Source organism: Lissotriton helveticus, chromosome 3_1, assembly GCF_964261635.1.
Source record: "Lissotriton helveticus chromosome 3_1, aLisHel1.1, whole genome shotgun sequence".
In the NCBI taxonomy this organism is placed as follows: domain Eukaryota; kingdom Metazoa; phylum Chordata; class Amphibia; order Caudata; family Salamandridae; genus Lissotriton; species Lissotriton helveticus.
The window spans coordinates 1,679,086,422-1,679,230,600 of record NC_136061.1 but is presented as its reverse complement, the minus strand read 5'-3'; positions in this window follow the sequence as shown (position 1 = coordinate 1,679,230,600).

Below are 144,179 nucleotides of genomic sequence, written 5' to 3'. Positions count from 1 at the left end.
AAATCTTCCAAGAAAAAAGGTACCTCACTTGTGTGGCTAGGCCTAGTGCCCGCGACAGGAAAATGCCCAAAATGCAATGTGAAAACACCACATTTTACAGTGAAAACTAACACTAGTTTGCAAAGTGCCTAGCTGTAGATTTTGAACCCTAGCTCTGCCGGCAGCTAGGGAAACCTAGCAAACCTATACATTTTTGAAAACTAGACACCCAGGGAAATCCAGATGGGGTGACTTGTCTGGATTTCACCAGGTTTGTTTATCCAGCAACATTCCGTCCATCATCTTGTGTGTTTTGCTGTTCACCCTAGGTGGGAAGGGATTGCCCAGACGTGGGTCCCTTGCTCACTAAGCCACTGGAATCAAGCTAGCCTGGCTGAAGACGGCTGATAGCCAGAAACTGGTCCTAGGATGCTTGATTCTGGTCTAGGAAAGACATGGCTTGGCAGTTCTGGCTGTAATGTTCTCATGAGGCACAGGGTAAAGACTGATTTGTATATGGCCATGTCTGAACTGGGGTGGCTTGGTGAGCAAAATAACAATGGATTAAACCCAGATCTGTGACTCGGTGTGAATGTGTTGCCATTGTGCAACATTCCGTCCATCATCTTGTGTGTTTTGCTGTTCTCCGTATGTGGGAAGGGTATGCCCAGACGTGGGTCCCTTGCTCACTAAGCCACTGGAGTCAAGCTATCCTGGCTGAGGACAGCTGATAGCCAGAAACCGGTCCTAGGATGCTTGCTTCCGGTCCAGGAAAGACATGGATTGGCACAGTTCGGGCTAGACTGTTCACATGAGGCACATGGTCAAGACTGATTTGCATATGGCCATGTCTGAACTGGGGTGGCTTGGTGAGCAAAAGAACAATGGATTAAACCCAGATCTGTTACTGGGGGTGAATGTTCTGCCATTGTGCAACATTCCGCCCAACATCTTGCGTGTTTTGCTGTTCACCCTATGTGGGAAGGGTATGCCCAGGCGTGAGTTCCTTGCTCACTAAGCCACTGGAGTCAAGCTATCCTGGCTGAAGACGGCTGATAGCCAGAAACTGGTCCTTGTATGCTTGATTCTGGTCCAGGAAAGACATGGCTTGGCAGTTCGGGCTGCACTGTTCCCATGAGGCACAGGGTCAAGACTGATTTGCATATGGCCATGTCTGAACTGGGGTGACTTGGTGAGCAAAATAACGATGGATTAAACCCAGATCTGTGACTGGGGGTGAATGATTTGCCATTGTGCAACATTCCGTCCATCATCTTGTGTGTTTTGCTGTTCACCCTATGTGGGAAGGGTATGCCCAGACGTGGGTCCCTTGCTCACTAAGCCACGAAGTCAAGCTATTCTGGCTGAAGATGGCTGATAGCCATAAACCGGTCCTAGGATGCTTGATTCCGGTCCAGGAAAGATATGGCTTGGCAGTTCAGGCTGGACTGTTCCCATGAGGCACAGGGTCAAGACTGATTTGCATATGGCCATGTCTGAACTGGGGTGGTTTAGTGAGCAAAATAAAGATGGATTAAACCCAGATCTGTGACTGGGGGTGAATGTTTAGCCATTGAGCAACATTCTGTCCATCACCTTGTGTTTTTTATCTGTTATCCAGAAAAACACATTTTCATCACATTTCTGCGGTGTAAAGTTCTGGAATCTGCGTAAATCCACAAAATTCTACCCACCCCGCATTCCCCCAGGTCTCCCAATAGAAATGATACTTCACTCGCATGGGTGGGTCAAGTACCCCCGACAGGCAAGGGCCCAAAACGTATTGAGGAGTCATCAAAATGACCTATCACAAAACAACCTTGTTTTGCAAGAGAGACCACCTGGATTTTTAGCCCCGGGCTCGACGGCCTTCTTGGGAAACTACCAAACCCACACATTTCTGAAAACTAGACAGCAGAGGAAGTCCAGCGAGGTATGGCTTGCGTGGATCCCCCAACGTTTTCCTGCCAAGAATGCCCTGCAAACCTCAAATTTAACTGAAAACTCCACATTTCAACATATTTCTGGGTGGAATCACCATGCCGGCACAAATGTCCTACCCATCAAGGTTCCTCTCAGTCTCCCGAGTAAAATGATACCTCACTTGTGTGGGTGGGGCAAGGGCCTGTGACTGGGAAGAGCCCAAAACATAGGGAATAAGGGTATAGCACTGAGAATTCTAAGTGCTAGTTTTTTTTTAAATAGGTTTCTAGCCAATTCTGCGTTGGACAACCACACATGTGATATATCATTTTACTCAGCACACTAAGGAAAATGCTGTAGGGAAGTACATTTGTGCCGCCACGGTGATTCGACACAAAAATATGTGGAAAATCTGTATTTTTTTCAGTGAAGTTTGCAGGTGATTCTGGGTAGGAAAACATTGGGGGACCCACACAAGCTGTACCTCATTGGACTCCCCAGGGTATCTAGTTTTTAGAAATATGTTCGTTTGGTAGGTTTCCCTAGAAGTCGGCGTGCCCGGGGCCAAAACCCCCGGTGCCCCCCCAAAACCAGGTCATTTTGTTATAGGTAAATTTGATGTCTCCACAGTACGATTTCGGCCATTTCTTGTTACAGCCACTATGCCTCCCCACACATATGAGGTACCATTTTTATTGGGAAACCTGGGGGAACACTGGGTGGTAGGAAATTTGTGTCAGCCCGGTGAGCCTACAACTTTCCCACACAGAAATGTGGTAACAAATTGATTTCTTTCAACAAAATGTGATGTTTGCAGGGAATTCTTGGTAGGGAAATGTTGGGGGACCCACGAAAGCCATACCTTGCAGAATTTCAGAAATGTGTGGATTTGGTAGGTTTCCCTGGATGGCCAGCGAGTCCGGAGCCAAAAACCCAGGGGACCCCTCTTACAAAACCAGGTTGTTTTGTAATCGGTAATTTTGATGTCTCCTCAATACGTTTTGGGCCCTTGCCTGTCGCAGGTACTTGACCCACCCATACAAGTGAGGTACCATTTTTATCTGGAGACCTGGGAGAATGCTGCGTAGAAGGAAATTTGTGGATCCGCACAGATTCCAGAACTTTCCCACACAGAAATGTGAGAAAAAAGTGATTTTTTTCAACAAAATTTGAGGTTTGCAGTAGATTTTGGGTAGATAAACGTTGGGGGACCCACGCAAGCCATACCTTCCTGGACTCCCCCAGTTTCTAGTTTTCAGAAATGTGTGGGTTTGGTAGGTTTTCCCTAAATGGCCACAGAGCCCAGGGCCAAAAATTCATGGGACCCCCCTTGCAACTTTTTGTGATAGGTATTTTTGATGTTGCCTCAATACGTTTTGTGTCTTTGCTTGTCATGGGTACTTGACCCAACAACACAAGTGAGGTACCCTTTTTCTCGGAAGACTTTGGGAAATGCAGGGTTGGTGGAATTCTGTGAATCCACACAGATTCCAGAACATTCCACCACAGAAATGTTTGGAAAATGTTTTTTTATGATACATTTTGAGGTTTGCAAGGGATTCTGGGTAACAGACCTGGTGGGAGCCAGACAAGTCACCTCATCCTGGATTACCCTGGTTGTCTAGGTCTAAAAAATGTATAGGTTTGTGAATTTTCCCTAGGTGCCGGCAGAGCTAGGGTTCAAAATCTACAGCTTGATACTTTGCAAAAAAAAAGGTCTGTTTTCCCTGTGAAAATATTGTGTGTCCAGGTTGCATTTTGGGCCGTTTCCTGTCGCGGGCACTAGGGCTACCCACACAAGTGAGGTACCATTTTACTTGGAAGACATTGGGAAATGCGGGGTAAGTTGAATTTTGGTGATCTATGCAGATTCCCGAACTCTCCACCACAGAAATGTGATGAAAATGTGTTTTTTTTCATAATTGTTTAGGTTTGCAAGGTTTTCTGGGTAACAGAACCTGTTGAAAGCCAGTCAAGTCACCCCATCTTGGATTCCCCTTGCTGTCTAGTTTTCAAAAATGTATAGGTTTGCTAGGATTCCCCAGGTGCTGGCAGCGCTAGGGTTCAAAATCTACACCTAGGCACTTTGCAAAAAAAAGGTCAATTTTCACTGTAAAAATAAAGTGTGTCCACGTTGCGTTTTGATCCGTTTCCTGTCGCAGGCACTTGGCCTACCCACACAAGTGTGGTATTATTTGAGTTGGGAGACTTAGGGTAACACAGAATCGTAGAGCAACTGTTATTATCTATTGACTTTTGATGCATTTCTGCCTTCCAAATGAAAGACAATGTGTAAAGAAAAGTAGTCATTTTGAAAAATTACCTATAATCCTCATGCTAGTATGGGTACTTACAATTTTGTAAATGTGCAAGTTTCTACTGTTTCTAAACTCTACATTTTATTCCAAATTCATAAGTTCATAAGTGTCTTTCATACTGATTTTTCCATGTATATTTTTTCCCAAATTAATTGCTATATACCGGGTACATAATAAAAAAACATTGCAAGATGCTGCTCAGTTATTGGCTCTGGATTCGTCGAGTTCTTGGTAAACCTAAAAGTACTATATATTCCCACAACCAGAAAGGTCAAGCGGATGTAATGGTATATTACTTTCAAACAGCTGTCATAATTAGAAGAAGTTACAGGTGAAAACGTTAACACAAATGGCTGTTTTTTTCAACTAATTTTCAATTTTTCCTATATTCAACTGTTAGTTTCTATAAAGAAACCTTGAAGGATCTATGCAAATGACCCCTTGCTGAATTCAGAATTGTGTCTACTTCTCTAAAATGTAAAACTCTCCAGGATTCATTATTGCTTTCATACCCTTTTCGACCATTAACTGGAAGCAAAAATAGGATATGGTCCAGAAAAATGCCAAAACTATGTAAAAAAACTTTGGTTTTCTGACAAAAGTCCGCTTGTCCCTGAAAGCTAGGGAGATGGTGAATTCAGCACCACAACTCTTTTGTCGATACCATTTGCAGGGAAAAAAACAGACACTTTCATCTGTAGACCTTTTTTGCAATATTTCCCCCAAAAACCAAACATGCTGTATTTTGGCTAATTTCTGGGTCCCCTCCAAGGAAATGCACAAACCCTGGGTACCTTTAGAATCCCCATGATGTTAGAAGAAAAGGACGCAAATTTGGCATGGATACCTTATGTGGTCAAAACGTTACTGGAGCCTAAGCACGAACTACCCCAAATATCCCAAAAAAGGCTTAATACAGGGGGGGGAGGGAAAGCCTAGCAGTGAAGGGGTTAACATGTGATTTCATAGGCAAAATCGATCTGGCTATACTGACCAACTTACCTCTATCTGTTTCTACATTTGATGCCACAAAGACCTTTGATAGAGTAAGCAGGTCTTTCTTAATTCAAACTATCCATAAATTTGATCTGGGCGTGAAGTTCAATAAAGCTATCAGTGCCATAAATAGGAAGCCTAGTGCGAGGATTTTAGTTAATGGGACCCTCACTAAGTCAATTAATATGGAGCGTGGGGCAAGACAGGGGTGACCCGTATCCCATCTGCTATTGATTTATATATCAAACCCTTAGCATGCAAAATTATGGCATACCAAAATATCGTGCCATTTGAGTAGAATGGGTAGATGAAAAAAGTGGCACTATATGCTGACGATTTGATGGTCTTCACAAGGGACTTTGCTTGTACCTTTCCTGTTCTAGAAAAAATTCTAAATGATTTTAGGATTGTTTCTGGTTATCAAATTAAGCCTAAAAAATTAGATCATGTCATGGCATACTCAAATAAATGACTCCCTTATAAAAACAAGAGATAAGATATCTTGGGATATAGGTTACTCAGGAACTTACTAAGATGGCCCAGGCCAATTCAGACAACAAAAGTGAGGGAGAGCTAGAGATTTGTTAAAGTCATGGTGGTGTCTATCTCTCTCAATGATAGACCAATCCAATTTGATAAAAATGTTTATTTTACAAAATTTCAACTTTATTTTTAATACAATCCTGCTATTATTTAATTTAAAAGCTATAGAAACATTGCAAGTAGAAATTACAAGTTGTATTTGGTCCTGTAACTGATGATCACCATGAAGAAACTTCGAAGATCTAAATTAGAGGGAGGCATTGCAGGGCCTGATTTTTGTTTCTACTGTTGTGGCTTCCTGCTAACAAATATGAGACCTCTCTTGTTTAACCTGGCTTGTTTTTCTCCTTGTTTTCAAGCAATGACAAATACTTACCCTTTGATGGTGATTCCTTTCTTTTTAAATTTGGTCACACCAAATTTTTAAAGAAAGTTATACTAATGATATTAAGAGCGGCAGGTGATCTCTGGTACCAGATCAGAAGAATTTTGAAGATTCCCTAATACAGTATAGGTGCAACAATCTGGAATTCCCCTGGGAGACCAAATTGCCTGCAGGATAAGCTGGCCATCCCATTGATGAAAGCATAAATAAATAAATCAGGGCAACTACTGAAGGATAACAAAATAGTTCCTTGGGAGACCTTAAACACTATCATGAACCAAACATTATCTAATTTTAAGTTTTACCTATTATCGAGCTGGGTATGTGGCTTAGGTAAAGACGGGGAAGGAAATGAAGATTTGGAAAATAAACTTCAGGGGCCCCTTCATTAACGTAAAGATGTTTCCAATTGGTACTGGATGCTGGTAAAGGGGGAAGATATGGGGTCAGCACCTCCAGAGGAGTCCTGGAAGAGAGACCTGCTTACGATAGATGTAACATATTTATTGCAAGTATCAATGTTCACTTAATGGTTGGTTGTTAAAGCTGCACCTCTCAGAAGAAATCATATTTTTACAGTTCACAGAGCGTATTGGACCCCTAAAAGATTATTCAAGCTGGGAGGCGAAGGAACCAAAGCTTGCCTAAAGTGTTCCATTGGGAATGCAGACAATGTACATATGTTCCGGCAATGTCCTCAGATCCAGGTATTGCATGATGTTGGTAAGGCTATCTCAGATTTTTGGGGGAAAGAGATCATGGTAAGCCTTGCTTTGGCCATTTTTAGGTTCCTGCCAGGTGATGGATCATCATTAAAACGCATAAAACAGCATGCACAACTGTTATATGTCTTAATAATATTGGCAAGAATGGGAATGTGCTTAAAATTGTTATCTCCTTCACCTCCAGTCTATCTGGGTTGGGTCAGGTCTGTAAATAATGTAAACAGCCTAGATTGTAGCTGTCTATGAAAAAAAGAGTGGGAATATGGGTGGCTTGGGAAGAGTGGGTTAACAATAATCATTAGATAATATCTATTAAAGGTCCAATGATTATGAAATAAATAATACCATTGCAGGGAGGAGGAGTCATTTTCAAGTCAAAAATAATCCTCCATTCCCCTGGTTCACTTGAGGCTGGCTCCTTGGGAATCTCAGAGGTGGTCGGAAGCCCCTGAGTAGTTGAGCTCCTCTGTCACTGGAATTGCCTTTGAGCCCAGACCTCTCAAGAAACATTACTTATTTATGATTGAGTACTATACATCAACAGAGGCAACCCACCAACCTGAACCAGGGGCAGTAAATAAGTATTCCAAACAACAGTTCAGGAAAATAACAAATCACAATTCAAAAGAAATCAATTCAGCAGCAAAAAAGATTTTTTGGTGGAAAAAGAAGAAAAAGGAGAAGGGAGGGGAAGGCAGAAAAACCAGGAATCAAGAGAGAAAAAAAAGTGTGAATCAAAACTGTCAACAATTAAATTGGAAAAATATCACAAATTTATTATAAATGATGCGCTCAATAAATAATTGCTGGTTTATAAAATGCAAAACATATACAAAAACCAAACAATAATTATGTTATATAAGAAAGGATGCAACATATACAGAGATTATGTGCGCTCTACAATTCATATGCCACTTATGCGTCAACGGCGTTTCTTACGCAGTCAGACGTTGCGGTCATCATCAGGACAAAACAGTTGGAAGAGCGTCAAAAGTCTGTACTTAAAACCAGAACAGAGCAACCACAGCAATGCTTTGCGTGCTCACAATAGATTCCAATTCCAAATGAACAGGAAGAACTAATGGTGTATTCCTGTGAGTCGTGAATTCGAAACGCTTTCCATTCAAAATTGGAATCTATTGTGAGCATGCAAAGCATTGCTGTGGTTGCTCTGTTCTGGTTTTAAGTACAGACTTTTGACGCTCTTCCAACTGTATTGTCCTGATGATGACCGCAACTTCTGACTGCGGTAGAAACACCGTTGACGCATATGTGGCATATGAATTGTAGAGGGAACATAATCTCTGTATATGTTGCATCCCTTCTTATATAACATAATTATTGTTTGCCACTTGTTTGGTTTTTGTATATGTTTTGCATTTTATAAACCAGCAATTATTTATTGAGTGCATCATTTATAATAAATTTGTGATATTTTTCCAATTTAATTGTTGACAGTTTTGATTCACACTTTTTTTCTCTCTTGATTCCTGGTTTTTCTGCCTTCCCCTCCCTTCCCCTCCCTTCTCCTTTTTCTTCTTTTTCCGCCCAAAAATCTTTTTTGCTGCTGAATTGATTTCTTTTGAATTGTGATTTGTTATTTTCCTGAACTGTTGTTTGGAATACTTATTTATGATTGAGGACATAAAAAAATAGACTTCACACAAGTTTATATAAAAATATCCTTTGTATTGTTCAGAAAACACATTAGACTACAATCACATAAATCACTGTGCCACTAGGCACTTGTCATGACATCACATAGACCATAAAATCACTTTGCCAATTGGGCATTTGTCATAACATCACATAGATCATAAAATCACTTTGCCAATTGGGCAATTGTCATAACATCACAAGGTAGTGCAACCAAGTAAAGGGTTGCAGATTGCACACATTATATAAAAAAAACATAATCACTGTACATAATCAGCAGTTCCTGCTACCATAGTACTGCTTATTCCCACATGGGGCACACCAATACCTATATTTATATCTTAGGGCATGAAATGACCCATAGCCTCACATCAGGGCATAAGAAAAGGTAGTAGTCACAAATTATCAGGAACCCTCGTGGCTGTGAAGGTATTCCCTGGGTATGGCACCCTTGCGCTTCCCTTACCGGTTTAGACGGTAATTGGCACCCACTGTAGGTGAAAGGCCTGTTTGAAAGATTCCGCCTTATTCCATAGAAATGCAGCGATCCTCGTGATACCTAGCATGAGGTCTCCAAATCAGCCCCAAAGCAGCAAGGAGTGCTGCAGGCTCAAGCCAGCTGCATGAAGCACAATAAGGGCTCCCGGTTGTACGGTGTGCAATACCACGTTTGGGAGCCCCATGGGTCTGTAGAAAGAGGCATGCAGGAGATTCCCCATGTAGATGCCGCTTTATGCCCCGGGGTGACTACTGAGTGCTCCCGGTTTTACGGTGCGCAATGTGGTCCGGCCAGCAACCCAACAACCAAAGCCAAGCAGGGGAATTTCAGCACTCTCTCTCACCCTGGCCCCCCTTCTCAGGACCGGTGAGCACTCCGGAGGGAAAATGTCCCCAACAAAAGCATCAACACTGTTCAGTGCTCGTGAGTTCCTGTGGAAGATTCCTCCACCTTGCTGGGCCTCGTACCTGGTGAGGGGATTTTGGACAACCCACGTTTGGGAGCCCCATGGGTCTGTAGAAAGAGGCATGCCAGTCTTGGGGGCACACAGGAGATTCCCCATGTAGATGCCGCCTTGTGCCCCGGGGTGACTACTGAGTGCCCACCAGGATGGAAGCACTCCAGTAGGTCCCTGCTGGTGCCCCAGGGGCGCTGTAGAGGGAACACTCCTCAGGAAGGCAGAAGACGACCCGGCTGGTATCTACAGCATGGCGAGATTAATCGGCACCTCAGACGATCTCACGAAACCAGTATGGCAGGGAGAAAAGTGCCCCCTCTTCTCCCTAGGTCCAAGAAAAGGCAGGGAGCAGCCTTCCACATGCTCTACTACCAGAGAAGCAGCCCTCCCTCAACACAAGCTTTCTAGAAACAAAGTGAAAGGGAGATAATATGTTCACCATGCATTTTATGTTTACCAAGACAAGGGGCATAATAGCACTCCTTGGAGAGCACTCGGGGCACACCAGCAAGGTGCAGTTTGGCAGGCCAGCACAAGAGACCTCAAGGGCAAAATGGCAGTCCTTCTTTCAGCCAAATGGGCAGCAGATCAGCATCCCAGAGGAGCAAGTATCAAAGTGGTTCCTCCTGCAGACCTCTGGCAGTATGCAGAGCCAGCAGCATCTGGCTACAATTCCCATGCAGTGTCTACATTCATACGCCTCAAGAAAACCTGTCAAAACCAGAAAACCACGGAAACCCTGAACAACCACAGGAGTGCACTGAAGGAATACTACCAGCGTATTGGAGAAACCAAGGGGACATTCAACAAGAACAAAATCCACACCAACTCAACCAACGCCAAATAACTTTTTAAGGTCATACAGCATTTCGCCAAGCCCCCAGTGAAGCCACGGATGTCACTCCTTTCCTGGAACTTTGCAACAAGCTCAGCTTTTACTTCGATCTGAAAATCAAGGCCCTCTATGACAATTTCAGCGAACAGACGCCGGACACCACCCCCCTCCCTACCGCCTCCGACTAGCTGACCATCATGACCTGGAATCCCACCACCTTCAAACACATCACTGTGACCATGAAGAACACCCACTCAAGGGACCCCACAGACCCCTGCCCACCCCACATCTACCACAGGGCCGCCATCGCCATCGCACCCGAACTAGGATGGACCATCAATGCCTCCTTCAATTTCGGCACCTTCCCAGACGACTGGAATTGGGTGGAGGTTAAACCCCTCCTCAAGAAACCCTGGGCTGACCCGACGGACCTGAAAAACTACTGGCACATCTCTCCCCTCCCCTTTTCTGCCAAAGTCACCGAGAGACTCGTAAACGCTCAGCTGACCACCTTCATCGAAGCGAACTCCATCCTAGACTCCTCCCAGTCCGGTTTCCACAGCAACCACAGCAGCAAGACCACCCTCCTTGCCGCCACTGATGACATCTGCATGCTACTCAACCAGGGACACACTGCGACCCTCATCCTACTAGACCCCTCCGCAGCCTTCAACACTGTCTCATATCGCACTCTTGCAGCCAGACTTCATGAAGTTGGGATACGAGGTACCGCCCTTAAATGGATCCAATCCTTTCTCTCCGGCAGAACCCAGAGGATCAGACTCCCTCCCTTCCTCTTCAAATCCACAGAGATCAACTGCGGAGTACCCCAAGGATCATCACTCAGTCCCTTGCTTTTCAACATCTACCTTGCCCTCCTCACCGCCATCGTCAGACAGCATGGGGTCAGCATAGTATCTTACGTCGACGACACCCAGCTCATCCTCCCCCTCACAAAAAACCCCGCAGACACCAGACTCTGCTTCCAGGAAGGAATGAAGGACGTTGCAGCCTGGATGAAGGATACCTGCCTGAAGCTCAACTTGAAGAAGACTGAGGTCCTCATCGTTGGACCCTCCACCTCTGCCTGGGACAACACCTGGTGGCCCGCTGCCTTCGGGAGTCCACCTACCCCTGCAGACCACGGAAGGAACCTCTGCATCATCCTCGACTCCATTCACCATGACCCACTAGATCAACTCTGTTGCCCCCACCAGTTTCAACTGCCTGTGCATCCTCCAAAAGACCTTCAAATGGATACCCCCGATTGGAGAAGGACCATCACCCTTGCACTCATAACAATCAGACTGGACTACAGCAACGCCCTCTATGCAGAAATCAACAGATCTCTTCTACACAAGCTCCAAACTGTCCAGAACACCACAGCCAGACTCGTCCTCAGGATACCACGGCACGAACATATGAACCAACACCTACGAGACTTCCACTGGCTCTCCATCGAAAAGAGAGTGACTTTCAAACTTCTCACCCACACCTACAAATCCCTCCACAACATCGGACCCAAGTACCTCAATGAGAGAGTCTCCTTCCACGTACCCAAATGGAACCTCCGCTCCACCAACCTTGCCCTGGCAGAGAACCCCCACATCCGCAGAAACAGAACAGGTGGAAGAGCCTTCTCCTACATCCCTGCCAAGACCTGGAACGAGCTCCCAGTAAACATCAGATCCTCCCCGACCCTGAACACTTTCAGGAAGAACCTCAAGACCTGGCTCTTCGATTGACTAGAGTGCCCCCCCCCTAGAGCCTTGAGACGGCCACGGGACACCACGGCATGAACACATGACCCAACACCTTCGAGACCTCCACTGGCTCCCCGTCGAAAAGAGAGTAACTTTCAAACTTCTCACCCACACCTACAAATCCCTCCACAACATCGGACCCAAATACCTCAATGAGAGAGTCTCTTTCCACGTACCCAAAAGGAACTTCCGCTCCGCCAACCTCGCCCTGGCAGAGACCCACGGGTGAGTAGCAAACATTATCAACCCCTTATTGATTGATTGATTGATTCATGGGGTCACACCCCTTGTACTTATAGTCCAAAAGTCTTTGTTCTGGGGGCACTTCAAACATTTTTTAGAAGTGCACAACACCCCCTTTTCAAATCCCAAGCCCTGGCCCCAAACACACCACAGGGGGGAGGAGACAGCAATGTAACAGGCAGGCACAGCTCTATTCATGGGCAGGTGCAACTCCTCCCACCACTCTAAATGCAGACCAGGCATATTCAGGTGCAAGGAAAACTGTTCCCACCACTCTAAATGCAGCCAAGGTCTATTCAGCCTAGCGCTGAGTCATTCAGGAAAGGCAGGAAACACCTCAACCTCCCTTGGGACTGTCTAGAGTGAACATCCCCTCTGTCCTGTCAGTCGAAACCAGATGGTAAATACACATCCAGGCAGGGCACAAAGACTCATAAGCACCCACAAATGCCCCCTTCTAAAAGTGGCATTTCTAAAATAGTAAGGACAAATCCTCTTTCACCAATAAGCAGGATTTATCACTACTATTCCAAACATACCAAACATGGCCACGCTACCCCTCTCCTATCAGAAATGATCACTGAAGCACATATCAGAGAATCCCCAATACAGACCTATGAGAGGGCAGCCTCACAGCAATGAGAAATCAAATAGGCTGTTTATCACTACCAGGACATGCCATACAGTAAAGACACATGTCCTACCTATTACCTACACATCACCTGGCCTATAGAGCTAGCTAGGTCCTACATTAGGAGTGACTTATATGAAGTAAAAGGGAAGTTTAAGATGTGGCAACCACTTTAAATGCCAAGTCACCTCAGAAGTAAACTGTGTGTGCAGGTCCTGCAGAGGCAGAAGCCTTAGACAAGAGTACTGCAGAGTACTCAAAGATGTTGTGTGTGACCAGGCCTGGTATTTCTATTACAGCCAGTGTCCGGAAGTTGAGGGGACATCACCGGAAGTCTGCACTTCAACTTTAGGAGGTGGGGTTCTACTAGTGCCTAGAAGCCTGTCTACCTGCTGAAAAAGTAAAGGAATGTGCCTGGCCCTGCAGGAGAAGAGACGGTCCAGCAGCAAAATCCTAATGTTGAACCAGAGAAAGCTGACTGTCCTAGAGGCAATTGTAGAGTGACCGGCAGGGTGAAGGGGTAGCCTAATCTCTTTTAAAAGTTTCTATATGAACTGCACCAAAACTTTGCAAGTACAAACACATCTATGCCACCTTCAAAAAACTACAGTAAACCACTGTGGGTCCAAGAATTTGTGTTGACAAAGTTGGAGAAGAGGAGCCTCATCGCCATTGGAGATGGATGTTGATAGGCCTGAAAGGCTGCTACTACTGATTGCACATCACCACTGGCCAATAAGCAATTGCCATGCTTGGATACCTATCTACACTATGCTTGCAAGGCTGAAACTGTTGGCGATGCCCTGTGCAGGAACTGACTCCATCCAGCAATTCCTGTTGCAAAGAGAGATCACTGCTGATGCCCCAACAGTGATAAGCTGATGCTGCGAAGAGCTGTGATGTCAACTGCACCTGCTGTAGCAACAGATCTGCAACAAACCTCAAGCAGCCAAACAGGGGCAAGTCTGTGAACGGAACAAGATAGTTATTGTGTGCAGAGGATTCTGGTGCAAGAACCTAAATCTGTGTGCCTGTGTGAACACTTTGGAAGAAAACTGTTGGACTGAGTAAGCAGTGGGATAAATAGAAGTGAGCTGCACCTGTGCCTAAACATGCACATACTTACACCATCCTATTGAACAGTAAACATTAGAGATATCCTAAAATGGGGAGATGGTACAAGCACCTTACTGAAAAGCATAACTGAGATTACAACCCTGTAATTAATCAATCAATCAATCAGGTCATTTGTAGAGCGCACTACTCACCCGTAGGGTCTCAAGGCGCTGGGAGGGGGGGGGGGGTGCCGCTACTGCTCGAACAGCCAAGTCTTGAGCTTCTTCCTGAAGGAGAGGTGGTCTTGGGTCAGGCGCAGATTGGTCGGAAGTGAGTTCCAGGTCTTGGCGGCCAGGTAGGAGAAGGATCTTCCTCCTGTTGTCGCTCTTCGGATGCGGGGGACGGCGGCGAGGGCGTGGTTGGTTGATCTGAGGAGGCGCTTGGGAGTGTAGAAGTTGATCCGGTTGTTGAGGTAGCTCGGGCCTTGGTCGTGTAGGGCTTTGTGCGCGTGGGTGAGGAGCCGGAAGGTGATTCTCTTGTTGACCGGGAGCCAGTGCAGATCTCTCAGGTGTCCGGAGATGTGGCTGCGACGGGGGATGTCGAGGATGAGTCTCGCCGAGGCGTTCTGGATCCGCTGGAGTCTCTTCTGGAGTTTGGCGGTGGTTCCGGCGTAGAGGGCGTTGCCGTAGTCCAGTCGGCTGGTGACGAGGGCCTGGGTGACCGTCTTCCTCGTCTCGGTGGGGATCCACCGGAAGATCTTACGTAGCATGCGCAGGATGTTGAAGCATGACGAGGAGACGGCGTTGACTTGTCTGGTCATGGAGAGGGAGGAGTCCAGTATGAAGCCCAGGTTGCGTGCGTGGTCCGTCGGTTTGGGTGCGGTGCCCAGGGCGGGGGGCCACCAGGAGTCGTCCCAGGCGGAGGGCGTGGAGCCCAGGATGAGGACCTCCGTCTTGTCTGAGTTCAGTTTCAGGCGGCTGGTCGTCATCCATTCGGCTACGTCTCTCATCCCTTCGTGCAGGTTGGCTCTGGCGGTGTCGGGGTCGTTGGTCAGGGAGAGGATCAGCTGGGTGTCGTCGGCGTAGGAGATGATGTTCAGGTTGTGTTTGCGTACGATGGCCGCGAGGGGGCTCATGTAGACGTTGAAGAGGGTGGGGCTCAGTGAGGATCCTTGAGGGACGCCGCAGATGACTTTGGTGGCCTCTGACTTGTACGGTGGTAGGCGGACTCTTTGTGTTCTTCCGTCGAGGAAGGAGGTGATCCATTCCAGTGCCTTCTCCTGGATTCCGATGTTGCTGAGGCGCTGTACTAGGGTGCGGTGGCAGACCGTGTCGAAAGCCGCGGAGAGGTCTAGGAGGATGAGGGCCGCTGTTTCTCCGTTGTCCATCAGGGTTCGAAGGTCGTCGGTGGCGGCGATGAGGGCGGTCTCGGTGCTGTGGTTCGCTCGGAAGCCGGACTGTGAGGGGTCGAGGGATCCATTCGTCTCGAGGAAGGCGGCCAGCTGTTTGTTGACGGTCTTCTCGATGACTTTGGCCGGGAACGGGAGGAGCGAGATGGGACGGTAGTTCTTGAGGTCGGTGGGGTTTGCTGTAGGTTTCTTGAGGAGAGCGCTGAGTTCGGCGTGCTTCCAGCTCTCAGGGAAGGTGGCGGAGTCGAAGGAGGTGTTGATGATGTCCCGCAGGTGGGGTGCGAGGACAGCGTCGGCCTTGTTGAAGATGTGGTGAGGGCAGGGGTCAGTCGGAGATCCGGAATGGATGGAATTCATGGTGCGGATGGTGTCTTCGGTGCTGATCGGGGTCCAGGTGCGGAGGGTGGTGGTGGGTGGCGTCGTTGCGGTTGTGGCTTGCGTTGGTTGGTTGTTGAAGCTGTTGTGTATGTCCGTGATCTTGTTGTGGAAGTAGGACGCGAGGGAGTTGCAGAGGTCTTGCGATGGGGTGATGTTGTTGTTTCCGGCGCTGGGGTTGGAGAGCTCTTTCACGATGTTGAAGAGTTCCTTGCAGTTGTGTGCGTTGTTGTCCAGCCGGTCCTTGTATGCATTTTTCTTGGTGGCGCGGATCAGTTGGTGGTGTTTCCGGGTGGCGAGCTTGAGGGTGGTCATGTTGTCCGTGGTTGGCTCCCTTCTCCAGACTTTCTCGAGGGCTCGACAGTTCTTCTTGGAGCTCTTGAGTTCGTCGGTGAACCATGGTGTTTTTCTGCTGCAGGATCTGCTGGGTGGGGTTCTCAGAGGGGCGAGTTCGTCCGCGCAGTCGTTGATCCATTTCGTGAGGTTGTCGGCGGCCTGGCTGGGGTTCGCTGAGTTGGCGGGAGGGTGCTGGCTCAGGGAAGCGGCGAGCTGGTCGGCTGTGATCTTGTTCCAGCTTCTTCGAGCAACCTGTTGCTGGTGGTGGTGGATCGTCGTTCTTTTGAAGGTGAAGTGGACGCAGCTGTGGTCCGTCCAGTGGAGTCCTGTTGCGTGGCTGAAGGTGACGTCTTTGCTGGATGAGAAGACGGCGTCGAGAGTGTGTCCGGCGAGGTGGGTGGGGGTGGTCACCAGTTGCTTGAGTCCGAGGTTGTCGAGGTTGTCTAGCAGGGTGATGGTGTTGCGGTCGTTGTTGTTCTCCAGGTGGAAGTTGAGGTCCCCCAGGAGGATGTAGTCGGCGGAGGGGAGAGCGTGCGGGCTGACGAAGTCGGCGATGTCCTCGCTGAATCGTGTGCGTGGTCCCGGGGGTCGGTAGATCAGGGTGCCTCTGAGGGTGGTCTTCGGGTTGGTGTGGATCTGGAAGTGCAGGTGTTCGGCGGTGGTGAGGGTGTCATCGGTGTTGGTAGTGATGCGGATGGTGTCTCTGTGGATGATGGCGATGCCTCCTCCGGTCTGGTTGTCTCGGTCTCTCCGGACGATCTTGTAGCCTTCTGGGATGGCGATGGCGATGTCTGGGGCTGAGGAGGCGTTCATCCAGGTCTCGGTGATGAAGGCAACGTCGGGGGCGGTGGTGTCGAGCAGGTTCCAGAGTTCTACGGCGTGTCTGTGGACGGAGCGGGTGTTGAGCAGGATACACTTGAGGTGGGTGCTGCTGGAGTTCGGCTTGGCGGGTGCAGGGAAGGTCCGGATGCAGGTGAACTTGCAGGCGTTGCAGCTGAAAGGTCCGTGGGTGTGCTTCGGGGCGGCTCGGTGACATCCTGGGATGTGGCCGGTGTTGAGTGCGATGAGGTCGGCGGCGCCGTAGGTTCGTCGGGTCGGCCTCCGTCGGTGGGGGCCAGGGGTCCTGGCGCTGGTCGCGATCCGGTCGCGGACGGGCGCAGACGGGCTTACCTTTGGCGCGCCTTCGGCGCACAATCGGCGCGCCCGCTGCGCGTGACCGCTGCGCGTTCGCACGCTCGCCATTTAAGGCGAAGTGCGCGGGTGGGCGGAGCAGCTGGGAGGCGGGAGCGGGGAGGGTTACAGAAGGCAAAAAGGGGCGTGGCTAAGCGGCGGTGGCGGGAAGGGAGGGCGGGGGGCGTCGAGGAAGACGGTAGGCGGACAATCAGGAAGGAGGGCAACACGGACGAGAAAGCAATCAAGAAAACAGGCACAAATGCACGCAAAAACGGGGAGAAACAAGGAAAAACAAGTCAACACAGACAAGCACAAATCACTGTAAAAACAATACAAAAAACCACTCGCAGCGGCGGGAGCCGGCAACGAGGCAGCAGCGAGGCAGAGGCGGCTGGGGGCACACGCAGCAGCTGGTGGCCGTGCGGCGCGGGGGTGGTTCTTATTGAATTGTCTTGCATTTTGTTTTGCTGTCAGAGTTCATAATTTATTTTATAAATAGACAAACAACGGCTGAACAATATGCTGGTCAGCAGTTGAGCTCTGAGCTCTTTGACACCATGCTACCTCGTTGAAAAGGAAGCCTTTGAGTGCTTGTCACAGGTGGAAAGGGGTGTCATTGGTCCAGTTTGCTGAGCCACAGTAGAGCAAGCCCTGGACATCAGTGGCAATCGACCTTAACTACCACAGATGGGACTCAGTAGTTCTTGTCTCAATTGCAACCTTCTGAACGGGATCTGACAGCGGTCATAATAAAAGAATAGAAAAACATTTTCTATACTTGGAATTAGCTAGCCGTGCATTACCAAAGCCAATCAAATCACTTGTTTTCTTATATTAATATATCTAAAGAAAATAAAGACAGTACATATACATGTTCTTCTCCCTCTGCCCCCAATTCTATGAGCACCACTTAGTTTCACAAGATTGTCTCTATTTAATTTCAAGGATGTCTTGCAAAGCACTCTAACTAACAGCATTTCAGGGCAACTATCTTAGAGCATGTGCTTTTCATACACAAGGTCCATGAGTACAATCCTCAACAATTAGACATTGTTTTCCTAAAATTGCTTTGCATTTTTAAAAAATGTTTATGAATAAAAATGTTAACTGCCTGATAGAGGTCTATGTTTTGAAAACAGATTCTGAAGTCACCTGACTACTTGTTTCCTCTGCAGTGGTACCATGTGTGCACATCCCTCAGTGACACAGGTATCAATCTACTTAAAAATTGAACTAAAATGAGCACAGTCTAAGGAATATGCATTTGTACGGTCATGCTAGATGACGCTGTCCCCTGGAAGCAGCAAATCCGTTATGAATCTCAGCTAAAACTCCTGATACAAGGGCAACGCAACCCCTTAAGTGTGATTTACTGTGCCATGCCGAGCATCCTAGTGTGGGTCTGCATAGAATGGTAAATCTGGAATAACACAAGGCAGTGCAAGTTGCTGCCTTGCATTACTCTGCCATGTGAAGGTGTTCCATGAGTGAAGCATGGGTGTTCCCAGGCATCAACCCATAGTTTATGATGCATTCCAAGATTTACTAACAATAGTAAGCCTGGGAATGCGTCTAAATGCCACGACTTACTATGGGAAGCATAACGAGAAGAAATCTGTTTCTTTCCTCTCATTTGTTTCCTCTTTCTATGTGTACTGCAGGCATACACCATGGTACAAGGGTGCCTGCGATTGGGCTCAGCAACGATTAACGCACCAGCGTAGAGAGCGAGCAGGATTGCAATATATATTAGTAGACTTGGTGCATTCATGCCTTCTTCATTTGAAACATCGCAGCACTGCATGTTGCCTTTCTGCACTGTGCTGATTCAAATGTTAGCAAATCCAGTGGCAGCTCCTCCGCTATGACAGAGGAGCGTTGTCGCCCCCCTCTAGCCTCAAAACTTGAAAAATAAAATGAGAATAAAATGGCTTTATTATCATATTATTTTTCAAATTCTAAGGACCGGGCAAGTCTAGGGATGGGGCACACGCTGGGGCAGTTACAAGAGGGAGTGGTGGGCACTGCTATCAGTGCGTATGTCGGTTTGACCGGCCACTCTCAGGACAGCCAAACCATCATGCGCACTGAGCTGTCTCCAACTCGAGCTGCATTGCTGGGTTGGAGACAGGAAACACAGGCTCCCAGTCGCTCTGAGAGGGCAAATCCAGGGCGCTAAAGCCAATCCTGGCTCAGCTTTCAAGCATGAGAGCAGTGTCAGGACTGGCCACAGGGAAGTCTGGGAGCCTGTGCTCCAGTGAGGACTCGGACCAGGAGAGCGGTGGGCGGCAGGTAAGTTCTGTTTTTTCCTGTTTGTTTAAGTTTTCTTTGCTGGTTGTCATCTGTCGTCCGTCGCCCCGATACTTCACCCACACACCAGCCACTACTGAGTAAATCTGCCCCCGAGTTTGCAGGGTCAATTTCCTGCTAGGGTTCATCGGCTTAACTGTGAGAGACACAAGCAGGAGCTTGGGAGAGTATACACTTTAATGAAAGCTTATGTTCCTTCTGCACTAGGCATGATTTTAATCATGCTTTTGTGTCTGCCGCGCACTACGAGTACAACAATGTTTTTACTGCTGTAATATAAGATCTTCTAAGGAGGTCTTGTCTGTTATGCAGTCTCCCTGCAAGCCTGTTGTGGCACATTCTTTTTAATCTTTACAGTTTCTCGCACTAGTACTAATGTAAAATTCATGCAGTAAGAATAACTCTTCAATGCTTTGTAGATCTCAGTTGAGGGTTTAAAACAATGCTACTAAAATGTACTATTATTTTGCAGTTCTTACATGGCAAAAACCTGCTATTATTTTAACAAGGGAGAAAAACAGAAAAGTTGCAACTGCGTTGAAACTTCAGTAGGTTAAGCAGATAATTAACATTACAAATGTGTTTCTTTGATTTCTTTAGTATGATATGACGCACTTTAAAATTACAATTTAGGTTGATTCAAAGCCATTTTCAGCTGAGAGTTAGTATAAAGGTGTTTAGTCAGGCGGACCTCCAAATGCTGGATCCCTGATACACTGATAGAAATGAGTGATCGACAACATGGCGGGAGTTCGTATCCTACAACATCACAAAACACATGCCGTGCCCTTAGGAAGCAACCAGGCACGTATGCCTTTTTAAATCTATGAAAGTGGACTTTATGTTGTCACACTTTCGTTTGAGAATGATTTCGCCTCCGTGACAATAGTTTAACTTGGAGGGCCAGACTTTAATCACGGCGGACAGGAAGGATAATGGAACATGGAGTTGATGACAGCACTGAATCAGCTCAAGCGCGTGACATGCACTGTAACAGAATGCTACATTTGGTTGATGGGTTAGGGGGACGTTCACAGCCGGCCTTTCGGTGGTGAGGTATGAACCTTCTAAGGTAACTGGGAAAAAAAGTGCTCACCTTCAATGGTTGCCACGTGCAGGTACAATTGACATTTAGTTTTAACTCTACGGTTTTCAACAATGCAGCAAACTGCTACGCAAAGGAATGGTAGTTTCAACATTTCCTGCAGAATTCTGAAATAACTATCTAAGGCAAGTAAATTAACATTTTTGGTAAAATTAATGCTGGATGCAACAAGAAACATTCCACACAACCTCCTATCATTTATCTGGTAATCCAGTGCTTGTTTTTGTCTATAGAAATGTTTTGACTAATGCTAATATGTTTTGCTGAGAAAAAAGAAATCACTGTTTGCAACATTTACTCACAGAAACAATTTTAATATATTTCAAAAACAAAAAAGACAGTTGTGCGTGTAAGCACAAATTGGCATATAGAGTGTAAGAGATTACTTTGCCACTGCTATTTATTGCATTGAAAAATAAAAATAGAAAAATGATGGGAAATCATGTTTAGGAGGGCACTAAACGCCTTCGGGACTTCCCACAGCAAAGATGGGGACTTTTAGTATGCAGACCTTCAGCACAGCACTGAAATAACTGAAGACAGTAAAAGCTGCGGTACTTGAGGGGGAAATTAAGGGGGATATTCTCAAGAAAGTGTGATAACCATCGCAAAAGTAACTTAACGCAACACTCAATATCGCAGTCTATCGCGGGAAAATTACACCATGTTAACTAAGTATTCACAACACGGCGGTACAATGCGATAGTCTCCAGACAATGCGTCAAATGACCGCGATAAAATCAACACCACGCCGCAAAAATGTGAAACAACAACACAAAAAAAGTTATGATGAGCCCAATCGCAATACAAAAAACAGCGAAAACCAGCGACAGGCCTGCAAATCCCACGCGTTTGGTGGCAAAAATGCGACAAAACAACACACCAGAAACAACCCAAAGTGCATAGCAACATAGATGCCCCCTGACCGAGCTCAGAGACTGATATGAACCACACAAGCCCCACAGACCACCAGCAAGAAAGAACCGAGTCAGGGAAGGCCAGGGAGAAGAGGAAGAGGAAGACGGGATGCAGTCCGCAGGAAAACCAGATCAGCGTCACGGAGGTGACAGAACACTACGATCAATTGACCCACAATTAGACTACCGTGAATGCAGTCAGAGTGTCAAGGAGGGCAAGAGGCGCTGGCATGATGTGAAGAGCCACACCAAGCACAAACCCGCTGCCAACAGGAAGGTAGCAACGGCGACAGGAGGTGGGAGTCCTGCGCCACGGGAGGAGCTGGAGGAAATGGAGGCCACAGTCATCAGTGTGGAGATGGTGCAAGGAGGTGGGAGTCCGAACACAGCTCGAGAGGACCGGACACAACATCAACAGGGTTAGCAACGAACAGGAACTGGGGGGACGGGGGTTGATGGGCACAATGACACACATGCACAACAATGTGTAGCACACTTCACACCCACAATGACCCTGGATTATTTCCCTGATCCCCGTGGCACACTGCAGCACACACACATAGCAATAACAGCACATCCCACGACAATGCTGTACAAAGTGCAACACCGACACTGCAGAACAGGGGACACAACTGGGTCCTCTCATGCGCAGAAACATGCCAACTCTCGAACAGAGCAAGAAATCATAAGATACATACGTACGCGTACAACTTCACATCTGTCACGTAGTCCAAAAGTCCACTGTCCCGCGTCATTTTGGCAACACCGCCCAAACAGTCACAATGTACATTGTCATACAGTTTCATGTCAACAAGAACAAAGCGCAAACATACATGTCAACACATTGTCAACATGCATCTCCCCTTCACATTGCAGAGGGACAAACAACACCTCCAGCAGACCAGACCAGACAACCCATCAGTGATGCTGGAGAGGACCACCACATCTTCGACACTGATGCCCTACAAAAGCTCATGGACATCCCAGGCAACCCACCACCAGGGAATACAAGCTACATAGAGGAGAAGCCAGCCCCTGCACAGACCACACAGCAGGAAGCACCCGCAAGCACGGCTGGAACACTACACGCCACCTAGGCACACATCACATACAAATGCCAGGTGTCATGATGCATGATGCAGAGGGCATATGCCATCCGGAAGCAGCAAACAGAGAAGTGGAGGGCTACAGCCCCGTTTCCACCAACATTTCGGTATCTGCTACATGAGGATGAAAACAACCCCCCAGTCCATTGACTCAGATGCTAGTCAAGTTCAACCAGAGAGTGTCCATGAATGCCGGGGAACAGACTTAGTGGCACCGGGGTTGAGAGGGGATGCAGTCTGCGATGATGCGGGTACAGTGATATGGACTCCGCCATTGCTAAATTCCAAATGTGTGACCTACTCCACCTCAGTGTAGGCCGGAGGCAGCAGTCTGCAGTGGCCCACAGCCACGTGTCGTTGGTTCGCGATACACAGAGTCAGTGACACCAGGGCAGTTGTTGGTAGTGTTCGATCACCTCCGTAACGGAGATCCTTTTTCTCCCCTGACTGCAACGTGTCATCCTCTTACACCTCTCCTTGCATGCAATGATATCTCCTCTGCCATTGAAAAATCAATGCTTAGTTCCAATTGTGTGACCTACTCGGGCGCAGCATTGGCTGAGGGCAGAAGTCCACATAGGCCCACAGAAACATGCGTTTGTGATGCACTACTAAGACCTGGTGGCACCACATCAAAGGGAGTATAGTGACATCAAATCAGCCATAAATATTGTTCTCTGCCATAGTGTAATCAAGAGTCAGTTCCAAATGTGTGATCTGCTAGTTCGCTGTGTATGCCAGTAGAGTACGTCAATGAGAATGGAGTACTGCGGGCCTTGCTCGCGGAGGCTATGATGGCCGTAGCAGGTTGTCAGGTTCGTGTGCCTCGGGCTTGGAGCTTGCACCAGCACCAGACATGCCGGTGAGCAGTGAGGCCTGGGTGTCCAGGGGTGGGCAAGTTGAGTTCTGGAACCAGCGCCCTGGGGTGCTGTAGGCACACAGGATCGCAGGCCACACCGATCATGGCAATGGTGTTGGCCTTGTGTGCAGGCTGAGGGGCGCCGCCCTGGCAGAGACATTGGACATTCCGAAGGAGGACCACACCCAGAGCTATGTGCTTTTTATTCACACTCCTACGCTGGCCTGGCGTACACCAGGCCAGGCCACTCAGCTCACGCTTACGGGGGGGACGTAACAAGCTACATTCCTGCAAGCTTCCCCAGTGGCTGGGGTGACATGGTTGCGTCCACTATCCAATACACTCCATACACCAGTGGCATACGTCGACATGGATATGTGTGCGGTCTGCATACTGTAGTTTGGCCATCACATCCACGCCACACTTGGCAATGGGTACCCTCTCATTCATGGGTCACTTGCCTCCTTCGAACATGCCTGGTTCCCACCTCTCCCCACATTCAGCTATTAGGTGGCTGAGGTGCAATGCACATTGATGGGATGTGTGTGCTTTCTGTTGCGGTTACTGTGTGCAGTGTTGCCAGGGGGCACCAGTAGGACACGTGTGCAGTCAATTTCACCCACAACATGCAGGAAGCCATCTATGACATAGACGCCTTGCTTGGTCTCCAGCTGTTCCTGCGCAGTGTGGGGGAAATATAGGTACTGGGGTACCAAGCTGATGATGGCATCCAGGACTGGTTTGAGGAACTTTGATAGGGCTCCTCCGACTCTGGCAGTTGTTGGGTGGTAGGTACCAGAGGCCAACAGGTGCAGCACGGCCAGCAACTTTGTCTGAGGTGGGATGTTGGTTGTCCCTTTGAGCCTGTGGTGTGTAATGTCATTCTCTGGTGTTGAGTGTGTGAGGTTGGTGTGTTTTCGGGGGGTCCCTGTCTTTGCCTGCGCTGCCTCACTGTTGGTCCGAGAGGGGGTTGGTGTGGGTCCAGGGGGGTGGGGTGTGGTCCTTGGGGTGGTGGCGATGGATGTTGTTGCCCTCTTGGGTGTCCGGCCCACATGATCAGTGGCTCCAGGGCAGCTGTTGCCCTTTAGGTGTTGCTCTAGGCTGGGCTCCCTTTTGTGGTGCAGGCTGTCGTCCGACTTTACACCAGGTCAGAGCAGGTGTTAATTTCCTAATGCTAACGCACCTTTTCGCATGTTTTGTGGTCTTTTCGCAGATCTGGCTGGTCGTTGAGAATGTTGCGGAGTGGTGTTGTTGCAGCTTTTGGCACGGGAACGACTACTCTGCATCTCATTAGCGATAGTTGCCGGGGTCAACTGTGGTGATGTGTTTGCGGCTGATATTGCAGGTAAATGGGTGATATGGGCTGTTATTACCTGCTTGTGAATAGGGCGTTAGTTTTATCGCAACTTTGGCTGCGATAAAGTGCTGATAATGCAGAGATAGTTCCTTGAGAATATGCCCCCAAATGTTTAAAAGGGGTGAATGAACTCATTACTTACCTGTAATCTTCTTTACGTTGATCTCTAGACTTCCCCTTGTCCCTCCCTCCCACCTTCATTTCCTCAGTATTTACATGACATTTAGCAGGAGGTTGGAGAGGTGTGCCGGAGCCTTTATGTGAGGAAGGGGGGAGTGTAGATGAAAGGAAGAAAATACTTCTTAAACTTAGTTTTGAAACTCAATTTTCTGCAATAAAACGTGAAAGAGCTTTGAAAACACAATAGCTGTGCGTATAGCTACATGTGTCGTCCCTAGAAAAGTCAGAACGAGAAGCTCTGTGATAGCAGTGAATCTCTGTGTCACCTCTATGGCCACATTCTGAGTCAAGGCATCGAGAAGAGACACAACTTTTTGTGGTGGTAGTATGCACAATGGTTATGATGGTGTACCTGCGCATGGGACGACTGTACTTGTGATTGTAGCTGTATGTAAATGGTTGTTGCTTGGCATATGGTGGAAGTAAACTGATCTGGCATGCTTGCTTCTGGTGACTGGTTATTAAAATGGACTGGGATCACCGTTTCTGAATATTTTATTTTATTTTGTTATTTTTATATTTAGGGGAGGGTTTTCTCATTCAATTTTATGTCACTTCCTATGATTTGAGTCACATGTCAAGAGATGTCAGTAAGGGCCAAAGATGAAAGTCCGAATCACACTGATGAGTTCACAAGCAAACTAGGACTTTTTCTGTGTAAAATATCATCAGGTACACAGACATGCATACCTTGATGTTACACCAGCTACCACCTACTAAGACATCAGCCGCGGTCCGTACAGGTAACAGCGGTAGGACCACGTGGGGGGTTTTCAAAGGACGATGCCTAGGGAAAATGAAATAAATAATTAATTTCCCCCCGGCATTGTCCCTCGAAATCACCCCCACCTGGCCCCACCGCCACACCGCTGTTACCTGCATGGACCACGGCTGTAAGATGTCAAAGGCCAAAGTTCAGACTGTAGTGTCAGAGCAGGGGCATCAGACGCAAAATGGGCATTTATTTCAAAGAAACCTGTCACAAAGCCACAGTGTGCTCCTTTCTTCATTTTAAAAACTATGTACGTGCATGCAAAGGTGTTGAGTTCTGATAAATGTCCTGAAAATGGGCAGTGCACTAAATTGAAGGCATTAGTGTACATCCCTGACCAATAGCCAACATCAGTTGAAGAAGAAAATCCCTCTGCTGTAGGAGTGCTAAATGTTTAAATCACCGCCACTCCACCTCCACGTATCCGCACCTTCTAGTTCTATGGAAGGGCATGTCAAAGACAAATATAATTTGAAGATACAATGTTCCTCCTCTAGGACAATGCGTATATGCTTTTTCAAAAGAGACTTCAGCTTTTTACGAGTTTGTTTTAGGGAAAAAAATGTGGTCTTGTCACGTAGGAAGTCTTCAACATGTGTGTCAGGGACATTTGAGTAACTTCCCTCTTTGAGACTGCCATGCCTTGCCTGGCTGTCTTGGACAGATAAGTCAATGCTGGTCAAATAGGACACTGTGACCCTCCCTTTGACGTGGCATCAGATTCTCCACCTATTCCCCTTGAACAATGGATCAGGGAACCACTAATCTGGTGGGCAGGTCATCCACCAAGCTCAAAATAAACACCTCGATTTGTTTAGTGGTCTGGCTAAAATAGAGAGATAGCGATGATCATTATATTTTGTGAATGATTAGCTAATTGACCCCTGAGTACCTCTGTGGATTTTAGATTTACCGTTTTATGTCTCGTAATAATTTTAGAAATTCTCAGTACCCAAATATTTGTGCTTAACCATTTTGCTCTATTTTACTAGGATCATGTTGCAGAGCTGTATTCTACTGGAACTGTTATTGAGAACAACTTTTAATTGGTCAATCAAGAGCTGTTTTTCCCTAATTTTCTAAATGAACCCATGTTTCACAACAGATCCCACTGTAATATGGATTTGCTTTGGATTCCTCTATACTGAGGGGGCTATTTATTCTTTTGTTTTAGATGAAGAGAACAAGGTCCATTGTGTATGTTTAATGGCCTATCCTTGTATCTGTAAGGATAAGTTTGCAAGTGGAATCATTAAAAATCAACAATTTCTGAAATCCAAGCCTTTACTGGGACTTCCAGTAGTCAATATTTGTGTACAAATTTGCAATCCTAGTTGACCCATTTGTAAACAGTTTCTCTATTATCACAGCACAAGGTTGCATACCAACCCTTTCGTTAAGATGCCAGAATTGCCATAACCATACCAAGCCCAGCACTATAAACTGAGGCAATTTAACTGTGCCTGCTACATGTTGGAACTTCCCTCCTCATCTCCATTTGTATCTTCTTACAAGTTAAACATGTTGAGTCCAATTCACTTTATTATTAAGGGACAGAGGGGAAGGAGAATGCAGAAGTAGAAACATAGAAAGAAGCAACGCGGAAAGTAATTGTGGTAGAAAATGAAAATGTGTTATTTGAAATAGCTCAGAGAGCCCAGGGATTCAAACATATTATTTCCGTGTCTTAAGGAACCACTGGTGTAATTGGAGGACCATCTACAGTAGTGTTAATGAGTGGTTAAATGGGACACATTTTCAAGTTAATGGGAAGTTTTTTGTGCAAGCCCTTAACTGATTTGATTAATCTTTCTAAGTCTTCTGCTTCCTCAACTTGTTTCAGATATCACCTTATTGGCATATACTTCTTCTCTGTAATGATTTCAACCTATGACATGAGACCCAGCCACAACATCTAGTGGCATCATGTTCACCTGACTCTCCAAACCCTACTCTGCATTTTCCCTTTGTCATTTTTTTTGCCATTTGTATATTCAGTGCGCAAAATAATTGTTTAACGTTTCCACTCTCTTTTAGGTTTAGGTAGTTAGTAGCGAGCACAGTATCTATTGAGTGTCTATCTCCTTCATACGTGCCTGAATTCTGAATACATTCAGGGAAAATATTAGGATCATTACCCATGGTAAACCATCCTTTTTGAAGTACTCCAAAAATCTGATCACTCCTCAACTGATTGTTATTTCCATATTATGTCATGTCTTGCAAGCTCCTCATATGCTGTATCATAGCACAACAGCTCTTTTCTAGACTTACTGTTCTATTGAGGCATCCCATTGGCCCTTTACTCAGTGTTGCCCTTTGTAATGTTTACTTTCTATATTCGGATCCCCATGCATGTATACAACCTTTGAAAATGTCCAGTCTCCATTGGACCCATTGTTAGGCTTTCTCCTGATCCTAGTAGTTGCAAGGGCAACCTATCAATATTAAACATTAGGCTGTAGATACTATCTACTAACCAGGACATTGCCTACTCTGTCAGCCAGCCTGACCGTGGTCCCGCAGTCCTCATTGACTCTCTTATTAGCTTGATTGAGCAGTTAAAGCCTGTGGTTGAATTGAGGTAGGCTATTGTTACAGATACAATTAAAACAGAAATTCCAGCCTATGTTGTTCTTGTTTAAAAAAAAAAAAGTTTTGCATTTTAATGAATAAAATATATGAGCACAAGCAATAGTAAAAAAAATGAATAACACACACCTTAAATAAATAACAAAATACCATAAATGCACCTGTATTACACACAACATATAGACTCATATTGTGAGTCCCACTGTAATTTCAATTTGGTGTTTCTACACTCAGTATTATGATATCAAAAGCATTACCCTGGCATTAGCATGGTATAACAAGTGAGCCCATATGGGTTTCCTATGCAGTGGGGAGTAACATGTCAAAATGTGTGTTATCGCGTCAGATTCCACATAATATTTCTGAACTCCATGCATTTCTGCAGAGACAGATTCCACTATGTTTGATCTGGTGGAATTGTACCTAAAGTCACATGTGCCAATGTTACTGCATGCATCCTAACACTGATTTGGGTATACATTTCTGTGTTGGCCAACTCAGAAGTAATAGCCCACCATTAAAGCAGACCATTGTGTTTTCAATCACTAGCGATTATGAAACTCTGTGATTTTTTATTTAGGTAGTGTGCAATCTTATTGAAAGATTCAGCAACTATTTAAACACTGTTCACAGTTGTTGGAAATGACCATCTTCGATTTACGTTGAGTGTTTTTGATGGCCATAGAACTATGTGCACTTTATTACTGCAAACCAGTGGTAAAGAGCTTGTGCTCCCCCTTTAAATAAGATGAACTTGGTATACAACTGATTAGCACATTAAGCTTGCCTATAAGTCTGCAGGATATGGTACCAGGTGCACCCAGGATTGTGTGTGTTAACTTCCACCAGTGGTCTGCAGCACCCATTGCACCACTCACTGAAGTGATACAGCAAACCTATCCCCAGGCTTACCATTCAGCCTGACAGGGCAGGTATAAACCGCCAATTCGACCTGTGAAAATAAACTGTTTGACTGGTCTAAGTCTTCCTATTACATATTAATAAGTCACCCCTAGGGCAGAGTGCATAGCTTTTAAAGTAGGACATGTGAAGGTTTATAGTTATTCACCCCATACAATGAAAATGCCTTAAAGCTGTCTGGTGGATCAGTGGACTAATGTGTCCACTGCAGGCACCTGTGTTCAAATCCCAGTGGGTCCTCCCAGCCTTTCATCCATCTGAGGTTGATCATATGAGTACCATTGAGTTGGGTAACAATAAAGATCGGTTATTCAGCACCAAGATGCCTACCGGTGAATGTGTGCCTTGCAAATACACCAATTATGTTACAAAGCTATTTTCATTGCCTCAGGGTTGGCTGCGCCATAGGAAATCATTTGCATACATTCTTAAGTTTAATACATGTTATCCTCACCTAGGAAACAGCTACAAAGTTTTAATTTTTGAAATATGTATTATAAACTCAATTCACTGTGGCAGTCTGATTTGTATTAAATATTTTGGAAAGATGACTTTTAGGAAATCACCTTTCTCCTGCCTGAGGTTCCTGGAAGCTAAATCTGTTTTTTGCTCTCTTCCTTCTGCCAGCCAGTAATTAGAAATTCAATGGGTTTGAATGAAGTGTGAACTTACTCTTAGGACAGGGACACATCTTAGCTGTGGGACGGTGTTGGTGTGGCCTTGAAATCCTGTGGGCTGGGCAGAAGGACTTGATTAACTTCAGATGTCTACGCGCTCACAACCAGGTGTAGCTAACACCCAGACCTGCCTCCTTTTTTGTACCCCAGCCAGACCGGCTCCATCGACCCTCTTGTTGACAACACAGTGTCAGATACTTCTGGAGTGTCAAGACATTTTTGACAGGTCTGCTGGGGTTTTTCTTGTGACATTTGGGGCACACTTTAATCCATGGAACCAGAATGGCAAAACAATTTTCATGTATTAACTGTCTTATTGCTGAAATCTCATCTTTGTGCTACTAAACTTCTCTTCTATGTTTTTTGGGGGTACAGGGGCTGCCTGAAATTGTAGTGTTAGATGTAGGAGGACACTAGGATTGCCAAAGTACACTCCCCGCACATATTCAGCCCTCAGAGCCCAGGTTTAGTGTTGCAAAAGACTGGAAACGACCAAAGTGGGTAGGGCTACCTCCAGGAACTTTACCCCCACGATACAGATGATGAAATTGGACACATGGACACCAATAATGACCCTGATGCCGGGGATAATTCAGAATTCTGGTCTCGCCCTCAAACACAGAAAGATAAATTGATATCAACATGTCTTCATCCCTTTCATAGCAAGACAATTCTAGATGCAGAAGGCCACCCCATGTTCAAACCCAAGTTAATTTGTTATCCCAATTCCATGGAGTGGCTCCCCTTAGAACATGTGGGGAAATATAATACAGCTAAGCTTTGTTTACCTTTAGACAAACAAACAAGGACAAAATTACAGTCTGAATGTCCTAGACCTTCTCTTTCATTTAATATAACCTCTACTCCTAATGAGTTCAACACGCTAACTTTTTTCTCCAAGTATGGCAAGGACCCTTGGAAAGAAGTTGATAAAGCATAGTCTACCTGTCAGGACAAGATATTTGACATTGTTAATCCTTTATCTCGTACTCTTGACATTACAGAGACTGTCAGGTTGGGTAAAGCAGACATTGACGCTGGAGAATTATCCATGTAGATGCAAAAAGATTTCTGTCTTCTGGGGATGCCAATTTGGCCACTAACGTCACTAAGGTCCTTTACTTAAACTTGATCCCAAGTTGGAAATTCTTGCAACAATGGATCCCAAACTCAAAGCAGATGGCTTACTGTTTGGTGATTCCTTTATCAAAAATATTTGCTTCCCTGAATAAAGTGCACCAATCCCTTAAAAACGCTTTTCCAGTAGTGTTTTTGCAAGGGACAAGTAGAGGCAGGAACCACTTTACCAGCTGAACTCCCAGAGGTCAAGGATACAGAGGCTCCTACAATTCTAGCTATTAAGACTTTCAGCCACAGTTCTATCCTCAACAATTGAGAAGTTTTCCCAGCCACAACCAACGAAATGTCAGGACTTCGCATCCACCAAGTAAGTCTTTCTTCTGGCCCAAATTCTGTAGGCGGTCATTTTAATTTTTTTCTAAACAAATGGCAGTATAGCACTTTGGACCCTTGGGTATTAAGCACTGTTCAAGTCTATTCCATAGATCTGTATGAGATTCCTTTTCAAACTTCCCCTACTCCTCCTTTCAAATTCTCAATCAAAATGTTCTCCCTGATTCCCCAAGAAATAATCATTCTGTTACAGAAAAAAGCAATTCAACTCACTTATTCGCATGTGTCAGGTTTCTTAAATTTGCTTTTCTTAGTTCAGAAGAAAAACTGAAAGAAGAGGCCAGTCTTAAACCTCAAACACTTCAACCAGTTTGTTGTTTATAGCCATTTCAAATTAGATACCATTTTACATCTCTGCAGTGCCCTATTTCATTTTGATTGGATTGTTCGTTTGGATCTTCAGAATGCTTACCTCACCATCCCCATTCATCTCGATCACAGGAAATTTCTCCGATTCCAATAGTAGGGCAAAACAAATCAGTTTTCATCTCTTCCCTTTGGTCTTTCTTCTGAACCATGGTGCTTTACCAAACCAATAAAACCTGCTGTTTCCTTTCTCGGGTCCCAGAGTATCAGATTAATTATCTATCCCGACAACATTCTGATAATGTTCAAAACCTGCAAATCCTGCAATCTCAAATTTACATCACATGTTCTCTCCTCTCAGATGAGGGTTTCCTTATCAACAAAGAGAAGTCAGTCCTAATTCCTACCCAGCAGACAGAGTTTCTTGGTTTCTTCATAAATTCAACACACAAAATGCTTCACTTACCCCAATCCAAAGTATATGCAATAGAGTCAGAAATTGTCCACACCTTACAACTCTCCACCATCTCCCTCAGATCTCTTACAAGGAATGGTGGCAGCCTTCTTCCTTGATCCAGGCCTTGTTCCTGGGTCCACTTCAGTAATGAACTATCCAGAGTCTAAACATTTGCCTCAGCAAAGGTCTAGTTTATTCCGACTCTATCCTTTTAGACCACAAGTCCAGGCTAGAATGTCAGTGGTGGTTAGACCATTTTGATGCCTGGAATGGCAGAACTATCTTCAATTTGGCGCCAGATCTTGTATTTGAATCTGATGCAAGTCTGACAGTTTGGAGCGCCCAATGTGGTCAAATATCCAAAGGAGTCATCATTCCACATCAATTGTTTAGAGATACTGGCCGGTTCTTTTGCAATCAAACGTTTTGCAAAAAACAGGATCCAGTGTTCTATTCTGCTCTGGATGGACAGTCTTTCAGCAGTACAATACATAATCCACCTAGGCCGCACCTAATGAAATCTGTTAGCAGAACTAGCGAAAACCTTCTGGGAATTTAGTCTCTTTCATAAACTTTCCATTCGCCCAAAATACTTACAGAATAATCTCAATTCCTTAGCAGACTGCCATTCTTGCTATCTTCACAATTACAGTGGTCGTAGACTCCATCCTTTAGTCTTCAATATGCTGTTTCACAAATAGAGTCCTTTTCAAATAGATCTCTTTGCATTCCATCTGAATTCCCATCTTCCCCAATTCTTAAGCTGGAGTTCACATCGCCTAGCATTAGCCACAGACACTTTCCTTCATGACTGGTCCCAAGCTCTCAATTATGCCTCCCCTACCTTCCTCATGATCAACTGGGTGTTGGCACCAGTCTGCTGCCAGAAGGCCACTCTAGTAATAGTCATCCCATTCTAGCAGTCTAAGGTATGATATCCTCCCCTCCTGGAACTGATGACAGATTTCCCCATTCCACTTCTCTCATCACTGGGGTCAATACACAAAAAGATTTCCTTGCGTCACACACACCATTACACCAGGGCACAGAGGTAAGAGTGCTCTGTCCAGTATAGGATTTGTACCTGAAGCAAGCACTTCCAGTAAAAAATTCTAATGCTTGAACAACAGCAAAATGGTCTGACACATTGGGTGTGTTTGTGCACTGCAGTAGCCGGATGTGTGTTTTTTTTAATTTTTTTTTAAATGTACTCATTCCTCCTTATTGTTGTTTACTTCTAGTATGTGTTATTCTGGCTGTCTCAGTCCACTGGAATTTGCTGCTAAGTTATGAGTGTTTCTGGAAAATGCTCTATTTGGGTGGTCACCCCCCCCCCACACTTTTTGTTCCAAATGCCAATGGTTATTACTTTGATAGTGCACCGGAGTCTGCTGCCCAGAGCCCAGTGCATGTGCTCTCTCCCAAGACTGGTATGTATGAATTGGCAATCCCAACTTACAAGGACTTTACACCCCCTTATAAGCTTCTAGTATATGTTACCAGTGGTACCCATGGCATGGGTGGTAAAGGGGTCCCCAGGCCTTGCAGCACTGTTTGTGCCACCCTGAGAGACCCAAATACTTATTTTATTTATTTATTTATTTATTCAAGAGTTTTATAAAGCGCTGGCTGGACCCGGAGGTATCAGAGCGCTTTACATGAGGTTCCACAAAAATTACAATTACAAGATTACATCAGTTCCAATTTACATCAGTTGCTAGACAAACAATTGCAAGAGACATAGAAGACAAGATAATTGAAGTGTAGAGGGGAAGGGGGAAGGGTAAAGGGTTAGGAGGGAGATACGGCAGAGAGACGAAAGGAAAGTCTGTCCAAAGTCCGGCTGGGTAGGTGACGGTCGAGGGGAAGTCCCAAAACCCATCTCCTCTATAGCTATCAGGTAGCTCCACCGAGCATTGGCCAAATAGCTTGGTCTCAATGGGAAAAGCAATTAAAGGAACATGGAGGGCAAAATAAATGTAGCGTAGAGGGGAGGGGGCATGGAAGGAGAGAAAGGGGGGATAGGGGAAGAGATAACAGGGAGAGACATAATGAGGTCTGTCTAACGGCCGACTGGGTAGGTGACGACCAAGGAGGGAGTCCACAGTCCATCTCCCCTATAGCTAAACCAAGTAGCTCTATTGGGCATTCAACAACATAGTTCAGTCTCCATACATTGGGAGAGGAGAGAAAGGAGAGACAAAAATAGAGGGAGAATGCGGGAAAAGACAGGAGAGACAAAAGGAAGTCTGGCTGAAGACCGACTGGGTAGGTGACGTCCAAGGAGGGAATCCCCGACCTGTCTCCCCTATAGCTAAACCAGGTAGCTCCATCGGGCATCAGACAAAGTAGCTAGATCTCAAATGACGAGGGAAAAATTCACAGATGGACAGGGTGGGGACTAAGAGCCAGGACAGGTGAAGGCAGAGGTCAGCAACAGGAAAGTGGAGAGGAGTAGAGCGAGGCGATAAACAGGGTGGGGATTAGGGCCAGGACAGGTGAAGGCAGAAAGGTAGTTCAGCAGGAAGTTCCCATGGATCTGGTGGGCTATAGATCGCGGCCCTGGTGTTGCGTCTCGAGGTCAAGGACCCTGGTGCCCACCGAATCCACATCTTGCTGCAGGGACGACACAGCGCTCCGACCAGGCTGAACGTAGATGATCCATTGAGGATTTGATGTCACTACTGATGTTACTCCGTAGTTCAGCTTTGTAGTCCTTGAGCATGTTCAGGCGATCCGCTTTTTGAGGGTCATTGTTGCTGCGCCTGTGTCTCATCGCAGTGTAGATCGTTTTTCAGAATTCGGTAAGAAGTCCGAGACCTTGTTTGAAGACTAGCCCGTCGCCTACTTAGGCGGACTATGGATCAGCCCCCAGAGCGTTTGGGACTGCGATGGTAGATTAGCACTAAATTCAAGGCAGCAGACCGTCGCGGCACGTGAATATGGAAGGCCTTGCGTCAGGGATAAGTAGGGTCAGACGGCTGGTGCTTGGTAGTGAACGTTGTCAACACCTGCGTTCCCGAAGGCAAAGGTACTGTGGCGGTCTCTCCGGAAGGCAGAGGTGGATTATGCAGTGCGTGCAAGGAGAGGACAATATGTGATCCCCAGATGTTGATGCTCACCGAAGGGCCTTGGGAGTACAGGATCACATTGTCAGTAAAGTCCGGGAAGTAGGGGAGGTGTGTTATGACTCCAGCACCTGAATAGTTGGAAGATCCCGCACCCCAGAGGTACAGAAGACACCCTCATCCGAGCCATACATGCGGTGTTCCCCTCGGGCTATCCTCCGCCAGCAGCCCCAGTCACGGCCTTGAAAGAAGGGGACACGGGTGGCCCCGCAGCTGGAGACGTGAGCAGTGCACACTGCTCAAACTCAATTTTCCTTCACCATGTGGAGCAAGGTAAATGCACTATCTTTGATATATGCGAGTCACCCTATAGCATGTTCTCCTAAAGCCCAAGAGGCAGGGTGCCTTTTATCAAAGGTGTGGACACGTAAGTGCAAGCCATTATGGTACTGCCAAAATATATTGTGTTTGGTTTTAAACAATGTGTGTGTTTGGTATCAAACAACGTGCCTTCTCAACCTGACATGAATCTAGTGTTGAGGGGATGTGCATGCACCTAGGTGACCCACCTGGTTACCCCAGCTTCCCTGTGCTCTGGCGGACAATCCTGCATTTTCTGCATTTGCTGCCACCAAGACAGGATTCTGACCCCCTGCCAGGCAGTGTGTTCACTCCCAAGAGTCAGAAACAAAGGCTTGGGCAGAAAGGAGGTCAAACCTCCTTCTTCCCAAGCAGGCTAGTGAAGTGGCACATCAAGGTGCGGAGCTTCAAAGGCTGCACTGTCTCTGATATGCATCAGGGCTGACTCCCAAAGTGGTAAACAACTCTCCCCCTGCCCCAGCCACATTTTCACCCGGATAGGTGGGAAATTAGTTGGTCAAGGAGGTGTACACCCCCAGAATGCTAGCCACACCTCCAGGGTAAGCAGTATGGTCTGTACACTAAAATTAGATTTCTGCCATCTTAGGAAGTGGCAGAATACAGGGTTCTGAGTAGAAAAGTTAACTTATGCCCCTGAATGTGGTAACCTCATGAGAGGATTTGCTGTAGGGACTAGCTGCCCATTGGTGACTAGTTCCCACCCCCTCTAACTTCCCTGAATCCAGGATTTAACAGACACCCCGACATCATTTATGAGCAACCTGCTACAAGGAGAAAAGAAGAAGAGATCTTTGTCTGCAACAACAGGACTTGCACAAAGCAAAAGAGGCTATCCTGCTCCTCTGGCAATGCTCCTGGAACTGCCTGACCGAGACTCATCCTAGGCTATTTCTCAGTTCCCCCAGACAGAGGGACCACTTGGAAGCCTGAAGCACCCTCAGACTCCCCTGGTCTAGTGGCACTAGTCCACTGCAAACTTCAGGTTAAACAATGCTCCGGATCTGAAGAGTCACTGGCCATCAGGCCCCCTGTAGGGAATCACACAAATCCAGATGGTCTAGTGCATTGTGGGAACTGTAGTCCTGTCTTTCATGAATTTGCAGGCAACTACTGTGTTCCTCAGGACCAGTGGATGTCAAAGTTAGTTTCCACTTCAATTAACGCTGCCATGGCTTGTTGGTCGCAAGTCCAGCAACCAACCCCTGCATTCGATGTTGCCTCTAGAGGGGATTCCATTCAATGTTCATTTGACATCAGCAGCAGCCCCGTTGTTGTGCTTTTGCATTTTTTCCCCCTGCATCAAAGTTTCAGCGGTTAGAGCAGCTCTCCCGCAGCTCTTGTTCTGCACCTGGGACAGCAAGGATAGCTCTGGATCTGGGCCCCATGGGCCAGGTAAAAGTGAACTGACTGTCATGGGCTTGGTCCAGGGACCTACATCACCTCTACCCTTCAGGGGTACAATACAACTCAACGTGCAAGTGACTGATTGTCACTAGTGGTGTTTCCCATTGACTGCATTGCTAAATTATTACTGCACTGAATTTCTATTGCTTCAAAAATCTATAACTCTGGTTATATGTATGCCTTCTGTTAGACCTGGCATCTTTGGCGTGGTTTTTCCCTATCTTTTTGCCTCTACCTCCTGTATTTTTGATGCTGTGCTGGATTTCGTTTTTGCTGGTTTAGATGCTTTGGACACTCTGCCACTGCTGATCAGTGCCAGGGTGTAAGTGCTCCCTATGTAAAGTGTTATTCTGATTGGATATACATGTTTTTTCACATTTGTATCACCATGAAGTCCCTAGTAAAGTGCACTGGGTGTGCCAGGGCTGGTGATGACAAATGCTGCTAGTGGGCCTGCAGCACTGATTGTGCCACCCACAGGAGTAGCCCTAAAATGATGTCTCAGGCCTGACACTGCAGTGCCTCTGTGCAGTTTAGAAACTGCCATGTCCTCCTGGTCAGTGTCCTCACTGACCAGGCCTAACCCTTCCCTTTTTGTGCACATCAGTCACCCCTATGGAAGGCCCAAGGTACCCCCCTGGGCAGGGTGCAGTGTATGTAAAAGGTAGAGCATGTACTAGTGCAGGTGACATGCTCTGATAGTGAATGGCAGCCATTTCCGTTTTTCACTATTGTAAGGCTATCTTGCTCCATAGATTAACATGGGGATGCTGGCTACAGTGGCTTTCAGCATTTCTTCTCATAGGAACAAGATGGGACATAAGTATCTAGTATCCCTGAACTCAGAATTTAATAACACATCTTTTAGGAAAGGTTGTTTTTAAATCCTGTGTTTGAGAACAGCACTTTTAGAAAGTTACTGTACTCTTGTCTGACCCTTCTGTGTGCCTTGGCCTGTTTGTGGATTGATTGTCTGGTTTGAGAGTGACAGGGGCTGGGGATGCCCCAGGAGGCTGGCTGAGTCAGCCCTAGGCTGAATGACTGCATCTGCAACTGGAGTGGTGGGAGGAGTTAGCACCTGGGCCTGAATAGGGCTGTGCCTGCCTTCCACAATGCTGGCTCCACCTCCTGCTGGGCGGCTGATGGCCCTGCCCCTCACTCTGAAAGGAAAGGCGAAGCCAGGAAAACAAAGTACTCAGGAGACACCCGGAACTGGTTCAGACCGGGCTCAGGGCCCACTTGCACAAAGAGAACGAAGACTTTTAGGGGTATAAGTACAGGACCCCTGACAACAGAAAATTAGATCATCCTGGAATCAAGAAGGAACCTCTGCCAAGGAGAAAGATGAAACTGAAGAAGGAAGACTGTCCTGCTGTTGCTCTGCTGGACTGACCTGCTGTTGCTTTGCTGCCAAGGAGAGGGGAAGGACTTTGTTGTTGAGCTGTGTCCCCTGTCTTGAAGGAATCTCCAAGGGCCTGAGTAGAGCTGGCTCCCTGTTCTGAAGTCCCAGGAAAAAAAGGACTTCACCCCCAGCTTCCCTGAACTCTGCTGAGAGAGTTATGTCCTTCCTAGAGTGCTTGATCCAGTTGTGGGGCCTCTGGAAGTTGTACCTGTGCTGGGAAGCTTGAAACTAAGTTTGAGAGACTTTTGCAATTGAAAAGTGTTGCATCGCTCGCTTGCGGAGCGCATCCCCGACAGTGCGAGAAGTTTCCCGCTGTTACGAAGGTCGAGATCGTCGCAGCGCCTGACGCCGCTGCCAGAGCCGTCGCATCCTTCATTTGCGGACGCACCAGACTGGTGCGGAAAAGTCGAACATCGTTGCGAGTGTCGTCGCAGAGCCTGTCGTCGCCGGGTGAGATCGCCGCACCGCTTGCTTGCGGACCGCATCACGTCGCTGCGAGCATCATCGCAGAGCCATCGCATCGAGAAACTGCGAGAGAGAGGATCACCGCTGGATCGCGCATCGTCGCCCTGGAGAGCGACGAAGCCCCTACGAGATCGTCGCATCGTGCCTTTTGCAAGAACAAACTTCCTACGGAACCTCCGCACCGGAATCCATACAAGTGGCCTTCCTCCCCATACAGACCGGATTCGTTGCAACATGCCCGCTGCTGCAGTGGGGTTGTCGCATCGCCTCCCCAGGGTCTCGGGAGCAACGCATCGCTTGTTTTCCACCGCACCAGCTTCTGCTTTTGGAACTTTGTTGCAACTAAAAGGTACTGTGAGTAAACGTGACGCAACTGTGAACTTTTCACGCACCTGTGGTTTATTCTATCGCAACTTAAAGAACTTTATCGCAAACCTTAAGAACTCTTTTGAAACCATATTCTTGAACTGTGAATGTTGGATTTTTGTCATTTTGGTCTTGTGTAGTTTAGATTAAATACCTTTATTTTTCTAAACTGTTGTGGAGTCAGTTTGTGGTGTTTTCACTGTGTTACTGTGAGTGTTGGTATAAATACTTTACACATTGCCTCTGGTTAGCCTAGACTGCTCGTGCCAAGCTACCTAGAGGGTGAGCAGGGGTTATCTCAGAGGGTTTCCTCCTTACCCTGACTAGAAGCAAGGGTCCCTATTTGGACAGTGGTACCTACCCCTGCCAGCTAGAGACCCCCAGTTCTAACACTTTCCATACACTTTGGTGTCTAAATTAAGATGAAAATACACTCTATTTATAAATTTACGGCAGGTTTCTCCCAAATTGTTTCAATTGCTTATCATCCATGTTTGTACTTTGAAATGCTTAACATATGGTCCTCTAGTAAAGCCTGACTGTTCTTTGCCACGCTACCAAGACTAAGCTAAGGATTTATTAGTATGAATCTAAGGAGCATCTTTGGGGTATTTTCATACTATTACATGGTGAGGTCTAACCCCCCAGACCACATAATACTACTCTTTCCTACAGGTGTGTGCACTCACCCATGGTAACTGACCATAGCATGCCCCCAGTAACTCCCTCTTGACTCAAAGTAATGTAAAGTAGCACAAAGGAGTTTTGCCTCCCGAAAAGGTCAGCTTTCAATCTCAAAACACCTTCTGTGATGGATAGTAGATACCATGAACCTATTTGAATTGCTTTTTGTCATGCAAGCCCGATGCAAAGCCTTACTAAATCTAGCCACTTTGTAATGCAGGCCTGCCATTACCTTTGGTACAGTGATAGGCATTGGACTGTATGAGTTGTTTGCTGCACATTCAAGCTGCAGCTTTCTAACAGTATGCTTGTGAACCTGTTAGTGAATGTACCCAAAACAAGCTGTGCATGCATAACTCGCTTAGTATGTGTCCATCCCACCTGAATGTTTCCTATTTTTCCTGTAACTCAGTTTGAGAACTGTGCAAAACAACTCCCATGCAGCAGTTCTGCACAACTCCTTACTCTCTGAGCTGGCGAGATGGCGAGAGACCAAACATGTACTGTGACAAACCACAATTACTCCTTCCCCATCAGTGGAATAGAAAAGGGGGCACAGGTTTTGGGGGAGGCACCCCCCCACTCTTCCATGCATTTGACGTAGGGCGGCAATCTCAGGAATATCGCGAGCCCCCCTCCCCCCTCCATTCTTGGTTCCCCATCACCTCTCGGACACGTATTGTTCTCAGACAGCTACCAAAGACAAGCCAGTGATGCTGTAAGAACCAGTTCCTCAGTCTTTATTTTGAGTCAATTGTATTTTGATCTTTGGCCTAAAGTTCATCTATCTCTGCGCATCTTCATTCTGGACGTGCGGCAGCATCATTAAAATAGTTGTTTTTTCATTTTCTAGCAAAGTACAGGGTTGTTAAGTGATGAAGCTATATTTATCACCTATCAAATGAATGTAGTTTGATCTTCAATAAGATATTGATCTAATGCATAAACTGCGCTTGAATGTGCCTCTCCCACCAATTTGTCATTTTCTGTCTTTATTGAGCATTTCATTTCATTCCATAAACATTGAAGATGTTTCTGTCACCTTAATGGACGATAGTTTACAACAGGCGTATGAATTATAGCTAGAGAGAATATGATTTTCATATTTATTCATTTGTCTAGTCAATTGCATCCTATTTGAGGAAAGCGTTGGTTTTCAAGCAGTGTAGCTATCACCTGCAACGATTTAAGGAATCACAGTGTTTTGGAGTGGAGGTGCAAAGGCTTTGCACCCTAAGTGTTAATTTATGACATTCTCCCCCTTCAGAACACCGTGAATAAGCTGCTTTAATAAAATGCAGAGTAAGGTTTTTATATTTCACCAAGTACAACCTACTGCTTTCTCATCTAAACTCTCATCAGTATTAAAGCCATTTATCGCAATTTGTCAGTTTCATTTTTAGGTGCCTCTGTCCAATGACTTAATTTAAATCTAAACGTCCACTTGAAGTTACCAGTAATTCCCATACAGTAAAAAGCAAACATAAAATATGTATTGAGTTCTAATTTGAGAATTGATTTAAAATTCTGAGGACAATTGATCTAGTGTTTAGCAGGCAGGACTTAAAAGGCCAAATTTACTGCACTGCAAAGTCAGTTTGCATAATGACTCTGAGTAAATTGCCTTCCAGCACTTGTTGCAATTTCAGTTAGGGGAGAGCTGACTGTGCTATCTGCTGCAATTAACAGCATTGATTTAAGAAAATAAGTGGTACTTTAATTACATTGTAACAGTGAAGGATTGTGTTAACGTCGCACTGGAAAGCTTTTTTTTCTTACCAAATGTTGATTATCCCGTTAGAGCGTCCCCTTGGAGACAACAAGAATACACAACGCGGGTTGGGCAAAATTCATGCTAACAACAATGCAACTCGACATGTGGGACTCATTTAATATCAGCATAGGCCCACTGTTTTTGTACTTCTGTAGCTGTACACAAGACAATGGCACACATACAAAAAAAATTACATAGAGTACAAACAAGATGTTTATGGTTTTTTTTTTTGTTGCAGAATATTTGTCTTTTTGAAGGATACCAGACAATGTTATGACTGATATTACCGAAGGGAATTCGGTGAGAAATTAGATTGCTCACCTGTTTTTTGCACTAGCCTAAAAAGGTATTTTCTACGGAGCCCCTTCCAAATGAACCCACATCCAGTGAGCCCAATTGCCAATATTCTGACAGTTTTCATTCAAATGGGGTCGTAAATATTGTCAACAAAGCCAAAGGAAAGCTAGCAACTGTACATTAGCATTCCATCCCTCTTCCTTGAGAGCATATCGAATTCCACACTCCTCCACATGTCCCGTTTTATTCTGCATCCAGTGGAAGATGTCACATGGGTCACAAAGACAGGGTTCCACCATGATGGTAGGGTTTCTTTTTCTTTATGGGAGAGTTCTCTCAGCCTTTGCAGGGACAAAGAGGGGGGCCCACAGTATGTCTAGACACCTTCTTGGGAGTGGAGGAAACTGGCTCCTGGTCTTAACTTTGGACCACTGTTGTGCAAATCCACCCTATCCTTCACACAAGGTTACATTGGATGACAGGCTCAGCCCTCATCAGATGCCTTTGAAAAAATTACTTACACAGGAGGAGGAAGGGGTAAGGGAGAATACATTGCAGTGTCTGAGATTATGGCCCTATCTGGGGTTCTACTTCCCTTGCATCCCTTTACCTTCTTCGACTGTGCCCATCCCTGACAACAGAATATAAAGACTCATTTAATGCACTGTTACTGATTTGGTGAAGCACAATTTTCTTCACTATATGTATTGAAATAGGCCTAAGATTGAAGCCCCTAGACAAGGAGCCAACTTTGAAGATGGTGATCTATGGTTTCTGGAAAGTTTATCAATGAGCAAGGGCAGGAAGAGGCAGCAGAAAAATTCCATTAGAATCTGGAGTTTGGGAGTCCTCTTTGCACTGTACATGCTCTGCCATGGACATACCTGATGGATATGTTTAACCATTCATACTGTCCTTTCACAAGTCCATAAGGAAGCCTATCATCCACAAGAAGAAAGGTCTAGATGTGCCAATGCCCATGTTCTGGCTCAGACTGTCTCCCCTAAGATTTATGTCAATTTCTCAGAAGCAGACAAGTGAGTTCTGCTGGAGCAGGAATAAGTTTAAATAAAAACTCAATTTATCATCACAAACACACACAGGGTTGATTCATGCTTGTACTGCAGCTCAACATGTCAATGGACCGTGGCTATTGTGGTTGAGATGATCCAGAGCAAATATGAGTCACAATTTCTACCTAAGTTCAGTCAATAATGAGAGTTACAGGGCATATTTATGAGTTCTGGCGCATCTCTGCAAATCAGCAGGGATGCGCCAGAACAAATGTGTCACGCAAAACTACTCTTGCGTCACGGCAGATGCGCCGCATTTACAATGCGGCGGGCCCTGGCGCAAGGGTAGGCAGATGCGTGACGCATCTCGTGACGTAAGGGCGGCGCATCGCTGGAGTAGCGTTGCAAGCGCAACGCGACTCCAGCAATGCTCGGGTGTGCCCTATACTTAACGTGCTGCATCAGTCCTTACGTCTGCTTCAAGCAGGCGTAAGGAATTGACGTAGCAGCGTCGCACAAGTGCCTGCGTGAAATCTTGTAGATTTCACGCAGGCACTTTTGCGAGGAGCACCTGCCCCGGAACGCCCACCCTGCGCCGGAACGCCCACATGTGGCGCAGAGCTTTACAACGTGACACATCTGCCTAGATGCGTCACGTTGTAAATGGATCGCAGGGATGCGCCACGTTTACGCCACCGTTGCGTGACGCAACGGCGGCGTAAACATGGCGCAAGTGCCTTGTAAATCTGCCTCTAAGTTTTTAACGGTTTTATTTTTCAGTAGTTTAATAAATCATCTTTATTTAAAATCATACGTTTTATTCGTACTAGTTTCAAATAATATTTTTCCAGAGTTGATAAAAGCAGATGGTTAATTCAAATTGTCATATAATGCATTAAGTATGTTCCATAAAGGAAGAAATATCCATTCTAAGAATAGGGGAAAAAGGTGTCAGTAGGAACCCATAAAGAGTTCAATTTCAAAAGAAAGTGAGATCCAGGATGAAGCTCAAAATATCCAAAATTCAGTATTCGATCAAAGCAGAACTTTCAAAAAAGAGAGGTTCATAAAGCACAATAGAATCTCGAAGCAATCAGGAACAAAGAAGGGGAAATGTGCAGTAGTAGTAACAACTGCAATCAATAACACGGCTAAATGACGTGGAATGGGATGGAAAAATAGCTTGTGGCTTAGTGTAGAGTGTTAACTTACTCTAGGAACACATACTTTTATTAACAGTCAAAATGTAGTGTTGCAGTTAATGTTGGATATTCTCCTCGTCTTGACCAATAATCTTTCAGGGCTTTTTCTGGGATCATGTTTACTCCTCTTTTTCTCATGATAGTAAGATAGTGTACAGACAATAATCTTTGAGTGTGCAACTTTGCAGTTTTAGTCTAAACTACACATGAGGCTTTTTAATAAAACATCCTTTCCCACAAATGAACCTGCATCTATTACCTTCTAATAAAATAAAATGGTTTATTAATTATGCGACTTTATCCTTCGGAAATAAATCAAATATGTTAAGTTTATGTGCTGCTTTCTATTTGTGGTTATTGTTCAAAATTATACTAAATAATACATTCTAAACAAGCATTTCAAACTCTTCTCTTTCTTATAAGAAGAAATATTTTACAGAGCTATGTGAAACATACATTTAATTAAACATGATCATGGAAAGGTCAAGAATTATGTGTTTCAGCACATTTCAATCACACTACTGGTTAAACAATGCTGCTCTTATTAGTTTTTTTTGTGTTGCTACCTAGTACGATTTAGTATATTTTAAACATATTTTTTGTTCATTTAACATATAATATAGTAAAATTATATGTGCAAAATTTGCACATATAATTTTACAAATATAATTTTACTGTACTATTTTGCTGTTTGCTTAAAATGCCTCTTCAGTTCCCTTCTACTGATAGCACTTATTTTCTGCGCCTAGTCCACACATTTGCCTCAATATAACAAATGTGCCTACAATAATTGCAGAAATGCTTTAGTTGTGTAAAATGATGATGTATGTGTCTTGACAAAGGCAAAGTTATCCTGCAAACGTACCAATACCAATAGTTACAGACTCTCCTGCTTGCACAGACATTCCTTATCGTGTCCGGGCCCCCAATCGGCCGAACACTAGAGCGCTGTCCTCGCCCTCAACTAAGATGGCGGCCGCTGTAACTGCCGATAGGGAACGAGTGCGGAGGTCTGGAGAAGCCCTAAATCGGCTCCCTAAGGCCCCGGTGGTCCCTACAAGAAAGCACCCGCAGGTAGGCAATGCGGCGTGAAGGGGGAATGAAATAAGTTCTAGAGGTGCTCGAGTGACAAAGCAAATAAAATCGAAGATGTGCCAATTATAATAATAAAAAACAATGCTAGCAAATATTCAGCAAGTTTTAAAAAGATCTTATCCCTAAACTCCCGGCTTCCGCCTCAGGAGTCTCGATTATATGTGATGAGCGAGGTGACAGACGCTCTTTTATCGTGTCCCGGCCCCCAATCGGCCGAACACTAGAGCACTGTCCTCGCCCTCAACTAAGATGGCGGCCGCTGTAAGTGCTGATAGGGAACGAGTGCGGAGGTCTGGAGAAGCCCTAAATCGGCTCCCTGAGGCCCCAGTGGTCCCTACAAGAAAGCACCCACAGGTAAGGCAATGCGACGTGAAGGGGGAATGAAATAAGTTCTAGAGGTGCTCAAGTGACAAAGCAAATAAAATCGAAGATGTGCCAATTATAATGATAAAAATCAATGCTAGCAAATATTCAGCAAGTTTTAAAAAGATCTTATCCCTAAACTCCCGGCTTCCGCCTCAGGAGTCTCGATTATATGTGATGAGCGAGGTGACAGACGCTCTTTTATCGTGTCCCGGCCCCCAATCGGCTGAACACTAGAGCGCTGTCCTCGCCCTCAACTAAGATGGCGGCCGCTGTAAGTGCTGATAGGGAACGAGTTCAGAGGTCTGGAGAAGCCCTAAATCGGCTCCCTGAGGCCCCGGTGGTCCCTACAAGAAAGCACCCACAGGTAAGGCAATGCGGCGTGAAGGGGGAATGAAATAAGTTCTAGAGGTGCTCGAGTGACAAAGCAAATAAAATCGAAGATGTGCCAATTATAATAATAAAAAACAATGCTAGCAAATATTCAGCAAGTTTTAAAAAGATCTTATCCCTAAACTCCCGGCTTCCGCCTCAGGAGTCTCGATTACATGTGATGAGCGAGGTGACAGACGCTCTTTTATCGTGTCCGGGCCCCCAATTGGCCGAACACTAGAGCGCTGTCCTCGCCCTCAACTAAGATGGCGGCCGCTGTAAGTGCCGATAGGGAACGAGTGCAGAGGTCTGGAGAAGCCCTAAATTGGCTCCCTGAGGCCCCGGTGGTCCCTACAAGAAAGCACCCGCAGGTAAGGCAATGCGGCGTGAAGGGGGAATGAAATAAGTTCTAGAGGTGCTCGAGTGACAAAGCAAATAAAATCGAAGATGTGCCAAATATGATGATAAAAAACAATGCTAGCAAATATTCAGCAAGTTTTAAAAAGATCTTATCCCTAAACTCCCGGCTTCCGCCTCAGGAGTCTCGATTACATGTCTTCTTACAAAAAAGGCCTCTTGAGTGCCTCATTGATGGAGTACTGAGCATTTCCAAATCAAGAGGAAACTTTTGATCATTTCTCAGACACATAGAGGGTCATTAGGATGGCGGGCGGATTGCCACCGACGGCCCGGCAGTGGCGATCCCCTGCCATACCAACCTTATTTACCCCCGCCATATTATTATGGCGGGGCTATTGCAATCGTTACGATTGCCTGCCCGGCGGACTTGGCCACCAATATGGCGATGCCGCCATGGAAAGGCTGGCTGGGTTTGCAATGGGGGCCTGTTGCGGGAGCCCGGGGGATTGGGGGATGGGGAGTGCACTTGGGACCTACCCTTGGTACCCCCCTCCATTCCCATTCACAAGGTGGAAGGGCCCGCTGGGCCTGCCACATTGTGCATGGGAATGTATGACATAGCACTTTGGAATTGCAGCTGGTGCTGCTTACAGCAGCACCCGCCGTAATTTCAACAATGGGGAATTCGACCACCAGCGTGGCTGTTGCATCCTAATTAGCTGTGCGGAACTGCCGCATGTCTGGCGGCCAGTCCCAGCACCGCAGGATTGGGGTCGGACTCCTAATCAGCCCATAGTTACGTTGTGCAAATGGTTCTGTGTCACCGCAGGTATTTTAAAAGTCATGAAGATCAAGCTGGGAAAGGGACCTTCACCTTAGTGAAATATCTTTATCAATTTAATTGTTTGAATAGCCTAAGAACTCAGTTATACTTTCCCATCGATATAATGGACTGCTAGCGATCCAGCAGCTGCTGAGCCTGCCAGAAACTGCTGGCCATGTGTACAGTCAAGTAGGACTGGTTCTAGACACCTGCAGATGGGCAAAACAGCTGAGAGCACCAGATCACACGTTACAATGAGTGAATGCTGCCACTTTGCCAGTGAATATATGGGGGGTACACCTACGCCAGGTAATGTCCTTGGATTGACCCTGCCACCAAATAATTAAGGGCCATATTATCAAGAAAAGGCGATACATTACTGCCGCTTTTATCGGCAGGAAACTACCACTAAAGCGGCGATAATGGGCTTGATAATATGCCCTTGTGAATTCCCATAGAAACCTAGGTTAACACCAGAACCTGGGCTATGTGAATTCACAAGGCATATTATCAAGCCCATTATTGCCGCTTTAGCGGCAGTTTCCCAGACGATAAAAGCAGCGATAATATATCGCCCTTTCTTGATAATATGGCCCTTAATTCTTTGACCTATGCACAGCCTTTAATTAATTTATTTTTTATGTCTAAGTCACGTAAAATAGGTAAACTATTAAGAAGCAATAATATGGTATCTGTCATACTACTGACCCACAGTAGTGAGTGGAGCATTTTTCAGATACCGAAATAAAACCTCTCTGAGAATATTTCACGTTCTCTGTTGGAAGAGAACGCCTGAGGCTAAATTTTAGCGGTAACAGATTGTGCTTTTGACAGACTGCACATGCACTCCTTTTTCGTTTTACACATTGCTCAATTTAAATGTCAGGTGAGGGAAAAATAATTGCGATGTGTAAGCATGCAAAAGAGGTAATGAACGTTTTTTGGGAAAACAGCCACTGCTCAATTTTGCTGGCATTTCTTGTAAGCGAGAACTATTGAATGAGAATTCACATTTTAATAGGTGATGGTTCACCTTCAAGTGCCAGAAAATGGTTCCACCTGAGTGCTCTATCACCTCTTTAGTATGTGGGAGAAATTGCACAGGGATGCAGAGAAAGACGTTTTATTGCCCGCAGTATAGTTCTGTGGGAAACCTTGCATGCTGCATTGATGAGATGAACTTTTTGTGAAGGGAACAAATAGGGAATGTGCTCGTGTTCAAGACTCTTTTTAGAATGGCCCCTTCGATTCGAGACCAAAGCACAAGAAGGGAGCAATATGTTTAATTCAATTTATACATGCAACATCTACAAATGAATAACTTGAACATTCCAAACATGGCTATGGATGCATGGTTTAGAACAATGTACCAAATACTTACGTGTCGAATGGAAAATATAAGAAATCCACAGGCGGGTAATTCACAAAAACCTTTTCAGCCGTAAATGTACGTTTCGGGCTGGAAATGTCTTCACTTACTACAATCGGAATTCAAATAATGTTAATACTGTTTCATGTTCTACCACGAGTGTATACAATTACACTGTGATAAACCCTCATAAGTGGTGATGTTTGGGGGGAACAAGGCCAGGTTCGGACTGGGACAACAAAAAGGCCCGGGCACCAAAATAAATGTGACCTCCATTAGTGAAACATACAGGCAAAAAAAAAGTGGTAACATCAGGGAAATCAGTCAATTCTTAATCCAAATTTTGTGTAAGCTCCCCACAAAAGTATGATTGTGTGGGCATTTCCAAACACCGATCCCATCCTGAAATGGTTGGGCTTTTACTTCAGCAAAGGGGAGAAGACTTATCTCTTCCGGGGTGGGAATAGGTACAGATTGCAGGGTCCTTCCCACTCCCCGGAGCTTGCAAAGGAATAAGCCACACCTGGAGCTCTGGATTGTACGTCCCTATTTTTCAGTATACAATCACACACTTCACTCTCATTACATTATAACCATTAATAACCACACCATACCCCCTCCCAGCAAGTTACATAATCACCGGTTGATTCTGCCCAGAACCACAAGGGTCCTAGTGCACATAAACTCACTATACTGCATTGATGGCCTGCAAAAGTGCTGAGGAAGCAGTCGAAAGGGGTTCTCCTTGAAACAAATATTTTCCCCATGGACAAACATAGAAAAAAAAAAGTATACAGTCAAGACAGAGCAGGAGTCAAAGTTGCTGTGCTGCATTGTGCGTGGACGAGAGAGCAGGTCAGCTTTCTTGAGTCCATATGCAGAAGAGGGTATACATTTGTCGCTGTAGTAATCAATGAAGAGATTTTTGTCTTTAACTCAATTGGATGATAGTGAGAGGAATCTACTTTGGTGAAATCACCCGGCGTGGGACTATGATGCACTCATATCTGCAGTGTAAAGTGTGAAAAGTAAGCAAGCTGGTATGCATCCCTAAAGTTTGGGCCTTTGTTGGAGAAAATATGATTGGATAACCAGGCATCAGTCACATTTAATCTGTACCCATGTGTCAATATATAAAACATGGATTGCTTTTATTTATTCCCTATTCTTGTTGTTTGGACCATAATAACCCACTATCTACGCAGTCAAAGGCCGCAATTTAATTGATAAACCAGAAATACATCTCAGATCCTAAGTACAGAACCTATCACACCAACAGAAATACATGAGAAATGTTTTCTCCCACTTGCTTTCATGTAAATAGAATGACTTAATGTATACTTGATGATCACGAGATAGTGTATCTCGCAACTCCAATATATTTTTGTATTGTATCTTTTCCCAGCCCTGATGAAGTCGTGGGTCTCCGCCCAATCGACGAAACACGTGTTGGCTGGACTGAGGGAAAGCCTTTGAGATTAAATGAACCCTATTTCTCTTCACTTCGTGTAATTTTGTGGAATTTGGAAATATTGCATGACAAATCTTTGTTAAATAATTTCTGTTGGTGTGATAGGTTCTGTACTTATAAACTTTAATCTGTGGATTACTGGTGGGTTATGATGACAACCCATGCCTAGGCACCCAACGACATACATAATCATCAGTGTAAATATTAGCCTATATATCGTGAAGCGCCAATTCCGCCAAGATTAGTCATCCTTTGAACCTGCATAACATCTCAGATCCTATGTTGTGGTTGTAGTAGAAGGCAAGGATAAAAACACAAAATAGATTTTCAATAGTGCCGCAATTTGAGCGGAAACCGTTCTGGTGGTGAGGAAGAAGTTTATGATTAGTAGCCCACTCTTTGACATCATTTAATAGCAGTTTAGTGTAAGTGAAATTAGATACTAGTTTGCAGACTTTTTAACATTGCTTTTTTGAAGATTGGTTTAGTATGGAGTCACACCAAGTGTCAGCTATAGATGAGCATTGGGGTACTGCATTATCTAAGAGAGTGAGCCCATATGCCTTGCCTGTAGAACAGTTGTAAACATTGACATCGGTAGCCCATGAGGACCTGACACCCAGTTTTGCTGTCAGCATCAGTAGGTTTTTTTGTTGTTAAAACTATAGCATGAGTCATGAAATAGTGGTAATTCTTCATCCACAATGACAGCTAAGGCTGGAATATCCCCTGAGCAAACATATCCTTGTGGTAAAAAACTGGAATCTTCATACAGCTTCCAGCCAATTTTAAGCCACGCTTTTCACACACATTTTTATCTGGTTTATTTGATGAGAAACACAAATTGACAAGAGTCGTCCGTACAAATGATGTTCGACATGTACTAATAGCCCAATATATCCCTAAAAAGCAAAAAAACAAACATTTACCAGCATGCTTTCTAAAATAATCCCTTAACCTAATTTTCCACTGGATTACACAATCGATCTACTGGCTGTTTCCAGTCTCTTAAGGTCCTGAATTTTCACTTAAACTCAAGGCACATTTAAAGTCTTTTGCTCTGAAAACGTCAGTTAGGACTGGCTCAGCAGCAGGTCGTCAATCAGCTCACTGCCTGAAGCACTAGTAATAAATTCCAGATTTATCCCTGATCATGGGATTAACAAATCTCGTCATTTTGAAAACAGCTGAACACGTTTACAGGAGCACCCCAACAAACATTACAACATGCCATCAAATTAGCATACATACACAACTGGTGCCATTATCTAACAATAATCAATCGTACATGCGTGCATTAATAACAAACACCATACATCTACAAGAGTAAGCCAAACATGCATTATGTTACTATACTTAAAATATTTACGCGCCCACATTAACTCTACATAGAGCCAAACATAGGGCCTCATTAGGATGACGGGCGGACTTTGCCCGCCCGTCATCCCATCGTAAATCGGGACCGCCCGCCATAAGGGCGGGGGTCCCAGGGGTGCTATTAGGATGTACCCGCCATAGTGGCGGGCACCTCCTGTATTTTCAGCATTGTGGCGGGCGGTGCTCTCTGCACCGCCCACCACAATGCTGAAAATGCACTTTCACATTGTCATTTACAAAGCTGCAGGCACCGCGCTGTGCCTGCCGCTTTGTAAATGACAATGAAGGGGGGTACCACAGGTACCCCCCATGTGCACCCCCCACCTGTACTTCACTCTGGGGGCCCGCAGGGGGCCCCCAGAGTGAAGACCGCATGCCTTTCCGTGGCGGCATTGCCGCCGCGGAAAGGCACTGAAAACCAGACATCATAATATGGCTGGCAGTGTCTATTAGACACCGCCACCATATTATTCCTTTTCCGCCCCGGCCGCAAGGCAACCGGGGCAGAAAAGCGGCGGACGGTCTTTCCGTCCGCCGTGGTCCCCCGCCATCCTAATATGGCGGGGGGAAATCTGGTTATGATATCGGGTGGATTGCCTCCGCCAGGCTGGCGGTGGCTACTGCCAGCCTGGCGGAGGCAATCCGCCCGATATCATAATGGTCCCCATAGTATTTAATTAACTGGAACTCATAATTTCAGGTTCAATATACATGTAAATGGTCCCCAAGCATCTGTGTCTGATTTAAAGTAAGTAGGTCTGGCTATTGTATCAGTGGAGGGATCATTCATGTATTGGCAACTTTGAGTGTTTCTGTGGATGGGGAAATGGTTGAATGTAATAATGAATCAACAGTTGGGTGAGTAGGTGGATAGATGAGTGAATAAATGACTCAGTGAATGGATATAATAGAGGGTGAGTGAGTTCACAGATAGATTGGTTGAATACATGAGTACATTGATGGATGGTTGGATGAATTTGTGAATGACTGAATGGAATAATGAGCAAGTAGAGAGAGGTTATGTCTCTCCTAAAGTTCGAGGCCTTAGATAGCAAGTTGCGCGCACTGCATCCCCAAATGTGATGCAGTGCATGCAACGAAATTTGTTTTATTTAGTCATATGTTTACTTACCTGTAATCCTCCCTAATCCATAGATTACTACCCCCCCCACCCACAGCTCCTCCTACCCACGTCACCGCCCGGCAGCTACTCTCACCACCGACCACTACTGCAACTGACCCTTGGCTTCACTCTGGGGTTCTGGGTTAAAGAGATACAGGCAGCAGAGCAGGGAAACAGTCCTTCAGAGCAGCAGTCTAGAAGAATGGCAGTCCTTTCAGTAGCACAGTAGTCCTTCTTCCTGGAGCAGTACACATCGGTCTAAAAGTGCAGTGAAGAGTTTGTGTCTGAGGTACAATATTTATACCCAGGTGTGCCTTTGACGTGGGGAGATGCTTTTAGGGGTTTCCTTTTGACGTTCCCAGGCATCCTACCCTCCTTTTCTTGGCTCTTAACTAACTACAGGAGGTATACTGCCCTTTGTGTGGAGGCAGGACACAGCCAATTCATGTGTAGATAGGACTGTGCTCAGTTCCACTATACCATTCTGCCGGTGATGGTCCATCTAAGCCCACCAAAGCACTCTATTGTGTGTGGCTGTCTAGGAGGAATACACAAAACCCAACTGAAAAACTACACAGTCATTTGACCCAGAGATAGGCTACAGGCACTAAATGGAACATTCAGGTAATGCCAACGTGTAGAATTTTTTTAAATTTTAAATCTGACTCTACCATGAAAGTGTGTTTTAAATTACAATTCTTTATACACAAAACTCAACGTTCCTCCGTGACCCCGATTGAAAATGATCACTTATTAAATGTAATAAGGCAAACCAATTTTATCCTAAGGGAGGTGAGCCTTGCAGGAGTGAAACATGTATGTAGGAGTTTTGCACTACCAGGACATGTGAAATTTAAAAATGCATTATCAACGTTTTCAATACATAGTACCCTGCACTCTTGGTGTTTAAGGCATACTCTAGGACTTACGTATGTGTATTACAAAGGAATATTTAGGCCTGTCAAAAGAGTTATTTTGTCTGGTTGACATTGCAGTTTAACCCCTTCGCTGCTAGGCCTTTTCCCCTCCTGTGCTAAGCCTTTTTTTGGCGTTTTGGAGTAGTGCGCGCTTAGGCCCTTGTAACTTTTTGACCACATAAGGGATTCGCGCCAAATTTGCGTCCTTTTCTTCCAACATCATGGGGATTCTAAAGGCGCCCAGGGTTTGTGGATTCCCTTGGAGGGGTCCCAGAAATTAACCAAAATATAGTGATATTTTTGTTTTTTTCAGAAAAATGGGAAAAACGGGCTGCAAATGAAAGCCTCTGGGTTTTTCCCTGAAAATGGTATCACAAAAGGGTTTGTGGGGCTGAAATCTCCATTTTCTCAGCTTTCAGGAAATGACAGACTTTTGTCAGAGAACCGAAATTTTTCACTCAGTTTTGGCATTTTTCTGGGACATAGCCTATTTTTGCTATTTTTAGAGCTTTCCACCTCCTTCCAGTTAATGGTAGAAATGAGTTTGAAAGCAATAATGGATCCTGGAAAGCTTTACATTTTCGAAAAGTAGACAAAATTCTGAATTCAGAAAGGGGTCATTTGTCTAAATCCATGAAGGTTTCGTTATAGAAACTAACAGTTAGATATTGGAATATTTGAAATTTTGTTGAAAAAAACAGCCTTTTGTCTCAACGTTTTCACCTATAACTTTTTCTAATTTTGACAGCTCTTGGAAAGCAATATACCGTTACATTTGTTAGACCTTCCTGGTTGTGGGGATATATAGGACTTGTAGTTTCACCAAGAACCCGACGAACCCAGATCCAAAAACTGAGCAGCAACTTGCAATGGTATTTTTTCATTTACTGGGTATAGTGCACTTTGTCTTGGAAAATGTATACATGGAATAATCTGTATGAAAGACACCTATGTATTTTTGAATTGGGTACAAATTATAGAGTTCAGAAACAGTATATAATTGCACATTTTCAAAGTTGGGAATACTCATACTAGCATGAGAATTATTAGTCATTTTTCATAAAGATTTTTTTTTTACACAATGTCTTTCATTGAAAGGGAGAAATGCATGAAAGCTCAATTGGTAATAACAGTTGATTTACAAATCTGAATTACCCAAAGTGTCCCGATAAAAACGGTACCTCACTTGTGTGGGTCGGCCTTGTGCCTGCGACAGGAAACGGCGCAAAATGCAACGTGGTCACACCTAAATTTAGCAGTTACAAATTGACCCTTTTTTGGCAAAGTGCCTACCTGTAGTTTTTGCACCCTAGCTCTGCCGGCACCTAGGGAAACCTAGCAAACCTATACATTTTTGAAAAGTAGACACCCAGGGGAATTTAGGATGGGGTGACTCGACTGCCTACCACCAGGTTTTGTTACCCAGAATCCCTTGCAAAGCTAAGATTTTGACAAAATAAACACATTTTCCTCACATTTCTGTGGTGGAAAGTTCTGGAATCTGCGTGGATCAACAAATTTCCACCCACCCAGCGTGCCCCCAGGTCTCCCGAAAAAAATGGTACCTCACTTGCGTGGGTAGGCATAGTGGCTGCGACATGAAACAGCGCAAAACGCAGCATGGTCGCACCTCAATTTCCCAGTGAAATTTAGCACGATTCGGACAAAAAGACTACCTTTTGTTTTTGCGCCGTAGCTCTGCCAGCACCTAGGGAAACCTAGCAAACCTATACATTTTTAAAAACTAGACACCCAGGGCAATTCAGGATGGGGTGACTCGTCTGCCTACCCCCAGGTTTTGTTACCCAGAATCCCTTGCAAACATAAAAATTTGACCAAAAAAACACATTTTCCTCACATTTCTGTGGTGGAAAGTTCTGGAATCTGCGTGGATCAACAAATTTCCACTCACCCAGCGTGCCCCCAGGTCTCCCGAAAAAAATGGTAACTCACTTGCGTGGGTAGGCATAGTGGCTGTGACATGAAACAGCGCAAAACGCAGCATGGTCGCACCTCAATTTCCCAGTGAAATTTAGGACGATTCGGACAAAAAGACTACCTTTTGTTTTTGCGCCGTAGCTCTGCCAGCACCTAGGGAAACCTAGCAAACCTATACATTTTTGAAAACTAGACACCCAGGGCAATTCAGGATGGGGTGACTCGTCTGCCTACCCCCAGGTTTTGTTACCCAGAATCCCTTGCAAACATAAAAATTTGACCAAAAAAACACATTTTCCTCACATTTCTGTGGTGGAAAGTTCTGGAATCTGCGTGGATCAACAAATTTCCACTCACCCAGCGTGCCCCCAGGTCTCCCGAAAAAAATGGTACCTCACTTGCATGGGTAGGCATAGTGGCTGTGACATGAAACAGCGCAAAACGCAGCATGGTCGCACCTCAATTTCCCAGTGAAATTCAGCACGATTCGGACAAAAAGACTACCTTTTGTTTTTGCGCCGTAGCTCTGCCAGCACCTAGGGAAACCTAGCAAACCTATACATTTCTGAAAACTAGACACCCAGGGGAATTCAGGATGGGGTGACTCGCCTGCCTACCCCCAGGTTTTGTTACCCAGAATCCCTTGCAAACATAAAAATTTGACCAAAAAAACAAATTTTCCTCACATTTCTGTGGTGGAAAGTTCTGGAATCTGCTTGGATCAACAAATTTCCACCCACCCAGCGTTCCCCCAGGTCTCCCGATAAAAACGGTACCTCACTTGCGTGGGTAGACATAGTGGCTGCAACAGGAAACGGTTCAAATCGTACGGTGGTGAATTTACAATACCTTATTGCAAAACAACCTTGATTTTGGGGGGGGGGCATCTGAGTTTGTGGCCCGGGGCTCGGTGGTATTCTTTGCAAAGTAGCAAACCCAAACAGTTCTGAAAACTAGACACCCGGGGGAGTCCAGGGAGGTATGGCATGCATGGGTCCCCCAATGTTTTCCTACCCAGAACTCTCTGCAAACCTTAAAATTAGGTAAAAATTGCACTTTTCCAAACTTTTTGGCGTGGGATCGCCGGGCCGGCAAAAAAGTCATACCACCCTGCGTTCCCCTTGTTCTCCCGAGTAAAAGGATACCTCACTTGTGTGGGTGCCCCAAAGCAGAGCACGCCAAAAATGAATTTTGAAAAAAGTAGTTTTTACTCATATTTACGTTTTACAAATTAAGCACCCCAGCCTAAGTCACATGCCTTTGGCCCACCCACACAAGTGAGGTATCATTTTACTCGGGAGAACAAGGGAAACACTGGGTGGTAGGACATTTGTTCCGGCAGCGAGATCCCACCCAAAAAAGTATGGAAAAGTGGGTTTTTTGACCAAAATTTCAGGTTTGCAGGGGTTTCTGGGTAGGAAAACATTGGGGGACCCACGCATGCCATACCACCCTGGACTCCCCCGGGTGTCTAGTTCTCAGAACTGTTTGGGTTTGGTAGTTTCCAAAGATGCCTGCCAAGCCCCGGGCCAAAAGCTCAGGTGACCCCCTCAAAAAATAAGATTATTTGGCTAAAGGTAATGTTTTCGTCTCCACAGTATGAATTGGGCCTTTTCCTAAAGCAGCCGCTATGCCTACCCACGCAAGTGAGGTACCATTTTTATCGGGAGACCTTGGGGAACGCTGGGTGGGAGGTAATTTGTGTGTGCCCAGTGATGCCACGCTTTCCCACACTAAAACGTGTGAAAAAACTGATTTTTTCCATGCAAAAAATGAGGTTTGCAAGGGATTCTGGGTAAAGGAACGTTGGAGGATCCACGCAAGCCATACCTCCTTGGAAGCCCCCGGGTGTCTACTTTTCAGAAATGTGTGGGATTGGTAGGTTTCCCTAGATGGCTGTCTCGCACAGGGCCAAAAACCCAGGTAACCCCTCTTGCAAAAGCTGGTGGACTCAAGATTTTCACCATTGTTACATTCACCAGCTTTTGCAAGAGGGGTTACCTGGGTTTCTGGCCCCGTGCGAGACAGCCATCTATGGAAACCTACCAAACCCACACATTTCTGAAAAGTAGACACCCGGGGGCTTCCAAGGAGGTATGGCTTGCGTGGATCCGCCAACGTTCCTTTACCCAGAATCCCTTGCAAACCTCAATTTTAGCAGAAAAAAATCAATTTTTTCACACATTGTAGTCTGGGAAAGCGTGGCATCACTGGGCTCACACAAATTACCTCCCACCCAGCGTTCCCCCAGGTCTCCCGATAAAAACGGTACCTCACTTGCGTGGGTAGACATAGTGGCTGCAACAGGAAACGGTTCAAATCGTACGATGGTGAATTTACAATACCTTATTGCAAAACAACCTTGAATTTGGGGGGGGGGGCATCTGAGTTTGTGGCCCGGGGCTCGGTGGTATTCTTTGCAAAGTAGCAAACCCAAACAGTTCTTAAAACTAGACACCCGGGGGAGTCCAGGGAGGTATGGCATGCATGGGTCCCCCAATGTTTTCCTACCCAGAACTCTCTGCAAACCTTAAAATTAGGTAAAAATTGCACTTTTCCAAACTTTTTGGCGTGGGATCGCCGGGCCGGCAAAAAAGTCATACCACCCTGCGTTCCCCTTGTTCTCCCGAGTAAAAGGATACCTCACTTGTGTGGGTGCCCCAAAGCAGAACACGCCAAAAATGAATTTTGAAAAAAGTAGTTTTTACTCATATTTACGTTTTACAAATTAAGCACCCCAGCCTAAGTCACATGCCTTTGGCCCACCCACACAAGTGAGGTATCATTTTACTCGGAAGAACAAGGGAAACACTGGGTGGTAGGACATTTGTTCCGGCAGCGAGATCCCACCCAAAAAAGTATGGAAAAGTGGGTTTTTTGACCAAAATTTCAGGTTTGCAGGGGTTTCTGGGTAGGAAAACATTGGGGGACCCACGCATGCCATACCACCCTGGACTCCCCCGGGTGTCTAGTTCTCAGAACTGTTTGGGTTTGGTAGTTTCCAAAGATGCCTGCCAAGCCCCGGGCCAAAAGCTCAGGTGACCCCCTCAAAAAATAAGATTATTTGGCTAAAGGTAATGTTTTCGTCTCCACAGTATGAATTGGGCCTTTTCCTAAAGCAGCCGCTATGCCTACCCACGCAAGTGAGGTACCATTTTTATCGGGAGACCTTGGGGAACGCTGGGTGGGAGGTAATTTGTGTGTGCCCAGTGATGCCACGCTTTCCCACACTAAAACGTGTGAAAAAACTGATTTTTTCCATGCAAAAAATGAGGTTTGCAAGGGATTCTGGGTAAAGGAACGTTGGAGGATCCACGCAAGCCATACCTCCTTGGAAGCCCCCGGGTGTCTACTTTTCAGAAATGTGTGGGATTGGTAGGTTTCCCTAGATGGCTGTCTCGCACGGGGCCAAAAACCCAGGTAACCCCTCTTGCAAAAGCTGGTGGACTCAAGATTTTCACCATTGTTACATTCACCAGCTTTTGCAAGAGGGGTTACCTGGGTTTCTGGCCCCGTGCGAGACAGCCATCTATGGAAACCTACCAAACCCACACATTTCTGAAAAGTAGACACCCGGGGGCTTCCAAGGAGGTATGGCTTGCGTGGATCCGCCAACGTTCCTTTACCCAGAATCCCTTGCAAACCTCAATTTTAGCAGAAAAAAATCAATTTTTTCACACATTGTAGTCTGGGAAAGCGTGGCATCACTGGGCTCACACAAATTACCTCCCACCCAGCGTTCCCCCAGGTCTCCCGATAAAAACGGTACCTCACTTGCGTGGGTAGACATAGTGGCTGCAACAGGAAACGGTTCAAATCGTACGGTGGTAAATTTACAATACCTTATTGCAAAACAACCTTGAATTTTGGGGGGGGCATCTGAGTTTGTGGCCCGGGGCTCGGTGGTATTCTTTGCAAAGTAGCAAACCCAAACAGTTCTTAAAACTAGACACCCGGGGGAGTCCAGGGAGGTATGGCATGCATGGGTTCCCCAATGTTTTCCTACCCAGAACTCTCTGCAAACCTTAAAATTAGGTAAAAATTGCACTTTTCCAAACTTTTTGGCGTGGGATCGCCGGGCCGGCAAAAAAGTCATACCACCCTGCGTTCCCCTTGTTCTCCCGAGTAAAAGGATACCTCACTTGTGTGGGTGCCCCAAAGCAGAACACGCCAAAAATGAATTTTGAAAAAAGTAGTTTTTACTCATATTTACGTTTTACAAATTAAGCACCCCAGCCTAAGTCACATGCCTTTGGCCCACCCACACAAGTGAGGTATCATTTTACTCAGGAGAACAAGGGAAACACTGGGTGGTAGGACATTTGTTCCGGCAGCGAGATCCCACCCAAAAAAGTATGGAAAAGTGGGTTTTTTTACCAAAATTTCAGGTTTGCAGGGGTTTCTGGGTAGGAAAACATTGGGGGACCCACGCATGCCATACCACCCTGGACTCCCCCGGGTGTCTAGTTCTCAGAACTGTTTGGGTTTGGAAGTTTCCAAAGATGCCTGCCAAGCCCCGGGCCAAAAGCTCAGGTGACCCCCTCAAAAAATAAGATTATTTGGCTAAAGGTAATGTTTTCGTCTCCACAGTATGAATTGGGCCTTTTCCTAAAGCAGCCGCTATGCCTACCCACGCAAGTGAGGTACCATTTTTATCGGGAGACCTTGGGGAACGCTGGGTGGGAGGTAATTTGTGTGTGCCCAGTGATGCCACGCTTTCCCACACTAAAACGTGTGAAAAAACTGATTTTTTCCATGCAAAAAATGAGGTTTGTGAGGGATTCTGGGTAAAGGAACGTTGGAGGATCCACGCAAGCCATACCTCCTTGGAAGCCCCCGGGTGTCTACTTTTCAGAAATGTGTGGGATTGGTAGGTTTCCCTAGATGGCTGTCTCGCACGGGGCCAAAAACCCAGGTAACCCCTCTTGCAAAAGCTGGTGGACTCAAGATTTTCACCATTGTTACATTCACCAGCTTTTGCAAGAGGGGTTACCTGGGTTTCTGGCCCCGTGCGAGACAGCCATCTATGGAAACCTACCAAACCCACACATTTCTGAAAAGTAGACACCCGGAGGCTTCCAAGGAGGTATGGCTTGCGTGGATCCGCCAACGTTCCTTTACCCAGAATCCCTTGCAAACCTCAATTTTAGCAGAAAGAAATCAATTTTTTCACACATTGTAGTCTGGGAAAGCGTGGCATCACTGGGCTCACACAAATTACCTCCCACCCAGCGTTCCCCCAGGTCTCCCGATAAAAACGGTACCTCACTTGCATGGGTAGCCATAGTGGCTGCAACAGGAAAAGGTCCAAATCTAACAGTGGTGAATATAAAATACCCTGAAGCAATATAACTTTGATTTTTTGGGGGAGAAGCACCTGAGTTTTTGGCCCGGGGTGGGTGGTATTCTTTGGAAAGTAGCAAACCCAAACAGTTCTGAAAACTAGACACCCGGGAGAGTCCAGGGAGGTATGGCATGTGTCGGTCCACCAATGTTTTCCTACCCAGAACTCCTTGCAAACCTTAAAAATAGGTAAAAATAGCACTTTTCCAAACATTTTGGCGTGGGATCGCCGTGCCGGCAAAAAAGTCCTACCACCCTGCGCTCCCCTTGTTCTCCCGAGTAAAAGGATACCACACCTTAACAGAGTTACTCAAAAGTCAAACATTCAAGCACGGCTATCTATTCCTCAAAGACACACACATACAGGTTGGATTTGGCACGAGGGCGAGTGATGGTTCAGTACATAAAATTTTATTAACAAGATATTTAAAAAAAATGAAATGCTCTGTCAATAAATAAATGCATAAAAACTGAACCAGTGACTCGCAACTCGTGAGCTGTAAAGCCACGACAAGGCACCAACCGTTTTACAGGCCATTCACGCACCTTTCATACCTGATACAAACCAGACCATTGACACCATCCGAATGGAAAAGCAACACATAACAACAATCACAATAAGGGGCAAGGTACACCCTACTGCAGAAAGAGAAAAAAAACAATTATTACTGCACACCCATCTAATCCGCAAGCACACACACATACTGGTTGGATTTGGCACGAGGGTGAGTGATGATTCAGTACATACAATTGTATACGCAAGTAATTTCACAAAAATGAAATACACTGTGTATAATTGAAAGTATGATAAACTGAACCACTGACTCACAGCTCGTGAGCTGTAAAGCCACGTCAAGGCACCAACCTCTTTACAGGCCATTCATACACCTTTCGTACGCGTGACACATACAAAACATTCACACCACCAGCCGCGGACCCATCACATTCCAACACTCACACCAGCAAACAGCGCCATTCAAGGGCCCATCACTTTCACACGCCGACATTTCGGACACTGCAACTACACAAAATGATGGACTGTGTGGAGTGTCACTCAACTAGCAGTGTGTGTAGTGACCAACAGAAAGTAACTACTCACACACCGCCTGCCGAGCGCCAGTCCACCCACACCACCATCCAAGCACCAGACCATGCACACCGCCAGCCAAGCACCACTCCGTGCACAGACAGCCAAGTACCACTCCATGCACACCACCAGCCAAGCGCCCCTCCACACACACCACCAGCCAAGCGCCACTCCACAAACACAACACCAGCCAAGCACCACTCCGTGCACAGACAGCCAAGTACCACTCCACGCACACCGTCCAGCCAAGTGCCACTCCACACACACCGCCAGCCAAGCACCAATCCACACACACCGCCAGCCAAGCACCACTCCGTGCACAGACAGCCAAGTACCACTCCATGCACACCACCAGCCAAGCGCCCCTCCACACACACCACCAGCCAAGCGCCACTCCACAAACACAACACCAGCCAAGCACCACTCCGTGCACAGACAGCCAAGTACCACTCCACGCACACCGTCCAGCCAAGCGCCACTCCACACACACCCCCAGCCAAGCACCACTCCACACACACCGCCAGCCAAGCACCACTCCGTGCACAGACAGCCAAGTACCACTCCATGCACACCACCAGCCAAGCGCCCCTCCACACACACCACCAGCCAAGCGCCACTCCACAAACACAACACCAGCCAAGCACCACTCCGTGCACAGACAGCCAAGTACCACTCCACGCACACCGTCCAGCCAAGCGCCACTCCACACACACCCCCAGCCAAGCACCACTCCACACACACCGCCAGCCAAGCACCACTCCGTGCACAGACAGCCAAGTACCACTCCATGCACACCACCAGCCAAGCGCCCCTCCACACACACCACCAGTCAAGCACCACTCCACGAACACCACCAGCCAAAGACAAATCCAAACACAACACCAGGCAAGCGCAAGAGCACGCACACCGCCAACCAAACACCAGACCACGCACACCGCCAGTCAAGCACCAGTCCGCAGACACCGCCAGACAAGCATCTGTCCACAGACACCGGCAGTCAAGCGCCAAACCATGCACACAGTCAGACAATGGACACTACACGCAAACCAACATCATACATTAGTTTTTTTTTTAAATAAAAGAGAAACAAAAACAAATTGCAAATTGAAACAAATCTACTAACTCGACAACTAAATCTAAAAAGACTACACAAATACAAACTTTGAAACTGAACAATAACTATTACAGAATAAAGACCAACCAGTTCACTTTACCACTCATTGATACTCCCAAAAATTCTTTTGCGTGTGGTACAATCTAAAACAAGCAGGTACACACAGCCCGGGGTTTGAAGGGCAGTCGGGGCAGTACATGCGAACCTCCTTCCGCAAACCTCTTCGCCAACAGACTCTACATCTCCGACTGGGAAAGTCTTTTGAGGTTGTAGGAGGAATTGTATCAGGAAAGTGGCGATCTTTCAATCTGGCAACATCCTCCACCACTCCAACTCTAGGAACACTTGCCTGTTCCACTAAAACAAGGCTGCCTATTACAGACTCCTGAAACTTTACAAAAGTCAACTTTGACTGGGGACAAGATTTCTGGAACACAATAAAAGCATTAAAGGTTGCCAAGTGGAAAAGATGGATAGCCAACTTCTTGTACCAAATGTAAGCCTTACGAAGAGCAGCATACGGTTCCAACCTCTGATCAACTCTGTCAACACCACCCATGTACTTATTGTAGTCCAGTATGCACACAGGTTTGCGCACTTCTGCAACCTGACCCCAAACATTCCGCGGTTCAGTGCTTTCATCATGTATTGTACTCAACATGTAGACATCTCTCCTGTCTGTAAACTTCACAGCTAGAAGCTCCTCACAACGCAAAGCACTGCACTGTCCCCGAGCAAGCTTTCGACAAACAAGTTCTTTTGGGAAACCTTTACGGTTTGAGCGGATTGTGCCACAAGCAACAGTGTCCACTTTGGCCAATTCCCTAAACAACCGCACACCAGTGTAGAAGTTATCGACATACAAATGATGGCCTTTGTTAAAAAATCCACGACCAAGTTCCCACACAATTTTCTCAGTCACTCCAAAAGTCGACGGACAACCAGGGGGGTTAATCCTGGATTCCTTACCAGTGTACACCCTGAAATTAGAGACATATCCAGTCTCACTGTCACACAGCATATACAGTTTGATTCCATAGCGTGCCCTCTTACTAGGAATGTATTGCCGAAATACCAAGCGGCCCTTGAACAACAGCAAAGACTCATCCACTGCAATTTCTTTCCCAGGATAAAAGATCTCAGAAAATCGATCAACCAAATGATCAAGGACAGGCCGAATCTTGAAAAGACGGTCACAATCAGGGTGATCTCGTGGCAAAGCAAGACTATTGTCAACAAAATGCATCATCTGCAGCAGAAGCAAATACCTATCACGACTCATGACTGCCGGAAATATAGCTGTTGCCATCAAGGGACTAGTAGACCAATATGAAGCCATTGATGGTTTCCTAAGCAAGCCCATCAAAAAAGTTAAACCCAAAAACTTTTTCATCTCCTCCAAATTTGTGGGAGTCCACCGGGTAGCTCTAGCGTGGGGCTTAAGGCTGGCACTGTTCACCCTCAAAAAATTTTCAGCATACAAATTAGTCTGCTCTACAATCTCTGCCAAAAACACATCATCCATAAACAACTTGAAAAAATCAATAGGCAAAAAGTTTTCAGTGTTCACCCTACACCCTGGAACACCAGTAAATTCAGGCAATGCCGGCTGCACCATGCCTGGTGCAACCCAGAGGTCAGAACTTTCATCGTCAAGTCTTGCAGCCGCAGGCCGCCGCCCAGCTAACCCTTGTCTCACACCACCAACTGGAAGTCTAGCAGCCCCAGGCTGCAGCCCAGATGTCTCTTGCCGCACAATTGGCACATCACTGTCCTCCGCAACCACAGGCACAAGCATGTCCTCCAAAACCGTAAACACAGCAATGTCCTCCCCAACCACAGGCGCATCATCCACACCAAAAGTAGCTTCATCAGCACTCAAAGTGTCTTCATCATCAGATGAAGCCATGTGTAGAGAAAACTCACTACCTGAATCTTCACCTCCCACCTCTGGCTCAGAATCAGAGTCAGACTCTGGACCATGGTCAGAGGAAGAATCAAAAAGCATTCCAACAACTTGCTGAGCAGTAATCCGGCGGCTAGCCATTATCCTTACAAATAAAGGAGTCTGCACAAACAACTCAACAACCCCAACACTGCGCAAAGTAAGATAAAAAAGTAAGACTTTTTCACCGAAAAATATATTTAGAAAAAATATACAATTCACTTACAAGACACAACTACACTCACCAGCACCTACTCTGCAAAGACACAGCAAATAGGCAACGATATCCCACTAGAAAGAAGAAAAAAAAAAACTTACATCTACAGAAGGACACATCAAAAACAAATGCAAAACATGTTTTACAATCACAACAAACAGCAACAACACATACTCGTATTACTACACACTTTGCAAAATAAACAATTACATTACAATTGAACAAAAAAAAGTCTCTTACCAAACACATGCAACTACAGAAACAGCAGAACAACAGAACCACCAGCAACAGAACCGCACACTGCAACAATCTAAAGAGAAAAAAAATCAATACACATTAGAAGAAACAAAAACAACACACATTACAACAGGCTATGTCACAGGGTATGTCACAAATGGGGTGTCTGTCCCCAAGGGGGGAAGATTATAAATCATTATAAACGTGGGCCCCCTGGAAGCAACCCTACGGAGGGCAGAGAGGCCAAATAAAGACACGGCAGAACATACTGAAAACAAATGGGCCCAAGGAAGCAACCCTTGGCCAAGGGGTCGCTCCCTATAAAAAACAAAAACCTTGAGTACAGTGGGCTTTTCTACCCCCCCCCCTGGGACCAGAAACTGTAAAAAAAAACAGCCACTCCGCCCCCAGGGGGGGGGGGGCAGAATAGTCTACAATATTTATAATGCCCCCTGGAAGCGACCCTTGCCCAAGGGGTCGCTTCCGTTATAAATATACTAAAATCCCTGGTGTCTAGTGGGCTTTTCTACCCCCCCTGGGTCCAGATGTGGCCCAAAAAATGGGTGATCTGCCCCCAGGGGGGGGGCAGACAAGTCTACAAAAAATTATGGGCCACTAGGAAGCGACCCTTCCCCAAGGGGGTCGCTTCCTTTACAATTAGAAATAAATCCCTGGTGTCTAGTGGGCTTTTCTGCCCCCCCCCCCCGGGTCCAGATAACGCACTAACATGGGCGATCTGCCGCCAGGGGGGGCAGAAAAGTCTGGATTGAAAAATGATGGCCCTAGGAAGCGACCCTTCCCCAAGGGGTCGCTTCCTTTACAACTATACATAAATCCCTGGTGTCTAGTGGGCTTTTCTGCCCCCCCCTGGGTCGAGATCGCTCGCTAAAACGAGCGATGTCGACCCAGGGGGGGCAGAAAAGTCTGAATTATAAAATAATTGCCCCTGGAAGCGACCCTTGCCCAAGGGGTCGCTTCCTTTTCAAACATAAACAATCCCTGGTGTCTAGTGGGCTTTTCTGCCCCCCCTGGGTCGAGATCGCTCGCTAAAATGAGCGATGTCGACCCAGGGGGGGCAGAAAAGTCTGAATTATAAAAATATTGCCCCTGGAAGCGACCCTTCCCCAAGGGGTCGCTTCCTTTGCAATTATACATAAATCCCTGGTGTCTAGTGGGCTTTTCTGCCCCCCCTGGGACGAGATCGCTCGCTAAAACGAGCGATGTCGACCCAGGGGGGGCAGAAAAGTCTGAATTGCAAAATATTTGCCCCTGGAAGCGACCCTTGCCCAAGGGGTCGCTTCCTTTTCAAACGTAAACAATCCCTGGTGTCTAGTGGGCTTTTCTGCCCCCCCTGGGTCGAGATCGCTCGCTAAAACGAGCGATGTCGACCCAAGGGGGGCAGAAAAGTCTGAATTGCAAAATATTTGCCCCTGGAAGCGACCCTTGCCCAAGGGGTCGCTTCCTTTCCAACAAAAAACATCCCTGGTGTCTAGTGGGGGCATTACTGGTGCAGGATCGCGACGCTGTGCGCGATCCTGAACCAGTAATGCCCAGCATTGGGACATCAGGGGAGAGGAAACAGTGTTTCCTCCCCCCTGATGCCTCAAGGCACCGAGAAATGGCCCCCCCGCCCCACCGGAGCACCAAACACCGACCTTGTTCCTGGACGCGCTGGAAACAAATGGCTTCCAGCGCGTCCAGCGCTTCCTGATGACGTCGGCGCGCGCTGTGCGCGCTGACGTCACCAGGAAGCGTGGGGGGGCCAGGGGGTGGCAGCGGAAAGTCTTCCGATGCCACCCCAGCAAAAAAAAACAAGATCGCTGCACAGGGGGGAGGAGCGCCAGCGCTCTCCCCCAGGGCTGTACTGATGACGGAGCGGTTCCGTCATCAGCACAGCCCAACCGATGCTGATGACGGAACCGCTCCGTCATCAGCATCGAAGGGGTTAAAACTCTACACATAGGCTGCAATGGCAGGCCTGAGACATGTGTAATAGGCTACGTAAGTGGGTAGTACAATTAGTAACATTTAATTTACAGGGGACATGAAACATGTAGTGCCACTTTACTAGGGACTTACAAATAAATTAAATGCGCCAATTGAGTGTAGGCTACTTTCAACCTGTTTAACCCCTTCCATGCTCATGACAAGGTCAGCTTGTCATGCAGTGCAATGGAGCTGTGCTAATGATGAGCTGACCTTGTCATGAACAATGGGATTCTCAATCATCAGCACCCAGCGGGAATTGCCTTAGCACCAATGTGGTTAAAGTAGAGAGCTCAAGCACTTTTGCACTGATTAGCAGTGGTAAAGTGTGCAGAGTCCTATGGTCTACAAGAACAAGATCAGCAAATATGCAGGAGTAAGACAAAATGTTTGATGGAAGAAGACCCCAAGGCTGACAGGTCTAACAATTATTATATTATATGAACCGTAAAGTATTCACCTTTAAACATTTTCTGAACAAGCATACGGAAGCTTGAATTAATAAAACATCTGAAACAAAAGCACAAATGATGGGCTACTGTGCGCAGAGTACAGATAAAGCTGTGTCCATTGTGCCCACAGTCTATGCTGTGTGACACTTTAGAATGTAGCCATACGCTGACAGATGTGGCTTCGTTAGCATTTCCGATGATCATATGTTTTCAGTGGTGATTGTACAGGATGGATGCCATCCAGCCTTTGCATTGCTGCTTGTTTATTGAACTATTTGCGACACCTGGCATACATTTGGCTATTGCATAAGTGTGTTTCGGCATAATGTTCCAAAATTGTTGCTCACTTGTTATTTCATACAGGCTTTGGGAGAGACCACAGGATTGCTTGCCTTCCCAAAAGAATATATTGTAAAAAGACATTGTGCTTTGGATTATATTGCACTATTTGCCGTGTTGGAATGAAAGTAGGAGGAACAATCTCACCATTCTTTGTGGGGCATATTTATCATAGGATTGCATCGGTTTTGCGGCGTGCAAAAGGGTGGAAAAGCGAAGCAAACCCTTAGGATGGATTCATTCATCAAACTATGCAAGGCCACCTTGCCTGGTCCTGAGTGGCTTGATAAATCCAAAGTAATGCAACACAGTGCAAATCGGTGAGTTGAGTTCATCTTCCCAGGGAAAGCGTTCCATGGGAGGAGCGTGGGTTCCCCCACGCACCCACCCATGGATTCTGAAGTATTCCCAGACTGATGATTAATTTACCATTAATGGTAGACCTTAGAATGCATCAGAGTACTATACCTTTCTCCTTGTTAATTCCTCTTTCTTTGTGTGTTGCATTTTGTAGCACACATAGAAAATGGAAAATGCAATCCTGCTTAAACATTGTGCACCAGCACTGGGAAAAGACAGGAATGCACTGTATTAAGTTAAATGCAGTGCATTCCTGCCCTTACCTTGTCAGACAGCGCTGTGTGACTGTTTGGCAAATATGCCCCTCTATATCATCAACCACACTCAAAACTGTGGTATTTTTGGTGATCCTCTTTGATTTGTAAATGTAATTGTTAATCTGGCAATCAAATTGGAACTCATAGACAAGAAAGGTCGTAAGAAATAATCCAGGTCACTCTGTGAAGCATGTTTTCATGATGTTCTGCTTCTGCTTTTCTTCTTTTCATCAAAATAGGTTTACCAGTTACTTAAACCACATTTACAATCAGATAATTTTTAGGTTCCAATGGTGTTAATCCACAGTGTGGTATCACTCTCCTGGACATTAAGATTTATGTAACAAGTATTTACATTCATTACCCTGGAGCACATTTTGCACCAAAGTGATGATGCATGGGGTTCTCAGCGGGGGGTGATACTGGTGATTGTGTGTGAATGATAATGTATTTTCTTTTTTGGAATTTCATCCTCAACATCCATTACTGCCCTTTAACAGGACTTGATGGAATACAGCAGCTTCCTTCACTTTCGTATCATCTGAATGGCAAATAATGGAATGGTTTAGCCAGATAACAAAGTAAAAATCACGGGCTGATGTTATGTCCTATGATTTGTTTGTTTGTTTCAGCATTTTAGCCAGCCTTATTGGGTTCACCCACAGATGGTAACATGGCATCTATGACATGCATTGCAACTTTTGCATTAGAAGGGCATATTATATATCAATTCACTTCAATTTCATTCTTTATTCAGCTTTGCAATTTAAAACCATAAACGACATCAACAATCAAATGAATACATCAGTCACATTGCAATTGCAATAATAATGTAACTGTTAGAAATGGGGGTCTCTAGTTGGCAGAGATAGGTACCTTTGTCCAAGTAGGGATCCTTCTTCCTAGTCAGGGTAAGGGGGATACACTTCTAACCCCTGCTCACCCCCTTGGTAGATTGGCACAAGCAGACAGGCTTATCTCAGAGGCAGGGTGTAAAGGATTCGTGAACACATACAGTAATACAGTGAAAACACTACAAATGAACACCACAACAGTTTAGAAAAATGTGTGCTCTTTATCTAAACCAACCAAGACCAAAACGACAAAAATCCACAATACAGTAATACAAATATGACTTTCAAATGGTAGGAATAGTTCAGTTCAAAGCAAATTGCAGAAGCAACACATTTCACACAAAGTACCTCGGATCCATCACGCACACAAACAAAAAGGGCCGCAGAGAAGGTGATGAGTCAATACCTTACACTCAGTGAAGTTGATGCGTTGGTTCCGTGCTCCGGGGGAGGTGATGAGTCGGTTCCTTACTGCTGCACAGGGGAGTTGATGTTTCGGTTCCTTACCGGAGAATAGGTGGTGCGTCAGTTTCTTACTGCGTGCGGAGGTAATGCGTCTGTTTCTGCTCCGTCCCCCATTGATGCGATGCGAAGATCCAGGACGATGTGTTGATTCTTGCAGCCATATAGCAGGTCTTGCACTGGAATTGGTACGTTGATCTTGGACAGTGATTTTTCAAGCCGTGGGCATGTGCTGCAACAGTTTCTTCAGGGTTGCATCGTAAACAGGTACGCATGAGTCACGCTTCTCGTTGTTGCTTCGCTTTTCCAGCTCCCAGATGCAAAACCATCAATAGAGGTCCAAAACAACAGCAGGCACCTCTTTGTAGGTCAACGCTCCAAGCAAAGAAGTTCAGGGGAGCAATAGGTGAAGTCTTTGTGTCCCTGAGACTTCAGAATAGGAGGCAAGTTCAAGTTCAAGCCCTTGGAGATCTTCCTCAAGCAGGGGACATAGCAAACAGCAAAGTCCTTTCTCCTTTCCTTGGCAGCAAGTAACCACTGCACGCCAACCCCAGTCAGCAAAGAGCACACAGGTAGTATTCTTCCTCAGCTTCTCCAGCTCTTCTCCTTGGCAAAGGATCCTCTTGATTCCCAGAAGTGAGCTTTGAAGTCTTTTCTATCCCTGAGACTTTCAACAGGAGGCAAGCTCTTCTTCAAGCCCTTGGAGAAAGCTCTAACAGCAGGATGATGAAAGTACAGTCCAGTCCTCTCCATGCCCAAGACAGAAGCAACCATTGCAGACCAATGCCAACAGCACACAGTACAGGGGCAGTACTCCTCTTCCAGCTTTCCAGTTCCTTCTTCCTGGCAGGTTCCTTAGTTCAGCAGTGATCTAAAAGTCTGAGGGCTGGGCCCCAATATTTAAACAGTAAATCTCTTTGTTCTATTCTGTCCCAGAGCTCTGAGCCCAGTCCAAACCAGTTCTGGGGGGCACTTTGCAAATGCACAAAAACCTCCATTGTCAGTGTGAGCCCTGGCTTCAGACACACCACAGAGGGGTGGAGACATTATTTTGCAAAGCAGGCTAGACAGATACAGTCTTATCTCCATACAGTTATTTGATAAATGAAATAAAATATGGGCACCACTTACTATTTATTTTGTAATGCCCTGAATACTTTTTTTCTCACTCAGCTAATTGTATTCTTATTCTTATCACAATTCATGCATAACTATTTAGGTTTTAAGGCTTTAGATGTATTTGATAGGTTTGCTGCTTTTGCTTATATCCCCCTGGCACTTCTTATTCTTGTTTCCCCGCACAACATGAAGAGCAATCGAAATCAAAAGATCTACAAATTTTCCAAGCATTCTCTCATTAGACCAGACACCATGTGCCGCACCCAAGAACAATGCATCATGTTACAGGGATATATGAACCTGAGTATTAGCAGTAATTGTTTTCCAGACTATTTATTTAGAGTGTTTTATAAAGCATGAACATAACTATCACCGTATCAAACAGCTGTACCAAGAGAGCGGATGCGGGTTGCAGTACAGGGTTAGACATTTGTCACCTAAGATAATGCTGTACACAGGGGGCGCTAGGGGGCGCATAGCGGGATGGCTGCCTAATATGACAGCTCTGACGGACGGTCCTCAGCCGAGTGCGATTTCCATTGCTTAGCGGGCAGAAAATCATGCAGGGAGGATGGTAATGGCCGTAGGAAGGTAGCGGGCACCTAGGGTGTGAAAACAGCAGGTGTGGTGCCCGGGATGCGGCACAATTACTAAAGGATTTGTGGCGAGCGAGGAGACGGACCACCTCTGAAATGGCGCCTGTGGGGCGACTGCGGGACAGCTCTTACACCCAGGTACGGCGGTGCTCCTAATGGATGGGTGCGGCCCCCCGCTCTGAATCTGTACCGGTACAACACCAAAACATGGCAAGGGGCCAGAAAAGCAAAGAGTGGCATATACATAGCGAAGAGAGACGGAGACTCTCCTATCAGGTACAGAGCTATTGACGATCTAAAATGGCGGCCGCCATGTCATACTGCCGGACAGCGAGCTAACGCGGATAAGTGAACTCTGCTACTGCTGACAAGATACAAGGCATAACCAGTCTTTGGGGCGCAATGCGGCGATTATGAAGCAGCGGACACAGCAGTTCTTTAATGGCACGATTAACTGGTGCGAATTATGCCCTCATTAACTCTCTAGGCGCCTATATGCGGAGACACCAGGTATGATGGGGCCTGTCGTTGGTTGAGCATGCACGACGCTTAGGGCGAAAAGCGCGCCACGCGTATAGCTGCCGTCTGAGGAAGTGTGCTCTTGATACGAATGGAGGCTGGTGCATTGAACAACTGTGGAGACTGAGGGGCGACTGAAGGCTGGCAGTGCTAGATAAAGTGAGAGACCTCGGCATGAGAAGCACACCAACACCACAGCAGTCTCCTCTCAGATAGCAGCCATTGGAGTTGCACAGGATGTAATGGGCTCCGTGGCACAACGTGCGAGCACTGTAATGGCGACCGTGATCTAAGTGGCCGGTGGGGGCAGAGTGCACTGACAAAAGCTGCGTATTTAAACACGTGGTGACAGCAAGCGACCCGGGGACTTCCTACGCTACACTCACCTACCGCGTTGGCACATCGGAAGTCGCTGAGGCCGAGACGCTTGGGCTCAGGTTGTCAACACTTCGGAGCCTGGTGATCATCGCTGTTGTGTGTGACAATCACCTACGGAGCGGGGTGGTGCGTGGGGGCCATACACTAAGTGGGCTCCGACTGAACGGCTGGGAACATAGCACTTCCGCCCACTGGACAATCTCCCTACCGCGGCGCAGTGAACAGAACTGCGACACGCGACACACGAGCACTGCCTGATGTTGGAAAAGCCAGACAAACAGCAGCCAAAATTTACTTTTGAATCACGCAGACCGAACCGTGGTAACACAGCTCACTCGGATATGGGGCCGGAGGGCGACAAGGCCACGGCAAGCGGCATGGAAGCAATCCTGAAAGCCATACAGACCAACCTGCAGGGTATAAATGGTAAACTTGATCATCTTACATGCAGAATGGACAGTGTGGCGGCAGAAATGGATAAGCAGGGGGAACGATTGGATGCGGCTGAAACCCGCATCTCGGCGGTTGAAGATGAGGTGCACACTAGTACTGGCAAATGTACGAATATGGAAAAGGTGCTGGAAGTGCTTAGAGCCAAGGCGGAGGATTTGGAGGCCAGATCGCGGAGGAATAATGTGCGCATAGCGGGCGTGCAAGAAACAACCAACACATGCCGCATGGAGACCTATGTGGATGAGATGTGTTGGACACTATTTGGTGAGGACCTCCTATCACCGCTATTCATAATCGAACGTGCCCATAGGTCGCTGGCACCCAAGCCTCCCCCAGGGGCAACCCCCAGACCAATCGTGGCTAGGGTTTTGAATTACCGTGACCGTGATAATATACTGCGGATGGCCCGAGAGAAAAAGCAAATCACGTGTCAAGGGAATCAGCTAGAATTCTATCCGGATTACACGATGCAGGACAACAGGCCCGAAAAGAATTCGCTAATGTCAAAGCAAAATTGTGGAATCTGCAGATCGAGAATGCCATGTTGCACCCGGCACGCCTCAAGGTCATCTGGGAGGGTAAACCAACAATTCTTACCACACCCAAAGCGGCTAACGATTTCCTCAAGAAGATTGCGAGTAAAAACAAAGAGAAACAACGTGCTTCCCAACAACAAGACACTGACTGATCGAGGGTGCGACATGGATCAGGGAGACATTCTGCATGTCGCGAAGTTGGGTAAGCTATTGAGAATTTACTGCAGCGGTCAAACTCTACGGACCATGTTAGCTGCACAGCAGAGACACTATGGTTGGTAAGTGCGCAGGACTGTGGGACTGTGGGCTGTTGAGATGTAAGAGGTCAGGGCCATGTTATAGACTCGTATTACAAGGCCAGTCACGTGGATGGGCGATTTGTAGGGATAGAGATGGAGCCCTGATGAACTAACTACAGCGGCCCTGGTGCCAAGCGAACACTGTAGGTTTTTGCATGGCCGATGCCCACGGCTCGATGATGCATAAAGTCGTTCATTAACGTTGATGATTGCCAGGCTGAACACAACGGAACTCTTGTCACACCGTGCACTATAAGGTCGCACGCCACTGATAGCTCATTGCAGAACACCTGATTTTGTAAAATGGGTCGGAGTTGCTTGACTAGTAACTGTTTAAATGCCACACTGCTTGTTAAGATGCCAATTATAGCATGGATGATACTATGGTTATTGTTTTGTGTTTTTTTTTAATGATGTTTGGGAAGAGACGTCCCGCATAGATCCTAATGGTCCGTCGACATGCATTCAGTTGGATGGTGTAGTGTGCCCTAAGCGGACCTTCATGTGGGTGATCCCCATAATGTTCTGGATGTTTCAAAATGTTTCCAACGGGGTATGGCTTTGGCAAAATTGGGTTCCTGAAGTGGGAGGGGGGTGTATGTGTTGGGGTTTAGTTAAGTTCATGGGACCTGACCACTTTAGATGCATTGCTGAAATCCACCGGAACTGCATTGGTGAAAGGAGGACTCATGCATTGAGATGTTTTATAATGAGAGGGGTAAAATTAGTCATGACGGCACAGGGCGAACTGTCAATAACAAATGATGGCTAAGGTACAGGACATCGCAGGGAAAGCGCATTTACATTTAGTAACGTGGAACATACGAGGGTTCGCAAATCCCAAAAAGGTTAGACAGATCTTTGCCTGTTTTGATAGATGGGAGATAGACATTGCGCTACTACAGGAAACTCGCATAGATCCCGCTGCACAGTGTAAAATAGGTAGCCTACTGGGCGGAGGCTATATATCACTCCACATACTCTTCATACTCACGGGGGGTCACTATTTTGGTGAAGAAAGGGGTCGGCTTCAGGAAGGATAGTCTGGAGGTGGATGATCGGGTAGATACCTTGTCTTAACGGGGAAACTCAGAGAACGGAAGGTTACCATTATCAATACATATGTCCAAATACAGACGCACCGGATTTCTACCATGAGGTGTGGCAACATTTGCATGCTGCGCATGACAGTACATTGATATGGGGGTATCTGAACCTCACACTACATGACATGCTAGACAGGTCGGGACCAACTGTAGAACCGCATATAAAAGCACGAACCAAAGTGCAGGACATTATGACTGATATGACTTTGCATGACATATGGAGGGCGAAACATCCGATAGCTAGAGAGGCAACGCACTCCTTTGCTGCATTTGGTAGCTGGGCTCGTATTGATTATTGGCTGGGCTCGGACAACACTTTGCTGTGGACGGAGAAAATCAAACACATGCCTAAGACCCTCTCATATCACAATCCTATACTGCTGTCTCTCAAAATACCACACTACATGCCGCCCCGTTCAGATGGGGATTCAACGCTGAAGCCCTCACTGACTCAGTGTATGTGGACACCATAGCCAAGGCAATAACTGACTACTTTCACATCAATGCGCCATCCACATCAGATCCATCTCTACTCTGGGAGGCCTTTAAAGCCACCCTGAGAGAAGTGTGCATTAGCACAAATGCTGGGATTCTTAAAGATATCCGTACGCAGTTGACACTATGCGAAGCGAAGTTGCACTCGCTTGAACGCCAATATGCACGAACGCTAGATCAAGCCATTTTAGGGGAACTGCGACAGGCTCTAACGGAACATCAAACCTTTGATGAGGACGAACCTAAATATGTTCATAAACGTCCCAAGGCTAGAGCTTTTGGGGAGGGGGCAGAGCTGGGAGAGTGTTGGCATCTAAAATATGTGAGGGCCGCAAGTCCTCAACAGTGATACAAATTCGAAATGCAGATGGTAGTGCGAGTGCGGACACTCAGGAAATACTGAAGGGGTCTGCAGATACATATGGCACACTTTGTCAAGCGCAGCCAACTGCGACATCTGAAGAGGTACTGGACTATTTAGAAGACGTAGCCATAGCATGGCTCTCTTATGTGCAGAGGGAGTTTCTAGCACAACCTATCACAGTGGAGGAAGTCAAGGAAATTATAAACTCATTGCCCAATGGCAAGGCACCAGGCCCAGACGGGTTTACGGGGGGGTTCTATAAAAACAATGGGGATCTCATTGCACCACACTTAGTTGAGATGTATGGATATGCTTTTGAAAAATCAGAATTACCGCCCACATTAAGGGAAGCTCTAATGATAGCTCTACTGAAGCCCGCTAAGTATCCGGAACTCTGTGATTCTTACAGACCCTTGTCTTTAATTAACGTTGACTCCAAATTTTTAGCCAAATTGCTGGCATGTAGGTTGAAGCCCCTTATGACTAATCTGGTCCTCCCGGACCAATCGGGTTTTATACCAACTAGGGCTACCACTCACAATACGAGGAGTCTCTTCGCACTCTCCCATTACCTGATACCCACCACCAGGCGGCGGTCATGCTTAATGCTGTTAAGGCATTCGATTCCATTGAATGGCCTTATTTACTCACAATACTAAGAAGAATGGGGTTCCCACCTATGTTTATACAATGGGTGAAATTATTGTATAAACGTCCCACAGCACGCATTCAAATTAACAGTTATACTTCGGACCCGATAAAGATAGAATGAGGGACAAGATAAGGCTGTCCATTTTCCCCTTTAATATTTTCCCTTGCCCTGGAACCGCTTGCTGGCAAAATTCGTTAGAATCATAAACACTCAGCTTTGCAATTCCCTAGACCATTACACATCTCGCTATATGCGGATGATATGCTACTTTACGTGCGAGACCCCGTGCAAAATTTAGATCCGCTCCTTCGTGAGTATATTAAGTTTGGACGACACTCTGGGCTCCAGATCAATTGGTCAAAATCCTCCATTCTCCCACTGACGGACACCACGTTGCCTCATAATACTGAATTCCCTCTGGAATGGCAGGACGATCCCATAAGGTACTTAGGGGTGTGGTTTCATAGAGACCCTGAAATGGTTATAAGGACGGATTATGGACGAGCACTGTCGTCCTTAGATGACAAAATTACTCAGTGGATACAATTACCACTCTCACTCGCAGATCAAATCGCCATTGTTAAGATGGTGGTTCTCCCCAAGCTACTCTATCTTTTTAACAACATCACGATACAACCCCCAACTGAGGTGTTCAAGCGGATTACAGCACTAGTACTAAAGTTGATATGGGCGGGCAAACAGGCACGTGTAGAACTGCGTAAACCTACTTTACCGTACACTAAAGGAGGAATGTGTGTGCCGGACTTTCTTCTCTATTATCTCTGTGCTCAAGCACAATACGCCACATACTGGTATCACCAGATACCCTACCTAACACACGCAGCGGTTACCTATTCCACTATCCTCTATCATCACACACACACGTCCTCCTCTCCATGCAAAAGACATTAACACAATTGACACCACCACTAAGGCTTGGAAAAAACTGGGTCAACTGGCAGATAAATTACCCTTATATGCCCCCGCGCTGCCATTAAGCCACCACCCTGAGATTTCTGTTACTAATGAACCAGTGGCAATGAATCTGTTACACCAAGTGGGGATAGACACAATGGGCGACCTCTATTGCAATGGGGTGTTTAAGACGCCACAGGATCTGTCGTACATCATGAACCAGACACTACTATTCCAGTTCACCTATCACAGGCTGCAAGGGGCGATTAAGAAACTCTACCCCTGCTTCCCTGATGAACCACCTAAATTAGACACCCTACAACTAATTATATCCTCTCCGAACACCACACATTTAGTATCAAGATTATACACAACAGCACAGAATGAGCTGCGGACAACAACTGATAGAGCACGTGAGAGGTGGAATGCAGTCCTTGACGACCCTCTCAGGGAGGATGAATGGAGCAGGGCCTGCGCAGTGACCCCAATGTTAACTCCTAACGGCAATCTCAGAATTTTGCTTTTTTAAGTATCTGCACCAAACGTATTACACACCTCTGAGGTTGTCTAAATATGGGCTTCGTGCTGAAGCAAACTGTAGACGATGTGGAGCCGATAGAGCAGACTTTATACATCTAGCATGGGACTGTCTGAAAATACAAGCATATTGGGTAGAGGTGACCTTGATGCTGTCAGAAATGGTAGGGACTGATATTATCTGCAATATCCGAACCTGTTTGTTGGGTATATTGGAAAATGCAAGAGCTACGAAATGTAAATTCTGTATGATTGCCCTGCTGTTGGCCAAAAGGAGGATTTCCTTATGTTCGGAAAGCAAACTCGCACCTACCCGAAAGAACTGGATATGTGACATGGCCTACTGTCGTGACACCTTACTCACGTATGAAGAGGAGCTACCTGCGCGATCCCGCCCTAAAGATTATTGGCAATATCTCACGAATTACTTGAATGCTCACCCCTCTAATGAATGGCATGATACACGGCCATTGTACTCTCTAAACAATTGATGTATAATGAAATGTGTGAGTCTCAAATGTATTTTAATGCACTAACTGGATTGATGAATGCTGTAGTGTAACGGTCCGTATGATTTCCGGTGTTAAATATTTTGTTTGAAAAAGCAATAAAAACATCAACAACAAAAAAAAGATAATGATGTACACAGAGCTCCTGAAACAGCCTGAATGAGGTAATTGCTCTCGGTAAGGGAGGAAGGATGTTACATAGTTTTGGAGCAGATCCAACAGAATTGAGGCATTGAGTTTTCCTTTTTTTCATCTGGCTGGTTCTATTATGTGGGGTTTAGCACCTGTGTAGCCTCTTCTGCGTTCTGATAGCTTCATTGTTGTTGTTGTTTTTTTTAAATTAATTTCTTTATTGAGTTTTGCAGTCAATTAAAACAATACAAATAATGTCACTTCTGACTTAGAGAAAGAAAATACAAAAACAAAAGTCACAGTATACATACATGTTTTGTCCAGAGATCATCTATGTGGAATGTACAGTATCGAGGGACTTTAATACGATAAGGGGTAATGACCATTACCAGGAGACGATTGTATTAGTAGTTGATATACATTTAAACATCACAGAGGAACAATGAGTATGAACAGTTCCGCTGAGGACCCCATGAGTACTGACCTTTTTATCACAATATTGCAAGCTACAACAAAATTACAATGCCCATCAGGGAAACCAACAGCGCGTCGCCACTGCCCCCCGGCCAGACCCATCTGGGGAAAAGAGAACGGGAGAACAGGAGAATCCGTTAGGACTAAGTGGCAAGATATTCTTGATATAGACTCCAGAAATTCTTAGGACAGTTCCGGGCAGGGAGCAATTCGCTATATAATTCAGTTTGTGTGTTGCAATATAACATATCACGGGTCCACTGCACTATGCCATGAGTGGGCCACGGGCCCGGTGCATCGCCACCACCCTTTTGACCAACAGTAGCCCCATGTCAACTAAACACCTGATATTTTTACGAATGTGTTTGGTATAGCTGAGCAGCGCCAGCAGCGGATCCGTGTCCATGCTCTTCCCCTTAATTTGACTAAGTTTCTGGAAGATAAACGACCAGTAATCAGCCACCTTTGGGCACAACCAAACCATGTGAAAGAACCCAGCAGATTTAAGGTTGCACATCTCACACCTCGCAGAGTCATAAAGCCCATATCTATGAAGCCGGAGCGGTGTGTAATACACTCTATTGATTAATTTAAAATGTATGAGGTGGTGCCGGTCATTCAGGGAGATGCGTCACGTGGCCTCGCAGCATTAGTGCCACGTGGCATCATCTAGGGCTCTAAGTAAATCAGTCTTCCAGTCAAGTCTACTTTTGTGAAGTGGTGCCTCCAATATTCTTGGGTTAAAGAATACATGTTTGAAACCACCTTACAGGGGGATTCTACGTTTAGCAAAAGAGTAAAAGGCGCATCCTCTAGAGGCTCAGACAAGTCGTCACCCAACATACTGCGGGGGCATGCCGCACCCTCTAATAGTGAAATATCATTAGTGGGGTAACCTATCCCCTTCTGGGATGATGTCCACCCACTCTCGCCCAACACCATTCACGAAGAAGTCGCCGATGCAAGTAATGGCAAGTGCTGCAAGTGGACATTGCACCCCTGACTCTATAAGGGCCGGCAGCCAAGCACACACTTCAATAGGGGCCAAAGGAGAATATAATATGGTCGCCGCCTGCTTCTTCAAGATATTAAACCATGCATGTGTAGTGGTGTTAATAGAGTCCAACACTCCCGAGCACTTGTGAGGTGCCGTGAACAGGGATGAAGCCAGTGGAGAGGGCGCAGCTGCAACCCTCTCTAAATGCAAATGAAGCGAGGGCTTGCTGATGCAGCCAGTAAAAGGCCGGCATACATTGAGCTGCATAGTAGTAAAGTTCTAAATCAGAGGCACCCAGACCTCCCATAGAGTAAGGTAGTGTTAAAATCTCCCAACGGACCAGTGGTTGCTCACCAGCCCAAGGCAGTTTAATCAGAAGTGTTCTAATACATTTAAAAAAGGGAGAGGGAAGTATCATCGGTATGTTGCAGAACAGGAATAGAAATCGAGGCATCACTACCATTTTCATCAAATAGACTCAGCTCATGAGAGATAAAGGCAGACGTGTCCATATGCCGACGTCGTCCTCAAGTCTGGCCACAGCTCTACCATAGTTGTCACTGTACATCACTACGGAGCGAATATATGATGAATTCCCGCATTCTTTTTCTCCACGGGGAATCACAACGCGGTCGTTATCACGACCGTGTTGTGATTCCGCATACCATTACTCCGCAAGTCGTAACAACGACTTTCGGAGGGGGGGCGCTGGAAGTTGGAATAGTATAATTTACAATTCCAACTCTAGTCTGTGCGGACACTAGGGAAGGTGTTGGATTTGAAATCCAACACCTCCCTCCCCTCCGCAAGTCGTTGTTACGACTAGCAGAGTAATGGTATGTGGAATCACAACCGCGTTGTGATTACCTGCGGAGAAAAATAATCATCGTTAATGTTGTTTACCCTTCGGACCCAGTGTGGACTTGCATGCCCAGGTAGCGCACCAAATCAGTAGTCCACTATAGCGGGAAATCTAACTCAATGGGGTTCAATGACGGCATGAAATGGAAAATGACAGATTTAGCCCAGTTCATGCACCACCTCCCTAAAAGTGGGGAAAGGTTAGATTCGGGATCTCTAAGTTATAGCAGGGTGTCGTCTGCATAAGTGGAGATGATTACCCAGGGAATCGAGTCCTGCAATGGCTATGGTACTCACGTAGTGCACACGCCATGGGCTCAGCCACAATAGCATAGAGGAGCGCGGACAATGGGCACCCCTGGCGAGTGCCCCTGGAGACTGTGTTGAACAAGAGGGATACTAAGTTGAAAAATACATCTCCCACTCCCATTCGCCTCAGGACTAACATCATAAAATCCCACTCGACCGAGTCGAAGGCCTTCTCTGCATCTAAGAATATCGCAGCTGCCTTGACTTCAGGCTTAGCATATTGGATAGCCCCAAAAACTGAGCGTAGATTGAGGGTGAGCGTGCGACCGGGCACAAAGCCAGCTGGTTTGGGACAGACCAGGGTTGGAACCAATGGGGCCAAGAGATTGCCGATAACTTTGGCAAAAAGCTCTGTGTCCATCTTCAATAAGGAGAGTGGTCTATATGATGAGCAATCATCCGGGCTTGCCCGGTTTCAGAAGGGCGACCAGCAGAGCCTCACGCATCGATGGCGGCATCATACCACTCCTTCCCATCTCCTCAAACAAGGATATCAGGTGGGGGACCAGGAGATCCATAAATTCCTTGTAAAAAGCTACAGTGAGGCCGTCTTGCCCAGGAGCACGCATGCCCTCATAGATTTGAGTGTCTCATAGATTTCCCAGGCCTCGAAGGGTCTCATCAGGTAATACCTGTGTCCGTCTTCCAGCCAGGGGAGCATGATATGTTCCAGATAATCTACCATTCCATCGCCTCCCCCCAATTGGTGGGACTGATACAGCACAGAATAATAATCCCTAAACCTCGGGGTCATGTATGAGTTTGCCTGCATTGGTACAAAGTTCTGTAATTCCAGTAGTCTCGCGCTTATCCTTCAGGATTGCCGCAAGTGTGGCACCCGGGCACTCCCCATCACCGCATATTTGCCGAGAAATTTGACCTCTCTGTTCGCAGCCTTGTGATATTCTGCTAGCTAGAATTTTAATTCTGTTGTAGCCAGTTCGGCACATTCCGTCTGAACCTCCTGCTCGAGTGTAGCGAGTTTCCTTTCCAGGGTTGTCAGCTGATTCCTGATAGACCAGAGCACTCCAGAGTGCTTAGAGTTAGCAATACCCCTTATATACACTTTGAAGGCTTCCCATGTCATAGAGATTTGTGAGACAGAGCCTATATTAGTGTCGAAAAAGACCTCACTAGATTCTGCTAATTCTTCCCTGAACACAGTGTTGAGCAAGGTATAAGGCGGCAATCACCTGGTAAAGGATGCTGGCGGTTTCGATAGTTGAACTGGGGAGTGGCATGGGTGGAGTTTGCAGCTACGGATAGCTGCGGTGAGGAGGCCGGAGGCAAACCAGTAATCGATCCTAGTGTATAGGTTGTGCGGGGCAGAGTAGTGAGTAAATCCCGCTGGTCTTCTATTTCGGAAGCGCCAATCATCAAACATATTGCGCTCTGCCAGCGCATCTTTAGCGGCTCTAGCCGCGCCTGACTGTCTCCACGCTGGACCCCCAGACCGGTCTAGTGCCGGATCGAGTACTCAATTAAGATCACCACCCCAAATATTATGTTATGTTATATACTCTTATAATGCGCACAGCTAGTCCAAGGAGTGTCCCGGCATGAGTCCAAGAGGTGTCCTCAAACTGTACTACCATCATTAAGGAAAAAGGTGAGTTTTTAAAAGTTTCTTGAAGGCTAAGGTGTCTTGAGTATTGCGCAATAGAATCGGAAGGGCATTCCAAGCCTGGGCAGCCCTAACGGCCAAGGAACAGCTGCCCATCTTGTGGTGGATGAAGCGGGGCACTTTTGCTAGGAGGAGAGCTGATGAGAGCAGTTATGGCAGCGGGAAATAGAAGGAAAACCGCTTCTGTAAATAGGCGGGCAAAGACCATAAAGGGCTCGATGGGCAATGACCAGGGATTTAAATCTGACCTGATCCGCCACAGGAAGCCAGTGGAGTCAGTGGAGACGTTCACGCACACTGTTCCTTTTAGTGATTCCCAATGGCAGCCTGGCAGTCGCATTCTGAATGACCTGGAGTCTATTCAAGGAGTATCCAGGAATGCCCACATACAACGCATTAGCGTAGTCCAATCGAGAAAGGATCAAGGCACGGATAACCGTCTCTTTGTCAGGCCTAGGAAGTAGAGGAAGAAAACTGTTTTGAGAAGGCCAAAGCAGCTGCTTGAGAGCTTTTTTACCTGAACGAAGAAGGAGAGGTTATCCTCAAACCACACTCCCAGGTTCGTTGCGGATTTTCCAGTAGAGGTTGGTAGGGGGAACCCAGGAGGCCAGATCGTATCTCTAAAGCCCGGAGAAAATTTACCATAGAGTAGTTGCATTTGAGTTGCCACCCTAGCTGCCAGTATCCCTGCAAAGATCCTATGATCAGAATTGAGCAGTGATATTGGTCTGTATGACTCAATTTTCTGCCGATATTTATTCTGTTTTAAGATTAAGGACATCGTTGCTTCAGACCATGACATAGGGGTACATTCTCCCTGCATGTATATTTTATTGAACAGATTTTTTTAAACTGACACCACCTAATCCAATATCGCTAGATAAACCTCTATTGGAAGCCCATCCGGGCCGGCTGCTTTGCCCCTAGCCAGTTTCTTAAGATGTACTATAATCTCACCCTTGGTGATACTTGTATGCAAAAACAGCCTATCTGCTTCAGACAACTGGGGGAGATCCATTAAGTTTACCACTCCCTAGCTCTCTCTGGTCCGGGTTTGATAACTTCCTCATACAGATTATGCATAAATGATCTTGCCTCCTCTCAAATCATATCGTCATCATACAATAAAGCTCCTGACCCTCTTTGGCTCAAGCTCTTTATCTGACTTCTAACCCAGTCTACCCTGGTCTTCCATGCCAGAAGAGAACCACGTTTTTCACCATAAGCGAAATGTTATAACTTACTGGTGTCCCATCTGTCTTTCAGGATCCTATCTAAATTAGCCTGAAAGTCCACCTGAAGATCCACTAACTCTCTTTCCAGCTGCGGCACAAGATTCTGAGAAACCAGAGAGGCCCGCTGTGATTCAGGCTCTTTTTCCTTAATCCTATTGAGCCTATCAGCTTCAGCCTTTTTCATAGATTTTCTTTTATTGATCATTATGGAACATAAGAGTCCTCTTAGATAGGCTTTAAAAGCCTCCCACACTATCTGGTCCTTAACGGAACCTATGTTGAATCTTAAAAATTCACCTGTTTTTACTTCTAGCTCAGACCTCACCCCCTCATTCAGTAGCAAGGTCCTATCGAGGGTCCACCTCCTCTGGCATTCTTTATGTTTAAAATTAAGTATCAACTCAACAGCGGAATGATCTGATATAGTCACAGGGATATGGGCTATAGATTCGAGCTCCGAAAAGATAATCAGATCCACCAAAACATAATCGATTCCAGAATGTTGTTTACATTTCCATTCTTAACTCTCCAAATGTCCAATAGATTGAACTCCTTAATTACATTTTTGAGCGCAGAAAACAGTAGTATATTTTGCTTTAGAGGTCCGGTCTAGCTGCTTATCCAGTACCAGATTAAAATTATCCCCAATTATAACGGGTGCGGATGTATTTAACAAACTGGCCTCTAAGTTTAAGAGAGTCCCCGAATTATCTTAGTTCGGCCCATATTAGACTGCACAGACTAAAGGGGACCCACACATTTTCAAGGTAGCCACCAGCATCTCCCTGACTGATCTGTATCAAAATTTTCCACCTCGATCCCCGCAATGCCTCTAATAATCGGTGCTACTCCCCTCGTACAACCCTGTTGTTTAGAACAGAGTACATCCTGAACCCAACTAAGATTACTGAACCCCTGCTTACATTCATGGGCTTCTAGATGGGTTTCCTCTAACTAGCAGCTATGAACCTAGCAATTATTTAAAAACTCACAAACCAGGGACAACTTCTTCCTATTTCTCAAACCATTCACATTCCAGGTAAGGAATTTAATTTTATTTGGCCCCCTCATACTCAAGGCTCCCAGAGGACTTCCCAACTTGCGCTAACATGTTTTACTTTAAATTGTATGAGGACACATTTTTCTATTTTTTCCCCCTAGCTCCCAACATCTCTTGTGAGAAACCCACCTTTATCCCTTGGTGATAAATAGCCACCTATTTGGGACCCTACCACCCCCCCCCCACAGCAGCAAAGGCACCTCACCCATTAAGTATAAAAAATATGTCTAGTAACCAGTAAGTCCTGGCCCCCTACACTTTATATGTGATTTTTATTTTTACATTTATTCTTTTTCCAACATTCAATCCATACCATGGGAGCATCTCAAACCCTTGATTAACTTTAATTACCCCTTTGCTTGGGCAAAAAAAGAATCCACATCTTCTTGGGAGCTGAAATTATACCCAATACAAAGGGGGGGGGCCCCGGAGACTGATATATGGCAGACAGGCAGGGAAAAATTTCAGAACAACAATCAGAGTAAATGTCTGCCAAACAAGATAAGTAAAGATGGCTCACTCAGAGTCCATAAAATATATTCAGCAAGATTGAGCTCACTAGATTTAGGAACCAAAGCACAGATTCAGCCGTACAGCAGTCTTATAGTATAACATCTTTTTATCAATTATTTTGTTTCTTTTTTATATATTTAGACTATGGATAAATGTTTCCATCTCATATCTTTAGGAGATTACAATTAAAAGGAGAACACATAATACACACTAGAATTTCATGAAGTCTCTAAAACAGCCCCTGATACCCCACACTCTAAACATTCAAGATTCACTCATTCAATCTACACATACATAAATACACACAATTCACTTTCATCCACCATCCTCTATATGGTTCCAGAGTAACAGATGAACTTGATCTTGTAGAGTCTTCTCAGCACAGCATTGAAGACCCCAGTTGGTAGAGACAGGACAAGGAAGAATAACGCCAACGCGCGTTTCGGTGACCGGCCAGATCTACTGCCGCACCTTCATCAGGGCATTCATACGAGGACAATGGGGAGGGGCATGTCAATAATATACAACGGCCAATCTTATATAACAAGTCAGCCAAATGAACCTTCTCTGCAGTGGATGATATCATTCTGCAATCGAGCACTACATCCAAAGAAAGAGGGGGGAAAAGTTCTATGACTGTAATTTCTTCAGCTTATCTTAATCCATGCAGCCACCGAGCCTTGGGTATCCAAATAGGAAAGGTGAAACTGCAAAATAAGCCTGCATGCAAGATGGCTCCGAACACGCGAGGGTCCTGATAGTAGAAACACGTTTCTCCAATAATCAAGAGTTTTTTAAGAATGCAAGTTTCGTCTCTCAGAGTATAAGATAATTTCTCTGGGACGCCTACATTATCTGACCCGAAAGATAAGGTCAGGGGTCCACAAATATCCAGATTCTTCCTAAGATTACGAGCGAATCTCTACATATACAACAGAAAAGGGTTCACTCCACAACACGATTTCTCGCACAAAAAAGTGAGCTCAATCTTGCTGAATATATTTTATGGACTCTGAGTGAGCCATCTGAGCTGAAATTATACATCTTATTCTTCCACATTACTTTCAGTAATGCAGGAAATTTCATTTGGACGTGTTCCCTCAAACTCCTTAGCTCTGGCATCCTGGAGCCAAGCTCCCATTGCCTTTGCGCTGTTCTTTTCCCAAGATCAGAGCGCATTTGGTAGTGCCCCGTGTCAAAATGAAGCGCCGTCTCAGTCAAAGCTATCCCCAGAATCAGCTCCTTGATAGCATACATATTTTTCTTGGACCTTTTCTATCGGGATGCAACTTAAAGGGATCTCTGTGTACTCTCTGAATCTCTGACTCAAGATCCACATCTTCTCTATCCTTCAAAACTCCCTCCCTGAGGAGTTTACAGACAAATGCCCTAATATCCCCCATCCCTGATCCCTCCGGTACTTTCAGGATTCTCAGGTTGTTTCTCCTTGCTTGCATCTCAAGCCTCTCCATATCTGCCTGTAAAGATCTATTTTGAGCTTTTAAGGACTCTAAGTCCTTCGTGTTCCCCTGCACAGTTTCTGAGAGAGATTTAACTTCAGATTCAAGTGTCCCAGTTCGTGTGTAGATGTCATCCAATTTCGTCTCCAAGGCCTTACATTTCTCATGGATCCCCTTCTGGTTTGCCTCTGATATCTCAAATTTAGAGAGCAGATCGCCCCCTAAGGATTGAAGCATAAACTCAAGCTGCCACTGACTTCCACCCGCCTTTTCCACCCCTGAGACCTCAGTTTGAGTGCCTTCATTTACTTCCTTCCTTCCTGCCGAAACACCACTACTGACCGCAATAGGCGAGGATGCTGATGGAACTAATGGAGAAGGAGAAGGGTGACAGCGGCGACACTGGTGGCAGGAGCAGTGGCTGAAACATAAGGCTGATCTAGCATTAAAGAGGTATAGCCAGGAAGGGGTTTAGATTGATTAGCCACCGGCATCTTTCTCCAGTTCAGTGAGCTTTATGAGCGGAGAGAAACGGTTCTCAAGCAAAATTGAAGGTGGGCTCTGCCAGGGGGCGGGAATTGACTCCTTAGAGATGACGGCCTGCTCCATTATCTTAAAGTAGGATTTGAGTGAGGGGGTAGTTTTAAAAGGCGAACAGATTGCTTTAGACGCCCTTAATTTTTGGGTATGCCATGATTTGGTAGTCTTATTTTTTCTTGGAGTCGTGGGAACCACTCCTACCGAGCTCAACTCTGCAACCTCTTGGCCCCCTTTATTCTTAGGCTCCGTCTGAGAACGTAGCTGATATCGCTTTTTTGTAAGAGGAGCTGATCCAGCGGGCTATAGAAAATATATCATAAACTACGCTACCCAACTTCATAACCTATAAACAAAATTCTAAACTAAATATGGACCCATTTATAAACCTGATATATTTTGGGCCTACTGAATCAGGTGGTCAGAATAAATCTATATACACATTATCTACAAACTATATACATATTTATACATTTGCAGAAAGAATATTGTCATTAGAATAAAACCCAACCATTTAAATGACCACCATAGGCGACGTGATCTAGCTAATAGTAACCTACACTTCTGAATAACCAAGACCAGCTTGTTTGTCAAAAGTAAGATTTTATTTTCTAAATTATGGTATATAAGTTGAAAGTTTTATAAATGAAATTAATTAGCAATAATGCAAGCATGATTATAATGAAATATGAGAAAATTACTAATTAAGCAATTGAAACAATTTTAAAGAAAATATATAAAGTTTAGCATTTCTAAAACCTATTTCCCTAACTAAGCTAAATAGATAGAAATTAAAGTAAAGTTCTTTGAGGATTCTTACGTGCTCCACGCAAAGTCCAGTAGCACATCACCCTCATCGGAAAGTCAGAAAGCAGCAGCCAGCCCAACCCTAAGGGCATGACTTTTTATACCTTTCTACGCTAACTAACTACGCAAAGGAAAGTTTTCAGAAATCTTCGACGTCCCATTGGCTGAAAGTGACAAGTGACATGTTACCCACTTTTCAAAACTTCCATTAAATCACATTTCTTAGAGACCATTGTTCCTTCCACGTGAAGCCAGAAGCTTCCTCATGTTGCAACAAATGTATTAAGTCATTCTCGCAGCGTCCATAGACTTTCAATACAGCTTCCGCGGATGCCAAGTTAAGGACTGACAAAATGTTCACTTTCGACCTTGGCCATGTCCGACAGAATGATGTCAGCTCATCAGTTTTTGCTTTGTGAATGCAGCTTCAATAAACGTTTTAATTCAGAATGGGCGTCTCGTGACTTTCTGCAGAATTATATGTCAGCTCTTTTTCTGCGGTTCAAATGACTAGGCCCAAAAGCAGGCAACTTATGTTTTCTAGTATAAAACAAACACAAGAAAAGTATTAATGTAAGAAATAAAGTAGATTCTGTATCCACCCCTTGGTTCACTAATTATTTAACCCACCCGATTAATCAAATGTTACCTAGCCATTGCAAACAAATAAAGCAGCGTTTATATTTACCAGTCTCCGTTTCCATGAGACCCATATGCACCTAGAATAGTAGAAATGACAACACACAGACAAAGAAAAGCAAAACAAGCACATGCTTATTTTAAGTTTGCAGCAGTTAGTAATGACAAAAACGAAAACAATAAATTATTTTATTATTTTGCACGAACAAAAAGATGCAACAATTATGCACGTTTATGAGCACACATGTTAGTCCCCCCACGTGTAAAGTTTAATCTAAGTTGTATTAGCACGACATATCACAAATCATTAATAATTTTATTCATGTTATGGAAATGTGACTTTGCGAGTTTAAACAAAATTTTGTTTTCTATCTCGCTCCATTAACTCCCTCATCTGGTGATTAACAAATCACCACACCAGCACTCAAAATTTTGGTAAATTAAATTTTTAAGAAATCGATTCAAATTCATTTGTATCAGTAAACCTAAAAGTCTGTTTCTGCATAATCTTTGCAATTAACATGACGCTCTCTATGTAACTCCTGTAACTCGATCTCCCTTTCCTCTTCTTTTCTGAGTTTATAGATTCTTTTCTTTTCTTTCAACTGTTTCTTTCTTTTATGTAACAAGCAACCTAATTTGGTCAAAATAAAAATGAATACTATTATAATCAAAGGTGCCAGAATCTTGCCAAGAATTGAACTTCCGATATTATGAAACCAGTTTTTAATTGCTTGAAACCTTTTTGAAAGTTTCTCTGTAAAATCTTCTTCTTCTAAAGGAATTATTTCTGAATGCATTTGTGTAATATTCTTAATATACATTTCAATATTCTTACTTTCATCAGGTATATATGTACAGCAATGTTGGACATGTAAAATGCCACAGACTCCTCCCTCTTTTGCTAGGAGTATGTCTAAAGCAAGACGATCTTGAATTACCATGGATCTAATTGCAATAACTTCAACATTCACTAATTGAAACCCATCAGCAGTGTCAGTTGATAATCTATCAACTATAGTGGATAATTTTCTGATTCTCCCTGCATTTAGGGTTATACCAACAAAAGGTATTACAGCTTGAAAAATATCTCCCAGAACTTCGGTAAAAGTTTCTCTTTTAGCTCTATTTACATAATTATGAATTTTAAATAATCCTTCTGAATCTCTGTCAACATGAAACACTTTAGGAAAAACAATTCCCACATAACAAGTTCCATACCAATGGTCTGGAAGGTTGTAGTAGGCTTTGTCACCACAAACAAAATAAATTCCAGGAAAGATAGGATCTTTTCCACCTTTAAATCCCCAACCTCCCATAATCTGATAAGTATCTTCACAGTTACTTGCACCTACAAAATAATTATCAAAAAGTGTATTATCTCTTCTAATGCAAAGCTTTCCACTAACTGGTTTGTCTATGTGAATTGCAATATTTTCAAGCATTTTTCCATTTAATTTCTCATCCTCTTTTTGCCAGAAGGCTGACTTAGTCTGCTTGACTAATTCATTTCTCTTATAAATTGCTCTTCTCTCCTCAACCATATTCAAAAATTTCTTTCCTTCAGCACTTAATTTACATGTTAGATTATTCTTGTAAGCATACTCGTAAGTGAGTTCGTTAGTAACAAGGAAATATTCTCTCATTTGTTTTGCTTTCTTATGCTTATTTAAAGCATTATCAATCTTAACATTAGCAAAAATTTCATCATAATTTGAATAGTAATATTCTAAACGACCAGTTTGATAAAATAAACTAGTTAATACACTACATGTTACAGCATAAGTGAGAGGAAGCATATTATATGTTACTCCCTCTGAAACAGAAGCAGGTAACTTAACACAGACATAGCAGTCTTTTGCATCCATTACCTTTACATATTCACTCAGTAGCTTTGTGAATGTATTACTTGAAAAATCACCTATTGATTTATCTTGATGAATGTTAGGCTGATGATCAATAACTTTTGCAGATGCACTATGTTTAGTTTGGCTAACCAGAGCTTTGCTTGTTATGTTAACTTTGTGTAATTCTCTATTCATTTCTAAAGGGATAATCACAGCTAGTACCAACCAGAGCAGAACTAAAATGAGCAGACATACCAGAGTCATCTTACAGCATCTTTTAAAAACAGAACACTTTGAAGTGCTCTCCTTAACATAAGGCATTTTTAGGTTAATTTTAGCCTCAAAAATAAAAATAAATTTTAAAATTTATATACACCCCCCTTTTAAAATATATTTTTCTTTTATAACCCTAAACAAGATTTCTTCGACCTTATGTCATACATAAGTTTTCTTCTACTAAACAGTTTTTCTTCGACCTTGTGTCAACTAACAGATTTTCTTCAGCCTTTTGCCAATCTAATAATTCTGTACTTCAATCATTGTCACTAATTTCTTGGATTTCGTTTTCTTCTTCACTACTATCATATATGTCAATAACAGGTGGAATTACTAAGTAAGTCCACTCAGGAGACTTGTATTTCTGGTTTGGTTTTATTATTCTCTTCCCTTTTCTCGATATCACTTCAATTTTTCTTCCAACTCCAACTTCTTTTCCTGGACTCTTTTGACTACTTATTTCCTCTACTTGTTCTATTGGCTTTTTGATCAATCTGACTCTCAATCTTCCACCTGGCCAGTAGTCTGCTTTTCTCACGTACTTCTTCTTTGGTTCAAAATTATTTGATTCTGACTTCCAAGTCCTTTTCTTTCTGTTTTCACTTCCACCTTCCACGTCACTTTCTTCAGTTTCGTAGTCTGAAATTTCAATTGACTCAGGAACTTCTCTATTCGGCAATTTCACTCCTTCAGGAACTTCACTTTGTCTTCCATCACTGGTACTCGGTAATTCGTTCTCCTCCTCTTCCTCAATTACCTCTAACTTCCCAGATTTCGGATTTTTGTTCCTTACTTCAGAGTTTGTTCTCTGCCTTTCGATACTCTCCTGGTCTGAAACTTCTTTTGGTTCAGTTTCTTTGTCTTCAATAGAGACAACCGAATCCTCAGTTATCTTTCCTTTTAACAGATTCTCTTCACCTTCAGAATCTATTTCAATTATTTCTAAGTCTTTTCTTGTCAGATTTCCATTCACTGGTACAGTTTCCAGATGTCGACCTTCTTGTCGATTTTCAGAATCTGGAATTACTTCACCTTCTGTACTGTCTTCTGCTTCAGAATCAGAATCATCCGTGGTATCACTTTCAACATCAGAACTCTCAGGAGTTGGTACTGGAATAGTATGACTTGGATGTATCCAGCGCTTCAATCCTCTGCACTTTACAGCATTAGTAGTGATCAAGATTATCTGCCTAGGTTTCTGCCATCTAGGAGCTAGACAATTCCTTCTCCGATGTACTTTCGTTCTGACCCAATCGCCAGGTCTCAGATCATGAGTCAAAACTTTTTCATTTGATTGAGCTTCAGTTCCCACCTGATTAGACACAGAAGTTACCATATCAGATAACCTTTTACAGTAATCCAAAATTGCACTGTCATTTATGCTCAACAGTTTACCTACAGGTACAAAAGCTTGCCTCATAACTCTTCCCATTAAAATTTCATGAGGACTCAAACCTGTCTTTTTATCTGGTGTACTTCTTAATGACATCAAAACAAGTGGAAGAGCATCAGTCCACTTAACACCTGTTTCAAGACACATTTTTCCAATTCTGTTTTTGATTGTTCCATTTATTTGTTCAACTACACCTGATGCCTCTGGTCTGTATGCACAGTGTATTTTCTGCTCAATGCTCAAAGCTTCACAAATTAACTTCATCAGTTTGTTATCAAAATGGCTTCCTCCATCACTCTCAATAGTGACTGGAAAACCGTACCTTGGGATGATTTCTCTGAGCAATAGTTTTGCTACTGTAATTGAATCACAATGTCGTGTAGGGAAAGCCTCTACCCATCTTGAGAATAAGCATACAATTACAAGTACATATTTCAAACAGTTGTGTAAGGGCATTTCAATGAAATCCATTTGTAACCTGGTAAAGGGACCACCCTCTCGACCAATTATTCCTGTCCCCACCACTGATTTTCTGTTTGGATTCATTTGTTGGCATGACAAACACCTTTGACAAAAAGATTCAGCAATGGTTCTAAATTTGGTATTGAACCATGTTTCTCTAAAAAGTCTGACCATAGAATCTCTTCCTAGATGTGCAGGACCATGATATAATCTGGCCATGTCAGCAATCAAGCAATTTGGTAGGACTACTCTGCCATCTTTGTAAACCCACACTCCATCTTCTTCACGTGGTCTACAATCTGATCTTAACCATAGGTCTTTTTCTTCATCATCTGCTTCGTTTTGTAATTCTCTAATCTCATGCCATGTTTCTACAACAGTTGTTAGCATTAATGAATTTGAATCAGTTTCTTTACTCCTCTCCCGATTGTATGAATAATTTTTCCTTGCGCAGTACTTTGCTGTTTCATCTGCGAAGGCATTTCCCTTGGAAATATAATCAGTTCCTCTAGTGTGCGCTGCACATTTGACAATGGCAATTTCTTTTGGCAATTGTATTGCTTCAATTAATCTTCTAATGAAAACTGCATTTTTAATTGGTGATCCTGTTGATGTCATGTATCCTCTCTGTGACCAGAGTTGTCCATAATCATGCACAACTCCGTACCCATACTGACTATCAGTAATGATGGTAACTCTTATATCCTTTGATATTTCACATGCACGAATTAAAGCAATCAATTCAGCCACTTGTGCTGAACGAACTCCTTCAAGACATGATGCTTCTTCAACATCTACAACTGTACAAACTGAGTATGAAGCTTTCAAGACACCTCCTTCGGATCTTAAGCATGAGCCATCTACAAAGTAGACAAAATCCGATTCAGACAAAGGTCTGTCTTTGATGTCTTTCCTTGGTTTAGTGCAGAATTCCATGACATCTAAACATTCATGTTCTGTCTCATTGTCATCAACAATTTCAGAATCAGGCAGTAATGTAGAGGGATTCAGATTCAAACATCTTGAAATCGAAACATTATCTGCTCCCAGTATGATTTTCTCATACTTTGTCAATCTGCTACTTGTTAAATGTTGAGTCTTACCTCTTGTCAGTAATATTTCAACTGAATGAGGCACAAAAACTTTCACAGGAAATCCCATAATGATTCCTTCACTTTGTTCGAGGCTGATACTTGTAGCTGCAACTGCTTTCAAACAACCTGGTAATGCTTTTGCAATTGGATCAAGAACTGCAGAGAAGTATGCAATAGGTTTCTTTAAATTTCCATGTCTCTGTATTAATACAGATAATGCACATCCTTCTCTCTCACTGCAATACAGTTCAAAATCTTTCTCATAATTTGGCATACCTAAAGCAGGAGCTTGGCATAAGCTCTTTTTCAGGTTTTCAAAAGATTCCATCTCAGCATCATTGAGAATAATTGGATCTTTTACATCTGACTTTGTCAATCTTTGTAGTGGTTTTGCAATTACTGAAAATCCACTTATCCATTGTCGACAGTAACCTACCATTCCCAAGAACATTCTTACCTGTCTTTGTGTTCTTGGCGGTAACATTGCTTGAATCATTTTTATTCTCTCTATTGTTACTTGTCTTTTTCCTTTTGCAATTCTGTGACCAAGATATTTTACTTCTTGTTTGCAAAACTGTAGTTTTGCTGGGGACACTTTATGTCCTTCTTCTGCAAGGCGATTTAACAGAATTATTGTGTCTGTTATACAATTTTCTCTTGTCTTTGCAGCTATTAACAAATCATCAATATACTGCACCAACGTAGACCTACCTGGTAAGTCTAAATCTTCTAATGATCTTTTTAACAATTCATTAAAGATTGAAGGACTTTCTGTATATCCCTGAGGGATTCTTGTCCATCCAAGGGTCTTACCTTGGAATCTGAAAGCAAAGATTTCATAACTGTCTGGATGTAAGGGAACAGTAAAGAATGCATTGCAAAGGTCAATGACTGTGTACCATTCAGCATCATGTGGAATCTGAAATAGAATTACTGCTGGATTTGGAACCACAGGACAACATGGAACGACAATTTGATTAACCTTTCTCAAATCTTGTACGATCCTAAATGTTCCATTAGACTTTTTAACTCCCATAATTGGTGAATTACAAGAGCTACTCTTCATTTCCTTTAATACACCTTGCTTGATTAATTTTTCAATTATAGGTGTAATACCTTCAATTGTTTCTGTTTTCATTTTATATTGTGGAGTGTTTGGAAATTCTATTCCCTGTTTCAATGCAATTTTTACAGGATCTACGTTTTTCATTAGACCCATCTCATTCCCAGTAAAATCCCATATTTCATTTTTCACTGTTTCTTTTAGCTCTTCAGGTAAATCCTTTTCTTCAAATGTAGGAAACAATTTTGTTTCTTCTGCTTCCATCATCATCATTGTCATCCTGTATAAACCATCTTCCTCCATTGTTTGTAACTCAACTCCATCAGGAGAACAATATATTCTGCAATTCATTTTACATAGGATGTCTCTGCCTAATAGATTTACTGGACTACTATTACAAACCACAAATCTGTGTTTGTCTCTGTAATTTCCAATTTCAACTGGTACTGGATCAGTTAAGTCTGTTTTAATTTGCTGATTACTTACTCCGACAACTTGGATGGTATCCCCAGAGAGAGGTAGGTTTTCAATTTCCACTGATCTAACAGTAGAACGGGTAGCACCAGTGTCCACTAGAAAAGTGATGTCTACATCATTAACTTTCCCGTTTACATAAGGACCAGACTGGTCAACCTCAAGAGTGGCTCCAACAACACACTCTTCCTCCTCTCTCGGGCACCGTCAGCAATAATCATCAGAATCACTGTCTTGACTTTCTGCTAATAAAAATTGTTGTGAAGCATTTTGCATTTGAACCCTTTGCTGCTTTTGCTGTTTTTGTGGTTTTATTACCTGTTCACTTCCCTGAAATCCCACGTTTGGATTATATTTTTGAACTCCCCCACAATTCGGAAAAGGTGGTTGTGGCAATTGGTCTTGACGATTATTCACCTGTTGTTGTTGCTGTTGCTGTAACTGTCGCTGAATGTTAAATTCGTTTAACCCCTGTTGCATCTGTAGCTGTTGCTGCAGGTTAACACCATTCTGCATCTGTGGATTCAATAAGGGATTCTTTAAGTTTTTAGGAGGATGAGGACACTCGTCCCTCCAATGTCCAATTTCGCCACAATTAAAACAAGGTAATCTTTGTTTCAGCTCTTCTATCTTTGGGCTAAATTTCTTTGGGAAATTATTACCTTTAAACTTTCCTTGTATCTGGTTTGTATTTCCAGTTTGAACAAAATTAGTGTTCTTATTTCCCATGCTGGCAATCTGTTGCTCAGCCACCTTTACCTGAGCCCACATGGCTTTCTCCTTCAGCTTCTTCTGTTTTACTTCTATTTCATCGCTACAATATTTTGCTTTTCTTAGAATATCATCTACAGATAGTGATTGCCATCCGACAATATTAGTTCTGATCATTTCTCCAATTTCAGGTTTTAGTCCATAAACAAATCTATAGACAAAATGACTCATGTCTTTTTCATCTAATTTTTCATAACCACTGTATTGTTTAAAGATTAACAATAGTCTTTCATAAAAAGAATGAACTGATTCTTTTGTTTCCTGTTCTGTTCTTTCTATTTTAACCCAATCAACTTCTTTGGGTGGAATTTTGTTTTTCATCCAAACAATTACTTTCTCATAAAAATCCATTACAAGTGGATTTGGAGCACCTGTTTCTTTGATTCGTTCAGGTTCTGCTTTTGGCCAACTAATAGATATTTTACATTCTGTCCAAAGATCAGATGGAACTACAATGTCAAAAAATCCATCTAAATCAATCCACAGAACTTTTGACACTTTGATAAATCTATCAACTTGCCTGTACCACTCGACTGGTTTTTCCCTCAATTTTGGAAAGTCATTTGTAAATAACAGAATGTCCTGTCTCGACCATGGGATATGAACATATCCTCCACCTGCAACTTCTCTCATTGGAAATTGTTTTGACAATTTATCCAATCTTTCATCTTCCTTCTTTTTCGTCCATTTTACTCTCCATTTATTCAGTTCTCCTAGCTTTTTGATATAGACAATCAAATCTTTAATGTGTACTATTCTTCCCATTGAGTTCAAACTCTCAATGTCACTTTCTGAAAAGTCTAATCTGTAATGCTTTGCAAAATTCTTTTGTTTACTCACATCGATTTCAAGTTCTGCAGCTAGATCCTCTAATTGATCATATTTATTTTTCGTTTTCCACTGAATGCTTTTGCAAATGAATAGTAGTTCATCATCCCGATAGTAATTTAAACTATCTGGGCCAATTGTTCCAATTATTAATTCTTCGATATTCGCTTTTAATTTGGCCACATCAAGTTTTGGTGTGGTTACCCTGACTTCAGGACTCCCTATATCTGACATAGCACCCATTGGTGTTTTTGGAGATAAATCCTCATTAAAAGTTAAATCAGGCATTCTTGATTTAGAAGTGTTTAATTCCGTTAAATCTGAATAAAATTTTTCAGCAGCCTTTTGAATTTCTGTATTTAAAGGAATAGTTAATCCATTTTTGTTTGTATTCTTTTGATCAAATACAGGCTGAACAGGACCAATTGTTACTGGAACTGTGACAGCTTCCATGCCTTTTGTCATTCTTTTAATTAATTCTTCTTTAGATCTTAAATATTCATTATAATCAACATCTTCAACATTTCTTGTCTCTCTTGCATAATCTTTTGGAGGTTCCCTTGCCCTTGGAGTCATTGTAAAATGTCTACCTTCATTTCGAGCATTCTCGAATTCTGATCTTCTAGGAGTTTCAGTGATTTCACAATTATTTGGATAAAGTTTAGGAGCTTCACTAATTGGAGGTGCACTCGGTGAAGTTTCTGTAGAAACCACCGGAGTAGACCATGATCTAGGAGGTCTCAAAGGCTGATTAGGCTGATTCTTTCTAGTAGTTGTATATATTTCTTCCATAACTGCATCCTCAGATTCACTTTCTATAGATTTCCCTGTAGGAGAACCCATTACCATTTCATGAATTAAATACAATCCTTCACTCATGTTTCCCTGTCTCCACATTCGCAATCTATCTTCATGAGTTTCTCTTTTCCAAGATGGATTTTTAGAAGGTCTTTTAATTCCACTAGCTTCTCTTTGTAACTGATACATCTCGTCTTCCCACTCAACTAAAGCTTCAAATTGAGTTGGTCTCGGTTTTGGAACAAGAGCATTCATTTTCTCTCGTAAGTTTCTTAAAACTCTTACATTAAATGAACCATCATCAGGCCAAGCTAAAACACCGTCGTTTTTAGTATAGCGTTTCCAACTGTCGAACCATAAGACAGTATGATATCCGTATTCACCTTCCATATACGCTGCAGGTGTTTTATACTTATGAAGTAGTTTACCACCTCGCGTTTCGATTTTCTTGTCAGGTGAAAATAAATTTTTGAATTTCTGAAATAATGTTGTCTTTTTCTCAACATGTTTAAAATGATAACTCATTTTTAAAAGTTAAATTTAATTCACAAAATCGTTCGTAAAATATTTCCGGGATGTTCCGCAAAACAACCAATCCGTGCGCGAAACACACCAACAAGCCAATGACAGTTGAGCTACGTCACTTTTCTGCTCAACCAATAAATTTGGAGATTTTCCGAAGGACCAATCAGCTCACAGGCCGTCAGAGACTCAAGAGCCAATCAGAATACAGCTTGTGACGTAGGTTACCCAATCCCAGCGCGGCTCTGTGACGTACACAGCAGCTGCGGTTTCTCGCTTCTCACTCCTGGCGCTTACCCCTCCTTCACAAAATCTTTTCACAGCGCCATTTTAAGGGCACTTTTCAGTGTAAATTAATTCTTAACAATGACTATAAAGACAACATCTGTTCGTTTCACTATTTAGGATAGTTTACATACATTCAAGTATCCACACTTCGGAATAGACGGCGCTATTCACACTAAGGATAATATTCAATTGTCAGTAGAGTAACCTTACCCCACCCTTCTAACAAGTATAATTATGAACTCGCTTTGCCCTGAACCCACCGCGAAGTGAAAGTTCTAAGAGTTCCACTTGAACATAAAATACAATTCAAACTCGCACTTTTACACGGAAAATTCCCTAATTTCAAACACACATGAAATCCGTACAGGACTCTCACCTGTTTATAGAAATCATGCACCGTTAGCAAAATAACGACGTTATCCGTACAGGGCTCTCACCTGTTTATAGATATGAAACATGTACCCGTACAGGACTCTAACCTGTTTATAGATAATCATGCACCGACGTTAATTTTACCCTTCACTCAAGCTCGGATATAACTAATACTCTCATCACAGTGAGTTTTATGGAAGGCGCTTTGTCCCTATTCTCATGCTGCTTTGATTTCTTAGAAAACCCTCACTATACAAGATTCAGACCTAGCCCTAAAACTGTGCTGCTCGGCGACAACACTATGGTACACGGCGATACCTCTTGTGATACTCGGCGATATCACTACAAACAGCACAGATGGCTTGCGTGACTAATTTCTCGCCACACAATCTATACCGGTATAGCTTACAGATAGCACGAAAAACAAACTTAACATGTGTTAAAACATCGATCCTATTTCCATACCATTACGTAACCCTTAGCAACCAACATATTACCTTGGTTACCTCTTAGCAACCATCAATTTCTGCTACCAGAGAATTGATCCAGCGGGCTATAGAAAATATATCATAAACTACGCTACCCAACTTCATAACCTATAAACAAAATTCTAAACTAAATATGGACCCATTTATAAACCTGATATATTTTGGGCCTACTGAATCAGGTGGTCAGAATAAATCTATATACACATTATCTACAAACTATATACATATTTATACATTTGCAGAAAGAATATTGTCATTAGAATAAAACCCAACCATTTAAATGACCACCATAGGCGACGTGATCTAGCTAATAGTAACCTACACTTCTGAATAACCAAGACCAGCTTGTTTGTCAAAAGTAAGATTTTATTTTCTAAATTATGGTATATAAGTTGAAAGTTTTATAAATGAAATTAATTAGCAATAATGCAAGCATGATTATAATGAAATATGAGAAAATTACTAATTAAGCAATTGAAACAATTTTAAAGAAAATATATAAAGTTTAGCATTTCTAAAACCTATTTCCCTAACTAAGCTAAATAGATAGAAATTAAAGTAAAGTTCTTTGAGGATTCTTACGTGCTCCACGCAAAGTCCAGTAGCACATCACCCTCATCGGAAAGTCAGAAAGCAGCAGCCAGCCCAACCCTAAGGGCATGACTTTTTATACCTTTCTACGCTAACTAACTACGCAAAGGAAAGTTTTCAGAAATCTTCGACGTCCCATTGGCTGAAAGTGACAAGTGACATGTTACCCACTTTTCAAAACTTCCATTAAATCACATTTCTTAGAGACCATTGTTCCTTCCACGTGAAGCCAGAAGCTTCCTCATGTTGCAACAAATGTATTAAGTCATTCTCGCAGCGTCCATAGACTTTCAATACAGCTTCCGCGGATGCCAAGTTAAGGACTGACAAAATGTTCACTTTCGACCTTGGCCATGTCCGACAGAATGATGTCAGCTCATCAGTTTTTGCTTTGTGAATGCAGCTTCAATAAACGTTTTAATTCAGAATGGGCGTCTCGTGACTTTCTGCAGAATTATATGTCAGCTCTTTTTCTGCGGTTCAAATGACTAGGCCCAAAAGCAGGCAACTTATGTTTTCTAGTATAAAACAAACACAAGAAAAGTATTAATGTAAGAAATAAAGTAGATTCTGTATCCACCCCTTGGTTCACTAATTATTTAACCCACCCGATTAATCAAATGTTACCTAGCCATTGCAAACAAATAAAGCAGCGTTTATATTTACCAGTCTCCGTTTCCATGAGACCCATATGCACCTAGAATAGTAGAAATGACAACACACAGACAAAGAAAAGCAAAACAAGCACATGCTTATTTTAAGTTTGCAGCAGTTAGTAATGACAAAAACGAAAACAATAAATTATTTTATTATTTTGCACGAACAAAAAGATGCAACAATTATGCACGTTTATGAGCACACATGTTAGTCCCCCCACGTGTAAAGTTTAATCTAAGTTGTATTAGCACGACATATCACAAATCATTAATAATTTTATTCATGTTATGGAAATGTGACTTTGCGAGTTTAAACAAAATTTTGTTTTCTATCTCGCTCCATCAGAGCCACCCCCCTTGAACACCAGACTCAAACACCCCCCTACCTCGTAGCTTTCTAGGAGAGTCTATCTTGCTCTTGAGAACCTGCACTCCCGCTGTTCTGCTAACCAAAGGGCCGCAGGTAGGTGCCATATTGGGTGTAATCAAGTCCCAATCCATGTGCTGGCAATCACTCCCTTCTAACGCCCATCTTACCGCACCATAGCAGAAACCAGGGTGATAACGTGCTGAAGTGCCGCTCAATGCGTAGACCGCCCACCAGAGGGCACAGTAGCCTCTCCCCTCTGAAGCTCGGAAGTCGATCCTCGCGGCTGCAGCCCGGATCCGCACCCACAGCCCAGCGCGGCAGCCTCCGTAGCCGCTGTTTGCTCCTGGCTCCGCCTCCAACCCCATGCGTGCCTCGGCTGGGAAAGAAGAGACTAGCTCTAGGCTCGAAGGGGAGGCAACGATCGGTAAGAGATGAAACGAGAAGGGATCAGATTAAAATAGAGTAACTCGAGGTTTTACTAACAGGGTGCCTTGTTCTTACCATGCATACTACTTCAAAACGCATTCAAATCACTGCATGCTGATGTAATGTCTTGCTGCTCCCAGAGCTCCCGCGACTGGCGTCAGCCCGCCGCCATGTTCCTCCACCGCAACCAGAATTTTTGGGAAATTTTAATTTACAATTCCAAGGAAATTTAGAGAATATTTTGTCAATAGAGGCAAAAAATGCTTTCGTAATCTTGATAGGTAACATCATGAGAAAAAAATATATAATGGGAAGGAGCAAAATTTTAATAGTGTCTAGATGACCTCACCATGGAAGGTATAATGGGGACCATTTCTGAGACAGGTGATGGAGCTTAATAAGAAAGGAGTCTGAAATGAATGTAAAGAGTATCTAAGATTAGTAGTGTATTAAATGCCCATGCATTCAAGTTTGATGGGATTCCAGGCAATTCTGCATCAAGAAAGGGTAGTTTGATACAACATTTATTTAATGACATTACTTAAGATTTATTGAGGTTCAATTTGCAACCCTAGGTTCCTGAAAACAAGAGTGAGATAATTTTAAAAAGTCAAAAGAGAGCGCTTGGCATGTGACATAAATGAAAGGATGTCATCTTCATACACGGTGCATTTAATATGAATATCTTTGACTTGAAACCCAAAAAGTGTTTGTAAAGCCTTAGTTGATGAAGGAAAGGTTCCAAAACCAAAGTGAAAAGCATAGGCAGACAAGGGGAAACTCTGTCTGGTGCCTTTCGCCAGGGGGAATTGAGAGGATGACACTCCATTAACTATGACCGAGGATTTTGGCAAGGAATGCAATAAAGAGATAAGTTGTAGAAAATGAGGACCGAAGGCATGCCATTGTAAAGTTTTCATTAAAAATCGCAGGTTGGCCCTATTAAAAGCATTCTCTGCATTCAGAGAGAGTGCTGCTAGATAGTCCTTCATTTTATGAGCTTCATTAATAATATTCAGAAATGTGCAAGAGTTGTTTTCCACATTTCTGTGGAGGGAAAAAACAGATTGCTCAGGACCCATTAAATCAGACATTAAATGGAGTAATCGTAAAGCCAACGCCTTGGCAAATATTTTACAACCAGTGTTGATTAATGAAATGTGCTATAATTCTTGCATTGAGTGAGGCCACGATCTTTCTTAGGCATTAAACAGATTGTGGGCTCTGCAAAAGTACCAGAAGAAGTATTCAGAAGAGTAAAGTGATAAAGTAATTAAAAAAATTAAGAAAAAAGATGTGGTGAAAAATGAAGCTAAAACTCAATAGTGAAACCTTCTTTACCTGGTGATTTGTGGAGTAAAGTTCCTCAATAGTTAGAGAATGTTCCAAAATAGAAAAAATCAAGCATACGTGAAGGCATTGGATTAATTTTGGAGCATTAAGTGTTGAGATGTTCCTCCAATGGTGTGGTTTCGGGGATGTATAAAGCTTTTGTAAAAGTAGCAAAACATGCAGCTATGTTAGTATCACAGAATGTATCACCTAAACCGTTAATACCCGTTCTAATAGAAGATTTTTCTTTTATATATTTTAAATAATGTGTTTGTCAATAGAGATACTTTGATATTTACACCGTAATGTCTAGCATTAAGTTTGAGTAGCATACCACATGCCTACTTCGTGGTATATTTGATAAGTTCAATGTTGGAAGCCACCAAAACATCCAGCTCTGATTTGTTATTTTCATAAGTGTAGTAGGTGTTTTCCAAATGCTTTTTGTGTGCCAAAATGGAAGCAGACTTGATCTGCTCTTTTCTTTTTGTCAGAACCCTATCCAATGATAAAAAGTCTTGAAGCCACCTTAAAGGCATCACAAACAAAATTAAAGGGTGTTTGTCCATTGTTAAACCTGACAGCCTTAGATTGGTTTTCACCCCAATCTTTTGCCTACCTCCTCCACTTTACCGACCTTGTTTTTGTGGGCCTTAGGTCTCTGTGCACTTTACCACTGCTCACCAGTCCTAAAGTACTTGTGCTCTCTCCCCTAAACATGGCAACATTGGTTCCTCCCCAATAGGCATACTTAATGTATTCATAATGCCCTCGTAAGGTGGAATGCCCTATACCTTGGGGCTGTGAATTAAATGCTACTGGTGGACCTGCAGCACTGACTTGACTGTGCCACCCAATGAAATACCCCTTTAACCATGTCTCAGGCCTGCCACTGGAGAGCTTGTGTGTGTGGTTTTACACTGCCATGTCAACCTGGCAAAATAAACATTTTGCTACACCCAAACCTTTCCTTTTTATACATATAAGTCAACCCTAAGGTAAGCCTGGACACTCCAGAGAGCAGATTTCAATGTATTTAAATGGGAGGTCATCTGCGTTTCAGTTGTACATGCCCTGGTAGTGAAAAACTCCCACATTGTTTTTCACTGTACAAAGGCCTGTCTCTATCATAGGATAACATTGGGGATACGTTATTACATTTTTTAAGTGTAATTTCCAATTAGGAAGAGATAAGATCCCCAAGTCTGGTGTCTCTGTGTGCCTAATTTGGGGAGCAGTAGCTTGGATGATATTATCAGTGATGTCATCAATAATGTGATTTAAATATGTCATCAATGATGCCAATTTTCACTTCATAAGTGATGTAATATGTAATGCCATAAGAGGTGCATGACAGGGGCACACATTATAGTTAGCTCACTGAACAGCAACTGGTGAATTTCAGTGTCTATTTTTTGTTTTTAAGTGTTGCTTTTTAAGTCATGTCAACACCTAATTATAGCATTACTTTGAGCTTTGTTTCTTTGGTGAATTTCTAGGGTATCTAATGTAAGCTAAGATCATATTGCCATACCTAACTATGACGTCACTGTAAGCTTTGTTTTTTCAGTGATTTTCTGGGGTCATACTACTATACCTCACCAAAACGTATATTTACCCTTCAATTGTTTTAGTGAATTTCTGCAGTATTTTTAGTACATTAAGCCAACACCTCCACTGGACACAGCCTTCGGCCATTTGCAATTAGAGGTTGGCACAAGCCCATCCCATGCTGGTAGCCTACCCACCGCAGCCTGCCCTCAGTGGTCAGCTTACGGTCTCCGACCACCTCCAAGCTGCCCTCTATGCTCTGTCTGCATGCTGCTGCCCCCTCTCAGCTGCCCTCCATGGTCCATTGTGCTGACCCTGCCATGCCGGCCTGCCGTTTGTGGTCTGTTTTCTGCCCCTACCCCTGCCCCTGCTGCCATCCCCCTGCTCTATGTACTCCATGTGTATGCCCCTGCCCTCCCTTCTGCCCTCAATGGTCTATTATGTCTACCCTGACCATGCAAACCTGCTCGCTGTGGTAAGTCTGCTTCCCCTGCACCCCTTGTGCTTGCCCTGTGTTCACCATCTGGGTGCACCTTTCCCATCTCATCACCAAAACTCCTCTTCTGGTTACCGCCTATACGGACAGCTCACAGGATCTCTGCAACAAAATGGCAAATATTTTCGTTCAAAGATTTCAGAAATATATATACCTCCCAAAACAATCTCAATTCTGAGTTGTCCAATACAGTTCCTACCACTAGTGCCACTTTTCTTAATTTACCTACACTCTAAGAGGCGGTAGCTGATCTATCTGTCTTCCCTTCCTTGTCTCAGGGGCACACAGATTGCCTCCTAGGGGAAATTACCTTCAGATCCCCTTTAGAATCTTGACCCCGAATATCATGAAATTAGGAAGGGAGATAATTATCGCTCACCTTACCTCCATACTCAATGTAGCTATCTGACTGCGACAGTACCCTTTCACTTGGACAACTGTGGTTATCAAACCATCAATAAAAAAGGCTACTTGAGATCCCTCTGATTTAAAAATCTATAGACCTATCTTTCTTTTGCCAGTCCCCGCAAAGATTTCGGAGAAGCATCTACATTTCCATCTCAGCTCCTACTTGGACCAACATCATTTGCCTGCTGGCACTCAGCATGGTTTTAGAAGTGGCCATAGCCCAGAGACTGCCTTGACCTCTGCAACAAACAACATCCGAATTCAAGTTGATGCTGGGTACACCTCTCTATTAATTCTCCTAGACTTAACCACAGACTTTGATACCACCTCTACCAACACACCCATGAGGTTGGTTGACCGTCTCAAAGAAAATGCGGTCACAGGCTCTGCTCTGATGCTTCTGTCTTCTTTTCTCACTGATCAGTTACAAAAGTAAAACTGGATCATTTCTACTCTGAAGCCACTAACACATTCTGCAGAGTCCCACAGGATTCCTCATTGAGCCCAACCTTGTTTAACATATATGTTGGCCCTTTTGGGCTAGAGGCTCTGTCATAGGCCGATGACACACAAATGACCGCGTCAATCACCAATACCATAGAGGCAGCTGCAGCAAATTTTAAAAACTGCATGAGGGCTGTGGCCTCCTCGATGGTAGATAACTACATTCGACTCAATGGTGACAAGACAGAATTCTTGATTTTTGGTAGTTAATCTATATGGTCCCATTCTTGGTGGCCTGAAATGCTCGGTCCATGACCCTGTCCTGATTCAGTAGCAAAGAATCTTGTTGTCAAAGTTGACAACTTTCTCTCTTTTGACCCTCAGATCAACAGAAGTGTCTCCACCTGCTTTGGAATCATCAGGATCTTGAGGAAGATCTTTCCATGTTTCTCTTTTTCCTCTTGAAAGCAGGCAGTTGTCGCCTTGGTCCTGTCCAGATTGGATTATTGTAATGCCCACTTTCTGTACATCAATAAGGGATCCATTCAAAAACTGCAGCTGGTACAGAATGCAGCAGCCAGACTTGTGATGGATCTTCCTAACTTCCTTTCAGCTTCGGATTCTATCCGCAAGTTTCACTAGCTTCCTTTAGGCCAGAGAATGTTGTTCAATGCTCTTTGCGTTGTCCACAAGGCTCTTTATAACTCTGGCTCTGAATGCATTAAAAGGCTCTTTCAACGGTGTGTCCCCACAAAACAACTAAGGTCTGCCAGTAAAAACTGGCTGGTAGTTCCTAGGTTCAGGAGAGCCAGATGGGGGGCAAGCCTCTTCTGTTGCTGCCTCTAAGCTTTAGAATACTCTTCCACTATCAATTTCTGGACAAGACTCTCACTCTCTGTTCTGTAAGGCTGTGAAAACTTGTCTCTGCACTATTTAATCGCTAAGTTCCCCTCTATGTTTGCTGCGAACGCTGGCTCTATCCACAGCGCCTTGATGCCTTTCCACTTTATAAGACAAATATTCATTCATTCACTTACTCCTCACTAAGAACTCTAAATACATCTCAGGTCGATGTATCTTTGTTGTCAGCTGAGACATAAAAGTAAATTCTCACATAAATAATTTATCATTATTTCACTTCAGTCATTAATGAGAGTTAAGTTTAGTTAAAGGGTTTATATAAAAACATTTTGTTATTCCTTCTTTTATTTAAGTATCATTCTCCAAGAATTGTCAGTAAATGTGTACAATCAATCAATCGATATTTAGTAATACAATTAATTAATTCAGTGTATCAGAATAAAGCAATAATACAATAATACAATAAATGTAACAGAAGCAGTCTATTAAGAAACATTCCTATCTAATCCCCACTTACCTCCTTGGTCCATGCCCCTTTCTCCTGCCCTTCATGGTTTGATGTACTGCCACAGACTCTCTTGCTTGTCCTGCAAAGTTGGCTTGCTGCCTTTTCCCGAGGCATGACCCTGCTCCCTCCATCCACATAGAGTTCTAATAGTGTTAACATTCTGTATTTAGGAGAAAAGTGTGACACACTCAAAATCATCTTGATGGAATCAAATCTAAACTCACTCATAGAAAACATTGTTAATGCTCTAGAAGTCATGAGGATACATTTTCTGAGTTCTCAATTTGCGACACAGGAGATTTAAACTAATTGCTATTTTTCTGTTTTGATCCAGTTGATTACCTGAAATTTGTTGCATGAGTTACTTATGCATCTTTCACACTTCTGTATGCTGCCATTGCCACTTTTGCCTGACCTGCATTATACATTTGTTTGCTTTGCCTCCCTCCCTCTGCCCCCCATTGTCCATGTGCATGCCCCTACCCCCTCGCTCGTACTCTCCATGGTCTGTTAAGCCATCGCCCAAGGAACTGCTATTCCCTGTCTTGGTGTGTGCAGGGCATTCCCTGCACACACCTTCCTGGTCAGGGAGCACACCTTTGTCCTGCCCAGGCAGGAGCAGAGAAAAAGACTGCTCCAGCCTGGGTGGGAGCAAAGAAATGGAGCCAGTTCCCGCAGCACCCACAATAGGTGCTGTGCTGGGTGCCAGTAGGAGCCACGGAATTCTCGGGCACCATCTTTAAAAAATAATTGTTAGCTCTCGCAGGCACCGGCTCTGGGTGCTGGCTAGTTAGCAAGCTGGGGACGTGGGTCCTCATGGACTCCCCATGGCCCCCAACCATTGGTTATGTTGTGAGTGCCTCAACTGGGTAATGGGACACCTATGGAATATGAATTACCATTTCCAACCTGCACCCACTATTGATACTGGTTGGGAAGCTGGCATGGGAAGTTGGGGACCTGGGACTCCTCCTGTGGCCCCAAAGTTAATTTCAAGTGTGGGTGTCCGGGTGGGACTTGGACAACCAAAAAACCCCCCACAAATAATAGATTAATTAATGAGAACCAGGAGCCACTAATTTATTATGTACTGCTCCATCAAGGAGATCCCCATATTGACCTTCAAGGGCATTTTTCAAATGTATTTTACGATCATGGTCATGTCCATTGAAGGGTCAGGAACACCACCAATCATTTTTTTAATGTTGTGGAGGGCTGCATAGAGTGTAGCAGCCCCCCAGCAACATTAAAAAAACACAGGACGTCTCCTTAGTCATTAAAACCATTACCCCAGGAAAGTCTAGCATATTTTTAGAACAATCCAAGCTGAAGATGTATACTCTTCAGCTGGAGTGCAGGTATCCCTTCTGGTTGGTTCTTTGTGCTTTATGACCTAAAAATGTTTTTTTTACATTGTTTTTACTAAACATTGCAGTGTGTAAATATATGAAATATACATTTAATTACAGTTATTGGTCACTTTTTCATAAATCCAAAATGTCTCTTTTATATGTTGATGTGTAGGCACTTTGATAAAATAAATAGGCCTGCCTTTTATATATTGTAAATGTAAATGTAAATGTACATGTATTTATAGAGCGCAAATCACCGACCCGGTATCTAAGCACTTGCTTAGGGAACCCGTCCTGGTATTCCCCTGTGAGATACCCCGGCAGGATATCCACAAGGTGAAAGCCAGGCATCCCGCCGCGAGGGGCCGTAGTGGAGATTAAGCAAGCTATTGCCCAGAGTCGCAGAGTGTGACCCCGTGAGTTGAGTAGGCACCGGAGCAAGAATTGTCGAGTCCGTGGAATTTTTGAGCCCGAGACCCGCCGAGGCGGGGAATCGAACCCTGGTCCACAGCCGATCTCAGCTTCCGGGTCTGCCGCCTCTAACCACTGAGCCACGCTTCTCCATATTGGTGTTCTATCCCATTGAAAAAATCAGTTGGTTTGCCTTACTTGAAATGACATCCTTTATATGACGAAGTTGAGTGTGTGCATCATTAGGCACCGGGGCCCAGGCCCTGCACCTAACCCGATGGCTGTCAAGCCCTTAACCCAACCCTTTGGCGCACATGGTCAAAGCTGTATGCACAGGAGTTTAGGCGCCCCAAGGTGGTTGGGTACAGAGCCAGGCCACAGGCCAAGTCCTGCACCTAAAATCACAGTGCACAGAGCCAAAGGCTTTAGGGTACGATGGGGGGTGGATGCCCATGATGAACAGGGTGCAGGGCCTGTAGGAAGACCAGGTTTTGTACCCAGCCCCAAGACAGCCCCATGGCGAGAATCGCAATGGGCATCTAACATTATGTTAAAAATTCCCTAGAAATTCACAAAAAAAACAAAGGCTAAAGGGTCTTTATAGTGAGGTGAAAATGGCAGTTAAAACACACCATTTAAATTAACAAAAAACACTGAACTTCACCAGTTATAGTTATCTCAAGTAACTATAACTCATGCCCTAAAGCAACTATGGGTGCCATTACAATTAGGGGTGGGCGGAAAGCTCCGCGAAACATTAAAAAATCTCCGCGAGCAAGCAAAAGTTCAGCGAAATTGCTTGTTCCGCCCGTTCGAGATTCTTTTTTCTTGTTCACGAACGCCGTTTGCATGCTCGGAGAGAAATATCTTGCGAACACGCATTTTGAAAGCGCGAGCGGAAGTGAATTTACCGCCCAGGCCTAATACAATGCACTGCTGATTACCTCACATATGACATCACTTATGCCATGTTCCATGACATCATTGATAACATCAGTATATATATATATATATATATAACAAACACAGGGTGTCCCCATTAAAGATGTCACACCTGGAGGAGGTATCAGCACAAGCGCCAAAGGCAGCGGCAGCACACCGGGAACCCCAACTTCCAAATTGCAAGTAGTCCATACGCGTTTCAAGCCGTAGCCCTTGTTCACTGGCTTGCAAAAAGTAACGGAGGCAGTTTACGTTGTTCGGAACACCTTTATTTGAATATGCAGTCCCGCCCATGTGGGCGTTAACCGGCATGGCATTGTGGATCTCGCAGTCCGTGTGCCGGTATGGACAACAAGTTCCATCTTACCCCAGTGGGTGTTACTGCCTTCGTTATCAAAATAAATGTCCCAGTGGATTGATAAGTCTTAAAATCATAAATCCCAGTGGGTAGAAGTTTGTAGGTACACCGCTGACTGCGCACCAATATTATCCAGAGGCGAGGCCCCCCTCCACTCCACAAGGTGCCCGCGTTTGCCAGCACTCGGATCCGCTGATTAAGCGGCGGGACATCTTTGCGGCCGGACAAGCCGCTATATACAACAAACACAGGGTGTCCCCATTAAAGATGTCACACCTGGAGGAGGTATCAGCACAAGCGGCAAAGGCAGCGGCAGCACACCGGGAATATATATATTCACTTAAAAAAACATAGGTTTCAGGCCTTATATAGTTAGGAATTAGCATTTAAAAAACCTTTAAAATTCACTCAAAAAACTATAAGTTTTAGGGGTGTTATAGTTAGCTGGACATTTCATTCATACAAAACCATTGAAATTGCTCCTATATAATTAGTTGTACTAACTATATTTCGCGCACCCGCAATCCACTGCTGATGATGTCACATATTACATCATTCATGACATGGTCAGTGACATCACTGATGACATCTCAAATGATATCACTGATAACATCACTGATGACATCATCCAGTGAATGTGGTTTGCTTCGTTATTTAAATATGCATTATATATATAGCAATTTGCATTGAAGAATGAGTGGATATATAAAAATAAATATTTGGATGGAGGATTTAGTAGCAGTGTAATTGACTGTTTACTTGACCAATTATAGTGTCTCACTAAATATAGTGGATAGTGACTAAACTGTTTGAATATCTGTATCACTTTGTCAGTTGTTGTGTAAACTGGTTCTCCAGTTGGTTACTAGCTATGTGAAAGTCTGTATTAGTTATTGATTAGTTAACTGAGTATTTGTATGGAAGAGTGAATGTGTGTGTGGTTCGGTGGGGGGGGGGGTGTGACTGCCCAAAGATGTGTGAATAGTTGATTCACTAGATATATGAAGTTAAAACTACATGTTCTAACAGTTGTTTGGGTGAGTGAATATCTTTATGGATGTGGTGATGAGCAAATATTTTTCTCAATGGTACATGTCCAACAAACTAGAAAAATAAAAGGCACTGTATGTGTCAGTTGTTGTATATTAATAAGTATACATAAGACTCAATGATTGTGTGAGTGACTGTATGGATAACTTTATACTTGTAATAATGAATTTATAATTCACTAAGTTTGACTTACTATCTAAATGAATAGATGAAGTTGTGTTTGTATTATTGTGTAGCTAAGTAAATATGTACGTATGATCCATTGTTTGCATAAGTGAGTAGGATGACTTCATATGTGAATAGGATGTGTGCTGGTGTGTAATGTCGATTTAGGTGTATAAGTATTTTTGATAGTGTTCTATTGTTCATTGACAGCGTGTATGAGTGAATCTACAGGTAAGTGATTAGATGTGTGTAAACATCTATGAATCACTGAGTGGGTTTTTAGATACTTGTATTGCTGTAACAATGGATTCAAATATGATACTCTGTATTTTACAAAGAGTGATGAAAGATTTTACTAGTGTATGAAAAGGTGTATGTGATTGTCACATGGATGATGTCATCAGTGATGTCATTTGAGATGTCATCAGTGATGTCACTGACCATGTCATGAATGATGTAATATGTGACATCATCAGCAGTGGATTGCGGGTGCGCGAAATATAGTTAGTACAACTAACTATATAGGAGCAATTTCAATGGTTTTGTATGAGTGAAATGTCCAGCTGACTATAACACCCCTAAAACCTATAGTTTTTTGAGTGAATTTTAAAGGTTTTTTAAATGCTAATTCCTAACTATATAAGGCCTGAAACCTATGTTTTTTTCAGTGAATTTCAAAGGTTTTTTAAATGCTAATTCCTAACTATATGGCCTGAAACCTATGTTTTTTTCAGTGAATTTGCAAGGTTTTTTAAATGCGAATTCCTAACTATATAAGGCCTGAAACCTATGTTTTTTTCAGTGAATTTCAAAGGTTTTTTTAATGCTAATTCCTAACTATATAAGACCTGAAAGCCCACCAGGAATCTCCAGTATGCGCCAGGGGACTGCATTGCAGAGAGGTGTAATGAAGCTGCGCCCCTTTTTACACCTCTCTGCAACGCAGCCCCCTTGCATGTTTGAAGAGGGGAACTAATTCCCCTTGTATACTGGGGGCCCCTGGGGGCCAACTAGCCCACCTTAAACCTCCAGTATGCGCCAGGGGGCTGCATTGCAGAGGTGTAATGAGGCTATGCCCCTTGTTACACCTCTCTGCAACGCAACCCCCTGGCGCGTTTGCAGAGGGGGAACTAATTCCCCTTGCATACTGGGGGTCCCTGGGGGCCAACTAGCCCACCAGGAGCCTCCAGTATGCGTCAGGGGGCTGCATTGCAGAGAGGTGTAATGAGGCCACACCCTTTTTTACACCGCTCTGCAACGCAGCCCACGTGCATGTTTGAAGAGGGGGAACTAATTCCCCTTGCATACTGGGGGTCCCTGGGGGCCAACTAGCCCACCTGGAACCTCCAGTATGCGCCAGGGGGCTGCATTGCACAGAGGTGTAATGAGGCTATGCCTCTTTTTATACCTCTCTGCAACGCAGGCCACTGGCGCGTTTGCAGAGGGGGGACTAATTCCCCTTGCATACTGGGGGTCCCTGGGTCATATCTGCCCAAACGCCGAACTTCCGAACGATTGAAAATGACTTTTCTTGAGAAACATTTGGATTTGGATTATCATGTCCTATACTTTGGAATTTTTACAAGACTGACTTTGAGGATGCTATAAATTACTCACGTCTGTCCGAATTGTGTGGGTAAAATTGATACCTATTGCAAAAAACAACAAGTGATGGACTGAATGTGGATCAATGTCACACACTCCCCCAGTCAAAAGATCTGGGCCCAAATCCATCGTTTTTTTGCACTCCACACCACCCTGGGTCAGATAATGGCTTTATGCAAATCAGCTCTGACCCTCTTGCCCCATGGGAACAGTCCAGTCCGAACTACAACAGCCATATCTTTCCCAGACCGGAATCAAGCATCCGAGGACCGGACCGGTTTCGAGGTAACACCTCTCTTCAGCCCGGCTAGCTTGACTCCAAGTGGTGTGGAGTGCCTGGGACCCACGTCTGGGCATCCCCAGCGCACTTAGGGCGGCAATTGCAAAAAACAACAAGTGATGGACTGAATGTGGATCAATGTCACACACTCCCCCAGTCAAAAGATCTGGGCCCAAATCCATCGTTTTTTTGCACTCCACACCACCCTGGGTCAGATAATGGCTTTATGCAAATCAGCTCTGACCCTGTTGCCCCATGGGAACAGTCCAGTCCGAACTACAACAGCCATATCTTTCCCAGACCGGAATCAAGCATCCGAGGACCGGACCGGTTTCGAGGTAACACCTCTCTTCAGCCCGGCTAGCTTGACTCCAAGTGGTGTGGAGTGCCTGGGACCCACGTCTGGGCATCCCCAGCGCACTTAGGGCGGCAATTGCAAAAAACAACAAGTGATGGACTGAATGTGGATCAATGTCACACACTCCCCCAGTCAAAAGATCTGGGCCCAAATCCATCGTTTTTTTGCACTCCACACCACCCTGGGTCAGATAATGGCTTTATGCAAATCAGCTCTGACCCTGTTGCCCCATGGGAACAGTCCAGTCCGAACTACAACAGCCATATCTTTCCCAGACCGGAATCAAGCATCCGAGGACCGGACCGGTTTCGAGGTAACACCTCTCTTCAGCCCGGCTAGCTTGACTCCAAGTGGTGTGGAGTGCCTGGGACCCACGTCTGGGCATCCCCAGCGCACTTAGGGCGGCAATTGCAAAAAACAACAAGTGATGGACTGAATGTGGATCAATGTCACACACTCCCCCAGTCAAAAGATCTGGGCCCAAATCCATCGTTTTTTTGCACTCCACACCACCCTGGGTCAGATAATGGCTTTATGCAAATCAGCTCTGACCCTGTTGCCCCATGGGAACAGTCCAGTCCGAACTACAACAGCCATATCTTTCCCAGACCGGAATCAAGCATCCGAGGACCGGACCGGTTTCGAGGTAACACCTCTCTTCAGCCCGGCTAGCTTGACTCCAAGTGGTGTGGAGTGCCTGGGACCCACGTCTGGGCATCCCCAGCGCACTTAGGGCGGCAATTGCAAAAAACAACAAGTGATGGACTGAATGTGGATCAATGTCACACACTCCCCCAGTCAAAAGATCTGGGCCCAAATCCATCGTTTTTTTGCACTCCACACCACCCTGGGTCAGATAATGGCTTTATGCAAATCAGCTCTGACCCTGTTGCCCCATGGGAACAGTCCAGTCCGAGAAAAAATGACTTTTCTTGAGAAACATTTGGATTTGGATTATCATGTCCTATACTTTGGAATTTTTACAAGACTGACTTTGAGGATGCTATAAATTACTCACGTCTGCCCGAATTGTGTGGGTAAAATTGATACCTAGTCACTTTGAATAAGAATGTACTTACGTCTCGTCTAACATTTGGAAGAAATATCTAGTTATATGACAACAGGATACCGACATAACTTGAAGGAAATAAGAACGCCCTGAAGAAGTTCTGTTGTACAGAACGAAACTCGTCAGCTGGCTGTGGTACATAAACTTAAGGAAAATAAAAGCATTTGAATATACACCAAGATTCAGCGCTTCAATAAGGACTCTAAGTGATATGATTTGATTGGACTTATTGTGCAAGTGGTGCTGTGCCAAACTTTGGAATATTCTCCACTACTCTCTACTACTTACTCTCTACTACTCCACTACTCTCTAATACTCACTCTCTACTACTCATTCTCTACTACTCTACTACTCTCTCTCTACTACTCACTCCCTACTACTCACTATCTACTACTCTCTACTACTCACTCTCTACTACTCTCTACTCTCTACTACTCACTCTCTACTACTCTCTCTCTACTACTCACTCTTTACTACTCACTATCTACTACTCTTTACTACTCACTCTCTACTTATCACTCTCTACTACTCTCTACTACTCACTCTCTACTACTCTCTCTCTACTACTCTCTACTACTCACTCTCTACTACTCACTCTCTACTACTCTCTACTACTCACTCTCTACTACTCTCTCTCTACTACTCTCTACTACTCTTTCTCTACTACTCTCTACTATTCTCTCTCTCTGCTACTCACTCTCTACTACTTTCTACTACTCACTCTTTACTACTCTCCACTACTCACTCTCTACTGCTCTCTACTACTCACTCTACTACTTACTCTCTACTACTCTCTACTACTCACTCTCTACTACTCACTCTCTACTACTCTCTACTACTCACTCTACTATTCACTCTACTACTCACTCTCTGCTACTCTCTCTACTGCTCTCTACTACTCTCTACTACTCACGCTCTACTCTATTACTCACTCTCTTCTCTCTACCTCTCTCTACTTCTTTCTCTACTAGTCTCTACCTCTCTACATCTACCTCTGTACCTCTACCTCTCTACCTCTACACCTCTACCTCTCTACCTCTCTCTACACGCACACATATACACATATATATATGCATATATATGCATATGCATTTATGTATGTGTATATATATATATATATATACATACATATATAAACATATATAATCTGCATATCTATATAAATACAAATATAAATGCATGCATACATATACATATATGCATACATATACATGTTATTTACATGAAAGTTTTAAAAACACGAATAAAAGCAAAGCTAAAAAGCCACCTCATTACAAACAGAATGGCTTTAACTTAAACAAGGGCAAAATCTATTGCATTTTCAATGCTTGTTTACTTTGGTTCCATCAAGAAGGCATTCAGATGTGTCACACATTTGCCATAAACTACTGCTCACCAGGGAAGTCTGCTGCTAATCATACTTTCTATGGCAAAATGAACCCCCTCATTTTGTTCCTTTTTACATTAAATGTTTTCAGATTTACCACTTCATTCCAATCAAGATGGCTTCTGGTGTGCCATACTTTTGTCATAAGTAAGACTGTTAGCTCTCTAATTGTTCTTTAGAACACTCTGGGACATTCTGTCATTGGGCTATACTTGGGCTACATCTGGGTGATATTTGGGCTACATTTGGGCTCTTTTGTCTCTGGTGGCCATCTTGGGAGACTGCATGTCAGAATTTTTTAATGAAATAGAAGAGTATTTGGGAAGTCACTCAAAATGTGCCCTAATTTTTCTTTCTGCAGCACTAATCATACTTTCTATGGCAACATATACCCCCTCTTTCTGTTCCTTTTTAAATTAAATATTTTAAGAGTTACCACTTTATTCCCATCAAGATGGCTTTAGGTGTGCCATACCTTTGTAATAAGTAGGACTGTTAGCGCTCTAGTTGTTCTTTAGAACACTCTAGGAGGCTGCAGTAGAACACAAAGGAATCAACTGACAGTCTCTGTCCTTGTTGGATGTACATGTTTTACTGAGAATGTCAGACTTCATTCTCACATGACTGAGAAAGATAATGTGAATTTACAGAAAATATGCTTTCAGTTTAGCTTATAAATCCCCTTCCAAACCACTGTGGGAAAAGCATGAGATAATAGTTTCCTTTCAAACATGATTCATGATATCCCGGCAGAAGGCTAATTTCACATGGTAAAATCACCTTAGAACACACCACAATTCCTAAAATGAGTATGGTACCATCAACAAATAATTTATAATGTAACTAAAGTCCTAAAACCCTCTATTAACTACAATGCTTTTTAATGAGGTGCTATCATGTATATTGGTCCCAAGATGGCTGCCAACACTTCTTAGATGAAGTGCTGACAGCCAATCAGATCTCACGATGAGATGTCTGGTTAGGCTCCGCCCAGATATATATGTGTTTTTAAAGTTAATTTTCTTAAAAACCACTGGAGCGATTTTCACCAAATATAGCAAAGGCACTTCTGCGTACCAGTCCCTACAATTTTGCCAAGTTTGGTGTAATTCCGTTCAGCGGTTCGGGCTGTAGCCTTGTCAGAACGTCCTATGGAAATTAACGTGGGGAAAACACGTTTTGGGACCACCCTGTTTTTCTCAGCCCCCACTTCATGAATCTCCCCGAAACTTTCACGGGAGGAGCGCAACGGAGCTGGCCAAAATTTTGGAAAATTACACGCAAATTCCTCAACCGGCGCCAAAGTTATTCCCAATAGAATGTTGCGTATTTCCTATGGTAGCAAGGTCCTAACTATATATACCTACTGGCTATCGCCAGTAGGTAATATATATATATATATATATATTTATATTTTTTTTTTTTTGCAAAAATGAAGACGCCGCACTCTGGAATTGAAAATAACTCTCCTTTATTCGGCAAACTCCATCATTAGTCTGTCACACCGACGCGTTTCGGGCATGCGCCCTTTCTCATATGTATATATGTATATATATATATATTTTTTTCACTGAAAAGAACAAAAGTTACAAGCACATTATAGTTAGGCCCGGATTTCAATCATACAAAACCACTGAACATCAGCAATTATAGTTACCTGAGCTAACTATAGATTTCACCCATCCAAGCACTGTTATGACATCACTCTTGACATGGTCAATGACATCACTCATAATATTTCAAATGACATCACTGATGACATCATCCAGTGAGTGTAAATGATTTGTGAACTTTTCTGAGACTAAGCTACTGCATAAGTTACCATATTCGTACCAAAAATTAGTGATATTGTTTCTAATATGTGTTATCTGAGTGGCATTGTGATTGTCCGATCAGTGTGGGAGTGGGTGTCTGAGTAGCTGTATGGGTGTTTGAGTGGCTGTATGGCTGGATACATAGGTGTCTGAGTAACTGTATGAGTGAGTGAGTGACTGTGTGAGTGGCTGTATTGCTGAAAGAATGGGTGTGAGTGGCTGTATGAGTAGCTGTTTGGGTAGGTGAGTGTGTGTGTGTGTGTGTGTGTGAGTGGCTACTGTGTGAATAGCTGAATTGATGAGTGACTGGGTGTATTGCTGGATGTATGGGTAAGTGAGTGGCTGCTTGAGTGGCAATATGGCTAAATGAGTGGGTATGTGAGTGGCTGTTTTACACAGTGACTATCTGTGTGAGTGACTGCATGGGTGAGTGAGTGGGTATGTTAGTGCTTATATCAATGTGTGAATGAGTATGTAAGTGGTTATGCGGATGAGTAAATGGATCTGTGAGTGGCTGTTTAGGTGATTGAGTAGCTCTGTAAGTAGATGTATAGGTGAGTGAGTGGTGGTATGGGTGAGTTAGTGGTTGTGTGAGTGGATGTGCGGGTGTGTGAGTGTGTATGTTAGTGGTTGTATGGGTGTGTGAGTGGCTGTATGGGTTTGTGAGTGGGTGTGCAATTGTTTGTAGGTTTGTTTGTGGCTATATGGGTATGTGAGTGGCTGTATGGGTGAGTAAATGGTTGTGTGGGTGATTGTTTGAGTGACTGGGTGTGTGTGTCAGTAGATATATGGGACTGTAAAGAAGTATGAGTGGATGTGTGGGTGAGTGAGTGGGGGTTTGAGAGGTTGTATGGATGTGTGAGTAGGTGTGTCGGTGACTCTGTTAATGATATAATAAATTATGTTGCGTGATGTCATTTGAGACTTCATAAGTGTAATGTAATATGGGAGGTCATAAGCAGTGGATTGCGGGGGCATAAGTTATAGTTAGATCAGGTAACCATATTTACAGAATTTCAGTAGTTTTGATGAGTGAAATCTGAGCCTAACATATCATCCCTGTAACCTTTATTTTTTTTCAGGCAATTTCTAGGTTTTTTTAAACTGTATTTACTACCTATAACATCTTGTAACCTTTGTTTTTTAGTGATTTTTGTTTAACTTTTTTAAATGATATTTCATATCTACAACATCACTGCAGCCTTTGTTTTTTTAATGAATTTCTAAGGTTTTAAAAAAATATATATGTCCTAACTGTAGCCAGTAACGTTGACATTGAGTGGGCGAGGGAGTGCATGAGTATCTCAGTAGGTCTTAGAGAGGTTTGAGAGTGTCTGTGTTGGTCTGTCAGTGGGTATGTAGATGGATCTGAGAGTGGCTGCATTAGTGTCTCTCTGTGTGTGTGAGTGGGTCTATGAGTAGGTGCATTAGTCTGAGTGGATCTGTGAGTAGGTATGTGAGTGGGTGTCTGCCTGTGAGAGAGTGCTTCAGTGAGTCTGCAAGTTGGTGCATGAGTCTATGAGTGAGTCAGTGAGTGGGTGTGTGAGGGTTTGTGAGTGAGTGCATGAGTGGGTACATAAGACACCGAGTGGGTTTGTGAGTGGGTACATGAGTCTGAGTGGGCTTATGAGTGGTTGTGTGAATCTCTCATAGGATCTGTGAGTGGGTGCATGAGTCTCTGAGTCAGTCTGTGAATGGGTGTGTGAATAGGTATGTTAGTGGGTCTGTAAGTTGGTGCATGAGTCTCTGAGAGGGTCTCTGAGTGAGTGTGTGAGTCTCTGAATGGGTCTGTGAGTTAATGTGTGTATGTGAGTGGGCGCATGAGTCTGAGTGAATCTGTGAGTGGGTCTGTGAGGGGCTGCTTGAGTGTCTATGTGGGTCTGTGAGTGGTTTTGTGAGTGGATGAATGAGTTTGAGTGTGTTTGTGAGTGGGTTTATGAGTGTCTCAGTGGGTCTGTCAGTGGGTGTTCAAGTCTCTGAGTAGGACTGTAAGTGGGTGCATGAGTCTCTGAGTGGCTCTGTGAGTGGATGCATCAGAGTTGGGGTAGGTCTGTGATTGGGTACGTGAGTGTCAGAGTGGGTCTGTGAGTGGATGCATGAGTCTCTGTGTGGGGCTGTGAATGGGTGCGTGAGTCTCTGAGTGAGTCTATGTGTGGGTGCATTGGTCTCTGAGTGGAGCTGTGAGTGGGTGTGTGAGTGCCTGAGTGGGTTACCATCTGAGCTGTGAAGTTTTTGCTTTTTAATGGGGCATAACACAAGCCTCGCTGTTCTCCACTGCTCCAACCAGTTTTTAATTCTGTAGCTCCTTGGTTACAGACACAGACCTCATCAGTGCATTAACAAAAAAAGGTTTCATAAAATCCCTGCCACAAACAAATGAGGGAGGGCCCCTCTCCTGGGCTGATTTTGTCTGCTGGGACCCCATCCCCAGCTTTAAAACATAATAATGTTTAAAGGGGCAGGGGGGCTCCATGGTTATCCTCCCTGGGCTGAAATAGGCTTTGGTGACCCCAATACCTGGGTCAGGCCATGTCACCTGGGTGCCCTGAGCCCCCAGTCTGCAAAATGGGGACCCTGGGGGGGGGGAGTCTCATGACCATGCGGTCCCAGCCAGCACCCGCCTCCTGTGGGAGCTGGCATTTCTGCTGCAAGGTGGAAGCTGCTGGAACGGCAGCTCCCTAGGTGCAGGAGCAATCGTTTCATCTCTTTTCCTGCCTGTATGTTTGCTGGCAGGGAAAGAGATGAGACCTCCTCTTACAGTTGGTGGAAGAACTTTGAAAGTTCCCACCCGCGGGAACCTGAGTGTTTTTGCTTGGCAGGAGCTTTCAACACAAACAGCTATTCCCCGGAGTTGGGCACTCTAGGACATAGCAGGAGCCAGCCCTGAGGGGGTGGCGGTCTCCAGGGCGATTAATAGCTCCAGAAGTGGGGCTGCATGGTCACGCTCCTTTGCTTTCAAGAAGGAGGTGTTGATCCCCAGAGCCCTATGTGGCCCAGGATAGGGGCCGTGCAGCCCCTCTCCCATTCTTCAAAATAATATTTGGCCTCACAGAGGTGATGATCCCTTGGGGGGTCTGTGGGGAGGTGGGGTGCCTGTGTTACTGGCAGGATTGTTTTTGTGCAGAAATGGATACCCCCATCTCCCTGGGGTTAGGTGGGTTCTGTGCAGCCGCCTCATCAATATTTCTCTAGCCCCAGGGAGGTGGTGGTCCCCTGGGCTAATAGAGTCTCAGGAGGGGGACCCTGTGTGTCCCCTTTCTTTTTAACAAATAAAGCCCCAGGAGGTGGGGGTCTCTGGGGCTAAGTAAGTCTTCGGGGGCTTGTGAGGTCCCTTATTTAAAAAAAAAATGCCTCGGGACCTGGCCCACCCAGGAGCTCAATTCAAAACAAGTGCTGGAGTCCGCATTTGTTCTTTCTATTTTTGCTGCAAATTCGTGGCTCCTCAGTTTTGCGACAGCAAATTTTTTCAAAAATGTTGTTTTGCCCTGCGGGGTTCCTTTGGGTCCCTTCGACCTGAGCTAAGAGGTCAGGGTATTTAATCACCTAAACTTACCTATGATGTAACTAATGCTGACTGCAAAGTAATAAATATAACAATAAAATATTTTAAACATCACTTACCTGTCTCTGCCATACTGATGCCTAGCAGGACAACTGCCAACTTGAGAACATGAGGTTGACGTGGTGCTGTGCAGAAGAGACCAACCCAGTCACCTCCTTCTCCAAGAAAATGTGGCACAAGTTGACCACTCACACAGCTGTTGGGAGTCATAGTTGTCACCTGCTCCTGTGGCACACTGACTGCCTCCTGCAAAGCGAGTGGCAACAAAGAATAGAGGTATGAAACGGAAAAAAAGAAAGTTTTAAAATGTGTGAGAGGTGCAGGAATGGAATGGTTGGGGTAATGGTGCACTTGCCTGTGCTAGGGAACACAGCAAGGAAAGAGGAGGCCAGAGGCTGAGTGCCGATTACCGATCAAAATGGGCACATACATGCTGTGCTTAATGCCTTTTCATGCTATTTGTTTAAAGAGAAATGCGTCTTCATAGACGTTTTTGCGTGAGAGGAAGGAAGATGCATTTCATGAAATTACACGTAAGCGCATATGTACAAAGATTGGCAATAGCTTTTTTATCGCCATGTACCACAGGAAGCTGTTGCCATGTTAGCGGCGTGTTCACAACACACTGCTAACTGGCGATAGTTTCCCTTACCACGTGAACTTTCCGGCGTTAAGAATAGTGGCACGGCAATAAAAATCCTGACGCTAACGTGAAAAGAGTGGCGATTGGCCAATTAGCAGCCAGAAACTGCACAATAATTATTGTGAGTCCACTTTGTTCATGTTAGGCCAGGGAAACATAAAGAAGAACCATGGAGGAAGCTGGAACCAGTTCCAAAGCCAATAACAACCCCCCAAAAACCCAGGAGGAACAGCCAGAGACCCAGGGGAAGGGCAAGGAGAAGGGGAAGAGGAATACCTGGTTCAGTCAGCAGGAAAACCAGGTCCTGATTGCGGAGGTGACAGGAAAACAACAACAGCTTTTTGTCAGCTCCACAGTGTCATTGTTAACAAAAAATCCAATATGGCAGTCCATCGCAGCCAAGGTGAATGCTGTCAGAGAGGCAAGGAGGACAGTGGATGACTACAAGAAGCACTGGCATAATGCTAAGTGCAAGACCAAGGCGAAACTTGCAGCCAATCTCAAAGCAGCAATGCAGACTGGAGGTGGGAGTCAGCGCCACAGGAGGAGCTGGATGTGTTGGAGGAACCGGTGTCCGCTGTCATCAGCGAGGAGATGGTGGTTGGAGTTCCAGGACAGGATATTGCAGAACAGGACCAGACACATCAGCAAACAGTGTGAATAACAACCATGGCCTGAGGGGCCGGGGGCTGGATGGGCCCAAAGTCACTCATGCCCAATTAAATATCTGTCGACTGTGGACCATGTCCTGCATACCCATGTCCCTGGTGGCATAGACACATATCACCCTACTCAATCAATACATTGCACAACACATATTGGTGGGCACACTGACTTGGAAATGTGCACAGAAAAGTAACCTCAATATAGTCCAAGATCAACATCAGACCACAAAATAATAGCAACATGAAATAGCAGTGTCCCATTAACCAGAGATGTGGCAGGGTGTCAAAATGGTCCCCTTGTGTCAACACCACGCTTTTGCATGTGCCCGTGTGTCTGAGTCATGTGCAAGAATGTACAGGTGCATCAAGTCGGACTTTACTGCACATACACTACCTTGCATACAACTCAGACACACGGGCACAATGTTGCATGTATGCTGACATTGGTGGTTGCATGCCTACTCATGCATATGATGAGTCACTTTCACAGTGCATTCCCATTTTGGTGTCAGAGAGATGCGGCCTTTTGCAGCTGAATCGTATATGCGTGGTGATGAGGCAAGGGGGCTATTCTGACATCCTACTGCATCTCCAGTCAATGTGCTCCCTTGCTTGTTCATGAGATGCAGTCCTGTGTACACCAAGTGAGAAAGCATCTAGTGAGTCTGCATACCATGAAGGCATGCATTGTCATAACAATGTGATCATGTAGCCATTTGTCTAAAAGGTGCATATTCCACAATGCACACGTTCAGCAGACTTGAGTCCAAATGTAATGTCATACTATGAGCAGGGGGGATATGGCCACAACACTACAGTGCCTGGACTATGCATATCAGAAACCTGTCACCCAGATATGTACAACATGACTTGTCTGTGTGCCATAATAACATAACTACAATGTCCCTGTAAAGAAGTATGACAACCTAAGTATGACAACAAGTAAGAATACAAAGTAGCACCAAATAATGACAAGTAGCTAAGTGGCACCATAACCTCTAATGTCAAAATGCACTCCTCCATTCTCAAGTGTACACATGTGCCAACAGAAAACAGCATTCCACATCAGTCCTGGTGTGAGTTGCCCATAACACCATGATGTGCATGTAAACCTGTCTGCTTGGTAAGTCTACTGTGTCAGTGAACAAATATGCAGTCATGTCTGTTATCATCCACACGCAAACCGCAGAGATCAATAATCTGAACCAGTACACATCTGGTGCCGCTTGTGTATAGAAATGGGCCTTTAACATTTGCCTTAGCTGTAAACTGTGAGATGATAATGTACAATTACAATGTCACATCCTTGTCATTGTACAAATAATCTCTATCCGGCATCTAATAGGCATCTCCTCCTAAACAGTCAGACTGACATTGTCATGCAGCCTGCTAGTAAACTCATCCAATGCATGACCATACTTGAAACACACATTTAATGGCATCTCCCCTTTGCATTGCAGAGGTCGAACCATCACCTCCTGTAGAGCAGCCTGTCACAATCTTCACTGATAAAGATGAGGAACTTTCCACTATCAACCAGGACACTCTCCAACAGGTGCTAGACTCATTTAGCACACCACCTTCGGAAGCAGGGCCATCCAGCTGCGTTGTGGAAAGTCCACCCCCTGCACAAACCACCCGCCAGCTAGCACCTACCAGCACAGCTGTCTCTTAGGACCTTACTGATCCACTTCTGGCATTTCAACGCCGTGCGGTAGAGGTCCAGCAGTCCCATTCAGGACCACCTACAGAACATCACAGACACCCACAGTCTGCTCCATGCGCTCCGACATTCCATGACTGACATCTTTGGAGTCATGACTCAGAGACAAGAACAACTGTCCAGTCAGAGTGGCTCCATTGATGACAGCCAGGAGTTGGCCCGCATGTGTATGATACTGGAGAACAGGGAGCGGATGCAAGCGGAACAAATGGCTGCCACAGCTAAACACCAATGAAACGTAGCCGGGATCTTCCATGTTCTGCATTGCTGCAACAAGGTTTGTCACATATGAAGGCTACTGCTGCTTCTACACCCACATCTCCGCCCCCTGATGTGTCAGTGCCTCACAGTGCTGCAGTCAATCTACCACCACATAAACGTGAGGAAAATTACACATCCGAGGATGAAGATGTGGATGAATCTGCATTATTGTAAAGAAGAAAGCAGTAGCATCCATCTGTGCCAAATGGACTGTTTTGCCTTGTATCAGTGTTTAGTATAATGTCCCGGAACATCAGATTCCACTGTCCCCAGATGCACTCTTTGACACTCACCTTGGACCTCAGTATGGACTGCCATGGTTGTATTGTTCACAATGACACTGCAATCAGCCTGCTGACTGAACTCAACGACTGGACATGTCACCCCTGAAGTACTCAGTCAGGCCCCCACTGGGCATCTCTGGTATGTGGGCCTTGTTTGAGCCAAGTCCTGGCCCAGGCTCCAACAGAGACAATGCGCATTAAAATAAAATGATTGAAGTTACACAGGTGTGTGTTGTCTATGACCATTAAAGTATCGAAGGCTGTAACAATGTTTTGGCCAGTGAATCCTTCAAAACGTCTACCAACGGACATATGAGAAATGTCCATGTCTAACTGTGTTCCAGTGAGATTACCGGGTATGTGTGAACTAGCCGTACCCTCATTGTTCAAATACAACATTCTAGCAAGATCCCAACTTAGCCCTACGTACAAGATGGAAATAGGCATCTGTGCAAATATGTCCAAGTCAGTCACATGTCATAAGTAGTATCTCCCTTTACCATTGCTACAAAGCCTCACTTGGCAGATTGACTCACACTCTATGGGGTGGACAAAGCATGTTGTGATGGGGCACATTGCATGTCACACTCCAAGATGGTGCACACCATATTCACATAGATGAAGAATCGTTAGGGCAAATGTCTACCAGCTGCTATTGGAACTATAATGTCTGCTTCACTGAAGTGGTGTTGGCAATTAGGACTTATCCCAAAGTGCAAGTCCTCAGTCAGCCCCTTCCTGTGGACTAACAATGCCATATCAATAAGGAAGCATCTCATGCTGTGACCACTGTGAGCGGATAGGGCAATGTGTCTAGGGAGGTGTAGTGCACTGCAATGAGCATATAGTCAGATGCTGTACCACCATTTCGAGGGTGGTATCACTATAAGCCAATGCCAAAAGTAGCAGCTGGGAGAAGTTGCTATGACACTGGCACTACAGGGAACAATGCTACATTTTCCCCTCTGTGTGCAGCAGAACTGTGGACCCGATTCACAAAAGTGACCAGAGACAAAATCCTAACTTTACGACTTATGATATTCACAAAAGGCAATTAGGAGTAGTGAAGTTAGGATTCCTAACTTCACTACACCTAAATGCCTTATTTTGAATACCAAAAGTCATAAAGTTAGGTTTTTGTCTCTGATCTCTTTTGTAAATCGGGACAATTGTTCTGCCATATGCCGTGCACATTTGAGCTGCAAAATGACAACATTCTGCATGGGCAGGAGGTTGAGCCAACATCCAATTCAAATGATTCTGACACATTTGCACTACGCAGAAAGTGTGCCGATGTCTGGGCATGGTAGATGGACTCTGCGCCAGGCTCAAGTGATATGCAGGCGGTGGACGGAATCTGTGGTAGCTGGCGCATACATCAATCTTCATGATGGATAAGAGTTGCAATGTCAATATCTTTTCAAGCCCATGTCCCTAAGTTGTGTTGTAAATGGGCAACAATGTGCTGACCAACTCTGTGAATCACACTTAAGATTTCAAACTTCACAATAGAGTGTCCCTAGACTAGGCCGTAGCTCCTACTTGACACCATGTTACCCAATCAAGTGTACTTTGCTCATAACGAAAGTATCCTGACACTATCAGTCCAGCTAAGTAACATGTCATGACCACAAGTACACATTCAAATGATTTTTGTGCGATAGAATACGTTGCATACAAGGTAAAAAGCAACCCTCCTCCAAATCACCCCTGACATAAGTGCAACCAGAATTCTAAAGTAGTAGCCATTTATTATGAAAGTACAAAATACGTTACCGTAAACTAACACTAATCACTACTACAACTAACCTAATCTAAACTAAGTGGAGCAAAGTGAATGATAACCTAAACTATCTACCATAACTATTCCTAAACACGCAACAACATATCTAAGACATCAACCCTCCTCCCACCCTTAAAGCACATCATGAGACTGGACAAAGATATCTAAGCTATACTAACACTAACTACACATTAGCCTACACAAATATATATTTTTGGGGATTTTATTTTTTATATAATAACAAAGACATCAACCTCCCACCCAAAGGAAAAGGAAACATATCCCCAAACACTATAGAAGAATAAATATCTAAAACTAGCTTAAAATCTAACACTAACTATACCTACCTTTAACTACACTACCTAACACTTAAAATACTTACCTAACACTAACTAAGAACAATAAATAACACTGGGGGAAGGGAGAAGAGGGGGATGGGGCTCAAAATGTCAGCCTGTATGTCCTGGAGGTGCCTGGTTAGCTCCGCCATTTCCTGAAATAGTTCTGCCAGGATAACATTGTTGTCCATGACTGTGGGCCAGTCCTGCACAGTGAACGGCACCACCTGATCTACTGGTGCCGGTGGTATTGTCCCTTGTGTGTGTGTTGTCGAAGGAGGATGTGTTGCTGCCTGTCCATGCCGGGAGCCAAGCCTGTTGCCAGAGGGGCCAGGGATGGCCTGTGTGACACTTTGCCTACCGTGGGTCATTGCCTTGGGCACCGACTTCCATCTACCAGCTGCCCGGTCTTCTTGGTACCTACGTGCCATGTTGCAGTATCCCTTTGAGACCTTTCTGATATGGAGGTACCGGTCCTTTCTCATCTAGAAGTCTTGGCACTCCTCTGGCAACATGTTGTCTGTCTCCATTTAGCTCAGAAACACAAGGTCAGTGAAACATGGGAGCCTACATTGTAACTTAACCCCTTCGATGCTTGTGAGGGAACCATTCCGTCATGCCTCACGGTTGAGCTGTGCGGATGACGGAATGGTTCCGTCACGACCACACCCAGTTATGGAATGTCCAGCATCGGGGGGAAATCGGTGCTGCACGCAAGGTGTTAACATTGTGAAGTCAGAAAGTGACCTGGACAATGCAATATGAAATCCAGTATCAGTAACAACATGCTGGGCAGACTGACATGACAGTGCATGGCATGTGACATGTAGTGTCACAACCAAATGAGACTGTTTGACATACCCTGAATGAGGGTGACATGTACAAGGTATTGGATGAGGGAGGCATTGGTCCTCTGGCTGTAGCGCCTCGCTCATCTTCTACTGTAACACAGTGTTGCATCATATGTACAATAATCAGATGCAGTCCTGGGTGTCCCCCAGCAACAGCGTGAAGTTCCTCCACTCTGCACCAACTCTGCACCAACATAAGCACCCTTGCACAACAGTGCAAGGGTGTCGGTGGGCAGGGGAGGCTTGTTTGTGTGTAGGAAAGTTACCCTTCCTGCACATGAGCAATCCTAGAACAGCCCTACTTACAGTTACATTTGTGCATCAAGCAGCACACATGGAAACACGTTAGGTGGCTGAAAACTGACTTGTACATGAGGGGCAGGCTCTTTCTCCAACACAACTTCACAATAGGTGACACGGTGCTAGCGAGAAGGGGAAACGTAGTTTACTCAATTATTATAAATCTGCATGTCTTTGATCCACAATTCTTACTCCACTGACAATTTAACAACGCAGGGCTTTACAATGCAAAGTGTTACAATGCATTCCCCTAAGTAACGGCCCCCTGGAGTCATAATGGTAATTGTGTTATAATGAGAAATTCGTTTTAACAAATAGTGTTGTAGAGGCCTGCGTTTTCAAATATATTATGCAGAAACAACTGCAGAGCAAAAGCATGCCGTGTAAATGCATGCAAATTAATGTCACTTATTTGGCGAGAGGGGCTTGTACATTTGCCCTGGAGTCTACCAGGGGAATGACCCCAAGGATTCAGCTTGGCAACACCATTGCAGTGGCAAAATAGGCCAATGAGATACATAGGGCCATCTTTGCTAGTTGTTTGAGGAACGTGCCATTGATATCCTTGGCTTAAAGCTACGCCCTGCTACTTCTGTGAAGCTGGTGTGCAGCATGCCAACAATTAGACTGTGCATACCTGTTTTTTGACCACACATGGCATGAAAACCACTGACTCATTGGACATGAGCGGGCCCACTTGTACAGTCATCGCAGTCAAGGATGTGCATGCATTCCATGTCTGGTCATACTCATCAGCAACACCAGTCACATGTCTCCTCTCCTTTCTGTAGGCTCTGTAATCCACATGCATGTGCTTGTAGTGAAACAACTCTTAGATGTCACTTGCATGGGTATCACTGCCTGGGGATGTGCAAAGTTACATCATATGCATCGCTCCATCTTCCCTTACTGATTTGTACACACTTCACATTTCCACAAAACATCATCAAACTGGAGGCAAGGTACATGTGATGCACAACCATCCTGCATGCTACAATGTCAATGATTTCACCCAGACATCCATCACATCTCACAATGCCAATATTAAATGGCTGAACTCACCAGTGTCATGTGGTTCCTTGAAGGTGTTGATGTCCCCCTGTGTGATGAGTTGTCTCCCAGCTGTCAGACATAAGATGAAACGTATGTTGGTATCAGACGTCAAATCACACGTGTCATATTCATCATACAATGCATCACCATCACTGACAATGCTCTGTGTCTGTACTGTTGCAGTCCATGTTGCTTTGTTCTATAGAAGGGCCTCCCTCTAAAGGTAAGTAAGGTCTGGGAGAAAAGGGGGAACAACCCCAACAAAAATACTATTGTTCAACCTCCCACTTGACCTCTATTTCTTTAACATAGGGCTAAATCCACTCCTACCGGCTCATCTTAGAAAAAATACATTGTGAGACATTAATCCACTCAACACCAACATAATATCAAAAGGATATTTTTATTATTAGTTTTGCTAAATGTTTTTTACTTGTTTTCATCAATAATAGCAAAAAGTGAATTAAAAATCATTTTCCAAAAAGACATATTGTTACAGAATCTTTTTTTCACATTATTATTTTTTCTACATTTCATTAATACACAAACAGTTACGTATTTCTTTAAACAAAAGCAGTCCCTGTTGCCTACATGATTTTGTATACTTTGCCTGTAATTCCCACAACACCTGAGAATGCTGACTTAGTCCAACAAGACAACGATGCCGACAAATGTGTACATACTACTTGTGTGACACATTCCCAAGGCCCCATTTCTCCACCCAACATGATGTTATACATGCTCTGTGGACGATAGCATCGGAGCAGATCGCACAAGGCTGTGTCACAACTGTTGGTGGTGTATGACACTCTGGAGATGTCCTATTTCACTAGATCAATTGTTCCTTTCTCAGCCTTTGTACAAGGGCAGCGTACCTAACTTTGCTAAACAAGGAGGAATGCATTATTACTCTTGCTGTTGTGCAGCACACATGTCCAAAAAACAGTGCCTTGGGTTTTTTATGTACAGTCAACCTTCCTGTACATGAAATATTTGCCCTACACACACGATGGTGCAAGGGTGCCAGCGTTGACACTACAGTGCTAAGTGTTGCACCACACTGGGGAAACGCAAGCCTGCACACTATGCTTGCACATATGGTCCCGCATTACATTTCTGATGTGGCAACGTTAGGCGTGAAGGCATGACGTCTAACACCTCACTCCGCCACTTTTTGTGCACATATACACCATTGTGTCACACACTGCATTTTTGGCTTTTTGTATGAGTGTTCATATATCAATTTTGAGGTTGAGCCTACCAAACTGTAGGCCAAAGATGACTCCCAGGTGGTACAACATGTCACCCTCACGGCCCACGCAATCCTGCCATCGGTGTTTCCATTGGCAGACAGTCCTGTCCAAACTGAAGACACGCATCATCTGTGCTCTCATGCGCTCCCACCTGACCTTCCCCACATGGACAGGATATCCAGAAAGGATACGACACCCACTCTCCACCATCAAGGGCAGGTAAAATTTCACCAGCCAGAGGAAGCCTCCCAATGGCCCCGTTGGCATCCTACCCTCCCTACCCACACCCATCATCTCCCATCACAGACCTAAACCCACTACTAAGAAAGAGAAATACTAAGCATGGGCGGATTTTGCGGATTGGCAATCCGCGAACTTGCGTATTTACGGATTCGCAATCCGCGAAGATCCGCGAACTCTAGCGGATTTGCGGATTTTTCCGGTTTTTGTGTTGGCGCGTGTTCGCGCCGATTTTGGGACAAGTTCGCAATTGCGAACTTACTTTTCGGCTCGCAACGGCCGCGACTATGTTGTTTCTACGTCTGGTTTATCATCACAGGTTCACAGCACCCTCTGTTTCACCACTGCCACCCTCTGGGACACCCATGCCACCCTCTAGTACATCCTCACTGGAACCTATTAGGTTTATTTATCACTGTAGATTATGGTGGTTGAAAAAAGCAAGCACACCTGCCCTTCTTCAACTGCCATCAATTAATTTGTGTTTCATTAATGTGTCAGTAATTTTGAAAGTTCCAGTCTGGCTGGCACCTGCTTCCTTCCTTATCTGTAATTTGCTTTTTGTTGCAGTGAAATTTTTTTTTCACAGGACCTTTATGGTGCTATTCTATGAGCCTGCTGTTTGGGTCATAGCAGGGTCATAGAATAGTTGCAAACTCTGGAGGAGCCCATCAGGAAGCACTACCTTGAATGTTACTAATGTTAAGTTTGAACTTTTGCACCTGCTCATTGCTTTCAGTTTAGCTAAAATCGTTTTTTCTGCAATTTCGCGCGTTTTTTGGGGCGCGAATCCGTGCGAGATCGATTTCGGAAGCCGCGAATACGTGCGAATACAAAATTGTTTTTGTTGCGACGTGTATGTTCGCGTGATCTTGCGCGTGTTCGCGAGGCGCTTCTAGCTATACGTTTGCCAAGTTACCCTATCGGTCGTACACGGGCGCGGCCATCTTGTTGGCGTGACGTAATTCCGTTTCCGCCCGCTATGTGTAATCTCGCAAAGTGTGCTGCTCGCTAGTACAATTTCGCGCGTACTCGCAAGGAAAATCTCGCGCGAACTTACCCACGCGGTCGTGAACGGGCGCGGCCATCTTGTTTCTCATTCATTGCTATGGTTCTGGGCATGCTTTCTCTATCCTCTCTCAATCTCTGCCATCCTTTGCTTGTTTGAAGTTTTTTTGATCTAATTTTACTTATTATCTATCCCTCTATTTTTCTAGCTCTATATTTTTGTGTTTTCTGCAGCTTTTAGTTACTTTTAAACTACTTTTTTAAACTCTTTTCTTTTCTTCTTCACTATTCTATTTCTTCTTTATCATTTAAGTTTATTTCTGCCCAGACCATGGTAAAGGGAGCCGGGAAGCACCCTGAGAAGGGGAAGGGTCCCGCACCCCGTGCCCGGCTCCCGTGCGGGCGTTTAAGGGGGGAGCAAGTGGTCCCGAGGGAGATCTTCAGCGCGGAGGAAGTGGCGGCACTGATCTTCCACGTCCAGCGCCGCCTCCCCAAGACGATCCTGGGAGGCGGCAAGATCGCGACCGGCTATGGCATCCGGGAGCGTCGCAAGCGGTGGGAGAAGGTGTGCCGGGCCATGTACAAGATCTCTGGGGTCCGGCGCACATATAACCAGGCCACCCACCGCTGGACCTATGTCATGGACCGGGAGCGGGACTTGCTGGACGCGCTCGGCGTAGAGGTCCCCGGGCTTGGTGAGTAGTAGTAGTAGTACATTTACTACTCTGTTTTATCCTGCTCTGTTATTTGCAAATCTTTGTTCTTTACCAAGAGCAATAATGCTGCCGATTACATTGAGGTAAATTATATTTCAAAATCTTCTATGCATTTCAGGTGCACTGCTCTCCTTCTCAGTAGCCTTGCTTGCTACTATGCTTCTTTGTTTTGTATGTTGTGTTCAGAAGCATTTCATTGGCCTGAGAAATTATGTATGAGTGTACTGTAAAGAAAAGAACTGCGTAATGCTAGACAGTAAGGGTCATATTTTCAATTACCGGCGCATCCCTGCAAAGTAGCAGGGATGCGGCAGTAATTGTGTGCCATGCCACCACCACCCATTGGCCCAAAACGTCACAGAAGCCTTACGCATCTGTGCCGTAAAGGCAGCGCATTGCTGGAGTTGCGTGCCAACGATGGCGCAGCTCCAGCAATGCTCTGGGGTACCCTATCTCCCCAATGCTGCATCAAGCCGTACGTCGGCTTCAAGCGCGCAGGGTTTGAGTCATGCATCATTGTCCTAAAAGTGACTGATTGACATCTTGTAGATTTCCCTCAGCCACTTTTAGGATTCGTTCCTGCGCAGGTACGCCCTCCCTTGCGCCGGAACGCCCCCTGATGGCGCAGGGCTTTACAACGTGATGCATCGCCCATATGCCCATATGTGTTTTTTTTTTTAATATATACGCCGCACCAACACCATGGCGAGTCTTTTGTTCTGCCGCTGCGTCAGAAAAGGCACGCAACAATGGAGGAAAATCAGCCGCAACTTCCGCAAGGGACTTCTAAATCAGCCCCAACAGACTGAAGTCCAGTCCTTCCTTTAGACAGTCACATGGCTATAAGAAGAAATAGTGGCGGTGGTGGCGGGTGGATTGATAGTTTGAGTATTCACTGATCTGCAAGCAGGATGGACTTTGTCTGTCACGTGTTGCGCACTGCTGCCTGCAGTGCCAGGCCTAGGCAAACCTCTTTAGTAGTCTGTTTATTGAGTTACATAGGAACTTTCTAAGTCAACGTTCCGCAAATCAGGCAATACGAATAACGTAGTATACCACATGAGATAGATCCCGTGGAATAGTTGTCTATCTATTTGCTATTTTTCCAAAATATGTTGTTATTGTTCTTTTGAAATGTTTGATTTGGTTGAAAAATCTCATCCATGTTTTCTGGTTTTTCTTTCTTTCATGTTGTACATCAGCTCCCCCCAAGGGCAAGAGGACACAGGAGGAGGGTGCTGAGGATGCAGGCCAGGATCGGGCAGGCGAGGGCTCCTTTGCTGGCCCCAGTAAGTTTACATTTTAATAAACAGTACCTATTTTTTCCTAGCGTTCCTCATTCGATTTTTTTCTAAATCGTCTTTGATCTTCTTGTAGACTGGATATAAATTCTTATCCTGCCTCGAATATGACTCCCTGTGGTATTACTAGACTATTCTTATTAGTCTGTCTGTGTAGCTAACTAAGATTGGACATTTGGCAATTCCATTGGACTCCCATTATATTCAGCAATACCTCTATGCACTGTCTCCTTACTGACTAGATAGTGTGGCAGAGTCATTCAGCTCCCGAAGTCACCGATTATAGATCCCCAATGATCTCTAGATTATCGTACGCAGGACAAGAGAGTAGTACGGAGTCACAGCACAGTCAAGAAGTGTCAGAGGCACTCATGCTTGCAAAAATTCCAAAACCTTTAGCTCATCCACTCTAGTCTAGAGGAACAAAAACCACAGAGTCTATTTAAGTTTAAAAGCTTTATTAAAAGTAAACACATTTATTAAAATCTACTTTGTCATAAAACTATTTAACTGTAAACGGAAAAGTGGTTAGTGCTGACGATTAATTGGACACATTTCTTGTGGTCGAGCCGAACTCTCACCTAGTTTGAACTTGATCCTGGTCGTGTTCTTAGGACTCAGGAGTCAAGCTTCTGTCTGTTAGGAGAAAAAGTGGTGCGTGTTAAAAATCAAAAGCAAGCATTCATCAGTTGTGCATAAAAGTGCAGCAAGACAACAGCCTTCCCTGGAAAATGGGACATTTTTACTATGGAGTAGACAGTCACAAATTATTACATTGTATTCTGTTTTTTTAACATTTCTCCTAGACCAAATATTATATAGTAGTGAGTGGTGTATTCTAACATTCTTAAATGTACTTTGTAGGTGTAACATCTGGTGACGGGGCCAGCGCGGAGGTGGCTGTGTTGGACCAGGACTCGGAGGCCTCTGGGGAGGAGGCGGCGGTAGAAGAGCTGGCGGCCGTTCCTGTGGGGGATCAAACGGTGGTGGCGGAAACAGGTAAGCTATATATTCCTTACTTATTGAGATTGAAGACTGCATAGTGTGCTTTCTGCACGGGTGTATTACAATTACAAATCAACCAGGTAGTAGCCTCCTCGAAATGTACTTCGACTTAGCTGTGAAGTTTTTGGTGAGAAGAATCCCAATAAGTTCTTAGACGAACATGATGGATGGGATGAACGAAAAGCGAAAGAAGGGTGTAAGTAAGTGGGACGCGAACTTGTATGATGGCTGGCAAAGAAGAACGATATGTGTTTGCTTGGACCCAGAGGTGGCTGGGAAGGAAAGAATATGGTATGGTGCATGGCTGGGTCAATGATGAAGCAAGGATGGGTGGAAGGACAGCAGCCTGGGTGGGTGAAACAGAAACTGTATGTGTGCGTATACTTTGACTGAATGGATGCCTGGAGCATGGTATTCTCTGACTCTTAGATAGCACATGTGTATCTAGAGAGAGTAGATGGTCGCCAGGTGAAGTAAGTGTTACCTTGAAGAGCATGTACCACCGCACCCGCACGTCCGTCCCAGTGCAGGGAAGGCAAGGAAAAGAAATTGTAAATGTGTCCAATACTACCATGAATAGTAGCAGTACTTTGTATTGCGTTTGCATTCACAGCATATATCTGGTTATTACGGTGGACACTCCGTACCTCTCTTAATAACTTTAGTTTACTTGTAGTACGTCATTCATGTGTGGGTGTATCACTGTTCACTCAATATTAAGCAAAGCACCTAAAGTCATCTCATCTGTCATTAAATACGTCCCATGTGAAGTGATAGATAATCAAATTAGTTAGCTTCTTCAGTTTCCTTTTCTAGTACTCATTTGCACTGTAGGGTGAAAGGTAAATTAATTAAGCAGTAGCCCTTGTAACAGAGTATTCTCAGTGCCACCCGTAATAGAAAAGTAATAGCTTCACCACCTGCATGTACTGGACCGGTACAGTAACGCAAGTCTGTCTCACTCATCATGGTGTGCAACTTTTTTTCTCGGGTGCAACTTCACTGTGCTGTGTCCATGTCATTCTGCCGGCTTGCATAAGATAACGTACCCATTTCCCTAAACAAGAGAGAAGAAGAAGAATAAGACTGGTGTACTGTCATAGTCGACTGTAATGGAAGTCCATAGTGGTCGTAGAATTAGTTCATTAAACTACCACTACTGTTAGAGCAAGGATGCAGAAGTGGGAGGTTACATAGATACTGTCCTCAATAGTTATGTACTGTGCTTTCAATTTGCTACTTGTACTCTGTGACCCAACTTTCGGCTCAATCACTTTGTGTTATTAATAAGGAGCATTGGTTACAGACTATGTCTTTCTTTCTTCATATAGTTGCTCCTTCCAAATCAACAACAAGGAGGGAGCAGGCTAGATTGGCCCGGCAACGGAGGCTGGAGGCCACAGTCGCCGAGTATCGGCGGCTGGTGGCCCTGGAGGAGGAGGAGGACACGCAGTCGAGCGGGGCAACATCCTCGACTGTGACCACTGCATCCTCCTCCGTGACTAAGCCAGCGGGACCGAGCCGGGCTAAGAAAGACGACCGCCACCGCCAAGCAACCGAAATACCAGCTGCCCCCCACAGGAGCTGCAAGGAACGCCAACGCCGCCTACGAGTCCGCATGTCCAACCTGGAGCAGGAGGTCCTGAGGTATAAGAACTTGGTTAAGGGCCTCCGCTCCGAGCTTGCCACCCTCCGCAAGGAGTATGATGCCCATGCCGCATCATGCACCAGCACCAGCACCCTCCAGTAGTGGAGTGTCCCTTGCCCTTTTTTTATAGACTTTTGGGGGGTGGGATTTGGGAGTTGGGATCGTTTTGGGACGTTTCAGAGACAATCGTTGGGGTTAGGGTGGGTGAGGGAGATTATTTTGTTAGGGCTAAATAAATATATTTTTCAACTTTATCTGACCATACCTGTTTTTTACTGCTTTTCAGTCTGGTGGGTGGGGGGCGGGGGTGTAACAGTAACTTTGTTTTCCTGAACAGTCGTAGGACTTTAGTAGTACAACCGTCAATCTCTTGTCTACTCCGAAATAATACTCCATTATACTACCTCCCACCAAACGCTTATCTTACCTGTAATTTGTGTTAGAAATTAGGGCTAGGCCCAGGGCTGGCTCCAGGTGAAATGGGGATTAACGTTGTCAATCCTGGGCGGGTGACATTTCCTCATTGCGGTGGTACTAGTGGTGTGACACAGTGGCAGTTGCATGCCTATGGAAAAAAAGAAAACGAAACCTTGTTTGTCCTCCTTACTGTAGCATTACAACGGTTACGGTACGATCGAGAAAATAGCAGGTGACAGTACACTAGAACAGTGCCATAATGTAGCCTAACAAATGGTAAAGTATTTGCTTGCAAGTATAACTAGTACTTGCGTTGAATTTATTTGACATTGGCTACTACTACTAGAAGATATAGTACTGAAGCTGAGTAAGTCTAGAAGATATCCTCGTATTCCTTCACCAGCCTGTTGCTGCTATGACCTTATCCTCCCCAGCAAGTGTGTGGAATTATTGATGTCATTTTAGTCAGACATCAAGCAAAACAACACAGCCCGGGGGAAGAGGGTTAGGGTTTGTAAAATGGATGGGAATGGGGGTTTCTTTTTGGGTAGGTTTTGTTGAGAGAAGAAAAAAAAGCAGAGCATGGACAAACAATAATTGAAGATACAGACAATCTTTGGTTACAAACTAAAGGTAAGCACATGCAGTCACACTCATAGAATAAAAGACAACAATGGATACTGTATCTGTATTGCGTATGTTGTTGGAGTTGTCCTGTTGAAATTGGTAAGTAAGTTGCATGCAGCAAACAATTCCTCTTATTGGCGGCACTCCTCCATTCCAGCTGACGCTTCGTCCATCAATGTGGTGACCACTGACAGAAGAGACACCCTGTCCACTGCCTGCCTGGCGGATGTTGACTGAAACCCGGCCTGTAATTATTGAACGGAAAACAGGAAGTGCTATTACAATACCACTGATAAATAAATAAAAGGTATGTACGCTGTGTGGTTCAAAAAGTGACACTTTGATTTCCCTAATAGACAGTACAATATTTTTGAAATTGCGTGCTCTGTCTGAGTCACCTTTTTAAGGATCAATAAGTATGGCCAAAATATTATAGCGGATCTTTCCCCTCAAGGTGGGTGTACTACTGTGTTTTAGAACAAAATTTGACCTTCCCAGCAATGCTCCCACCAAGACCCTTACTAAAGCCAGTCGCAAAAATGTAGAAGAACCCCAATCATATCTCCAAAAACGATGCCTAGCAGAAAAATGGTTACAAAACGTACTTTGAAAGTAACAGTAGGCCCAAATACAGACCGTGGATTGTATTCAAACCACTTGCAAGCAAGCAAAAGTATCCATAGCCAGCATCGCTCCAACAGTGCTCTACAACAACAGAACCGCGTTGCAATAGAACCCCCCTAAACACATGCAATCCTGCTGCTAGGGCTAACCCTAACGAACCCTAACTTACAAAAAGTGCCAAAACTGGTGTTTCCTTATGGATTTTGTCCAACAAACTTCTAGCCGGTATTAGACCTTCCCAGGAATGCCCCAGGCAAGACCCGCCAACCCACCCGCAAAAAAACACCCGACACAACACCCCCAAACAGCGAAAAAGCTAAATCTCATACTTACAATGTCTCTCGGCCTTCGGTCCAAACGCGGCGCTGTGCAGCTAGGTCGTCATCATCATCAATCATCATAACTCCTGTTTTCCACCACGGATTTCCTGAAAAGCAAATGCAATCAAGATTAGACTGTCGCAGCAGTGCTTCGACAGAGACCCCGGCCGCAACCCACCCACGAACAGCAGGAAGCCCCCCAAAACGCTACATTGAGCAAGATGTCTGAAGAAATGGCAAAAAAAAGGCTGTTCCTTATGGATTTTGTCCAAAACACTTCTATCCGGTATTAGACCTTCCCAGGAATGCCCCAGGCAAGACCCGCCAACCCACCCGCAAAAAACCACCCGACAACACACCCAAACAACGAAAAAGCTAAATCTCATACTTACAATATCCCTCGGCCTTCGTTCCAAATGCGGCGCTGTTCAGCTAGGTCATCATCATCAATCATCATAACTCCTGTTTTCCACCACGGATTTCCTGAAAAGCAAATGCAATCAAGATTAGACTGTCGCAGCAGTGCTTCGACAGAGACCCCGGACGCAACCCACCCACGAACAGCAGGAAGCCCCCCAAAACGCTACATTGAGCAAGATGTCAGAAGAAATAGCAAAAAAAAGGCTGTTCCTTATGGATTTTGTCCAAAACACTTCTATCCGGTATTAGACCTTCCCAGGAATGCCCCAGGCAAGACCCGCCAACCCACCCGCAAAAAACCACCCGACAACACCCCCAAACAGCGAAAAAGCTAAATCTCATACTTACAATATCTCTCGGCCTTCGTTCCAAATGCGGCGCTGTTCAGCTAGGTCATCATCATCAATCATCATAACTCCTGTTTTCCACCACGGATTTCCTGAAAAGCAAATGCAATCAAGATTAGACTGTCGCAGCAGTGCTTCGACAGACACCAAAAATTACACACAAACCCCCGGAACCCCGCCAAAGAGCACCTCAAAGGCAAGCAAGTCAGCAAAAACGGCAAGAAATTTCCACCTCATATTTGGTCCAAAACACTTTTGTCCATTATTAGAGCTTCACAGCAATGGGCCCAAATCCGTCAACTCACCCGCAAAGAAGTACAACACCCCCACAAGTGCTGAGTCTTTCTTCATTGGGCGTAATCCAGCACTCTGCTTGGAGGGAAATCGCAGTCTGGAGGAGGAGGATAGAGGAGCATGTTCTTCAGAACTTGTGAACCTGAGGAATGTAGACTGCGGCACCTTCAAATCAATAAGCAAACAAGTGAAGACAGTTCTGATGATGGTCTTGTTTTTGGGATTAGGTGATTAAAGTTTGAATTAAATTAACTGTGCAAAACAAAGAAAGAGAGACACAAAGCACACAGGAATAAAAGTGAATAAGGACGAAAAAGAAAGTTCTTGATTGATTGTCTCATTTTCAGGGCTCGGTGTCAGGGAATAAGAACAAGATTTCGTCATCATACTCTGCGAATTCAGGCTGGATGAGGTCAGTGGCACCGAACAGAGAAAAAATCCCCTCATCTACGTTGCTGTCCTCCTCGTCTTCATGCGGCGTGCTTTCTCGTACTTTGTAATCTGGTGGTATGAGGTGCTGATTCATCTTGATCATTGTCAGCCGCTCCACATTGTTGGGCGAGAGGCGGCTCCGTTTGGGAGTTACAATGCCACCAGCAGCACTGAAAACACGTTCAGAAGACACACTTGCGAGTGGGCAAGACAAATAGTTTATAGCCAGGTTGAAGAGCTGTGGCCACAATTGTTTTTTGCCATGCCAATACTGCAATGGCTCATCATTAAGGAAGACCTCTGTTGAGTCATTCAGATAGTCCTGCACCATCGACTCAAGGTCATCAACTGTTCCTCCACTTTGCTTACTTTTTGCTGTGCCTGTGACATTTTTTCGAGAACCATACCCCATCAAACTTAGCCAATCCTCCTCCCCAGCCACTGTTAGTGTTGTCATTGTGTGTGGTGCAGATGATCCAGTTGCCGGTGTCTTTAACGGCTGAGAGGTCACTTGTGCCCCAGCCACAGGTGCAGAAGTGGATTCTTGTGACTGCGGATGGCCTGCTGATGCTGATGCTGATGTACTGGCTTCTCCTTCAATAACCTGCCGTTCTTTTTCAAACCTCTTGGCTGACCAGGCTAACCAATGTTTGTACTTTTGAACATCTGCATCAGCGAAAGGAAAGAATGCGTTGTCTGCCAGCGCCTTTTTGTAGCGTGGATCCAGAATAGTAGCACAAATGTAATGCTGATCTGAGTTGATGTTTTGAAGACGTTCATCACCACGTAGGCGATGTAATAATTTCTCAGACAAAATGAAATGTTTTTTTTTTTTTCATCTTTTTCAAACTCAGAAGAAACCGCCATCAGTTGGTGCTCCAGTATGCACAACAATGGGATAGCTTTTCCCAAATTACAGTCCTCCTGGCTGACTGCACGCGTGAAGAACTCAAAAGGACGAAGCATGTCTGTCAGGCTTTTAACTATGTCCCATTGCGCCTTACTCATCCGCAGGTCCTCCTTCTGAGATGTAGCCTCTGTCAAGAAATAGTGATCGAGTACCGTATACTGCTCATACAGACGCTCAAGCATGTAGAAGGTTGAGTTCCAACGTGTTGCCACCTCCTGGATGAGTGCTTTCACTGGCATTCTACGTTGAAGTAGCAGTCTCCGCAGATGCTTCCGGGCCTTAAAAGAATGGCTGAAATGGTTGCACATTTTGCGGCAGGTGGCCATTACCTCGAACGCTGGACTCTCTTTATCACTCAAGAATTTTTGAATTACCAGGTTGATACAGTGCGCCAAACACGGCACTCTAACATGGTCACCAATGAACATGGCCTTAACTACATTGGCGCCATTATCCGTGGAAACATAACCAATCTTGCGTTTTAGGGGGGATAGCATTGTCAAGACCTTTTTGTCAAACTCTTCCAAAAGGTTTTCTGCTGTGTGACTTTTCTCCAAGCCAAACATGGCTAGTGTTGCATGTTTCCGAGCAGCTTTGAAAACTTGGTCCGGGTCAACACCTGCGTTTAGCTTTGCTTTAACACCTGAAAAAGAGACCCAGTGTGCAGTGATGCACATGTAATCATCGCCTGGGCCACTGGTCCACATGTCTGTTGTCAGATGTATTGTGTGAACAGCACTCTTCTGCAAAGCTGCCCCAATCGCCTGCAGCACATCTTCATGTAGTGCTGGAACCGCAACTCTGGCAAAATAGAACCGGCTCGGAACCTTCCATTTAGGGCAGAGCGTTGCAACTAATTCAAGAAAACCTACCGCTTCTACAAAAGAAAAAGGTAGAAGGTCCACAGCTAGCATTTTAGCCAGCTTAGTGTTATACAGACGCGTCAGTGGGTGGTTGCGTTCATATGGCACGTCTGAAGTAAGCATTGTTCTAATGTTGCCCTGGACCAAGCATTTACGGGCTGATAATGACTTCGTTGACCCAATTTTGCTCGCTGGTGAACTTTTGTGCGTTGGTGTCTCACTCGCTCCAACACTCTTAGTGTGCCTCACATTGGGTGTGCTGCTGACAGGGGTACTGGGTGTAAGGGAAGTGTTTGACACGTCTTCTTCCTGCTCGTCATCATCAGATGAAACATCAACGTTTCCTTGATTTTGGCCTTTCTTGATCGCATCTAGGTGCGCAAACCATTTGACAGCGTGCTTTCTCTCAAGATGACCACTCTGGCCGCCGGTACCATAGTTGGTACCTGACTTACCACGACTAACTGCAAGCTTACAAAGGGTACAAATGGCAAACTTTGGATTTTTGGGACAAACAGTAAAGAAGTCCCAAACTGGGGACTTGAAGTGTCTGTGGGACCTGGAGGAGGCGGCGATACTGGTGGTGGTGGTCATGAAGCTAATGCCAGATGAAGTGGAGGATCTGGATTGCCCAACTTTTGTACGTTTTCCACTTTCACCGCCACTAATTAAGGTCGAGGTTGACGGAGGTCTCTTCTTGCCAGAAAGAAATATGGAAGCGGGACGAGTTGGTGTACTACTTAACTCCAATGATTGTGGTGTTTCCACTGCCTCCTCATCGACAACATCATCATCATCATCACGCGCAGCAGCTCTTCGGGCTAGGGTCAAAATGTCTGTTTGCTGCATGCCCGCTGGGGCTGCAGTGACCTTTATGATGACTGGGTCGTCGTTGGCAGAGTCTTCATCAGCAGCAGTATCCGCCACTTCTTGTTGAGCCTCATCACACTCCATAACTCTGAGACTTTGGACGAGCTTCCTTTTACGCTTAAGTACCTTTGTTGGATCATGGTGTGCCTCACTCTCAGACGGCTGTGGTGCTGGTTCCCAAGTTTGATCCGTATCATCAGAAGGAGGTGTGCTTGAAGAGGATGTAGACACCACCCTTGATCTCTTCCTTGCTAGGGTTGTGGAAGACAATGAAGGATCATCAGGAGGAGTGGCTTCCTCAAATGATACCTCGCCTTGATTGTCGATTTCCTGATGTGCCCCTACTTCGGGAGGAACAACTATTGTGGGCACTTGTGACCCTCCATGCACCTCTGCTTGCGCATCTCCTTGCGCTGCCTCTCCTTCCACATGTACTTGGGCTTGTACTTGCACATGTGATTGTTGTTGCGGCTGTGGTTGTTCAACACTCGTCAGATGAGCTACAACAACCTGTGTTGATTGAGGGACATTGCTGCTGCTTTCTTGCGATGAGCCAACATCACTGGTCGATGGTGATTGAAGAACTATACTGGCTGCCTCTGCAGCACTCAAGGGCTTGGACTTAAGTTGGCGTGGTGGTGGTGGTGGCACTGAGCCCAATGGAGCGGGGGGGGTGCTGCCAGCTTGGTCCCCAGCAGATCCCGCTGCTGCTGCTGCAGGCATACTTTCTTTTTTACTCCCAAAAAAAGGGGCGGGCGGCACACCAGTCTCCTTGGTAACTTGCTTCTTCTGCTCCTTACTGGCACCTTTCTTGCTAGAGGAGCTACGGGTTACTTTTTTTGGGGCCATCCTCTTCAGAGCAGGTCAGCAGGCAGCAGTTGCACGAGTTGCAGAGGGTTCTGTGTCCAGACGTGACGTCGCGTGACGTTATGCTG